This window comes from Zingiber officinale, chromosome 7B (assembly GCF_018446385.1).
Source record: "Zingiber officinale cultivar Zhangliang chromosome 7B, Zo_v1.1, whole genome shotgun sequence".
Taxonomy (NCBI): Eukaryota; Viridiplantae; Streptophyta; class Magnoliopsida; order Zingiberales; family Zingiberaceae; genus Zingiber; species Zingiber officinale.
Window position 1 is genome coordinate 113,888,843 of NC_055999.1, and position 144,179 is coordinate 114,033,021.

The following is a 144,179-nucleotide window of genomic DNA, read 5'->3' on the forward strand; positions in this document are numbered from 1 at the left end:
GCAACAACAAAGAAATAAAGAGTATACGCTAGTGTTGTTGATTGGAAATGAAGTACGAGTTGCAGCGTGTTGTTGTCCAAGCATAGAAGGCACGACAGCACTAGAGCATGACCACAAGAATGAAATAAATTCAGTGAATGAGTTGTGTTCAAAGCTCTGCCTCAGGGCTTTTATATAGCCCTTCTCTGTTGCTGATGTGGCAAGCCCCGCTCGACTGGAACCTCCCTAGTCACTTGGAAGATGCTGACGTGGCTAAAACATTTATCCGATAGATACGTTAACCGCATTCTCTAGTAGCTTAGTGACCCTCCGATCGCCTAAAGAGGAGTCAAATATGATCTTAACTTGACTCGCTCAGATTGTTGGATAACACCATCTCCCGGTGCCTGGAAGCTGCTCCGGTCACTCGCATGCTCTGGTCACCCATATGCTCCGATCGCCCTGATCCTAATATGATCGTCTGGACTCTTAGATTTTTCTTGTTGATAGTTATCACTAGTCAGTCACCCAGACTCCCTCCGATTGCCTCGAACCATTGAACTTTGCTTCCCTGTAGAGTATGATATATAATGTAAAGTTACTCATAATTACTGTAGGTCTAGATGTTCAACTCCTAGTTGACTCATCTAAACTAAGTTTCCAAGCTACAACTCTCAACTGACTCTACTTAGACTTGTCTGTCAAGCTTCAACTCCCAACTTACTTCACGTGGACTTGTCTTGCCAAGCCTTCAGCTCCCAGCTTACTCTACTTGGACTTGAATCAACTAGTTCCCAACTACGACTTTCGTGCTTAGTTTTCAACCAAGACTTCTCTCCTGCCTGATTCCCAATCAGGTGTTCAGTTGCCTAGTTCTCTAGGACTTTGCTGCGACTTAGTTCCCAACCAAGACTTTACCATTTGTCAAGTAACTTGCTCTTGCATACTTAACATGACTTGTTAGATTTCAACAAACCTAATTTTAACATTAGTCATACATCAAAATTTTAGATTCAATGTTGCGCTCCTAGTACCAACAATCTTTCTATTTTTGATAGTATGAAAACCTAGTTAAAGTTAGTTAAACATAATCAAAATAAATTTTGAATTTTATATTCAATGTATGATAAAAATATAATTAGTGAAGTCATACATGAATATGTTAATTTAAACATAACTCCCTCTTAATTATTGCTCCCCTTAATCATATAAAAATTGGAAAGTTTAAAAAAAAAATCTTGACTTTAACCTTGTTTTTCTCTTTTGCTTCACATATCAAAATGAGTTAATTTGTAAAGAAGAGATAATTAAAACTTAAGTCAAGACATATTGCCAAATAATTAATTACAATTTAATAAGCAAGATTAAAGTAGATGTTAATTAATCACACAGGTAAGTCAAGTTATATCACATGAGTCAAACATAAGATAAGATAATAATATAAGTCAAAATCTAAACCATAACAAGTCAAAAAAATATGTCAAGTCATCACAAAGTCAACTACTAGTCAAACAAAAGTCAAGCATAGTCAAATCAACTACAACTCAAGATATCCAAAAAAAAAACAAAGACAGCCATAAAGTCAACTCCAGATCCAAAATCGATCTAGTCAGAAGGACAAGGAGGTCGCTGGTCCATCTGTTGAGCACGTAACATATCCTCGATCCCCTACAGTTGAGCCTTTACATCTCGAAATTCATAAGTGACAGTATTCTTGAGTCAGATCACTCGGTCCTCTAAGGTCAAAAAAGGTGGAGGTGCTGGAGGTCCTGGAAACTGAGCTAGTATATGATCTGGATCAACATTTATCCCAGCTAAGATCTCGTTAATCTGTGAATGAGCATCATGCCTCCCATTCTTCTAGACTAGGTATTTTGTTGGTATTGAAAAAAAGAAAATGAATTTAGCAGACTTAAATTAGGCTCTGTCTTGTTTATAAATTTTATATACAAATAAAATCATCACAATTGGTGATATTCATAATCCACACAAACATATTTCATATTCATCCATACATTCACATTTCACAATCGACACATCAAACACATTTTTACAATACCAATACAAATACATTTCACAATCCATAGTAGAAACAAACAACATCTAAGCATAATCCAATAATTGAACATCCATACAAACAATATAATCCGAATACTACATTCATATATAAAATAGAAATAGAAAATCACTTGTAGAAAGCCAAATAAAATAGATGTATATCATATTTATGTATAAATAAAAATGTTGCATATATATATAACCAAATTTAATACCTATATAAAAGAAATAAGCAAATGTTGATCATCAATGTTAATAGGCCGGACTACTGAAACATATAGTAATACAATGTTTAGAAATTAGCTAATTTTTGTATGATGAATATATTTTGCATGATTTATGTATGACAAAAAAATTTGGGTTTTAGTTGAACAAACCTCAGAAAAAATTAAACAACGGAATCTGATGAATCCTGAGTCTCATGTGAATCAAAAGCAAATGGAATTGGTGGCTGGGGCAAATTAAATATGAACTGTCACATATGAGCCATGAGAGCATCACGATCCTCACATCGCTTTTTATCCTCATCAGCTCTCCTTTGTGTCTCAGTAGCCATCTATTATTCCATCTTCTTATCCATTGAGGCAATTTGAGTGCGCAGTTCCTGATTTTCCTATCTTAAAGATTACATCTCAAAAGAAGAGGAAGAGAATGCATCACAATCTCTAGGAATTCTCAAACGATGAGATGTGACTTTGGCTTGGGAGCCATGACCGTAAATGGTGGAGTTTTTTGTCCGTCCACTAATAACATCATAATAAATCTCATTTAGTGTCTCGGTAAATAGAGACTGTGACTTCCCTCTCATTTGCTGATAACTGATATGCCTGAGCCCAAGGGCGTAGCCAAGGCTGGGCTACACTGGGCTCCAGCCCAGTGCAGCCCAGATAACCTCCATGTATCCATCACTCCTTGCAATATTATTTCAGGGCTGCACTGGGCTCCAGCCCAGTTTAGCTCAGCCAATTTTTATATAACAACTACTTTTGACAATATTATTTTATCTCAATATTGGAATAGGTCCTATATGAACACCAATGATGGAGCAATTGAACTAAGATTTAGTCCAGGGTTAGTGATGGAGCTATTGAATTAAGATTTAGCCCAGGGTGAGTGATGATCCTAGCTACGCCATTGCCTGAGCCACTCTATCTGTTATTTAATCATGTTTGAAAAAATATAATATGACTATTATTAAATTTGATCACAATTACTAAAGTTAATGAAAATAAAAATAATTAAATGTAATAAATAAATAATTTTCCATAAAAGGAATTACCTACAGACTGTGACTCATAGTAGTGTATGAGTGAAAGATGATATTGAAAGATCTGTAAGCTTAAGTTACTGTTTAGCTTGTGTCTAAGAGCATATAAAAGAAAAGAGTGGAATGGTCGTACAATAACAAGGTCTCTAGTGTTGATAGGCAAGATGCAAGAATAAAATACCTTGTATAGAACATAGTTTGCTACTCTAAGTTGGATAGAACTGAAGTTGACGACGGTCGAAATCCGTTCGCCACCAAAAAAGTATGTGTAAATACTATTCAAAGTGATGTCAGAATAAGGGACAAGAAAAGGTAGACTGAGAGATGGAAAACAATCAAACGTGGACGCCGAGGGACGCAACTCAAGTTAGTCCCAAATCATATCAGGTGTGAAAAATAATATCAATACCTCCGGCTCTAGATGTAAATGTAATATCCTCTATCTTGGCTAAGTTATTATAGAACTTAGCATACATATCAAGATTTACTTCCTGATCGCATTAAACAAGTGTGGATAGATCATAGTGTGCTATGATCCCTAGTGTGTATGCATAGTGCTCCGTAAAAAACTCCTACTCAAATACCTAGTGTTCATGGAAGTATAGGTATGTTGTTCATGTCTAATCCTAAGATCCTCAAAGGGAAACCTAGAGTCATTAGAGGGATAGGTTGAGGTGTTTGCCTTAGTTGCTCTACATTTAGGTCTAATAATTATAGTAAAACAACTAAGTTTACGACGAGAGAGCAATAAATATTATGCATAAAAAAGTGAAATTGAAATGGTCGAGTCCAAAAATGTTACCTAGGCATGATGACCGAGAAGGGAAACTTAAGCTTGAGAAACAGGTCGAAGGCAGACTTGAAATAGGCTTGAAAACGTGTTTAGAAGAAGAGAAATAGGGTTTGAGTGAAGTTCTTGGCGGCTACTCGGGTTGCCTATATTAAGGTTGCCTGGGCGACTTGAGGAGTACCTGATCGACCCTATATGTCTAATCAAGGTGTCCATTCGAGGTAAGGCGGGTAATCGTGTGTGATTCTCGGATGACCGAGAACCTAATTTTCACTGTCATGATAAAATACCCACAAGCAATTGTAACCGTAGCATTAATTTTTGCCTACCCTAGTAAATGTGTTCAAAATTTTGGTGGTTCATTACCGGTCTCTTATATATTGACGAGCGATCAAAAATTCAAGCATGTTGAATTTTTGAAAATATTTCTAAGTAAACATATTAATCTATCCTTAAGTTCATATGAGAAATTTTGATAGTAAGTTAAACACAAAATTGGAAAAGGCTTTATAAACATGAAATAATATTTTTAAAAAATATCTAAGTTTTATCAAAAAAAAATAATTTGAAAAGCTCTTTTTGAAATGTCCAACTTTGATTTCAAGCTTAACTATTCATAGCATAGAATCTTCCAAACGGTTGGTCAAATTAAGTTTGTGTTTTAGCTTAATCTTATTAAAAATAAGTTGTTAACTTGTGAGAATTACTTAACTTAATTAGTAAAAATTTTAGTCCCAAATCATGTTGATGCACAATATATACATCTAAAATCAAGGCTATAACATTAAACACCACACATTTTTCTATGTTTCTCAAACAAAAATAAGTTATTCCTGCGGTGTTTGTGAGAGGCTGGCTATCTAGATCAATAAGTGCATGTAGTCTACGGTAGGACCTAGGCTAAGTGCATTTGAAATAAGAGATGAATAAATCAAATAAAACAAATATAATATAAAAAATATTTAATTTTGAAGTCAGATTTATTTTTTAAAAAAGAGTAATCATGTGGAGTTAATCCTAGTCTAAAAGATCTAAGAGATAGCTCCCTATAAGTTGGAGCTCTAAAAGATTTCAATCTAACATGGGAATTTACATAGCATGCACTCTAGTCAATCACATGTATATGTTGTTTGAGTACCCAATAACATTTATTTTCTACTTGATTAACTAAGTAATACTTGGGAACGCAAGTCATCTTACTTTTAGCATTTCCTTTGACTAAGGTAAAGTAAGAAACATGATTTAACTTGAGCTAAACTCAAGTTCAATCTTATTGTATGCAACTAGTCTGGATGGTAAAGTAAGAAACATGATTTAACTTGAGCTAAACTCAAGTTCAATCTTATTGTATGCAACTAGTCTGGATGGTAAAGTAAGAAACATGATTTAACTTGAGCTAAACTCAAGTTCAATCTTATTGTATGCAACTAGTCTGGATGGTAAAGTAAGAAACATGATTTAACTTGAGCTAAACTCGAGTTCAGTCTTATTGTATGCAACCAGTCTGGATCCAAGGATCATGTCTAAATACTTAACCTAGATGTGAACTTGCACAACGTTGACTTCAACTCACTGACTTGGTTTTTCATATTAGAATTCTCTTCCTTAAACTTTGACACTTAAGTTTAGGTTCCAACTTGACTAACTTGAATTAATGAGTCCAAGTTAGTCTTTTTCTTAAGGTCTTTGACCTCCTTATAAATAAAATCTTAACTTTAGACTTGTAATTAGCTAGGGTCTTAGTCAAATAAGAAATTGTTGCATATAATTTTTTGGTGAGTGGATTTGTTATATCAACTGATTCGTTTGAGTCATTGATTTAACTTGAATCTAATGCTAAATTGTAGTATGACTCAAACTCAAAATTTGATGCTTCTTTGATTGTTGTTAATGCTAGAAGGTTTATTTGGTCCGAGTCTAATTCAGATTCCGATGATAATTCATCCCAAGTTGTCTTTAATGCCATTTTTTTCTTCTTCTTTATCTTTTCAGGCTCTTTCTCCTTCAAAAGCAGACAGTTAATTTTGAAATAACCCTTCTTTTTGCACTTGAAACATCATACCTTGTTTAGATCTTTTTTTAGAGATTTCCTTTTCCATGAATCTCCGAGAGAACTTCTATCGTCGGATCATTTGCTTAACCAAGTGTGCTACTTTTAAAGATAGGTCATCTTTGTCAGTTATTGATTTTGACTCAGTCTTTTCTTTAGGCTTTGTTTTTTACTTGGGTTTTCCTATAATCAAATCTATACCATTTTATTTTTGATCAAGATTAGTCTGTTTATGGAACTCAAAATCATAAGAGAATTCATCTAATTTTACAATTGAAATATCCTTGGATACTTTGTAAGCATCAACCATTGATATCCATAAAGTGACCTTTGGAAATACCTTAAGTGCATACCTGATCAAGTTGCTATTGTCAACTTGTTTGCTGATTGTATGGAGGTCATTTACTATTTCTTTGAATCGTCTATGGAGCTGACTTACTTATTCATTCTCTTTCATTTGAATGTTTTAGAGCTGACTTAGTAGCAAATCCTTCTTCACGGTTCGTGAGTCAGCTGAACCTTCATGAAATTCAATTAATTTATCCCAAAGTTACTTAACATTGCTGAATGGTCCAACTTTACTCTGTTGTTTCTGAGTTAGCCCACACTGCATTGTGGTTTTAGCTATAGCATTGGCTTGAGCCTTTCTTTAGTGCCACTTGTCCAATTGTCGAATTCAACTAGTTCTCCATTCTCTTTTGTAGGTAGTTTAAAGTCCACTTTTACTATTAGATAGTTTTCTATCTTATTCATGAGATAGTATTCCATCCTACCCTTCTAATAAGCAAAATGGTTGTCATTGAAGAAAGGAGGGTGGGTTATGCTAATTTCTTCCTGTAGATACATTTTTCTAAGATTCTTACAAACCTTGGGTTAGTTGCATAATAATATATCAAATAAATTTATTTAAGTTGTAGTTAAGGTCTGGAGATGATTTGGATTTGGTATGTTTGTAATTAGAGTTTAGATTTGGTAGCGGAATAACTAAAAATAAGAAGACATGTTTGATTACTTGGTTCACAGTCCATCAACTGCTACTCTAAGACCCATGATCTCTTGGATCATTTCTAAATGGGTAAATCACTAAAGATCTCCTCTTCAAAAAGCTTTCGAAGAAGGAGGAAACACGTACAATGATGAAGGAGATAGTAACAAGCTACTATCCTCTTTTTTTTAAAGTAAATGCAAGTAATTAAAAGTACTGACAACTAAAGATTGAAGATTCATCTTAGGTTGTTGGAGAGCCTGTTGGCGTGTCGACGATAGTACTTGCAAGAATGGAGCAACGAAAGAGAGATGAATCGATGAGAAAGTTGAGTACTCATCCTTGAACCTCGAGGCTTTTTTTTATAAACTTTTCATTCAGTTGACCAAACTCTTTTCGGTCAATCGACCTCTAGAAACTGCCTGAGTTTGTATCTAGGTTCATGATCTGCCTAGATCATATCTTCTACTAAATCTGCCATATCAGTCGACCAAACTCCTGATCTATTAACTGCAGAATTTATTTTCCTACTTGATCCAATCTTATCTGATCTGAGCTTACCATATGTATTCAATCGTCTGACTCCATATTCGATCGATTGAACCCTTGAGTTTCCTTTGTTAATAGATTTGATCATATCTAATCTTCGATTATCAAATGTGTCCAGTCGATCGACTCCATATTCGATCGACTGAACCCTTATTTCTTTTTTTGTTAGATCTCATATGATTTGTGTCTATCTATTAGGATTGGTCGACCGAACCACCATATTTAGTCAACCAAAGTCTTTGTTTAACTACATAATAAAGTAAGCATAATAGATATTCTGAATATAATAGTAATCCTGCAAAACAGAGTTAAATTTAAAACTGTATGCATGAATCTATTTAATAGTTAAGACTATTTAATATCGACTTAGAAGCCTTCGTTGGTTTTTTTAGTTGGATCAACACCTAAGGTTGTCCAGATTGGGACATATCCTCACTATCTTCTAGAATAGAAAACCTCTCCAGACTTAACTTACTTACATGCCAAATATTTGATCTGACTGACTTGTTTGGACTTCTTCTGCTGCTTTATATATGATCATCTTGATCCACTAAGACTTTCCTTCAACACTAATTAGCACAATAAATATAAAATAGTAAAGTAAAACAATATTAGCAACATACAAAATATGTTAGTCATATCAACCGTGTGTTGTCGATTAGAAATATTATTTCAATCATACTTGAATAGAGTTCACTACTCAAAGACTTCTCATTACTTAAGGTTCACTCCCTTAGTAAACCTTGATCTACTTGAACTTTTTTTTTGTTAGTTATTCAATCAATCTTAACCTAACTAGACTTTCTCTTTGCTATTCATCCTACCAACCTTAACTTGACTAGACTTCTCTCTTGACTAAGTCAGTTTTGACTAGACTCTATTAAATATATTATCAAACAAACATAAAAACTCTGAAGGTCGATTGCACCAACAATTGCAAGATTCAAATTGGGGTGGGGGTGGTTTAGCTAGTTCTAGGTTTAGTTAGTTTTAGGGTAGTTAGCTTTAGTTATTCACGCTTTTATTTATTTATTTTTGGTTTATTTCATGCTTGCATGCTCATATATCATGTCATCATATCATCATACATTTATTTGTTTGATGTTATAGCGTGACTTTAGCATGATTGATTTTATGTTTTGTGATAATATGTTGTATGTTTAGAGATCTATTTTCTTCTATCAATAGTAGCATTACTTGAGCATTGTTAAGTCAATAAAGTTTTGATGTTGGCCTACTTACTTAAGATCTCTTTTCACATTATGTTTGATCTTGAAGGTTGATTTATATCTGAGAATAATTATGATTCATAGAGTTGTATTGTTACCTTTGTTTTCTAGGTGATCCCTTAATGCATTTTGGTCATTGGAGAAACACTTGGATCGTGATACTCATTTGGAAAAATCAAAATGAAATAAATAAATAATAGGAAAAAAATGTTCATGAAGAAAAAGAGAAGGGATAAAAAAATAGTTATCATGGGGTGGAAATGATATGGTATCCTTTTGAGATCGAGTTAGGTTACTACATAAATACTTATTAATTTCTCTCAATATCGAGTACTCCTTTGAGACCTTGTGTAAACAGTGCATAGCACCTTGGGAGGATGAACCTTGCATGTGGCAAGTAAGTGTCTATCGTCGGAGGCATTGGAAATACGGTTAGATAACAACTTAATTAGGAATGGTAATTGAAACTTGAAAGTCAAGCTACTTTTGCACTGAGCATGGAGAATTTTCAATTAGGTCACATTGGGACAATTCATTTATCTTTTCTCATTAGTGAAACTACATGATAGAATTAGATGGATTCGTTATAGATTATGATGCATTGCTCACACATAAATTTAGATTGCAGTTTTTTCTTGAGAACAATCAAAGATTTAAGTTTGGGAGTATTTGATAAGTATGTTTCATTCATAGTTTCTGGTATTATTTCATTATATGAGTATATTTTGCATACTTTCATCGCTTTTGCATTATTTTTACTCTTTTAATTTGGAGAACCACTCTTTGCACTTTTGTATTGATAGGACAAGAATTCAGAGCTTAATTGGAGTTAAAAAGCCTTAAAATGAGAGTCCACAACAAGGAACACACTTTGGTTGTATCCCATGACATAAATGTGTTCTTTCGGAAAAAGTTTGACATGAAACAATGCAACAATAGGATTTTCAACACTCTCCATGGGCAGGTCGTGCCCGTGGCATAGCAGTATCGTTTAAGACCAACACACGGGAAATTCCAAAGTCGATACAATCTGACTGTGCCTTCCAGCACGATCATGTTCGACTCCTTTTTTGCCACTTGAGAGCCACACGACCCGTCCATGCTCTCCAACATGAATGTGGCTCTCGTGGGCAGCGCTCCACCTATTTTTTGGGATATTTTGCATTTTAGGAAAGTTTTCCCAACTTTTTAAGGAAAGTTTGTTAGTTTTGGTACCCTTAGAGGCTATAAAAGTACCAGAGGCATCTATTGGAAGGATCAAGGGATCAAAGGGTTCTCCCCTTCCCTAGGAGGAGGTTTTACCCGTGACAGGGAACCCTAGGAGAATCGTTTACAAGGAGTTGTCAGAGATTTCGCCCACCATCGAACTTGGAGTTCTTCCGAAGATGACGATCGACACACGACTAAGCACTCTCTTATCCTTTTCTCTCTAATTTTGAGTTGTAGAATGTCTTCTTCCGTGTGTTTGCATTGTAACTCCATCTCTATGGAGTAGTACTCTAAATTCTAGTATGAGAGAGTAGTCCGATTAATTTGTTGACATTCATTTTTTATCCATTTATCTCACTTTTATCATATGATGTGTTTATCCATGATCCGACCTTATTGTGCATACATGACTATGACACTATCATGCATTTTCATATCTCATGGGATGCAAGGAATGACTAAAAGGTGAACACAACTCTTCGACCCATAAGGATAGCGACTTGAGGGGTGTTCACGAAAGTAGTTCAAAACCTCACAATGATACCATTGGCTATCACATTGCTTAACGGGTTTACTCCGATTCAAAGTCACATAGTAGAGAATATCACCTAGAGAACCGTGAGCCATCGTGATAAGTGTCTTCTTGAGAAAGTGGTCACTTTAGTAAAAATATCTTGAAACTAGGCATCCCGTTTGGGTAAGCATACCAATATAATTCTAAAAGTCTATACCAGTTACCTTAGGATCAATTGAACCACCTTCATGCATATCACATTGAGATAAACAGAGTGAATAATATTTATGACGTTAACAATTGTCGTAGAGAAACTAAAATCCTAAAATTGCTTACCAAAATTGATTTTCTTCTAAGACACATCTTGCTTTCTTAATTCATTTTTTTTCTCACGATTCTCGCTATTTCAATTGTTCAAGATAGCTTATTTCATAATTTTGACTAGTAGTCATTTTACGGTCATGTGAAATCGATATGTTATTACTTGACGATAACCGTACACTTGCAAATTTCACCAATCACATATCAAATACAAACCTAACTAAATATTGTCAACACATCATGACACCGTGACCAAGGCCCTTACATATGGGAGGAAACATTCTCTAATAATTTGAGCTTTGATGAATATTTAAAACTAATAACCAAATCGTTGTGTTATCAGGGCCTCTAGATACACAAGTTGGAAGCACGGTGTACTTTCTATGAAGAGAAGTTAAGCCTCACTAGTTTCTTTGTGGTGTTGCCACTGTGCAAGAGTTGATGTCTTAAAATGAATATTTATTGAAGCTCGTCCTCTTCCTTGTCCTTGATAGTGGCTTGATGTGCGTGGTGGTTTTATATGGTGTGCTTATGGATTATAAATACTTGTTCAACTATAACTATTAGCTCCTCATTTTAAATTGTCAAAGAGTGTGTGTAGCCATTAAAATAAAGTTCAGTTTATGGTTTGTTATTTCTTTTATCAGTAGCACAGTGATGAATAGACTCGTATCCGTGATACAGATCCAGTCCCTTAAATAATTTACGTTGATTGAATTGAAATTTTATCAACTCTTATGTTTTGGGCCAAAATATTTCAGAATATATAAACAGATTGAATTTAAGTAGCTATCATATTTTTTTTAAATATACCAAAATCATATTCAAAATTTAACAATGGTTAAAAATGCATTTTACTAATGTGATACTAGCCCAACTGTAGATCTTGTCGTGGTCTTCGGTATGGGTCAGTGAGTCTGTGGCGGAGGCAGCATAGCACAGTGACAGGGATTCCAAAATAAGCCTGCTCCCAGTCCCACTACTCGCTGTTGGTGCCATGCGCCAGATGGGCCAAACTGCTGATCGGCAGATCCAGCTGGTACGCGCCCTTTCACTTCTCGCTTCACCATGCATGATTATCTTTTTCACATAATTTCGAAACGGAATATGATTACACTAAGCCAAATCTCTCCCTTGTCCACATGCACCTCTCCACCCCATCATGACAACCAGCCACGGGACCCACCAGTCACCCGACGCAGCACAAAACAGAAGACCGAACATGGGCTAGCTAGCTGTTTGGAAACAGCAGAAAATTACATGACAAACCACAAGAACGACTATCGTTCTCCTCTTCCTGCTTTACTCTTTCTGCTTCATCCGCTTGCTCAGTTTCATGAAATTTATACATATATATATTATATATGAGCACTATCGCGCACTGTCTTAGTCTAAAGCAAACGAGAAGTGGAAACTTTTTCTACATATTCGAGCATATTTGAAAATCTAGGGGCGGATTGATCGTGCAGCTTCTTCACGGTGGTGGTCGAGCCACTTGCATCATGAAAATGGTGCCTGAACTGTGACGGCGATGGGGCTCCTCACTGAATGCCTTCCGTCACTCCATGTCAGCGATCCACTCCGGACTCTAGAGTTCCCCGGCGCCATCTTCTCCCACGTTTCCGCCTTCACCCTCACCAGAAAGCTCAGCTTTTGCCCTGACCGCCGGAATGACAATTCCATAGGCTCCACCGTCACCGTACTGCCCTCCGGCTGCTGCACCGTCGCTCTGTATGTTGCGGCTCCGTTGCCTACGTTTGTCACGGTCCGAATGAAATGCGTTGCCATTCTTCTTTTTGAGCCGTCCTCCGCGAACACAGCGGAGAAGGAAGGGTAGTTCAAGTTGCCGGCGTGCCCCGCTTTCCTTGCTCCCCGGCAATCCGCCGCCTTCCGCGTGATCGCCTTGATGTTCTGCTGCGTGTAGTTGAGGTTGCACAGGAAATTGACGTAGTCGACCGCTGTGAGGTCGTAGATCAGGCCCGGGTCCATCGCGCGCTGCGGGTTTACGTGGCCGGAACCGAAGTCGAACACGTCGGAGAAATTTCCAGTGGACTCGTCGAGCATTGTCATCCCCTTGTTGTCCTTCACGTAGGCGGTGGTCATTAGGGCCGACTTGATGGCTGCCGGAGACCAGTCCGGGTGCGCCGCCTTGAGGAGGGCTGCGAGGCCTGAAACGTGGGGGCATGCCATGGACGTGCCCGAGAGAATATTAAACTCTGTTCTCCTTTGGTCGGATGGGATCCCGGCGGGGCCGACGTTGTGTGGCCAGGCCGCCAAGATATGGAGCCCTGGTGCGACTAGGTCCGGCTTCAGGATCTCCGGAGACTGGGGGTTGGGCCCGCGGGCGGAAAATGAGGCGATCACCGGCGCAGGGTGAACGCCAAGACGGGTGCCGCGGAACAAAATGGTGGCGGTGGCAGGGAATCTGGAAGTGGATGTAGCGATGTACTTGCGAATTACGTCGCCCACCACAGCACCGACGGCGGTGGCGGGCAGGACGTGGCAGTCGGCGACAAGGCCCTCTCCGTCGAACACGCCATTGGCTAGGATCATGCCCACGGCGCCGGCCTTGCGGACGACCTCTCCTTTCGCGGTTCGGGAGTTAACGCCGCGGTCGCAGAGAACGATCTTCCCTTTCACAGCTTCCGAGTTGAGGGATCCCTCAAGGCACAAGGAGGAGGAGTAGCCGTCGCCAGCACCTTGGGCGACCCCTGCATAAACCAGTGGATATAGACGGCCAGAGTCGAGCGAGGGGCCACCGTAGACACTAACGCCAGGGAGGACGCGACCATTGCCGAGCTTGACGTCCGCAGGGAAGTCGCGGTCCATGGAGCCAGCACCGACGGTGGCTACCCAGGGAGCAACGTTGGTGACAGTGAGCCCGCCGGGACCGCCGTTGCCAGCAGAGGCAGAGACGAAGATGCCAGCCTCAGCGGCAGCGAAGGCACCTACAGCAATAGCGTCGAGGTAGTAGGGCACGACGACGCCTCCAACGCTTAGGGAAACCACGTCGACGCCGTCGGCAACAGCGGAGTCGAAGGCCGCGAGGATGTCGGAGTCGAAGCAACCAGCGACCCAGCAGACCTTGTAGGCGGCGAGGCGGGCCTTGGGGGCCATACCAGCAGCTACGCCGCGGGCATAACCAAGCGTGGAGGCAGGGAAGACGTACCGTCCCGCCGCAATGGAGGCGGTGTGGGTGCCGTGTCCGTCGGTATCCCGTGGCGATCGCAGCTCGACGGACTCATTCATGCGGCCGGAGGTGGCTTCGTACCCCGCGGAAAAGTAACGCGCCCCGATGAGCTTGCGGTTGCAGGAGGAGGCCGGGAAACCGGGGCCAGAGACGCACTGACCCCGCCACCGCGATGGGGCAAGGCCGAGGTCACTGTCGGCGAAGCTGCGATGGCCGGGGGTGATGCCGGTGTCCACAACAGCGATGACGAGTTCAGATCCGAAATCGGACTCTGCGAGTAAGCCGGTGCGGTCGGAGGATAGGAGACCGAGGAACTCCGGGGACCGCGTGGTGTCAGGGTGGCGGACGAGCTCTGGCAAGACGGCGAGGAAGCCCGGGGTGGAGGCGAGGGAGGCGGCTGTGGAGGGGGAAATGCGAGTGGAGAAGCCGTGAAAAAGGGAGGAGTAAGTATGAATGAGGAAGCCACCTGGGGGGAAATCGGTGATGCCATCGGCCGAGGCAGTGGCGGCGAGAAGGGAAGTTTCGTACCAGTGGGCGTGGGTAGGGAAGATGGAGGGCTTAGCGTCGGCGTCAACGCGTACTATGTAGGTGTCAAGAAGTTCGACGGCGGAGATGGAAGGGAGGAAGAAAAGGAAGAGGAAGAAGAGAGAGCGGAGGTAGAGATCGATCTCCATTTTTATTAGTCGGCTGCTACTGCCTCTGCCTCTGGTTTGGGGCTTACGGCTGGCAGGCAAAAGAAGGCAAAAGAAGAAGAAGATGTTCGAGCAAGTCTCTCTCAAGTGCCAGTGATAAGCATGCGGGAGTGTTTTTTATTTTTTATTTTTTATTTTTTAATAATTTTAAATGACTCCTGTAAATTTTATTTGATTTTTAAATCACGACAAATTTTTGAGATTGTCCCGGACTCTCTATCTCTGATACGTGGGATTTGATTTGCCCATTGAGATTTGAAAATGTCTAAAAACTAGAGTTTGGGTATTTAAATGATAAGATAATAGTCAATTTGAATGAATTAAATCATTCAAATGATCATTTAAATTTAGTTTAATTTATTTTGGTTATGAACTTGAGTTAAGTTGATTCGATTAAATATTATGAAGCTTTTAATTCAAGTTTATTTATTACTTGAAATTTTTGCTTACTTGATTGATTATTAAATTTAATAATTTTAATTTATTTATTTTAAAAAAATTTATTTATTTAGTATTTTAATGAGTTTTATTAATAAACATGATTCATGATTATTATCTATGAATATTAGTTGAACATTATATATTTAAGTTTATTTATTTAATTGATCTTGTGTATTGAATGAACATAAATAAATTTTTATTAAGTTAAACATCAAATTTATTTACTAATGTTTAGTTGATTTACGATCCTAACTAAAAAATATATTTTATCTTGATTTTATCCCGAGCCACATTTAAATAAAAGCTCTCATGGGTTTGAATGCATGAAGTAATGCTTAGTCATGTGATTAACTTACCTATTCTTGTTTTACATGTCACTGTTCCATCACATTTCAGTGAAATTTCAATAGAGGAAAGATTCGATAGAAAGATTAAGGTGACGTTTAGTTTAGGGTTTGGAAATAAGGGAATGGATTTATTCCCAAACCTTGTGTTTGGTTGATGGGAATGAAATCAAGGTTTTGGAATGAAACCTAAAACTTAGGTCTAGATAAAGCCCACTCTCTCCCTTGGATTTTGATGGAATGAGAATGAGAATTAAGTTTTGGACGAAAATACTCTTAGTATATTTGTTCAATTTTTTTTTATTTCATACTGTCTGTCTCTTTGTTCTCTCTCATCTCTCTTCATTCTATTATCACACTTTCTCTCTCAACATACTTTCTCTCTCATCATTCTCCCTCATCACACATTCTTTATCATTTTCTCTCTGTATTGTCTCTCATCACACACTCTCTCCTCATTTTCTCTCTCTTCATTCTCTTATTTTTCTCGCCATACTTTTATTGGATCGTAAGCGTTCGATAGAGGGGGGGTGAATATCGATTAAAACTTTCCTCGAGTAAGCGCAGCGGAAAAGTAAAGACAAAGTAAGAAGGCAAGGCTAACACAGTTCGATTTTACTTGGTTCAGAGCCTGTGTCGACTCCTACTCCAAGGCCCGCACTCGTCGAGTACTTTCGTTGGGCAATCACTATCAATTCGAAAGATATTACAAACAAGGTACAGAATTAATAGAACGAAAATACCGACAAACTGAAAAGAAGTAAACTGAAGACAGCGCTTTGTCGGAGTAGCCTCAAGGCATCGCAGGAGCACAATAGAGCAGAGAGTTCTGAGTTGTGTTTGAAACTCCACCCCTGCCCCTTCTTTTATATGAAGCTCGGGGCATCCCGGATCTCTTCCAAGCGCCCTGGTGAGACGTGGCAGGTCCAACCAGCGAGCTCCACGTGGCGACGCGCGATCGGGATAAAACTTACCTCCCGGGCGCCCGGACCACCTTTCTCCAGAAATCAGCTTTCCTGCAAGACAAGGTTACTCCGAGGCAAATAAATAGTATATATCCTGCAAAACAGAGTGTTAGCACAGTTCATAAGTTTGACATAAAAAGTATGACTTAGATTCCGTCTTTCCGAGACCGGAATCTAGTCATGATCTCGACTTAGATATCCGAAATGGATCTAAGCCGGATCGACGCCTAATGTTCCCTTCTCGGGAACGCGTCCTCACAGTCACTCCCTTCCAGTGACTTACCTTTACTCACCTGCCAGACGTCCGGTCAGCCCTTCAACCCGTCTGGACTTCTCGCCAAGCGTCCGGTCAGCCCGTCGACCCGCTTGGACTTCTCGCCAGCTATCCGGTCAGCCCGTTAACCTAGCTGGACTTCTTGCCAGACATCCGATCAGTCCGTCGACCTGTCTGGACTTCGTCTGTACACTCGGTCAGAGTATTAGATTACAACAAACCTAACTTAACCCGATTTGTCATTCATCAAAACCCGAGTTAGACCATTAGTGCTAACCGCACCAACAACTTTCTCTCTCCTCAATCCCTCTTACCATATTCTCTCTGCACATTTTCTCTTATCACACTGTCTCTCTCTTTATTCTCTTCCATCACACACTCTCTCTCATTTTCTCTCATCACACTTTTCCTCTTTTCATTTTTTCCCATCACACATTCTCTCTCATCATACTTTCTCTCTCCTTAATCTCTCATTATAATTTCTCTCTTCATTTTTTCTCATTACTCTTTCTCTCTCAGTACACTTTTTCTCTCATCATACTTTTTCTTTTCTCAATCTCTCCTATCATGCTCTCTCTCCTCATTTTCTCTTATCACACTTTCCCTCTCTTCATTTTTTTCCATCACACTTTCTCTCTCATTATTCTCTCTTATCATATGTTTCTCTCACATTCAACTTTCTCTTCCATCTCATTTTTTCTCTTATTTTTCTCTAAGGGTAAAAAAAAAGAAATTTAAGTTTATCCGATTGAAAATATTCAACTAACCAAATATTATTTTTAAGAATGATACCGAAGCTCATATCCATTCTCATTCCATAATACTATGATACTCATTCCCATTCTGATTCCTAAGATAGAACAAAACGTCACCAAACTCTAAAAGGTGATCTAAAACTTTGATGTCACTAAACTTTGAAGACTTAATGTTCTCTGAAGAAGACTGATCAAAGTTTCATTATAGCAACTCCTTCGACATTTTCTCATCAATTCTCTTCGACATTTTCTCATGTATGTATTATACCAAAAGTTCTTGTTTATTTATATTGATTATAGCATAAAAGAATTTCCTTAAGAGTTTTTCCATGTAAAGTTTTCATGTTAAAACTTAATAAATCTAAAATATTCTATTTTCATCAATGAATTTCGTTCTAAACTCACTAATGGACTTAACAAATTTCAATCGGACTCATTCCAAGTTTTATATGATTTTTCATTGCTTTTTAGTCAAATGTGTCCTCATTTATTATCTCGAAGCATTCCTAGCACTGATCAAAAGTTTTTAAACTTTTAGAGCACTATGGTGTTATTATTCAAATAACAGTAGCATAGTGGTGCTGATCTTCGAAAATCAATACCACACTTTGTGATGTCAACATTACACTGTGGTGCTGGTTTTCTAAAACCACCACTATAGTGTTGTAGACTTTAAGGGAATTGACACATACATATAATATATCCTAGAGATGTGAAAATTAAGAATGGACACTATAAATACATTCTACATACTCATCTCCTCTATTACATATCAACTTTTTAGAAATCAAAGTCTCATATATCTATCGATGGATTTCAGCCAAAACTCATTAATGGACTTCACCAATTCAGATTGGACTCATTTCAACTCCTGTGAGTTTATTAGATGCATCGGAGTCCAAATGTATCATCCTTTACTATTTTAAGGCATTCACAATAGTTATTGAAAGATTTTAAAACTTTCAAAACTCAATGGTCTTGTTCTTATAAGAACAATATCATAATGTTGCTAATCTTCAAAAACCAACCCCCCCCCCCCCCCCCCCCAATATGAGAAAAATAGAATAATATGATGTTGATTTTTTAAGATCAACACTACAGTGTTGTTGGTTTCCAAAGTCCAACACTATACAGTGGTGTTGGTCTTCTGAAACTAGGACCATAATGTTTGTGTCAGTTGGCACACAATTACAACTTCGCTTATGAGTCTCAAGATAAGGATTGCACATCATGCATACCTTCTATATATTCATCTCTTTTATCTCACGGTAAAATTTTAAAACTAAAGTCTCCTATATCCATCAATAATTTTTGGTCAAAATCTGTTGATGGACTTAGAGAGTTATGATCGGACTCATTCCATGTCGTGTAAGCTTCTTCAATGTTTCTCAGTCTCATCATGCCATAAAGTCTCAAATTTAAGTCCTTCATAGTCGAACACGGTATGCTTTTAAAAATATATCATGGGGCCAATATTCTTGTATGAGGATCATAACTATATTTATAAACCATTTATATATATCATTGTCATTTTTAATTATGATTGTAATAATGCAATCGACTAATGCAGTTGAGTTACATGTGCGAACCATGCATGGAAAGTTTACTAGTTGATTAACAGACTCGACTGTTGTGCATGGGTTGGGAACAATATGTTTATCGGTCGATTGGAGAACTCTGACTGTTGTGCATGAACAAGTTAGGTAGTCGACTAGTTCACTCAACTTGAGCATAGTATATTACGTAGTTGACTATTTACTTATCACTCAACTAGTATTGAGGATAAGTCGATTGCTAATGTTCAATTTGTGTTATGTGTTATATCTATTTGCACAAATGTTACTATTGAGTTGAACTAATATAATCATCAAAGTAATAACTATTAGATAAATTTAGTACATTTTATATAGATAGATGTATATCTATGCCGAAGATAATTTACCTAAAGGAAAATTGCTTAGTTCTTTTATTTTATAGCGCACACTATATCTGCCAACATCAACAACATTCCAGTGCTTATTGACACTAATTTTATGAAATGAAATGAACACATAATAATTATGTTAGACTATATGGATTTAGACCATGCATTCAAGAAGAATCGTCTTGCACCTCTAACTAGTGAAAGCCCTGCTAAAGAGAAGACTATATTTGAGAAATGGGATCAATCCAACCGCATAAGTCTAATGATCATAAAGTTAATCATTCTAGAATCTATCAAAGGCTCAATTCCTAAGGAGAATGTCAAGTTGACGTCGGGCAGAATAGCGATTATCATGCGGGCTATTGAATCTGATGATTCATATGTGAATATCGAAAAAAAATTTCTAAAACTTATTGATTCAAACAGGAATACCAATAAATAGAGAAATAATGACGCTATCAAAAATATTTTCTAAACATCAATTAAACATACCCTTATATAGGCTTTAAACCTTAAAACCAAAAAAAGAAAATAAATCTCAATATAGACCACAATTTCCTCACTCGTACAGAAATGAAAGGAATCCTAATAAAAAAACTCATAATTCTAAAATGACTCAAAATATAAAAACTATAAAAAGACAAATATTACTCAAAATACCAAAAATACTTTAAATACCTAAAAAAATGAAAATTACAAAAAATAATAATAATTTACGAACGGTTCTACATCAATCGCCCAAAGTTGAAAGAAACTTGTCCTCGAATTTAGAGTAGTGTCAATTGGTAGCAAGATGAAAGATCATCTAATATCAACTCGATAAAAGTGAGAGAACTGTCGTCAGGTGTTGTTGCTGACGGATTCTGCTGCGATAAATGAGATCCATATATACAAAAAAACTCATTGCATGGGGAGGTATCATATGCATGCTAAGATATCCTTTTAGAATCTCCTTTATATTTGCTTCACCTCGTTATCTCATCGAAATAAGAGATAAAGCATCAAGGATATGGTCAGCCACATGGAGTTAGCAACAGGTGATTTGAGCAGAGCCATGTCTTCTTTTATTTTCTTCATTGCTTCTTGCAAGGTTGACAAAGATGCAGCATAAGAAATCTGAATGCATTTATTATCTCCAATTGCTCCTCCTAGAACAAGTGCAACTTGGGCTTTGTCAAAAAAGAACCAGCCAAGGAATTCGGAGTCTTCAATGTTTTCAAAACCTTCAACCTCAAATCCATAATAGGAACTGAAGTCAATGAACATATAGAAAGCGCCCTGGGGCTCCAATATGTTTGTTGGAATATTACTGGAGATGCATCACTGTTAGCGTTCTCTTTCTTTGAGTCATCTTCACAAGGAACCTTATCAACTTCATCATCATATACTGGATCGCTAATTATCTCGGTCTAGTCTTCATCATAAACTAGATCATCAACTATTTCGATCTTCAAGTATCTCGTAGATCATAAACTATTTAAAATCTTGCACCGCTAGATACTAGGATAATTGTCTTTGTAGATCTTCAAGTATCTCGTCTTGGGTATTATGACCATGGTGTGAGGTTTCCTCAATCAGAACCTACTAATCATGACCACAATCATAACCATGATGACCATCCATGAGATCTATAGCTCAGATGCCAACTGATGGAGAACAAAATAGCGATTATCCTATGGATTATTGAATCCATTGATTCGCATGCAAATACCTAAAATAATCTTCTAAAATCTATTAATTCAAATAGGAATATCAAGAAATAGTGAAATAACTTCACTGTCAAAAATATTATTAAACTAAAAATCTTTTCCTAAATATTAACTAAGCATATCCTTATATAGATTCTAAACCTTAAGACCAAAGAAAGAAAATAAATTTCAATATATATAACTCAATTTCCTAACTTGTAAAGAAAAAAATAATTCTAATTAAAAAAATTGATAATTCTAAAATCCCTAAACGGACTCACAATAATATATATATATATATATAAAAGACAAATATTACTCAGAATACTAAAAATACCTTCAATACCTACAAAGTAAAATAATAATAATAATAATAATAATCAACGGATCTTCTTGCATCACAAGTATTTCCTAGAATATATATTGCAGACCAATTCATTTCAAATAAAAAGGCTAAGACAACTACTATTCTTATAAAACTTGTCTCAATGTGGTATGGAGGAAATGCTAACATAAGAGAAAACATTATGAAAATACTCAATCTAGTAACAAGATTTATGGCACTAAGTTAGAAATATCTCAAAGTATCTTATTAGTGCAATCGACCTTTAGAGTTTTAATGTTTATTTGACAATATATTTATTGAGATTTGGTCAAGATTGGCCAAGTAATTAAGTCAAAGTTGATAAAGTTAATAAAAAGTCCTGATAGGTCAAGGTTGACCTAGGCAAGTGAGCAAGGGAAGAATCCAAATAGGTCAAGGTTGATCGGATGCTTATTAATGAAAAAATCTAGGCATGTCACGGTTGATCAGATGTATGGAAAAGGTAAAGTATATATAGGTCAAGATTGACTTGATATTTGACATAGATAAAGTCCAAGCATACCAAGGATGACCGGATGTCTGGCAAGGAAAATGCTCGAGTAGGTCAAGGATGATTGGATGCTTAGAAAAGGAAAACCCCTAGGAGAGTAAACCCTAAGTAATAAGAAATCTTAGAGGAGTGAACTCCAAACAAGAGTAACCTATCGGGCATTCTTCGGTCTATCGCAAGTCGACCGAATCAACATATTTGGTTGACTAAAGTATAGTGTTGCAAACTGTTTTGCATTACTACTTCAATCTATTGTGCTAATTTGGCATTGTAGGAAAGTCTTAGTGGATCAGGAGAATCAAACACTAAATAAAGAAAGTCTAAACAAGTCAGCTGAATAAGATATTTAGTAGGTAACTAAGATAAGTACTGGAGTGACCTTCCAGATTAGAAGACAATGAGAACGCGCCCCAATGTGGGATAAAACACTTAGGCTATGTTTGGTAGGGTGTAATTTGTTTGTAATGTAATCAGGATTACATTACAAGGTTGATTATTTTGTTTGGTTTAATTTTAAACTTGTAATATAATCTGGATTACAAAAGGTAGTAAAGTTTTGTAATGTGGATTACAAAGTAAATACTATGTAATCTGATTACATTACGAGATCACTGTTTAACCAAAATTTAAATATTGAATATACCCCTAGTCCACCGCGGTCGCCGCCCACCGCCGTTGGTCGTTGTCGGCCGCCGCCATCAACTGACGTCGGCCACCGCCGCCCACCACCGTCGACCGTCGTTGCCGCTGGCGGTCATCGCCAGTTGCCGGCGGAGGTCGGCGGTTGTCGATGGCGACGGAGGAGGCCAACGGCGGCGGCTGCTAGTTGCCGCAAGCTCCGGCAAAGGTGCGGTAACCGTCGGTAAAAGTCGCAGGATATTTTTATCATTTTATAATAATACGAATTACATTCCTTATAAAAAATAATGGACACCAGATAAAAAAATATAATCACCCTTGTAATCAAATATTACATACATTACATACCAAACGTAGTAATGTAATCAAGATTACATTGCATTACATTACAAATTTGATTACATTACAAGTTAGATTACATTACACCCAACCAAACGTAACCTTAGGTGTTGATCCAATTAAGAAATTGACCCGGACTTCATAGTCGAGATCAAACAGTTTTACTATCCATATACAACATGCATTATTATTATGTTTCTAACTCTATTTTATAGGACTATCATTATTGCTATACCACTAACTTTGTTTTATAGAAAAACAGAGTCTTTAGGTAACCAAAGGGTTCGATCGATCAAATAAGGAGGTTCAGTTGATCGATCATAAGAAGATAAGCGCAACTATATAGTTGAACGAACCTATGTGAAAACAAAGGATCAGATAAGATGAGATTAGATAGCAAAGGGAACACTAAGGTTCAGTTGATCGATTAGGAGGATCGATCGATCAATCAAGTGGATTATGCGATGATTTGATATGATCAGATCGGACAAGCAAGGAAAGTTTGGGTTCAGTCGACTGATCTAGAGATTTAGTCGGGGCTATTAAACAAGCTCTAGATTTGAGGCTCAACGTCAATTTCAATCAAGTTCTTCATTTTTCTACTCTCTGAATCAAGCCTTACTCGTCCTTACTTGTCCATGCTGCATCTACATCCAGTATACATCCGACAACCTACACTAAGCTTATATCATATAAGTTGTCGATAACATTTTATATATATTGCATTTCACTATATTAGAGTAATAATTGTTGCTACTATATTCTCTATATATGTAAAAGATTTTCTCCACCACTGAAGGTTTTTTGTAAGGAGAAATTATAGTGTTTGCCTATCTGAAAATGATCTCAGGGATCGTAAGCCTTGAAATAGTAGCCATTGGGTTGTAAACCAAGTAACCACATGTGTTAGCTTGTGTTATTTTCCGTTGCTTTCTGATTTCGAAAAGAAAATATTATAAATGTGTTATATTCAACCCCCAACTCCCTCCCCGCCATCCCCACCCCCATCGCCTTCTCGGTCTTACACATCCTTGTGCATGTAGTCATGATAACTCTCCTTGCATAGTTCACTTATTTTAAGATTAGCTACAATACTCAAAAGGAAAAGTGGACTTTAAATAGCTTATTGCTTAGTGTATGCAAGAAGAGAATACACTTATCAACGTACGAGCAAGAAAAGAAAGATGACCAATAACAAAGGTAAGGGTAAGCAAACTATAGGTTTTAGGACTTCAGACCATAAGGTGAAAAAAAAAACAAGATTAGGAACTTACTTGTTTATTTTGCAAGAAGACTGATTATATGGAATGCCCTAAATACTCCAACTGATATGTTAAGAAAGGTATATTTCTTAACTTTATTAGTTCATAAGTCGATTTAGCTACTATGCCTAATGATACTTGATTGATAGATACTAATGTTACCAATTATGTAAGTGTCACTATGCAATATTGTCTTAAGAGTCAGCTATCAATGGATAGTGAAAGATATATTTATACAAGAAATAGTAAAAAGACTAAAATGGAATATTTAGTCTTTATTTGAGAACTAATATATTTTTGAATTTGGAAAATACTTTTATAGTATCTTCTTTTTGACAAAATTTGATTTTCTATTCCTGTTTGGATAAATCTGGTTACTTTGGTTCATTTGAAAATGAAAAAATTTAGTATCTTCCAAAATTTGATCTTGATTGGTACTAGATCTTTGATTGATAAGTTATATAGATTAAACATATTACCTTTTAATGACAATAAAATAATGCATATACATAATATAGGTGCAAAATGAAATTTGACAAATGAGAGTTTCTCCATGTTGTGACATAGGCATTAGAACATATATCTAAACAACGTCTAGAAAGATTGATGTCATAAAAAATTCTTGAATCCCTTGATATGACATATTTTGATATATTCATAGAATGTATTAAAGGAAAAATAACTAACAAAAGGAATAAAGGTGCAATCTGGTGTAATTAAACCTTGGAACTAATACATATGAATATACGTAGATCATTCCTTAAGGTCTCATGGAATGATAAGTATACTTTATTAGTTTTATAAATGATTATTCATGATATAATTATTTGTACTGTATTTATGAGAAGTTGTAATTTTTGGACATGCTCAAACTCTTCAAAGCTGAAGTTGAAAATCAACTAGGTAAGAATATTAAGCCATGAAATCTGACCATGGTGATGACTATGGTAGAAATGATAAATTTGGAGAACAATATCTTAGGCCTTTTATTGAATACCTTGCTAAATGTAGGATAGTTGCTCAGTATACCATGTTTGGTAATCCTCATCAGAATAGTGTTGTTGAGTGATAAAATGAACCCTAAGAGATATGGTAAGAAGTATGATGAGCTTTTCTTCATTATTAGAGTCTTTATGCGATGAAGCAATTAAGATTATAGTTTAATTATTGAATAGAGTACCTAGTAAAATAGTGACAAAGAATCCTTATGAATTATGGATAGGTAAAAGATCTAACTTTAGTCATTTATACATTTGGGGATGTTCAACTGAGGCTAGGCTTAATGAAAAGAAATTGAATTTAAGAACTATTAGCTATCATTTTGTAAGCTATTTTGAAAAAGTCAAGGGGCTTCAAGTTTTATCACTCCTCAAATAAGTTTTTTTTTTTTTTTTGAGATGGGAAATACTAAGTTTATTGAGGATTGTGGAAGCATGAAAGTAAGGAATATAACTTTTTGAAAAGGAAAGTAGTGACTCCTACTATGGTTACTACTGCTGCAATTGGTAGCGATAGGATAATAATTTCCAACACTATTAGAATTACAAATTCAGAAGTAGTGAACCAAGATATTACTATACCACTATTGGTATTGGAAGTATCATCTAATTAAACTTATGTTTTGATAATGAAAAATGTTCAAAGTTAAGGGTCATTGTGATCTAACAAGTTGAACTAAGTGTACAGAAAAATTCTAATTGAGTCTAGGAAAAGATGTCCTAGTCAAGGGATTGAGCATAAAATCCTAGTCAAGGGATTGACATAAAATCTTGGTTGAGTGGACTGGGAAGAAGACTTGGTAGATCGAAAATATCGAGCGAAAGTCCTGGGATTGTTGTTGGGACCGATATGCCCGCTAGAGAGGGGGTGAATAGCATTTCGTCGCGCTTGCATCGGTTTGCTTCGTTTTGTTGTTGTGTAGTGGAATACTCGAAGACAAACACTCACAATGCTAACACTTAGAATTTACTTGGTATCCACCTCAAGAAGAGGTGACTAATCCAAAGATCCACACACGACACGCTATCTCCACTAATAACAACTCCTTCTCGATCGCAGCGGGAGGCGGAGAAGCCTCGTACAAATCAACACACAACAACACAACTCACACAAGAAGAAAATACAAGATATAACTATAATACACTCTTCTTCTTGCTTACTTATTGCTTGTTGTTGCCTCTTGAACCTTGGGAATGCACCCTAAGCGCCTCAAGAACTGGCGGTGAAGATCGGAAGAAGCTCGCGTGAAAATCGCTGAAGATCGCGGGAAGAAGAACAAAAGTTCTAGCGAAGAAAACGCTCCGCCCAGGCTATATACAGTGCCTCCAATAAATTGAAATCAACCCCAATCGATTATCACGTCAGCACCACTCTATCGCAGCCGTCCATCACCTGCATCCTGTGCAACGGTCACTTCCCAATCAATCGACTGATCGATTGGGACTTCCTGAATCGATCGCTCGATCGATTCAGCACCTTTCTGTGTTCTCGCGTCCGCGTGAGAGCTTCTGCTGCCCAATCGATCGACCGATCGATTGGCAGCTCCCAATCGATCGTCCGATTGATTGGGAAAGCCTCTGTGCTCGTGATTTCACATCCCAATAGATCGGTCGATCGATTGGGCCTTCCCACAATCGCAGCACAGTCCAAATCGATCGACCGATCTATTTGGACCCTGTTCAATCGATCACCCGATCGATTGAACACTTTGAACTTGACTCAAACTCAGGTCCAAAGTCCCAAACCCAACTTCCAGTCAACCGTGATCTATTGGGTCTCCATGCCTAGCATTTGGCCACACCCAACCAACCTCGAACTAGCCTTCTAGCCTCCTCCATCAGCCTTGTGTCCCTCGGATATCTCCCCATCCTTCACGCCTTGCCTTCAAGAGCTTCCTTCGACCTCATCCTAGTTGTTGGGTCTTCCTTGTCAAGTCATACCAGGACTTACCTTGCCGAGACCACATGTTTGGACTTACACCCTTTGCCAAGATCACACTTGGACTTTCCAATTGCCTGGCTCCTCACCAGGACTTTCTCCTTTGCCAAGATCAGACTTAGACTTTCCAACTGCTTGTCTCCTCACCAGGACTTTCCACTTGCCTGGCTCCTCACCAGGACTTTCCCGTTGTTTGGCTCCTCACCAGGACTTTCCCTTGCCTAGCTCCTCGCTAGAACTTTCCCGTTGTTTGGCTCCTCACCAGGACTTTCTCCTGCCTAGCTCCTCACTAGGATTTTCCAAATGCCTAACATCCAGTTAGGACTTTCCCAGTCAAGTCTCCTGTCAACCTTGACCTACTTGACTTGTATTCTCATCAACCTGGTCAACCCTTTGACCATCTCCATAACTGGACGATTGCTCCAGTAATCTCCTTATATTGTCAAACATCAAAACTCAAGCTTGACTCAACTCAAGCTTGACTCAACTCAAGCTTCGTCAAACTGGTCAAACTTGACCTAGGGAAATTGCCCCAACAGTGGACACCAGACGAAAGTCTAGGCGAGTTGAGAATTCTAGTGGACGTCTCAGAGGTCAAAATCAGATGATGAGCAAAAGTTCAAACACGTGTTTGACAAAAGATAATCTCTCCTGAGAGGAGTAGGTGAGGACACGTTCCCCATTGACAAAATAATAGGTCCGACTTAGGGTTTCATAGGAAATATGAAAGTTAGGCCAAGAGAGCCCGAGATTGTCAAATAATATTATTTTATTATTCTTTTTTTTCTGTGCTACTTATGTGATGCAGAAAATATTGAGCATGGAAAAGCTAATCTAGATGCTTAGAAAGATCTAGGTGCCTCAAGCTGATACAGGCGCCTAAAAGGTATTTAGGCGCCTCTATCATCTCGGTGCACTATAGAGGGCGGTGAGGTAGCATCTTCCAATTGGTCAACACACGTCAGATCCAAGTGCCTTAAAGGGATTGAGTGTTGGTTGCTACTCGGAAAACCTAATGGTTCCACTGTACAAAAATTTTGTACAAAGGTCTGAACCTTTTCCTAGCTACCATGTGTTCTTTTAAATTAAACTCGGATCGCCTACGGAACTTAACACGTTTGATCATAAGTTTAATTTATTTGTTCTTTTAGGTTTAGACTTGGATCTCCTGCGGAACTTAACACGTTCGATCCAAATCACCTAAGTTATTAATTTCATTAAATATTAATTTCCAAAATTGACTTCCAGGACTGCATGGCGAGGCACATGGCCTTCTTGGATATGGGAACAACCACCACCGCCTAGACAAAGCCTTTTAAGGAAAGCTAATATTTAATTTCTTTAAATAACTTTAGGTCAACCAAAAGGAACAATTAAATCACAAGGAAAAGAAAAACAAAAGAACACAACATCGAAAACTAATTCGAAATACTAGAATCGCATGCCTCTTGTATTTGGTATTTTTACAAAGAAATAAAACTAGTATGATGCGGAAATTAAATACTAGTATACCTTTTCTTTTACAAACAAAAACATCTAGGTCTTCTACCGTATTCCTCTTCTAACCTCGGATGTTGTGTGGGCAACGATCTTCCGAGATGAGGAACCACCAAAGCACCTTCTTCTCCTCCTTGCAAGGTTCGGCCACAACAAGAGCACCTCCAAGGATGAAGAGAAACCACCACCAATGCTCCAAGGGATGCAAGCTTTCTCTCCTTCTTCTCCAAGCTAGAATCCGGCCACACTTTGATCTCCAAGAGAGAAGAGAGTTTCGGTCACAAGGATAGAGAGAAGAGAAAGGGAAGAGCCGGCCACACCAAGGAAGAAAAGAGGGAGAAAATAATAAAGGTTATTCACTTTGAAAGCACCCAAAACCCCCTCTTTTATAATCCTTAGCTTTGGCAAATAAGGAAATTTAATTACAATAAAATTTCCTTAACTTTCCTTGACATGAATTAATTAAGAAAATGTCACGCCCCGGAGGAGTTCCTGTCCGAAGAAATTTCGACAGCATCTCCCCTGTACGGTGGACAATCTGAAACTTTACTACATCACCATATACCTCAGCCACATGCGGCTGGAATAGATAACAATAATAAACAAACCACAACATATAGACATCCATGCAGTTTAATAAATTTTCAGCCTCGGCTGACACAACCACGCAGTTTAGTAGTAAACAAACAGAACAGAAATACGATGACTCGAAAACAACCCTACTCCACTACACTCATAAAGCACAAATTCGACGATCAAATCAACTTACCTCTTCTGCCGTCTAGGCAGGCATGTAGTAAAACAAATCCAAATCCAAACCCATCGATATGTAAAAACAAATCCATACACAAGATCCAAGTATCAAAACGTAACAAGTCTAAATACAGTCTAATAAAGAAAACCACAAGATCAACGCTCGTCCTCGTGGACTGCAGGGGACTAGCAACTGGAAGTCTCTCCTGACAGCATCAACCTGAAAATAGTAAATATTCACGGGGTGAGTCAACTCCTCAACGGGTAACAGCTGATATACATAGTAAGGAAATAACATCTAGCACTAATCATGCGCACAGTCTCCTAACGTAATAAAGGTAAATGCAAACAAAAATAAACAGGAGAATACTGTACTAACCAGGACCTGGTACAAGGATAAACAATCCGAGAGGTATAGAAATCATGTATGCATGTCAAGCATGGGCATCCAACCAATATGCAACAAATAAATGCAGCAAACACAATCACAAGAAATAAATGCATCAATGCGTATGATGCCAATGATGCGTCCTGGTCACCCCTGACGCCAGTCAACCATCTCACACACAATAGTGAGACAGGGTGGGTAGGGTTGTGACAACCGTGCACTCTGTCGTCACTGCTCCTGATGAGTGACCGAGTGGACGGGATGCTGTCGGAGTACACCTATCCTCCTACCCTAAATCATAAATGGGGGAGCGCAATGCTCTCATCTCTCGGTACACAATGACGGGGAGGAATCTCTGTCGGCTACCACGCTACGTCACACTACCCATGAGCGGACCAACGAAGCCAAACAGAGTCCCTGCTGCAACACACTCTGCCTGAATCGACCACTAACCCATGAGTGGTGGTGTGTCCAGATCCATGTAACTAGCGATGTGCTCAACAATAATAGAGCGGACTATCGCACAGCATGCAATCATGCGAATGGTGCATGGCACTAACCATGGAAATATCCTGAGCTAAACCATATGTATATAGAAGGTGCACCTTAGGTCAATGAATCAAATCAAAGGTGCACAGATAAGACAAGGTATAAAACCTAGGTCCTGAACATGGTGAAGAATGGTATATCACTACCCCCTATAAGCATGTATAAGCAGGTAAGAAATAACATGATATGCAAAACAAGTATCAACCAAGCATGTAACAAGTATCGAGTAGTGACTAACCGAAACAGATAAGGAACATAATTATTGTAATTTGTTAAATTCACTACTATACATATCAAACGACATAAAGTCAGAAGTACCCGCCTCCAATAGGAATGCCTAAATCCGACATCGAGATACTCGTCTCGCGTCAAAGTCCTGTATCCAATAGATATATGATTATTTAGCTAAATTCCTATAAATAGCTAAATAAATTCTTTAACCCTAAATTAGGGCAAAACCCTAAATAATAATCATCAACTTATCTAAATAAAGTCTAACGATAAATTAGGGTTAATGTCATTAACCTTAACCCTTCCCTTATTCAATTGATCAGATCTATATATAACCAACCTACTCAAATAAACTCGAATATATTTTATTCTTAACCTTTCCTAGTTCAAATCCTGAGCATGTTGCTACAAATAAATCTTCCATTCCTTACCTTACTACTGCTAGAGGAGGTTGCTGCCGGAAGAAGTAGCTGCCACAAATCTGTGGTTGACACTGCAAAGAAGCTATTACTCTCTATGTCAAACATCCCCAATCAACACCTACTGGACAGAAGCAACAACCTACTGACCTTACTTGAAACGGAGCCCCTCGTTCCCTTTGTTGGCAACCAGTGGATGTAAAAGGTTGGCCCGATGATTAGTCAAGGGCACGGAAGGCGAGACTAGGGCTCGGCTCCTCCGTGCAGAAGGTGAGGTTCCTCTGATGCGAAGCGGCTGGGAGAGACTCGGGTTGCCGGCGGTAGAAGGGATTCGGCTAGGGCAAAGAGGCGGCAGCGCGTTGCAGATCTAGGGCACGACGAAAAGGTTATGTGCGTCAGCGTCGGCGTGATGCTCGGCACAGGAGAGGTCGGCAGCACTGCGATGGTCGGTGTCGCTGGAGGGGAGAGGCTAGGGCTCGGCGTTGCTCTTGTCTACCGGCGTCGACCATGGCAATCGGGAGACGCGAGAGGAAGGAGGTGTCAGTGGTGCGGCTCGAGAGGGAAAGGAGAGTGAAGTGCTCGGTGACGAAGAGGAAAGGAAGAGGGGAGAAAGGAACCGTCGCCTGCGGTTTTGGGGAGAAACGGGCGTGGAGAGGAAACGGGGAAGAGAAAAATAAGGAAAATGAAAAGAAAATAAAAAGGAAAATAAAACATTTCCTCGTTAAATTGGGGTAGCCTAAATAGTCTTTCCCGAGTCCCGTTTTTATCCTCGTTAACTCGTCCGTACGAGCTCCGAAAATTTCCCAAAAAATTTCCAAAAATTTCGAAAAATTCCCTTATTAATATTCGTCTATTTCCGGTATTTTACAGAAAAATTAAATAAAATTTCCTAATAGATCATGTTATGGCCGGCCACCTCATGGAGAGCAAACAAGACAATTTTCAATCAACAATTAAAATTCCTTATTTGTCTTCGGAAATTTTAAAAATAAAATTTCCTTTTAAAATCCCTTCATGGTTTTTAAAAAGAAATTTCTATAGTTTTAATTTTTCAACATGTGAATAATTTATAAAGAAGAAAAATAAAATATCCTTTCAATCTACAAATAAGGAAAGAGATTTAATCTCTTTCTTTAATCTTTTGTAGAAACTTATAAAAGAGATATTTTAATTTTTAATCTCTCCAATAAATTATATCTTCCACATAAGAAAATTTTTAATTTAAAATTATTTTCTAATTTAATAGGGTCGGCCACCTAAGCTTGGGTTCAAGCTAGGGCCGGTCACCCATGGATCAAGGCTTGGCCGACCCTAGCTTGATCCTCAAGCTTGCTTGGCCGACCCCTTCACCATGGGTATGAAGGTGGGTATAGGTGGGTATAGTACTCTATAACTAAGAGGCTACGATAGGGACCGAGAGGAGGAATTGATTTTGGTCTCCTGATAAAATTAAGCATCCCGTGTTCGTCCCGAACACACAACTTAATTTTATCAATAATAATTCATTCCACTAGAGAACTATTATTAAACTACCGCACCAATCCCAAATTACATTTTTTGGCTCCTTCTTATTATGAGTGTGTTAGTCTCTCTGTGTTTAAGATGTCGAATGTCCACTAATTAAGTGAGTTACTGACAACTCATTTAATTAATATCTTAGTCCAAGAGTAGTACCACTCAACCTTATCGTCATGTCGGACTAAGTCCACCTGCAGGGTTTAACATGACAATCCTTATGAGCTCCTCTTAAGGACATTATCAACCTAGATCACTAGGACACAGTTTCCTTCTATAATCAACAACACACACTATAAGTGATATCATTTCCCAACTTATCGGGCTTATTGATTTATCGAACTAAATCTCACCCATTGATAAATTAAAGAAATAAATATCAAATATATGTGCTTGTTATTATATTAGGATTAAGAGCACACACTTCCATAATAACTGAGGTCTTTGTCCCTTTATAAAGTCAGTATAAAAGAAACGACCTCTGATGGTCCTACTCAATACACTCTAAGTGTACTAGTGTAATTATATAGTTAAGATAAACTAATACCTAATTACACTACGACCTTCCAATGGTTTGTTCCTTTCCATCTTGGTCGTGAGCTACTGTTTATAATTTATAAGGTACTGATAACATAATCTTCTGTATGTGACACCACATACTATGTTATCTATAATATAAATTAATTGAATAACTACAAACATATGTAGATAATTTGACCAAATGTGATTCTTTATTTCAAAATAAATGTCTACAAAAGCGTAGGCTTTCAGTATACACTCTAACATTGAGGGGCCTAGGACAAGATATATAGAGTCGATAAGGAGGAGCTCGACTCAGTGCTCTCCACATCAACAACCGAGGTGCCTCAAAGGGATATAAGCGCTTAGAAGTAGATAAGCTACGATGAACTCAGATCAGATCAACTCTAGTCCAGGCGGCTCAAAGGCATAGAGGCACCTAGATTACCCTTTATAAGGGGGCTCGACCAGCATGTTGAGACGTCAATTCTCTATGACTCCTGTGCTTGTGTGCTACTCCAAAAAGCTCTTTACAACGTAGAAACACTACTCCAACAATGACGCTCAATCTTCTATTCTAAAGTTGTCGGTATACTTATTTTTATTACTTTCACTTTAAATTCTGTATTCTCTTGTAATATTCAAGTTATTAGTGGATTGTCTATCGAAAGCACTCAATGAAGGCAAACCTTGGAGTAGGAGTCACCATAGGCTCTAAACCAAGTAAAAGTCAGAGTTTTACAAAAAATGTGAAAAAGGCATGATCGTTATTCACCCCTCCCCCCTCTAGTACGTTTTTCGATCCTTCAACTACCTCCAAGACAAATGGAGGGGGCATCCACTCAAGGTGAGGTATCACCTACTATGATTGTGGTAGGGTCTCAACTACTTCAAGTAGAAGTGCCTTTAAGACAATCAACAAGAGCAAGGAGACTAACAATTTCAAATGAGTATGTCGTTTATCTCCAAGAGCACGAGTTTAATATAGGCTAAAAAAAGTGATCATATGTCTTTCCAATAAGTCAAATAATGTCCTAATTCTGAAACGTGGATCACAATCATGAAGGAAGAGATGAAATATATGTCTGACAATGGTGTATCACTACAACAAATATGACTTTTCGCAGCCCACAATTATATTATATGTAGCACGCATCACATGTTGCACAACTACAAGCTGTTAAAAGTCATAAGACATCAATAGCACATGTCGTGTATTGTGGTTATGACTATTCGTAGTGCGCAGTGCACGCTGTGGTTAAGAGCATTCACAGCGCGCGACACTAATTGTGGTTAAGAGCATTCATAGTGTGCGCCACGCGCTACAGTTAACAACATTCAAAGCACACATCGAACGCTGCAGTTAAAATAACATACAATTATTACTAATATTTAGTTAAAATATATAATTCAAATTTAAAATTTACACATTGTCATAATTCATTGATAATTTAAAATAGAAATAAAAAATTATAAAATACAATCAAAATGTGAATAGATAATTTTTATTCATTTGATAATCATTTTACAAAGCTCACAATTTTTTCTAAATCAACTACAAAAATCATGAATCACTAACAACCAAAGATTTCATTGTCAATAGGGTTCCTTCAATGCTTTAATCTAATATGCATTCAATAGTGTTCTATTGGTTGTTGGTGTAATTGACTTCTAGGATTTTGATGTTTGTTTGACAATATATTTATTGGAGTCTAATCAGGTCAACGTTGATAGAATGACTAGCAAAGGGGTGAGAAGTCTATCGAGTGACTAGTCCTAACTAGAGGTTAGGCAGGTGAGAAGTCTTGGAGGAGTGAACTCCAAGCAAAGTGAAAGTCCTAATGAATAAAGGTAGGCCTTACTAAATGGACCTAGGTGAAAGTCCTGATGAATAAAATTAGGCAGTGAAAAATCCAAGTGAGTGAAGCTAGCCGCTAGTGAGTGAAGCTAGGTGGTGAAAGTCCTAGTGAGTGAAGTCAAGAAGTTGAAAGTCTTGGTGAGTGAGGCTAAGCAGTGGAAACCCCTAAGAGGAGATAATCCTTGGTAATAAGAAGTCTTGGAGAGTGAACTCTGTGTGGTTGACCGAACCAGAGGATTTTGGCAAATCCAAGTATAGTTTACCAACACTATTATGCATTACTATTATTGTTGTTGTACTAATTTAGTATTACAGGAAAAGTCTTAGTGGATAGGTGATCAAATACTGAGCAGAGAAAGTCTAAACAAGTCTGGAGAACTAGATGCTTGGCAGGTGATTGAGGTGCTCCTGGAGGGAGTGCGGTGAGGTCGTGTCCTGGTAGGGACAAACCTTATAAGTTGATCCAACTAAAGAAACCAACGGAGGTATCTAAGCTGAGATTAAAACAATCCTAATTGTCTCATTCATGCACTTGTATATCTATCTAACTTTATTTTATAGGACTATTATTATATTATTATTATGTTAACTTTATTTTACAAATTGAATAAAGTTTGAGTTGATTGAGGGTTTAGTCAACTGAATAGGTCGTTCAATCGATCGATCCGGTCAGCATGGCATAGTATCGATCTGAGTTCTACAAAATTTGGAAATACTAGTGTTATTTGTCGACTGATACATTTTATCAGTTGACTGATCCATATTTGGTAACTATAGAAGACAAGAAAGGAAATCAGGTTCTGTTAACTGATTAGAAGGATTCAGTCAACCGATAAAAATAAGAAAAGACAAGCAGGCCAATTTGGATCATAGCAAACAAGAAGCAAGGTTCAGTCGACAAATAGAGAGATTGGTCGACCGAACAGACCAGCCGATTGAACGATTTTTTAGTCAACTGAGTCGTGTCTATAAAAGAAGACCTCAAGCTTCGAACCAAACACAACTCTTCATCGTGCTTCATTCTGTTCCTACAGATATTGTGTGTGCAAGCTCCAACTACTTCGACTCTCCGACAACCAATCCTTCATCATATTCATTCATTGTTTGTATATTCATTGTACTTGCATATTATTGTAACTGCATCTTTTACTTGTACAATTTAATTATTTAGTGGATTGTCCAATAAAAGTGATTAAGGATCACATGCTTTAGAGTAGTAGTCGGTTGGGCTATGAACCAAGTAAAACTGAACATGTCTCTTGTATTTACTTTATTTCGCTGCTTATCTCTGTTTGGTTGTATGTTATGATAAGAAAAGATTTAAATCAATCGAAATCCCCCCCCCCCCTCCTCCTCTTGACTCTCACGATCCAACACTAGCCACAAGTGTTTATGTCATTCTCAAGACTTCCATCTTAGTCTTCATCTTATCTAGGAATTTCTCATTGATCTCTCCCTTTAGCTTCTCTCCCTTGTCTCTCTCCTTATGTACTTTTTCTTTTCAAAGATATGCTTCTGCAACATATTCACCCATGAGAGCACTTTAAGCTTCTGCTTCAATTGCAAGAAAGATGATAGCTCAAACAAATTTCTTGATCTTTCTCCAATCTTCTAATTTTTCACTGTCAACAACAATAGCCGAATATAAAATTTTTCAACTTTAAATTTGGGTACTTCCTTATCAATGAAATTGAGAAGATGCTGGAAAGTAGCAAATGATTCAAGGAGGAGACCAAGACCACTAGACTAACCATAAAAAATTGTCTACTATATCAAAACTTAATTATAGAATTATCTAAAGGAGTGAAACTGATTGGTTGCAAATGGATTTTCAAAACCAAATTTGAATCAGAAGGCAATATCGAAAAGTATAAGGCTTGCCTTATTATCAAATGATTCACTTAGAAGTAAGGAATAGATTATAATGAGATTTTCTCACTTGTTTTAACGAAAAACTCTTTTAGGATAATTATAACACTCGTTGCTCATTATGATTTAGAGTTACACCAAATGGACTTAAAAATTTTAATTTTCAATGGAGAAAAAATGAATCTATATATGGTGTGATTGAAAACTTTAAATCTAAGGGCTCAAAGCATCTAGTATGTAGCTTAACGAAATCCATTTTAATCTAATGCATACAATCTGCCAATGGTATAGGAAATTTAATTAGGTGGTTACTTCATTTGATTTTAAGGAGAATATCATTGATCAATGCATATACCTCAAGTTCATTACACTTTTTTGTATATGAGGATGATATTTTGCTGGCAAAAAATAATAAGGTTTTGTTGCATGAAACCAAGCAAATTCTATTTGGTCATTTTAAAATAAAGGATCTAAGTGATGCATATAGATCTATCATGATTGTTCAAGATGTATACTTAGATTATCACAAAAGACCTACAAGGGTGCTCAATCAGTATGACATACAAAATTATGCACTTGGTGACACAACTATGACAAAAGGTGGCAAATTTAGCTTGCAACAATGTCCATAACTTGAACGTGAGATAAAGAAAATGCAGGAATTCTCTTATGCTTTAGTAATAGGGATTCTCATGTATGTTCAAGTATGTAAGCGTCCAAATATTGTTTACATAGTGGGTATGCTAGACAAATATTTGAGTAACTCTAGATCGAATCATTTGAAACTCATAAAAAGGGTTATGTGATATTTGTAAAGAATACAGGATTTCATGCTCACATATCAGAAATCTGGTAACTTGGAGGAGATTGGATATTCAAACTCCGAGTTTATTGAGTGCTTGAAGAATATGGGATCCACTTTGGTCTGTATTTTCATTCTTCTTGGAGGAGCTATAATGTCTTGAATTTCAAAATCTCATCATAGTTTATACAAGAGGAATCCTAGGAGAGCCCAATGATGTTGTTGGTGAGTGAGTATGATTGTCATACATCCTTTAATGAGTTTGTGTCAAATTGTCTCAAAGTTATGCCAATTTCAAAAACAATAGTTCTCTATCTAGGTTGAGAAATTCATTTATGTAGTTATAGTTACACTCAGGAGACTCTTAGGAGTGTAATGAACTTTGTTTGAAGAGATTCTGGGGTGTCTAAGGCCATCAACGAGTTTTGATCAAACTCGATAATAGACCTACATTATCTAGAATTTTAAAATCTTGACACGGTCGAAACCAGGGAAGTCCTATAAATCCAATGATGGTGTTGATGAATGAGTTAATTTTAGACCACCTTTCATTTCTAAAAACAAATGATTGCCTATTATTTCTGAATGTATAGTTACACTCAAGATCATTCAGATAATAAGCAGAAGAAGTCTAAATAGGTTAGCTGAATCCGATGTTTGACAAGTAAGGTATGTTCTGGAGAGGCCTTTCATTCTGGAAGGAAGTGAGGACGTGTCCGAATTTGCACAACCTTAAGCGTTGATCTGACTAAAGAAAGTTAATAGAAATTTCTAATTGAGATTAGGCAATCTTAACTGTTAGTTTCATTCATGCATACTTATCTATTTCTGACTCTGTTTTACAGGATCATTATTGTTGTTTTTTGTGATATCTTTGTTTTACCAAAAAATAAATACTTTGGTTAATCGAACATGGTGGTTTAGTCGACTAATCCAAGAAAATATGTACAAATCATATTCTAATATAGGAAAGAAGGAAATAAAGGATTGGGTGATTGATCAGAAGGATCAGTTGACTGAACCTATTTGGAAAGCACATATCAGATGAGATCAGATCAAATAGTAAAGGAAATTATGGAGTTAATCAACTAATCAAGAGAATCAGTCGATCGGATAGAGTCTATAAAAGAAGCGTTGGAATCTGAGGCTCAATAATCAATTCTTTCATCGATCTCTCCTTGCGTACTGCTCCATTCGTGCAATTGCTTATATGCCAAGAGGCTCTCTGACTACCTACTCTAAATCTGATCTCTTGTTGTCGATAAATTTACGTTTACATTTCATTTTATGATATTAATAAAGTTGTTATTGTCTCCTAAGTCTTTTAACAATTTCTCTCTTTTTTTAAAGTTTTCAGAAAAAGGATATTAGTTGATTGTCCATTCAAAAATTATCTAAGGGATCGTGGACTTGGAGTAGTAATCGCTGGATTGTGAACCAATTAACTGCTCGAGTCCTTTCATATTTGTTTTTTCTTTGTGTATCTGTTTGTTTTTGTAAAAGAAAAGAAGAGTTTTCAATGAACGATATTCACTTCACCCTCTATCGCACTATCCAGTCTTACAATGGTTACACTCAGAAGGCTCCAAAGAGTGGAACGAATTTGGTTTGAAGAAATTTTGAGGTGTCTAAGGCCATGAGCGAGTTTTAGCCAAAACTTGCTTGCTGATGGACCTACACTGTACAAAATTTAAAAATCATGACATAACCTAAACCAAGGGAGTCCTAAGAACCAAATGAAGGTGTTGATAAGTATGATTACCCTAGACCCTCTAATGAGCTTGTGCAAATTGTTTCAAAGTAGTGCCAACTTTAGAAACTCAGCTCTTTATCTGGGCTATAAAATTCATTTTTGATGGCATGATTATAATTTGGAGGCTCCTAGAAGTGTAATGAACTTGGCTTGACCTGCATTGTCTAAAATTTTAAAATCATGCCATGGTTTGAACCAGGGTAATCCTAGGAACCCAATGGTGATGTTGGTGGGTGATTATGATTGTTCTAGCTTAGGCCCTTTGAAAAGCTTATGCAAAATTATCTCAAGGTTGTGTCAATTTCAAAAATTAACAACTCTCTCTTTAGGCTATGAATTCCATTTTTGAGAGCATGGATACACTCAAAAGGATCCAAAGAGTGGCATGAACTGATGGACATATATACTATTTAGAATTTTAACATAGTCTAAACCAGGAAGCACTTATTTTATAAATACAAAATCACAATTTACGTATTATGAAAAGTTGATAGCAATTAGATAAATTGGAATCCGGTTCGGTTGGTTCAGTTTGACCAGAAGGAAGCACAGAGAAAAACGGAGCAGAAGGCGTCCAGGGAAGTCATCAAGAGCAGCAGAACTGCAGCCGCAAACGTCAGCACCTGCCACGACCGGGACACGTATGTCCTCACGAACCGCCTGGCACGCACTCCCCACAGGCTGTCATAGTAGGCGTTCACCTCCGCGATCACCCTGTCCATCTCCCCTGCCCTCGCCGCCCTCGCCGACCGCTCCATCCCGTTCCACACCCGCGCCACCTCCTCGTCGCTCTTCATCCGCCGCCGCTCCACCACTCCCGCCTCCCGCAGCAGCCGCACGTCCTCCTTCGTGTCGATGATCCCGTTCATCAGCTCCGTGTACCGCGCGAACACCAGCGGCCCCGTCTCCGCCGTCGTCTCGTATGCCACCAGATTGCGCACCACCGCCTCTGTATTCGAGTCCATCACGATCGTCGGCATGTAGAACGTGGCCGTCTTCGCGTCGAAGCGGATAGTGCTCAGGTCGCCCTCCGTGCACGAGAACTTGACGCCGGCCTTCACTAGCTCCTCCACCGACGGGATCTCGATCTCATCGGCCGAGATAGTCGTATCGGCCGGCACCGGGGCATACGAGCTAGTCAATCCCTTGAACAGGGCCGAAAAGATTGGCCAGGGGATCTTGAGCAGCATCTCGAAGGGCTTTACGATCAGCAGATTCACAACGTGAAGCCCGGACGCGGTGGCCCAAATCGTGTCGAAGATGCCGCTGTACTCCGGTCCTGGCTTTGCTCGCTCGTGCACCGATTCGGCGACATCGATTTCACACTCGGCCTCGGGTGTGGGGATGGTGACGGCGGAGCCGTCGATAGAATTGCAGTCGGCGGTCTCTTTTTGTCGAGGTACGATGACGCGGTAGAGAAGCTGGAGGAGGTGCGCGTAGGCTTTGGGTCTGGAGAGGGCGGCGAGATTTTGAGTGGCCTTGAAGGGGGAGATGGACTTGACGAATCCGAGGAGGAGGGAGGAGAGATTGTCATCGGCGAGATGGGTATGAAACCGCAGGAGCTTGCGTAGGAGGAACAACGGGATCTGGTTCTCGAGCATGGCGGTGTCGCGGGCGATGGACTTGCAGGCGAGCTTAATGCCGATGGCCAAGCCGCACCTGGCATCCGAGAGGCTGCACAGGAACTCGAGCAGGAAGGCGGCGTCGATGGCCATCATCCACGCCAAGGTCTCGCGGTCGAGGTCGACGTGGCGGTGGTAGAAGGAACGGATGGCGTGCTCCTTGTTGGCGCAGTAGTCGACGAAGTGGTGGAAGGAGGTTCCCTGGAGGAGGAGCTGCGTTTGGTTGCGCTTGGCGATGGCGAGCTTGTAGTGCTCCATCTGGTAGAGCAGTGGGTCCCAGTGATGGTAGGGGCCGACGGCGATGAGCTGCGGCAGGTAAGAGTCAGGGCGGGCGGATGACAAGGCCTTGGGCACGGTGAAGATGGAAGGAGCATCTCGCGAGTAGAGCTCCTCGTTCATGGTCTGAAGGATGTTCTTGACGTGTATGACCCACCGGAGTTCGTCCAAGTGTTTCCTGGCCGAAGCGGCGGCGGCGGCTTCTGCAGGGGAGTCGTCCTCTTTCGTCATTGCGTGCGGACGCGCTCGGATTGGTCACTCCGCTGCATTGCTGAGTATTTAAAGCAGTTTGTTTGTTTTCCCCTTTTAATATTTTTTTACCGTTTTGAGGCCCAAATTTTCCAAGGGGCTTTGGGTTTGATCGGTGGTGGTCTATATTATTTGAAAAATGATATGCTTAAGGAAAAAAATTTAAGGAAAAGCTTAAGGATAGACACATAAAGTGATGAGACCCACAAAAAATGAAATGGTAGACCATGACTTTATGTGTCTATCTTTGAACTTTTCCTTGAGTTTTTTTCTTTGAGCATATCATTGCTCATATTGTTTACTTTGCTCAAACGACACCCAAAGTGGTACTCAGCTCCCCAAGTCCAGATCCTCTTATCCATAAAATACGAATTAGAAGATGGATCATTCTTAATCATTAATAGTAATTGTGCAATTGAGTTGGTATTCAGATTTGTATCACTAAGTGAGGGTTCATGTCACGAATGTGACAAATAACTCTATAATTTAAGGAGTCGTTCACGAATGTCAGATTTGTATTCAGATTTTTCCTTTTTTTAAAAGATTGAGAGAATCTTGTTGGATGACGGTTAGATGGGCAAGGATTTGAAAAATAATATAATACGAGTGTAAGTGGTTTTCTATAGAGGAGGTTATTGACTAAGAAAGATTATTTGTGATTCCGCTCTGAGTCTATCTTTTTATTCAGATTATAGTTTGAGTCAGAGTGGATGGTCGGAGATTGTCTAGAGGCTACCGATGATGGGCGAGTGGTTGGATTGTCAGGCACCGAGTAGGGGCAACCTATATATTAGGTCACAGAGGTTGATTGATTGATTTGGATAGATCTCACCTGTTAAACAGGTGGGGTCTATTCAAATCAACTAATAAATATAGTGGTTCATCCTTTGAATCGTAAAATGTAATCCAGAAGATTTGCTCCTATATATTAGGCCACAATTGTTGCTTTTGTTTACAAGGAATTTGTTCCAATAACATTTTATTCTAGGTTCTTGAGGAATAAGAATAGTTTCTAGAAGAATTTATACTGATATATCGCCAACAAGCTTGATGATTAAAAGAAGAATCTCTAGCTGTCGTGAAGGTCAATGTCATATTTTATATGGCCACTATAGGAAGAATTAAGCTTATAATTTATAAAGTTCAATCGATAATCAATCTTCAACAAGTCTGTGTTTTATTCATGTCTTTGAATAGCCTGTCACTCAAAAAGAATCAAATGTTTATGGTTTGTTAGTGATGATTGTGAAATGAATTGGATTCGATTATTTGCCTTGGATTCGAACAACACCTATCAAAGTGTTGATCAATTTTTAAGAATCATTATAATTTAGATAAAATTTGACCAAACAGAGAATCTAAATTAAATTTGAGATTTATCCAACCGCATTTTGAGAGTTTCAAATTAAAGGGTGCAACTACGAAGTGAAAAGTCTACTAGTTAAATTATTATTATTTTTTTATAGATCAAAGTTAATTTAATCGTTTTTAAATTTTTTATTCATCAAAATTAGATTTGATATTGAAAATTTTAATTTTCTATTAATAAAATTAGATTTTATTTTATTTTATTTTTTCCTTTGTTTCTTTTTATTCCCTGTTATTATTATGGCCTTCTCCTTCACGAGGTATTTGTGGTATTATGCGTACTCTTATTTTTTTTAAAAAAAATTTACTGTCAATATTTACCAGCAAAATAATTTTAGCTAAATAAATTTAATTAATAATTTATTAAATTTAAAATTAATAAAAATAAGATAGATAATACATAAAGTTTCTGTCAATAGATTCAATGATGAATCTATTATATACGGTCTTATTTTCTTTTATAAAAAGTTATATCCACTATTTAAGCCTGTTACATTTAATTTACAAAGTAGTAATTTAATCATTACTTTAAGACTTTTCTTAAATTAAAATTATCAATAAAAGAAATTAAAATAGTCATTAGAATATACATTAATAGTATTGCAATCATTATTATTCATTACAAATTAGTTAGTATTTTTTTTTTGGCGGGATTTAACTTTATTTATTGAATTAAAATATTCATTACACAAATATATATATTTTTGTTAACAAATTATGCTGGAAAATTTAACAAAAAAGAATTTTTATGTTTTAAATTTACAAAGAAGTGAGCTTTTGGTATAAGTTAAAGTTGTTATTGTGTGACTTAATTCGTCGCGGGTTTCAATTGAAAAAATAATCTTTTGTAAAGTATTTTTAAAATTTTATTAATCAAATTAAATATCTCGGATAATATTTTATATAAAAATATATTTTTTAAAAAAATATTTATTAATAAATATTAAAGCTTTAATTTTTTTTTCTGCTTAGGGTTTTGAATTGTTGAGACGGCTTGTGTGATTGTTGTATCCACACATGTAAGAAGATGAGATTTCTTTGTGGATCTCATGGTGTTTACTTCCCCTGCGCCGTATAGTAGTTAAACTGACCATTAAAATACATGGTGTTTACTTCCCCTGCTTAGATTAGAACTCATTAATGACCAAAAGGCAACAACTGCTATCAAGGTGTTTTGGTTAAAAACATTTATGGCCCAATAGGTCAAAATCACACCTATTAGCATCATTAAAAAATTTTCTTTCAAGGCTGTGTTAATATGTCATATAAGCACTGACACGTGATAAATCGAAAAAGTACTAATGGAGACTTATATAGATTATCAATATTTTTAAGTCCACTTTTCATTAAGAAAAATTTTTTTTGAAGTATGCTCAATTATAATTCGAATCTTAGATCTCTTAATTATTTATTAGAAGATCTAACCATTATATCATTACCTGGGAACTATCATATAGGCATCATTACCCTATGACTACTTGTTAGATCGAAAATATAGCTAAAGAGGGAGGGTAAATAGTCGTTCAAATAATTTAGGAGAAGTTTCAAATTAGTTGGCACCTCCAAAATAATATGTTACCTAGCAAGGTAATTAGAATTAAGTTTAAAAAGGACAAAAATTTAACTTAAAAAATAACACTGAAGAAGTTTTGGATGATAATAGGTTAGGGAAGCTTTGTCTATGCATGTCTCGGAAGATATGACTTCGACCTAGTGCATTTAGCTTAGTGAAACTAACTAAAGCTACCTCTTACCAATCATAGCTGGTTAGACTAGAGTTTTGTTATTAAGTTCAGTGGATAGAACTATTTGAAAATTTTTGAATGCATGATTACTCTAATGATGTCCAGGTGACTCACCATAGCTCAGAATTTATCCAAAGATTACTTATTTGTTGAACCCAAAGCAAACTTGAATCTAACATAAAGTTAAACATAACCCTAAAATTTAACCTAATTTATCTCACAACATTATAGGATTCCCTAATTGAAAATATAAATCGGGTTAGATGACTAAAGATTTAATTCAAATTCAAATAAATTAAATTAAATTAAATTTAAACTTAATTTAATTTAATTTAATTTAAATAAATCCAATTAAATTCAATTAAAATTAAATTAAATTAAAATAAATTCAAACTAAACTAAAATAAATTAAATTAATTAAATTAATTAAATTAAATTAAAATTAAATAAGGATTAAATTAAAATTAAAAAAGGATTAAATTAATTTAAACTAAATTAAATTAAATATCAATATTAATTTAATTAAACACCAAAGTCATAATGGAATTAAACATATATTAATTAATGTATTTTAAAAATATTTTAAAAATTATTTTAAATTTTTTTTCCTTTAAAACATTATCTTAAAAATCCATTAAAATTTCTTTTTAAAAATATTTTCAAAATTCTTTTAAAAATCCTTTAAAAAATTCTTTTAAAAATTATTTTAAAATTCTTTTAAAAATTCTTTAAATTTTTTTTAAAAAATCCTTTAAAAAAACACTTTACTTAAAACTTAAATCTTTATTAACAAACGATCAAAATTAAATTAACTTAAACTTTAAACTCAATTAAGCAATTAATAAGTAAATAATTAAAATTTAATTGTTTAATCTAACCTTATTTAAGACTTAACTTAATTAGTACCCTAATTTAATCAAATTAAAATATTAACTTTACTCTAATGCACTTTAAATCAAACTTAAATTTATGAATTAATTAATGTTTAACCCTCATTTAACTTAATTAACTTTAATTTCAAAGTTAATAAAAAATCTTAACTTTACTTTAATCAACTCATAGTTTATAAAGATTGACTCAAATTGAACCTTAACTTGTTTACTAACTTTAACAAATTTAATTCTGAATTAATTCAAACTTACAACTTAGTTAATCCTAAATTTTAATCAATAATTTGTTTAAGTTAAATCTAATTAAAACTTAAAATTAATTCAATTAGTTAATATGAAATGTAAGTTGTTAAATCAAACAAATCTTAAATTATTGAATTGAGTCAAGTAAAAGTTAATCAATAAATCATTGATAATGATTAACTATTAATAATAAATTATTTCATTTAACCTAAAATTTAATTTTAATTTAATACTGAAAAATTTCTCTTTAAATTTTCTTTTAAAATCTTAGTTAGAGAATTTTTTTATACAAGTGTCTTTAAAAAGTCCTACTTAGAAAATTTTATTGGAAATTAATTTGAAAAAGAACTATAAAATATTTTTGAAAAGTTATTACATTTGAAAATCTTACTTGCAAAATTTCTCAAAATATTTATTCCTCCCTCAAATAAACCTGAACTTCTGTCCTGTTACAAAGTTATTTAAAATAATTAGTATTCAAAATTCTTTAAATTATCATAATTCTTTTGAAACTTGCTTTTGTTTTGGACTCGAAGACCGGCCATTTTATTTTTATTTTGTTTAAATTTAGATTGAATCGAATAGAACTAAAATGAAATAGCCCCTCCTTCATTGTCAAATTTTGTCAGGATTAATATATAGTGTTCGCAGGGTTTGCTATCTTCGACTTGCTAAGGTCGCCATGATTGTCAAATTTTGTCAGGGTTTATTAGTGTTCGCAGCGTTTGCTATGTAGGTGCATTTTCATGCACCGAATCTGTAAATGCACCTGAGCTCAGGCCTTAAGGAAAGAATAGATTTGGAAGCGCTACTTACTCTACTCCAGTGGATCAAACAGTGTAGAGAATCATTATTCAAAGATGAGTGAAACTCAACTCGCAAAGAGACTCACACATCTCTTGATATTTATATCTTCAACTGGAATTAATTTGTTCCATGGAGAACCAATTCAGTCTATTTCTTTGCTGAATTTTGAGCTCCCAGTAGCTTTGGTTGTGTATAATCCTGCATAGTTCTTTACAGTTTGCATACTTACCAAACAAACAAAAAATAAATGATGTAAATTTCAAAGAGTAACTGCCATGATCGATTCAAGAGGCTCCAAAAATTTGTCAAAGAATGAACCCCAATAAACATATCTACTACGATAACTAGGATTATCAAAGAAACATGCATAAACAATAGAATATAATAGATCCTAACAAACACGTCTACTATGATAACTCCAATAAACAAATTTTAAGTGTTATGATCACAATTTCATATTTGTAAAGCATTTCACAATCCATCTCACATCTCTCATCTGTTATGGTATAACAAAAAAGCATGCCCTTGTCATTATTTCTTTAGTTTAATTTCGTTTCTTTTTCTTATAAAAAGTATGACAACGATGATAATAAAAAATGGAATGATTAAAAAGTTCCACCAAAAGCATCCATAAAAGCTGCCACAACCTTCTCTCTGTATTTCCTGCAGAATCGTTTTTTAGAATTAGCATTTATTTGAAGAAAAATATTCTTTTGATCATTAAAATTTAAGTACAAATAAAGACAAATGTTGTGAGAATCCAGAGTTAAAATCATTCGAGAACAGAAGGTTAACAAAGGATGAAGAAATTCTAAGTACATAAAGATTAGCGAAAAAATATTACAAGACGAACAATTTATTTGGTGAGTAAAAAATAATTGGATTACCCACTTTAAACAAATGTGAAAGATGGATAGAGAACCTAATGCTTTCCGGTTCTTGCTCAATATGCCTTAACAAAAGCAACACCGAATTCATCAGTGATATGAACATTGATTACTTGGAAGCTTGTATCTGCTTATCATACATAGGTTTTAGAGTATGTTTGAAAAGTTTTCTAAAGGTGTAAAGAGGATCAAACAAATTGACGAACCAAGATTGAGCTTTGGTTATAGATGGGTCAACCAAAATTTGAATTTGGTCAACTAAAGCTCCATTCTCAAAATTTGAAGAAGCAATAATATTGTAACAGCATGAATTTTGAAGAAGCGTGACACACATTTTGAAAACTTTCTTCTCAACATGGTACCTGTACAAGGAACTATGGCTAACAGCATCTACGATGAATCTTATAACTAACCGTTTCAGATGTTTGAAAGGTTTTCTAAAGGCATAAAGAGGATCAAACAATAGAAGAACCAAGATTGAGCCTTGGTGATAGATGGGTCAACCAAAATTTGAATTTGGTCAACTAAAGCTCCATTCTCAAAATTTGAAGAACAAATAATATTGTAACAGCATGAATTTTGAAGAAGCATGACACAGACATTTTGAAAACTATCTTCTCAACATGGTACCTGTCAAAGGAACTATGGGTAACAGCATCTACGATGAATCTTATAACTTACCGTTTCAGCCAATAGGTCTCCCTTCTGCTGCAACAAAGCATCGTCAGCATTCTGTATCATATATTTCTTTTGTTGCGTGAATATAAGTTGAGCATGTTTGTAAAGTGCAACATCAAGAGTGTTCAGATCCTGGATTTTCTTCAGAGTTTTCTTCGGGACAGAAAGACGTGCCTGCAAATCCATTTTCTAAATTGATTAGCATACCATACATGATATGATTCATCCAATTATTTTTCCGTTTGTATAAAAAAGAGATTCACAAAAGAAAGTACTGGGGCTTAAGAACACAACTCTTTTGCATGACAGGGAAATGTTTCAGGATTAGAGTGTTACAGGGTAAAAGACTCTCATTACTTAGGTAGTTCCATCTAAACGAAATAAATGGAGAACATTACAAGGCATGTCCTTGATACTAAAAATATTTCCACTGTAATTGTACTCCTCTCTAAGCTGGTTTATATATATTGTAAAAACTGTCTCATTAAAAAATACATTCAATTCAAGGCCTTCATACAAAACTGTATGACAAGTTTACTAGTTGATAGCTGGAAATCGACAAATGAGGTGATGCTCTCTCTCTCTCTCTCTCTCTCTGAGATAAAGTGAACTAATCTCGTGCTTTGTTCTCTCATGAAACACTAGATTGGGGCTATATTGTGGCAAAGGTGATAACTCTCACCCCGGGGCCCCTCCAAGACTGCCCCAAGCACATTGGAAGGGAGAAATCACGGGAGTCATTCGGCCAACCAAGCAACCTCCTAAACTAGATTGGGGGTATATGCATGATAGCTTGGTTGCCAAAATAGAGATTCATTAGCTTTATATGAGCATGTTCCAATTGGATCACAACTATTTAAATTAGATAAGCTCACATTTTATTAGACATGACACTATACTCTACCTTTGCACTTGATCTGCCTACAATAGCATGTTTCTTACTCTTCTATGAAATCAAGTTACCTGCTTGCATAATTGTGGATCATCTATAGAATTTGTCAAAGTTATAAAAGTACCCCATAATCTAAAGATAATTTAATCACAAAACAAAGACCTTTCTTTATAGCATTCTTGAGGTATCAAAAAAATTCTAATTGAACACATACATTGGTTTCCAGAATCTGATGGATCATAGTGACTCCAAATGAGATATCATATCTTAGATCTTATAGTAATAAAATAGTTTAATTCTCCTAATAGTCTTCTGTTCTTTTATGGATCAATTACTAGTTCACTTTATCTTTCTATTAATCTAAAAAATTAGGATGCATAGGGGTGTCAACTAGTTTGGTCTATCACATGCTCTACTCAAGTGTATCAAGTATATGCAAACCAATGAGGTACTTGAGGTAACCCAAGTTTAGTCCGAAAATGCTATTGAAGGAAGTATTCCAATTTTGTGATCCTAAGAATCATCACATGATGAAAATGTCATGCACATGGATAATAAGCAGGATGTCTTCTAGAATGAGATAAGATGAAATACACAATGATCTATGAATCTCCTAGTCATGTCATACAAAAAAAGACTAATACTAAAACTTTTTAAACTAAGTCCCCGGAGAGTGTTTCATTCCCCCACATCTCTCTTAGATGATAGCTAATTTTGTGGAGATACTTCTACTGCATTTATGTAACATTCCACTTGTTCTTCTACATCAATTCATGACTTAACCGCCTTTAAACATGTATTTGGTAATGTTCACTCATTTTCTACTCTTACAAACTTAGCTCACCTACTAATGTTATGCTTGTCAATAGTTTTGGCAGCAAGAATTAGGCAAGCCACTATTACTAAATTGTTATTAATTTTCCCTAATTTTTACATGTCTGATTTCCTATTGTCAACAAGTTTACTAAATTTTTAAATTGCTAAAGTCTATAGAAGTAACTTTGTTTCCATTTAGGATTAGCAGGCAGGTAGACAGGTAAGGTGAACAACATATAGCATAAGTCATGAAATTTATATTGACTAAGTACACCACTTCCATCTACTCTTGTGGTTGACCCTTCTCAACATTCTCAGCAGATCTATAGTCGTCTTGGACATTCAATTTTTTTAAAACCTCAAAAGACAGTTTCTAATTTGTCTTATACTAAATCTTTTGAGTAAATATCAATTTTGAATACACTTGTCAATTAGGATATAGACATTTCATTTATATTTTCCAATATTATCCATAAATGTTCTTCTACATCATTTTAAGTTTAGCCGAGTTTGTTCAAAATTTGATATTAAATACATTGTTATATTCATTGATGCCTATTTAAGAATAATTTTGCTTTTCTTGATAATATAAAAGATTATTACAAAGTTGATTTCACTTTTTCTTCCTTTCCTTTCTGATGAGAGTGCTAAGGAGTTATAATGGTAAAAATTCCCTCACCCCTTTCGATTTTTTATCTCTTGCAAAGGTTTATTCATTGGTTATCTTGTCCATATAATTCTCACAAAATGATGTACCTTAAAGAAAAAATTGTCACTTGATTAAGACTACTTGAACACATTATTTTGCGAAGATATCGTTCTTACATGATCCTATCCTATAAACTATATGGTATCTTCTATTCTTCATGATAAAGCTCCCTTTATTACTCTGTTTCAACACAATTATATCTGTCTCTACCCCAAAGTCACTGGGTGTACTCATGTTGTCCACAGCTTCTATTATAATTGAGATAGCAATAAGGGTGTCTTCCTTGCCTAATATCATTTCAAAAATGATTGTTGCTACTACCTAAGTAACAATGTCTATTTATCTTTGTTGATGACACCTTTCATTCCACTCTATTCTTTTCAAACTTCTCATCAACTTCAGAGTCTGTGATTGAGGTTCCACCATTGTCCAACTTATTACCTCCATCATTACCTTTAATTGTAGGACAGTTAATACCAAAACCTCCATAATTGAGAATATGTGGTAGTTGAGATCCAACCTATGGCAAGGCTAAAAGTTATCTTCATCAATATTTTCAAATTAAGGATATTGGTAAGCTAAGATATTTTCTTAGCATAAGAGTGCCTAGCTCAAAGTGAGACATTTATAACTCATAAAAAAATGTGTATATATGCTCGAGAAAGCTAGTATATTGGTGGCTATGCTAGCTAACCCTATGGATAAAATGACAACATAATCCTAAGACAGATAGCCATTGACAGGTTTAGAAAAATAAAAACCTATTAGGAAACCAAATTATTTATATGAACAAATATATCATTTGCAAAGAGTGTGATTAGTTAATTTCCTTTCAGAAGGTAATCTGATTTCTTGAAAATGTAAGAACCAGTGTCGTAACCACATCAGAACAAAGGTGGGTGTAGAAGTATGATCCTAGCCATATATAAGATTATCTAGGTTAAGCAGCTAATAAACAAGCTGGGAAATGCTCCTAAAGAACAAACAAAATTATATTGTGATAATCAACCTCTCATGCACATATTTCTAATCAAGTGTTCCATGAGAGAGCAAAGCACATCAGAGATTGATTGCTATTTTGTTACAGAAAAGGTGTGACATCATTACATTAGTTCTAATGGCCAATTAGCGACTTGATAATTAAACCATAAAATGTCCTAGGATCTATAATATGTATCGTGTGCTAAGTTCATGATGTTGGTGCGGTTAGCACTAACGATTTAACCCAGGTTTTGATGAATGACAAATAGGTTAAGTTAGTTTTGTTGTTGTCTGACACTTTGATCGAGTGTGCAGGAGAAGTCCAGCTAGGTCGACGGGCTGACCGGATAGCTGGCGAGAAGTCCAAGCGGGTCGACGGGCTGACCGGACGCTTGGCAAGAAGTCCAGACGGGTCGACGGGCTGACCGGACGTCTGGCAGGTAAGTGAGGTAAGTCACTGGAGGGGAGTGACTGTGAGGACGCGTTCCCGGGAAGGGGACATTAGGCGTCGATCCGGCTTAGATCCATTTCGGATGTCTAAGTCGAGATCGTGACTAGATTCCGGTCTCGGAAAGACGGAATCTAAGTCATACTCTTTTTATCCACCTGTTGAACTTTAACTGTGCTAACAATCTGTTTTACAGGATGTATATTTGCCTCGGACTAACTTTGTTTTGCAGGAAAAGGGAGTTTTCTGAAACAAGGTGGTCCGGGCGCCCGGAAGGCGAATTCTATCCAGCCGAGTCGTCGCCACGTGGAGCATCATGGTTTGAGCAGTTACGTCACATTCCAGGTGCCCGGAAGGAATCCAGGCGCCCAGAACAGCATATAAAAGAAGCCCCAGATAGGAGCTTCAGATCAATCAATCAAGCTGAGAACTCTTCTGCTGCTGGTCTTGCTGCTCGACATTCAGTGCGACGCCAACAAAGCTCCGACACTACGCTCCGTTCTTTTCCTTTTTTGTCGGTATTTGTTTTTAGTTTTCATTAGCATTCCCTGTACGGTTCTTTTGTAATCATCATTTCGAATTGCTAGTGATTGCCCAACGAAAGTGGTCAAGGACCACGGGCCTTCGAGTAGGAGTCGTCACAGGCTCCGAACGAAGTAAAACCATTGTGTCTATTTTACTTTTCCGCTGCGTTTATACTCTTGTTTTTCGAATCGATATTCACCCCCCCTCTATCGAATCTAACGGTCCTACAAGTGGTATCAGAGCAGGTACCGCTCTGATTTGGTGCAACCACCAATCAGACAGGGGGTGAATTTTTTTTGGTTCGATTATTAATTTTAAAACTGGTGTTTCGTTAACTTAATATTTCTCTAATCAATTTAAATTAGTGCAACACGAATCTATTTTTTTATTTTTCTCTTCCCGCACTACTAATCCAAGACCAAGTCTTGGAATATTTTTTTGGTTATTTACCTGTCCACAGAATGTCCCAACAAGAAGGATTCAGCACAGTACGACCTCCACTCTTCAACGGGGACGACTTTCCATACTGGAAGAAGCGCATGGAGGTCTACCTCAAAACAGACTTCGACCAGTGGATGAGCATTACGAGACCCAACAAAATTCCAGTGGACAACTCCGGGAATCTAGTGGATCCTGAAGACTGGACAGCAGATCTGAAGAAAAAAGCATCAACAGAAAATAAAGCGATCAACACTCTAAAGTGCGGATTGACAAGAGAAGAACTGAACAGAGTCGGTCCACACAAAAACGCTAAAGAGCTATGGGACAAGTTGATCGAACTGCACGAGGGAACGAGCGACGCTAAGGTAACAAAACGAGACCTGCTTCTAAATAAAATTTTTAATATAAAAATGCAGGAAGGAGAAACAGCGAATCAACTACACGCGAGGATCAAGGACATCCTCAACAGGCTTCATGCGATAGGCCACCAGATGGAGAACAGAGACTTAATAAGGTACGCATTAAACGCCTTTCCACGTAATAGTTTGTGGGCATCAATAGTGGATGCCTACAAAATTTCTAAGAATCTTTCTAACTTAAAATTAGATGAGCTTTTCTGTGAATTAGAATTACACGAACAAACTAATGCTGGAGCCGAGAAAGGTATAGCTCTATTGCAGTTCCTCCAAAGAAAAGAAAAGCAAGCCTGAATTTGAAGAAGAATCGACCAAGACTCAAGACGAAGAACACCGGTGAACTTGGTAAGAAAAATGTTCACCAGAGAAAGAGGAGCTTCAAAAAGGACCTTCAAAAGATCAGCTCTCCTCGAACAAAAGAACGTGACTTGCTACTGCAAAAGGGACATTACAAGAACGAATGCCCAAAATCAAGTTCGACAAACCAAAGCCAACCAAAAGAAGGCACTCAAAGCAACGTGGGACAACTCCTCGGACGAATCGGAGGAAGAAGAGCAGAAACATCTGATGGCCCGCGAAGCCGAAACAGAAAATGAGTCGGAAGATGAAGACGGGTCTGAACCCGAAACAAGCCACGAGTCCGTACTCGTTTCCGAAGGCTCGAATGAGGTATATTTTAATTTAAACAAAAAGTTTTTTAGAATCATTTCTTGTTTAAATAGTAAATTAACTAAAGTAGAAAATGAAAACAAATCACTTCTTGAGGAAAATCAAAACCTCAAGGAACAATTAAAGAATTCGAATCCAACTCAAGATCTAACACTTGAGGAAGAGAATTTATCATTAAAAACTGAAATAAACAATTTAAAGGAGATGTTAGAAAAATTCACAACAAGATCAAAAAATTTAGACTTAATCCTAAATAATCAAAAAGCATGTTATAATAAAACCGGACTAGGATATAAGTCGAATTCAAATAAAACTTTCAAATCATTAATAACCCAATACAAGTCAACCAATCTAGCTTGGGTTCCGAAAGCGTGTCTGACCACGCAAGTAGGACTTAATCAATATTATATACCTAAAGAAAAAATACATTATATAAAAGTGTATAAACCAAACCAAAAACCAAAATACAAACCTAAATCAAATTCAAAATCTAAACCGTTTAAAAATCAACAAAATTATCACCAAGTTAACTATAACTATAAAAAGAATCGACACAAGCCTAAAACCAAAATCTAAATTAATGGCCAATAATTGAGGCTCGAATAGCTGGCACCTCCAAAACTAACCTACCCGACAGGGTAACCCAAAACAAACTAACCCGGCAGGGTAATTAGGATTAGTTAAAAAGAGACCAAGTTTAACTTGAATTATGGTACTGGTGAAATTTTTGGATGATAGTACGTTAGGGAAGCTTGGGCATCGCATGTCTAGAAAGATATGGCTTCGATCTGGTGCATTTGGCCAAGTGGAACTGACCGAATCTACCCTTAAATGAATCCTAACCAGTTAGACCAAGATTTAGTACTAAGTTCCGTGGATAGAACTATTCGGAAAACCTCGAAAGGTTGGTTACTTCTAATGATGTCCATGTGACTCACCAAGCTTAGAAGTTTATCCGAAGAATGCCTATTTGTGGAAACCAAAACTAAATCTGAATCTAACACACGTTAAACCAAAACTCCATAATTAAAAATCCAATTTCATCTCACGAAATCATAGGATTCCCTGATTGAAAATATAGATCGGGTGAGATGAATAAGGCTTCAAAATTTTAATTTTAAAACTTAAAAAATTATTTTCAAAATTTTAATTTTAAAAACTTAAAAAAAAAAAAAAAAAAAATTATTTTCAAAATTTTTAAACTTAAAAAATTATTTTCAAAATTTTTAAACTTAAAAAATTATTTTCAAAATTTTATTTTTAAACTTAAAAAAAAAAAAAAAAAAAAATTATTTTCAAAATTTTTAAACTTAAAAAATTATTTTCAAAATTTTATTTTTAAACTTAAAAAAAAAAAATAAAAAATTATTTTCAAAATTTTTAAACTTAAAAAATTATTTTCAAAATTTTATTTTTAAACTTAAAAAAAAAAAAATTTATTTCAAAATTTTATTTTTAAACTTAAAAAATTAATTTCAAAATTTTTTAACTTAAAAAATTATTTTCAAAATTTTATTTTTAAACTTAAAAAATTAATTTCAAAATTTTAATTTTTAAACTTAAAAAATTATTTTCAAAATTTTAAAACTTAAAAAATTATTTTCAAAATTTTTAAACTTAAAAAATTATTTTTAAAACTTAAAAAATTATTTTCAAAATTTTATTTTTAAACTTAAAAAAAAAAAATTTTATTTCAAAATTTTATTTTTAAACTTAAAAAATTAATTTCAAAATTTTAAAACTTAAAAAATTATTTTCAAAATTTTTTAACTTAAAAAATTATTTTCAAAATTTTTTAACTTAAAAAATTAATTTCAAAATTTTAAAACTTAAAAAATTATTTTCAAAATTTTTTAACTTAAAAAATTATTTTCAAAATTTTTTAACTTAAAAAATTATTTTCAAAATTTTAATTTTAAACTTTAAATCCTACTTACTGTAGGAAACCAAGTGGATTTTGGACAGTGGTTGCTCCAAACATATGACTGGAGATCACACCAAATTCACTCAACTTACTTACAAAAGCCTTGGAAACAACGGCAAACTCAAGGTAATTGGTATAGGTAATATTGAATTAAAATTAGACTTTATAATTACAAATGTTTTACTTGTTGAAAATTTTAAATATAATCTTCTAAGTATAAGTCAACTATGTGATACTCGGTATAAGGTCAAATTTCTATCTACAGAGTGTTTAATCAAACATCTAGATAATCCTACCATAAGCCTAAAAGGCTTTAGAAAAGACAACATCTATGCCATCAACTTAACCATTTCTACCATTAAATGTTATTTAACACAAAAAGAAGAAACTTGGTTATGGCATAGGAGGATGTCTCACACCAACTTTAGAAATATAAGTAAACTAAATGAACTTGTAAAAGGCTTACCAAAGTTGCCTAACTTAGATTCAACCATATGTAATGCTTGTCAACAAGGCAAACAAACTAAATCAACCCACAAACAAACAAATCAACCACAAACTAACTCAATCTTAGAACGTCTACATTTAGACCTTTTTGACTCCCATGGAGTCAAATCTATAAATGGAAACTTATATTGCTTAGTAATTATAGACGATTATTCTAGGTTTACTTGGGTCAAATTCTTAAAACATAAAGATGAAACTTTTGAAATTTTTTCAAATTTTTGCAAACAGATTGAAAACAAAAAAGATATTAAAATTAAAAGAATTAGGAGTGACAACGGGGAATTTAAAATCACCACTTTAACAGTTTTGTCTAGAAAGCGGTTATCATTCATATCCTAAAACCCCAACAAAATGGAATTGTAGAAAGAAAAATAGAACCTTACTTGAACCTTCTAGAAATGTTAAATGAGTATAACCTACCTAAATACTTTTGGGCGGAAGCTGTTAGTACAGTATAGAACAACAATAAATAAAACTCATAACAAAACGTTCTTCGAACTGTTTTATAATAAACAACCAAATATAAAATATTTTAAGGTATTTGGGTGCCCAGTTTTCATCTTAAATACAAGAGAACACTTAGGAAAATTCACCTCTAAAATTGAAAATGGAATTTTTGTAGGATATTCCCTAAATAGTAGAGGCTACAGAATTTACAATAAGATTACCTTAAAAATTGAAGAAACTACTAATGTAAAGTTTGAAGAAACTAAACAAGACATAGGATCTACACAAACACCTGAGTTTGTTCCAGAAACCAACCAAACTCTAAGTCATGAAGAAGAGGAACAACATCAAGAGAATCAACCTCCTAGAACAATAAGGGTTAACCCAAATCATCCAATTGATCAAATAATCGGTGACCCAGACTTAAGAGTTCAAACCAGATCATCCTTTAGAAACCTAAGTCAAATTTCATTAATTTCAAAAATTGAACCCAAAACTGTGGATGAATCCCTACTAGACCCAGATTGGATTATAGCTATGCAAGAAGAACTAGCCCAATTTGAGCGTAATGAGGTCTGGGACCTAGTTCCACCACCTAAGAATAAGAAAATAATAGAAACAAAATGGGTATTCAGAAACAAACTAAGTGAAACTGGGGAAATTACTAGAAATAAGGCTAGGCTGGTTGCCAAAGGATTTAGTCAAGTTGAAGGACTTGACTATGATGAAACATATGCCTCAGTAGCCAGATTAGAATCCATTAGAATGTTACTAAGTTATGCAGCCCATAAAGGGTTCAAACTATACCAAATGGATGTTAAGTCTGTCTTTCTTAATGGACTAATAAAAGAAGAAGTTTATGTAGGTCAACCTCCTGAGTTTGAAAGTCTAGAACACCCTGATTATGTATTTAAGTTAAAGAAAGCATTATATGGACTTAAACAAGCACCCAGGGCATGGTATGAAAGGCTAACATCCTACTTAACATCTAAAGGATTCAAACAAGGTCAAATTGACCCAACCTTGTTTGTTAAATCATTGAATTCAAACATATTTATTGCACAAATTTATGTAGATGATATAATATTTGGTTCAACAAATACAAATTTTTTAGAGGAATTTATTAATCTAATGGAAAAAGAATTTGAAATGAGCGTAGTAGGAAAATTAACTTATTTCTTAGGATTACAAATCAAACAAACAAATGAGGGAAATTACATTTATCAACACAAATACACTAAAGAATTACTTAAAAAATTCGGAATGGAAAATACAAAAGAAATAAAAACACCTATGGCAATGAACACAATCTTAGATAATGACCCAAATGGAAAATCAGTTGACCTAAAATATTATAGGAGTGCAATAGGTACTATACTTAACTGCAAGCCGACCTGATATTTTATTTGCAGTTAGTATGTGTGCACGATACCAAACTTGTGATAAGGAATCCCACTTGACACAAGTTAAAAGAATTTTTAGATATCTTAAAGGAACAATAAATGTAGGAATTTGGTATCCTAGAACCAATAATTTTGAACTAATAGGGTATTCTGACTCAGATTATGCTGGATGTAAATTAGACCGCAAGAGCACAAGTGGAGGATGTCAATTATTAGGTTCATCACTTGTTAGCTGGTTTAGTAGAAAGCAACATTGTGTTGCTCTATCTACAACTGAGTCAGAATACATAGCTATAGGTGAATGTGTTGCACAATTACTATGGATGATGCATACTCTAAAAGATTTCAACTTAAACATTACAAATGTAAAAGTATTAATTGACAATATAAGTTCAATTAACTTAACCAAGAACCCTGTGCATCATTCAAGAACCAAACATATTGAAGTTAGGCACCACTTTATCAGGGATCATGTTACTAAAGGTGATATTGAACTCAAATACATTGAGTCCAAATCAAATTTAGCTGACATTTTCACAAAACCACTCCCTGAAAGTGAGTTTAGCAACTTACGTCGAAAATTAGGAATGTGCTCAATAGACTAGGATTTTTTAAAAATTGTTTTCAAAATCACTCTTTTCAAATTATAAGTCAAATTTGTTTGTTTACAAAACTTTCCATTTTTAGATTTTCAAAAACAGTTTTGGCCTTAGACTAGTTTTGAATCCTTAGAAAGCATGTACCCATAGGACTAGTTTTTGAGCATCTCACCAACACCTTAGGTTTACCTTGCTTGTGTTTGACAAACATAGAAAGGGGTGAGATGCATAGGCAAACTGTCTGGACTTAAGATGCTTATTTCAGTGCATCAGCATAAGTCTGGACGTTAAATACAATTCAGATATTAATCGATTAAGTTCATCGGTCAAGTCAAACACTGACTGGTTATAATTAACTTAATCTGACTAACCAAGTGAAAGCTACTATCTTCTGATAGTTAGTTAGTACCTAATTGGTTAGACAGCTGGTTAAAGATAAGTGTCAAGTTCAGGGGGAGAAATTAATGTGTGTTTGAAAAATGTTTTTTTACATCTATGTTAAAACTAACTTATTTTTAAAACACCAGTTTTCAAAAAGTTAAATTTAACTAAGTTTAATCCCACCTAATTTTTAAACCTGATTTTAAAAGTTGAATATTGCAAATTTAAACTTATTCAGTTTTGTAACATATGTTTGAAAATTCAACTTTCCAAACTTAGCTTTTATCAAATTAGCCTTAAAAATTTATTTTAGCAAAAATTTTACTTCTTGAAAAGTTATTCTTACTTGCTTAATTTTTGCTTTGTTTTGAAAAATCAAAGTTGAAAATTTACCTTTTTGAAAAGAAAATGTTACTTAAACATGAAAAGTAAATTTGAAAAACTTGTTTTGAAAATTTTTACACGCTTGAAAAGTTACACTTAATTACCTTTAAATTTATACTTTTCAAAATTCAACTTGTCTCCCCCAAGTCAACTTGACTATTTTTTTAACTTGATGTTAAAAATTGTACTTTTATCTTTCAATTTTTGAACCAAACTTAGATATGTTTCAAAATTTGATTACCTTTTACAGTAACTCTTCACTATGATTGTTTACCCTTGCTTATTTTTGATGAATGCCAAAGGGGGAGGGTTAGGTGGTTAAGTTAGCTAAACCAGAATTGAAAATACAAACTAACTTAAAAACCACATAAATGCATGTTGTTTCTTGCATATGTTTTCACTAACTTAACCAGGTTGTCATTCCATCAAAAAGGGCGAGATTGTTGGTGCGACTAACGATTTAACCGAGTTTTGATGAATGACAAATAGGTTAAGTTAATTTTGTTGTTGTCGACACTTTGATCGAGTGTGGGAGAAATCGACTAGATCGACGGATAGTGGCGAGAAGTCCGGCTAGGTCGACGGACCGGATGGTTGGCGAGAAGTCCACTAGGTCGACGGGCCGACCGGATAGTGGCGAGAAGTCCAAGCGGTCGACTGGCTGGCCTCTGGCGGTAAGTGAGGTAAGTCACTGGAGGGGAGGTTAGGACGCGTTCCCGGGAAGGGACATTAGGCGTCGATCCGCAGATCCATTTCGGATGTCTAAGTCGAGATCGTGACTAGATTCCGGTCTCGGAAGACGGAATCTAAGTCATACTCTTTTATCCACTGTTGAACTTTAATTGTGCTAACAATTTTACAGGATGTATATTTGCCTCGGACTAACTTTGTTTTGCGGGAAAAGGGAGTTTTCTGGACAAGTGTTGACCTTAGGGCGCCGGGCGCCCGGAAGGCAAATTCATCCAACCGAGTAGTCGCCACGTGGAGCATCATGGTTTGAGCGATTCGTCACATTCCGGTGCCGGAAGGAATCCAGCGCCGAGCATATAAAGAAGCCCCGCAGGAGCTTCATCAAGATCAAGCTGAGAACTCTTCTGCTGCTGGTCTTGCTGCTCGACATTCAGTGTGACGCCAACAAAGCTCCGACACTACGCTCCGTTCTTTTCCCTTTTTGTCGGTATTTGTTTTTAGTTTTCATTAGCATTCCCTGTACGGTTCTTTTGTAATCATCATTTCGAATTGCTAGTGATTGCCCAACGAAAGTGGTCAAGGACCACGGGCCTTCGAGTAGGAGTCGTCACAGGCTCCGAACGAAGTAAAACCATTGTGTCTATTTTACTTTTCCGCTGCGTTTATACTCTTGTTTTTCGAATCGATATTCACCCCCCCCCTCCCCTCTATCGAATCTAACGGTCCTACACATGATACCATTAAGCCAACTCAAGAGGGAGGTGTTAGTGACCGCAATATAATTTTAGGGACCTATTTGTAGATAACTTGGTACAATAGTAAAGTTGTTGCTTTGTGACCAAAAGGTTACGGAAACAGCCTCTTGCAAAAAGCAAGGTAAGACTGCATACAATGGATCCTTCCCTAGACCCCGCATGGGGGGAGCTTCATGCACCGGCTACCCTTTTTATTTGTAGATAACTTATTTAAAGTATCGATATGTAATATTATAATGATGGAATTATATATGGGCAGAAAGGAGAACCCAAGATAATTGAATCCTCATCTTTCCCTCTCTTCAGTTATGCACCAATGTTGTATCCTAAAAATAAAAATAAGAATAAAGGGGTTTGGCTACTATAAGATGGATGGGATTTGGTGTTACTAAAAATATTAGATAATAAGATGAATGCTACTTTAGTCACTGAGAGATTTGTTGCCCTCACCAAATCCTACCCACGAAGCATCTAATTTCTATTGCTTGTCATTTTCCTATAATCTTAGCCTTATAAAATACTAGAGAATGATTAAATATGCATTCAGCAAACCAATGATAGCATCTGGACCAGAAAATTGGCATATCATAAAATGAAATCAAGATAATGTATATTCGCACCTTGAACATAATTTTTCCAATTAGCATGGATAAAGGAAGAAAGAAGCAAGAAAATGATATTTTAACCAGTTATTCAGGAACACATAAGAAAATGATAATGCTATTTCAATCAGTTTTCAGGCACACATAATGACAAGAAGCAAGAAGAGAAAATTTAACCGGGGCTTTAGGAACATAATTGAGGAAGCACTAATCTTTAGAACCATGGTATCTATTCAAGGATTGATGAAATTTCTACAGTAGTTGGCTCCTTAAGAAATATAGCTTCTGGTAGACAAAAGCAAAATGCAGTTAATAATAATGAAAGCAAGGTAATGAAAAAAAACTAGTTTACTAAATTTAGTTGTGTTGACTGATCTTCAATTGCATGTCTACTTGAAGTTCCACCAATATAAACAAATTTTAGAACAAACTTAGCTAAAAGTAACCCCTATTATCTTCTGTATATACCTGCTTGGAAAATATCACAGGAGTAATTCTTTTGAGAGATGTAGTGCGGCGAGTTGCTTGAGATTTTCTCAGCAAGGAAACACATCTTTCATACGTGTTAATCAATGTTTCAACTGTCATCTGATATTGGTAATAAATTTCGTTTAGATAAAAGAATAAATAATAAATGTTAACAGTAATCTAGATCACCAACCTATGGAAAGATGAACAAAATAGTATCAAATCCACAATTCCAGAATAAATACTGCAAAGTCTTTAATCAATTGACTACTAATTACATTTTGTCTCGCCAGTTCAGGATGTGGCACAGAATGATCTTCATTTTCTTTAGGATCCTTGTTATCCTAGCAGAAAAAAGTCGGCATGTAAAATCTCGATAAACAATAATTAATCTGAACAAAATATGTCTATCAAAAATTACCTCAACCTGGTTTGATTCATTAACTTCAGGATCTGGAAAAGAAGAGCTTGCTTCTGCAAATAGGGTTTGAAATCTATAAGAATCTCCATTCCTCCTATAGAAGATATAATAAAGGCAGGTAGCATAACTACTTGATTAGTTGATTAAATTGAATTTGGTTTTGGAAGGATGGAATGTAGGTTGTCTAGCATGGGATCCATTTGGTCCAGAAGCAATGCAAAATGAACTGGCAGGCCAATATTAGACTGGGAGATATGATGAATGCAGAGGTAGACATCATTGGATGTGCTCTTGAATTTAGTGTTTCTTAATGATTTTGTCGAGCCATTGAAAAATGAGGGTTTTGGATTTATTTTTTAAGTCACTTGATGATTTGCATTTCAAGAAACTAACCTTTTGAATATTAGTGCTTGGATATAGGTATGTCCTTTGGATTTCAAGTTGATTTTCTCTACTGGAGCAAAAGGTGAAGCCATCACATTAGCGGCCCAACACTCTCTAGAAGGAGGTAAATCACGGAGGTATTTGCCCTAATGCAGTAGCCCTTTCCATGGGAGATCAGGCACCCAATGACACATTTTAGACTCACTAGGAATTGACCCCAAGACCTATTGGAGCAACCACCTATACAGGTACCAACTACGCCAACCCGTGGGGGCAAGTTGCTTTTCTTTATATACAATGATATTGTTGATGGGTCAAATACGAATGATGGAGGAACAATTATCACTAGCATAGTGGATGTGTGGTGTCCATGCAAGATCAGGTTGGTGGTGGAGCACACTGCTTGTGGTCAAACTCCACTAGTCATAGAGGTGGAGAAATCATGCCTCAAGAAACAAGTAGGTAGATTATATCCAAGTTAAAGCAATCCCATGATCGAAGGCACATTCCATCAAACCATGTTGAATAAGTGTAGTGAGAAGATGAGATAATAATTTGTACTTGTAATATAGTTGAGGTTGACAGGAATTACTTATTTTAGGTATATAATTTAATTATTGGATATGTATGCCATAATGAGGCTTGTGTTTTTAAGAAAATAGGGATGAGATTCTATTGTTGATTTCTAAGCATAGAGTGGGTTTGTTGATTGGATTGGTATGCTATGGAGTTGAGTTTCAACTTGATCTAGTTTGGATGTTACAGTCAAATCCAAGTGATACTAGGTTGATTATGGGAAAACCAACCCCTATGAGACATATCTTATTGTTTGTTCAGCTTGTTTTGTTTACTAATTTTGCATTCAATTACTTCATTTGGCCATGCATATATGCTTGTTACATATCAAGTTTGATTTACATGTTATCCTCCTTCCCCTCTTCCTCCTCACTTTCTCCTCTTCTTGTTCTTCCTCTTTGGATTGATTCCTCCCTCCTCTACTTGGTGCCACCTGTATCATTCCAGCTGAGAAGGATACACCAACTCGAAACAATGGTTTAAATCCTACCTTACCAAGAGGTATCAAATGAACAGAGCCACTCGTGGCTTCACCCGGCCCAATCGCAAATGGGTTAGGTCATGCTTTGTTGAGCTTATTACCATATCAAGGTCTGCGTCAAAATAGCTAAGTCATGTCTCTACTGGAATGAGCTAGGCAAAACCATGACTAAGTTTGATTATTTTAATTAATATTAATATTAACTATAAATATTAAAATGGTAATAATAAATTTATAAAAATATCAAATTTAATAATATATTATATTTCAAAAATATTTTACTATTTTTTAATATTTTTTTTAAAATTAAATAAAAAGCAAGTCTCTATCCTACTAAGTGGGATCAATTACATGCATCTATCTACCTATGTCATTGAACTCAATCTCCTATTATATCTTATTTATATTTAAATGAATTTTATTAATTTTTATTGTTGCTAACCAAATCTTCTTCGGTCTTTCTCTTCTTCGATTAATGTGTGTATTTGTCATTATCTCATATCTCCTAACTAGAACATTTATTGATCGCCTAAATATATTATTCATATCATCTTAAACGTGCATTTTAGAATTTTTCTTCAATAGGCATAACTAGACTCTCTCTAATATTCTCACTTCTTATTTTGTCCATCCTCATATGTCCGTATCCACCTTAAGATCCTCATCTCTGCAACTCACATCTTCTGCTCGTGTGATCACAAAGAATACCTGACATCCTCCTCTATTTTAACCATCTGCTTGTCTCCATGTAAAATATTTCTATCAACACCTCCATCCTTTTGCAAAAAACAATCTTAAATCCTTAAAAAATTTTGTTACAAATGACTCGTCATCTCCTATTAACAATTGTCTTGTTACCTCTACTTCTACTTTAACTTAAATTTCATATATTCTATCTTTACTTTAATAAGCCTAAAACCTCTTAATTTCAATGTTTCCCATCAAGATTTGAACTTAGCATTTTTTCCATCAAGTGTCTCATCAACCAAGACAAAGTCATCAACAAACAAGATAAACAAGTTTATCCATAATTAATGCAAAAAGATATGAACTTGAAGTTAATCATTGATGCAACCCTATCTTTAGGGAAAAAGTATCGGCTAGTCCACTTGGAAACTTCACTCTTATCATTACATCTTTATACATATTATTAATTGTTTCAATATACGCTACATTAGCATCTTTCTTTTCTAAAATTCTCTAAATAATTTTTCTAAGGACTCTGTTATAAGCTTTTTCTATGTTAATAAATATGTCTTACTTTTTTTCGCGATATTTGTCAATCAATATGAGAAGATATATAATTTCTATTGTTTAGCTTTCATGCATGAATCCAAATTAATTTTCGATCATCTTGGTCTCATTCCTTATTCTTTTTTCTATCATTCTTTTCAAAAGTTTCATGACATGATTCATTAACTTAATATCCTTGTAATTCACACAATTTTGTATGTTCCTTTGCTTTTATACAAGGAACTAGAATACTTACCCTCCACTTCACTAATCAGTCATTTTTTTCGTTTTCAATATCAAGTTGAATAATTTTTCAAGTCATTCAATACTCTATTTCCCTAAGCACTTTCATAAATTTATTAGAATATTATTCGATCTAACCACTTTCCATTTTGCATCACATTTAACATGTATTCTATTTTTGAAGTTTAAATTATCCGATAAAAATTTAAATTTTTATACTCTACTGACTTATTTAAATTTCCTAAGCTAAGTTGGTCGTCTATACCTTTATTAAAAAGTTAATGACAATTTCTTTTTCATCGCTACTTTATCTTCTCATCCTTCACTAGTACCATATTGGATTCATCTTTAATGTATCTTATTTGGGTAAGACAACTAGTTCTTTCTCGAGAATAACCTAACATTAGCATAATAGTTTGATAAATCCATATGTGTTTTTATTTTTTTTTAAATTAAACATTTAAAAAAAATAGACCAAAAGGTTCGACTTGTCCCAAAGGCCAAAGCTCAAGCTCAATTTGGGCTTGACCCCAACTCAAGATGGGCCAGCACGAGCACAACACAATTTTAGTTGGGTCATGTCTAGCACTGGCACTCAACTTTTGTGCCAAGGTAGGCCCAAACAGTGCCTGACCATTTACACCTCTAAGTATGACAGATATACTAATTACAAACAACCATCAAATATAGAATGTTGGACACAACACCAATCAAAATATTGAGGTATGTATTTGAATTTGTAAAAACAAATACGTAGTACATTTCATGAGGCAAACAATAAACTCATTGGTTCTACACACTATAATATAAACGATTAAGAATATTGGAGTGGTTGTGCCAATGTAGTTGCATTAGCCATTATCATTGGTGTTCAACTTGTTGGTTATCTTTTGAGTTATCCTAGGCAACAAAGTGTGGTTGTTTACATTGTTGAGTAGTATGAACATTCAATAGTGTTGTTACACTTTTGATGGTAGTGATATGATATCCACATGATATGATACTAAATTAATAACAATAATCATATAGTATTTCTATTAACAATAATTCAAATAATGAATAGTATTTAATATTTATTATGAACATTAATCAGCAACATTATTCATCAAACTTCAGAATAATTAACTTACTACTAGACATAGTTTAATACATTTAGCATAACAAGACCATTATTTAACCTAAACAAGCGCAAACTAATTCATAACCCTAATCAATTACCATATACTGTACACTTCCCTCACCACATTTTACACAAGCCCTTTTGCCTCCAGCTGTCTCTCATCTGGCCATGATATCACATCTCATCATCGTTGTTACAGGACTACAATAAGGCCTCTCTGCTTTCTTTGTTTCTATTGCTCAATTCACCTCTATTAGGTGGATGAGCCTCAAACCTCCCTGCTCATGACTGCTCCAAAACAAGTGAGATGTGGTTGTCCTCTACTATCATTCTCATCCAATTCTAGCCTAGAATCATCTAATTTTCCCCCAAATTCTACACAATTTTGATATTTTCGGTCCTTTCTTCCTTGGTTATATATATATATATATATATATATATATATATATTTTGCATTCCCTCTTAAGTTTCTAATGATGACGAAGAAATCAGACAAAATTGGATTGTCCTAGGACGATCAAGAACAGAATTCAATCGAGTATTCAAACATCTTTGGTTTGTTAGTTAAAGGTGATGTCAATTTATTACTTTTGTTTAGATCATACTCACATGGGATTCTTGTTCTTTTGCAGAGTGTGATAAAGTGTAGAGTGTACCAACGCGCCAGAAATGTTGTATAGGATTTTCAATATATTTTCAGATAGAAGAGGCAATCACAAACCAAGATGCTACGTGAGTGGATAAATCTTTCCAATTATGGAAAAGAGAACCACAAAGAATCTGGAAATCACTACGAGCAGCCAAAGACATCAATGGCATATCAATGTATTTTAATTTTTAACTCATGTTGAGTAAATATGCGAAAGGAATCATTCACACTACATTGTGAATATCAACATTGCCAACGTCAAATCGAACACACCACATTTGAGCCCTTTGTGAACAGCCACAATGCTTCCAGCCTCACCACTCCAAACTCTCTCCAGTGTGTACCTAACTACAACTTACCTATAATGCAACACTTCAGGATTATAATAGTAACTGCTTCTACAATTTTATCATTGTTAGAAAAATTTGTTAGTTTCATAATTTTAATTTAATAAAAATATCACACTTTGTGGTAACAAATTTTTGGCAGTCATTTCTCCTTTTCCAAGAAAAGGCTGAGTCTACAACCAACATAACAGAGATCATAGAGGTGCTTCTTGTAGTGTTATAATAGAACTTTCAATTTATGACTAGAGATTCTCTCTCCAAATACTAGCAACATATAACAGTGATAAGCATTAAAAAAAATAAATAATTAAAACACTATGGGCTACCAGATTCGTTGGTTGCTGCTTGGTCAAAATCGAAGTTCAAATCTTTCAATTGAGAAAGCACTTGAGCTCCAACCAGTTTAGCAAACATGGTAGCAGAAATTTTGTGCTCTTCAGTGAGGCCAACATAAAGCATATGATTCAACCTATGCTGTAGCATTTTGAAGCTGGAGTCAAGTTAAACAAAGACTTTGTATGTGAAATATCAGAAATATAATAATAAATGTCAGGCCAGAATTAAATGCACCTTTGCAACTTCTAAAACGAAGAGACCAAGTTGTGGGTGCTTCTTTACACAATTGTGCACATCATGTGATTCCACACTATATGAGTTGTTTGTCAGTCCTGCAACCTAGTATGAAATTACTGTTTTAAAAGAATATAAGTTTACTCTTAACCAAAATCATAAAAGGTAAAATTTGACAAAATTTTCTTCATATCCAATCAATGATACTGTGGTGATTGCCAATATGTTAGTATAATGTAATCATGGAACAGGTACTAGAAACAAGGAGATGAAACTAGTTAAAAGAAAAATATATAACAACTTACAAGAAATCAAAGACGAAATGAATGCGAAAAAAGAGGGATGTCGTAACTCTAATTTAAAGATAGGTGAAATTGAACACGTAACTACGTAAGAGATATTTCCACACTAACTTAAGGGCTGAAACAAGTACTCGGGCATGGAGTACGAAGTGTGAGCCAAGTTAATAAGTTATTCCATTTTCCATATTGAATCATTTCAGATGGTTGACATGCCTGAAAGGAGCTTCTAATGCTTTCAAATATAGAGCAGTACAGCTAAAAGTCGGTTCCTATAACTTTGATCTTATACTAATCACTGCAACGTCATTTCTGGGATTAAGGAGAAGTGCGTGTGCAAATGGCAATGATCCTAGGGCTGAGCCCCGCCAGTGAGGTTACACATCAAATCTCCAAAGTTCAGTGGCCATTCTATGTCATGTTTTGGTACAGGACATCAGTAGTCGTCCTTGCAGTTGGAGTTGATATTTCTATCATATCTCAAAGGGTTTAGAAATAAAAAAAATGCAGAGAAGGTGATAAATATTTTTACCACACTAACAATGAGGTAAGCACAAAAGTTGGAACAATTAATAAAAACTATCTTAGAACCAGAAAATAAGACAATGCAAAAAGTATTGTGTCCTATTTGTTTAAGCCACACATACAACCAGATGCTCAAGTATGAATAGCTAGTGTTCCTTAGGAAGAAGAAAGAATATCAGATCTCTTACAACCTCGTTACACACAGAATCCATTTGGAAGGAGAGAGCTTCAATTTCGATAAGCTCTCCCTCATTTACTCAGGCAGAAAAGCACCAGAAATTTCTCCCAAATTCAGTCTGTCAAACCCAAGGTGAATGAATTATTGTAGAAGTGAATTAGGGATTTTTTTTTCCAGATTGCCCACAAACTCGGGAGGCACAAAGAATGGACAGAGAGTGCTGGAGAAGTTGGTGGATACTCAAGTTTTAGGGGTGAGCAAGCATGTGTCGCTGGTTGTGTCACGGTTACTGGTGCTAACTGCAATTGAGTCTTGATGAGGACAGGAGCAGCGAGTAGAAACAGTGCTCGACAAGCAGCACTAGACAAGCAGCACCCCTATGCATGGATAGCATTTGACATGTGGCGATATCGATCAACAAAAGGCAATTGGAATGTGGCAGAGGCAGCGGCAAGAGTCACTCAGCGTGCAGCAGCAGCGGCAAGAAGCACTCAGCATGCAGCAGCAGCACATAGAAGCAGCAGAGACAGAGTTCGTCATCAGGAAACCAATCAGCAAATTCCTTTCCCCCTCTCGTATTCTCTCCCTTCTCTCTCCTTTCCTCTAAAATTCATCAAAAAAAAAGGAGAATTCAAGCGTTATAGGGGAGATAAAGTTGTAGTTCTTTATCACCACTGCATAACCCTGTCACTAGAATAATAATTTTTTTTAGCTTTTTTAGTTTTCTACATCCCCTGCTGCAAGAATCAGAGAGGAAGATCAATCAAGTAATGTGGTGAAGCTCCTATTTCTTGGCAATTTGGGCTCCTCCCTCTTCCTCTTCTCTTGTAGTGAAGAACAGTGGACTCCTTATTTCTGATCTCTCCAACAGTGACGGATCTTGGGAGCTCAAAGTTGAGTTCACAATTCTGGCACTGTAACTGAGATTATCAGAGCTCAGCGACAGGATCGCTACCTTGATTGTATCAAATTTGTTTCTCAAAAAGAAAGAATGCAATAGTAGGGAGATATATGCATTGTCATGGAAGGGAGAGGGAGAGGGAGAAAACACAATTCCATCAATGTGTACTCTCATCGTCGATGCATGCAATCTAGGCAATCCAATCTAGGAGATTGGAGACAAGAACAAGACCCTAGTGAAGATTTAGGCATCATGTCTATCAACCTGATACCATGTTACCAAGAAAGATTAGAATTAATTACACTAGGTAGTCCCTCTAGCTATTTATACAATTAATCAATGTAGATATTACAAGGAGATCCCTACTATTAATAGCATTTACATTCCATGACAAAATACTATAACCATAAAAGGATTCTTCAGTAAATGATCAAGGGTAGAGATGCCTTTGTTTAAGCTTTGGAATATTCAACAGCCGAATTAGAATACAGCAACAAATTAGAATAATACAAGAAATTAACCCAGCAATACCTGAAAAGTTGCCCCATTGTGAATGATGTCATGAGCTATAGGATGATTAATATACTCATGTAAAGGCATGGCCATGTTTTGCATATCATACGGACTACTAATTTCCTCAAACTTAGGATATCTTCTAGATCTTCTAGCATCCCTCTGCAGAGTTATTTGTAAGAAAATGTTAGACATGCAAATTTTTCCCAACTAATAAAAAAAAATAGAAGATTTGGACATTTTGAACTATTACCTAATCAATAGGATTGGTTGCACAAAAAATGAAAAATGAACTTATATGAACAAAATCATTTTAGCCTTCCTGCTTCGCTAGAGTAGATAACCTTTGTTTGGTTACCCCAAAGCATAAATTACATCAATTACAGAAAAGGAAAATCTAAATTCTGGATCACTTCACGTTAACTGGATCTGAAACCATGTAGGCATGTACACTTGCTAAAACTTCAGAGAGCAAAAGAATTCCCCTGTTACTTGCAGGATACAGGTGAAAGCCATACTCAGAACTCAAGTATTGATTGCAACATTTACAGAAGCATTCAAACAACATTACAAGAATTACCGGATCCACTAAAACCAATGCTAGGTGATCTACTCCAACCTATTATTGGTCATCTGACAAGTAGTTTTAGAATTTTAATACGAAAACATTTGTTACTATCATAGCCTATTTTGGCACTTCATAAAACCAAATTAAAGAGGTTGAACAAAGAAGAAACTGTTACGTTTTGTTAACAGAGAATATTCATGGGTAAGTACTCAATCTTTGACAACAACAACAACCAAGCCTTTTTCCACTAGGTGGGGTCGGCTGTATGAATCATTTTACGCCATTGAGCTCTATCTCCTATTATATCATCATCTATATTTAAATAAATTTTATCTTGTTTTATTGTTGCTAACCAAGTCTTTTTTGGTCTTCCTCTTCCTCGTTTGATATGCATATTTATCATAGTTTCACATCGCCTAACTGGAGCATTTATTGGTCGTCTAAGTACATGTCCGTACCATCTTAAACGTGTCTCTCGGAGTTTTTCCTCAATAGATGCAACTCCGACTTTCTCTCTAATGCTCTCATTTCTTATTTTGTCCATCTTCGTATGCTCACACATCCACCTTAACATCCTCATCTCTGCAACTCTCATCTTCTGCTCGTATGCTCGAGTCATAGCCCAACATTCAGCTCCATATAACATAGCAGGTCTAACTGCGATTTTATAGAACTTACCTTTAAGTTTAAGAGGTACTTTACGGTCATATAAAACACTTGACGCTCCCCTCCATTTCACCCATCCTGCTTGTATTCTATGTAAGACATCTCTCTCAATCCCTCCATCATTTTGTAAAAATGATCCTAAATATTTAAATCGCTCGGTTCCAGGCAACTCGTCCTCTCCTATCTTAACAATTGTTTTATTACTTCTAATATTGCTAAACTTAAATTCCATATATTCTGTCTTTAATCTACTAACCTTAAAACCTTTCCCTTCTAGTGTTTCCCTCCAAGATTCTAGCTTAGCATTTACTCCTTCACGTGTCTCATCTACCAAAATAATATCATCTGCAAACAACATGCACCACGGTACTGTGTCTTGAATGTGCGCAGTGAGTTTGTCCATAATTAGTGTAAAAAGATAGGGACTTAGAGTTGATCCTTGATGTAACTCTATCTTTATTGGAAATGCTTCAGTTACTTCGCCTGAAGTCTTTACTCTGGTCGTTACATCCTCATACATATCCTTAATTAGTTCAATATATGTTACGCTAACACCTCTCTTTTCTAAAATTCGCCATATAATTTCTCTTGGGACTCTATCATACTCTTTTTCTAAGTCAATGAATACCATGTGTAGATCTTGTTTTTGCTCCCGATATTTTTCAATTAATTGTCTAAGAAGATGTATAGCTTCTATTGTCGACCTTCCAGGCATGAACCCAAATTGATTTTCTGTCACTGTTCTCTCCTTCCTTAATCTTTTTTCTATTACTTTTTCCCAAAGTTTCATAGTATGACTCATTAGTTTAATACCCCTATAGTTTGCACAATTTTGTACGTCTCCCTTATTCTTATATAAGGGAACTAGAGTACTTATCCTCCATTGATCAGGCATTTTTTTCGTTTTCAATATCATGTTAAATAATTTTGTAAGCCATTCAATACCTTGTTTCCCTAAGCACTTCCATACCTCTATTGGAATATCATCTAGTCCAACGGCTTTTCCATTGTGCATCTCATTTAAAGTTTGTTTTACTTCTGAAGTTTGAATTCTACGATAAAAATTAAAATTTCGATGCTCATTTGACCTAATTAAATTACCCAAGTTAAGTTGGTCTCCTAAACCTTCATTAAAAAGTTGATGAAAATACCTCTTCCACCGCTCTTTTATTTCTCGTACTCAATCTTTGACATTTCAATAAAATTCAAAAAAAAAACAAAGAATGATATCATCATAAACAAGAGGGCACATGCAGGAACAATGGAATTAAAATGCATACCCGGTTAAATAAGTCTTGTCTCATCCAAGGAACTAAATATTTCCAGGGCCATATATCTAAAGTACTGACACCGCCAGCTTTTTTGTGAAGTTGTCTAGACATCTGATCCACTGAAGTCAAATTTGGATGTATAAGGAATCTAGCTGCAACTTCCACAGAAAATTCATATGTGCTAAACACACGATGAACTGGATCTCGTAAAATAGTAACAACTGAAGTCCTATCCTTAGGGAGTTTGGACATCAAACTATAGTCATCATGAGTCACCAGCAATCTGCAATTTGGTTTACTGGCACAGATAATTCAGTATATAGGTGTTAATTACCAGAATAAATAATAATTATAAAACAGAAATCAGTTGAAACCATTTAATTTAGGCAGAATACCCCCAGATAGTGGGGCCTGTAAAAAATTATCAACAAACATCAATTTTTTTAAGGAACAGTATTCAGAAAGCTCATTATCTCAATTGAAGTTATAAAATGTTCCTACGACAACCCCACACACAGGTAGTCTATGAAAGAGAAGAACAGAGGATAGCCAATTCGCTAGCTTTACAATAACAAAAAATTAACCCATCTATAAATCCAAGCCGAGTAAGGCAAGGGCATTCTAATAATTGTTTCTTCTGCAGTTGGAGAAAAGGATCTGTTCAATTGCAATTCAATCAGTTGAAGTAAGGGCTAATTACCTATGGTGGCAAAAGATGACTACGCTCGCCCCCAACGCCCCCGTCAACCCGTCCCAATGCCAACACGGAGGAGGTAAATCATGAGTGGTTACTAATTTTTGGAATAGTGACTGGCGCATGAGGGAGGCATTTACCTCGGCTATGCTGAGATTCGAACCCCAGACCTCATGGTGGCAACACCTCATACGCTAATTACCTATGAATACACGCCAAGTTGTAACATTACAAAAGAACCTCCCAATATCAGCTCATCTCCTGGCATGACATATTAGTTGAAAAATAATTTATATATCTTATCTGTATGGAATATTGATGATTTGACTTTCATTCACAATTTTAAATCGTTAATACAAGACTTCTGATCGTGATCTAGGGGTTTATTGTGACTATTGATTAAGAAAAATATTAAACTTATTAGCAATTTCGAAATAACTCCGCTTAGGGGAAATTTTTGTGCCACATGATCAATCAATTTCATGCTATCAAGGATACGGCAAACATGGTTAAAAATCTCGACCCATGTCGAGGTTTCAGTCCTGGACCGAAACGATGTGGTTTGGGTACCGTATCGTGTCGTGCCGATATAGTTTCAATATTTTTTAAAAATAAATACACTAACTAAAAATAAAAAATTAATCTAAATATTTAAAAATAAAAATTATATATATATTAAATTAATGGAATAATTTTATTAAAATTTAATTAAGTCTATTTAAATTAGCTAGAGCAGTTGATTGAAATTATTCTTAAGTTATTTAATTAAACGTAAGTTAAACCTAAGTTACTGCCTTTGTCCGCGACCTATTCCGCACTGCCAGTGACCGCGGGTCTAGGAGTCTGTGGGCTTGCGCGGTGCGACTCCTCCGTAACGGTGGTGGGGCCCACACAACACCTCAACAGCCATGCAACGCCTCCATGGCAATCACTTCATATGGAGTGTGGTAATTGTTCAGTGGCATTCTTAAACCACAATGAGTGGTTTCTGCAAGGACGAAATTTCTATTCTTGTTGCTTGTGAGGCAAAATGTCTACCTAAATCATGTAATAGGACAGTTTGATATACACACAGTGTTTATATACAGCTTATAAATCAAATATACAAATCTAGAGTTTCCAAGATGTATGCAGCGCATAAGCTCGCAATTAGCTAAGATACTTAATCCATAGTGGTCCAGAGGAAGGACATATCAACCAACCTAGAGTTATTAGCATACTGGATTTATCCAGTATCTACATGACACAAGTGTACTAAAAGATCTGGTTATTAGTGCATTCACCATGGTTAGTGTTGTTGACTGAGGATGACTTGCAGCAATGAAAAGAATTCTCTTTGTTCTCCAAATTTTCCCTCTAATCTTAACAAGGCACCACCCTTATCAGCATAGCTAAAAGAAGAAGACCACAAGAGCCAATACTTCAACCAATTCCATAGCCAAGACTGCAGTACGTCCCCAAAATTCAGTACCTGCAATGCCTTTGGCAGCAAGCTTACAGCAGGGATCATACCAAGATGCATCCAAGACCATTGTAGATTATATACATTTGCATAAAGTGTTTAACAACACTAATGAAACACCCTATAGAAAACTGATCCCATTATTTTTTACCACCTATATGACATTTTACCTCTTCTTTTAGGTATAATAAGAGGCACATGTCTTGTTTAAAAATCACTAGACAAAATAGCAAATATTGCAGCCAAGGTTTACTATGCCGAAGTTTCGATTTTGGACCGGAACGATACGGTTTCGGTACTATATCATGCTGTGCCGATATAGTTTCGATATTTTTTAAATAAAAAATATATTAATTAAAAACTAAAATATTTAACATAAATATTTTAAAAAATAATATAAAAAATAATCTTTAAAAAAAGGAAAAATATGAAAATAGATAAATAAATAAATAAAAAATTTATTATAATTTCTAAATTAAAATAAATAAAATATAAAATTAATTAGATAATTTTATTAGGGCTTATTAAAGTCTCTTTAGATTATCTCCATCATAGATAGGAGTTGATTAAAATAATTAACCTAAGTTTAATTAAAAAAAATCTGAAATCTGACACCACTCGCGAGCTCGCACGACTTCTGTGCTATCGTAGGGTTGCGCGACCAACCATGGCCACAGGGATTACCCGACTCCTCCGGCGCGACTGCGTTGGTCGTGCGACCCCTCTGCAGCGACCACAGGGTTGCACGATGCCTCCGCGGCGGTAGCGGAAGGGTTATGCGACCCCTCCGCTGTTGTTGCAAGGTCGAGCGACCCTACCGGTGTGACCACGAGGTCGCGCAACACGTCGCACCTGTCGCGGGTCTGGTGCCGGTGCTGATCGTCGAGCGAAAGGAAATGTATCGCCCATTTCAACCGTCTCGGCACGGCACTTTAAACCATGATTGCAGCTCTTCAAAGTCCTTAAAATAACCTCTAACCTCTATCTAGATACATTGGCTGATTTACCAAATATAACCACTTCAATTTCTCATATTTCATCTCAAATCCAATGATATATCGGTAATCATCATTTTGTCATGATATTTAGACTTTTATATTCATGTTTTTTTATCCTCGTGGTAAATTTGCATTTATATCACATTTCATGAGTTGAAATTCATTTTTTGTCTTTAAAACAAATATATCTTTTATTTGTGGAATTATGGCTAATCATTTGAATGTGCCATTTGTATACAATGAAGGGGTCTTGGACTCGAGTCGAATCGTTCCAAATTGGGCTTAGTTCTAAGATTAATTGAAGAGAACCAATTGAGAACAAATCTAGACCGTCTATTCAAGATCTAAGGAGATCTAAGCCATCCATCAAAAATCTGGTCCATCAAACTCAAAAGATAGTAGATCACAATCATTGATCATGATCTGAAGCCTTTAATCTAGATCCGGACTGATCCAGTCGTTGATCAAGATATAGAGAGTTTTTGACCATCTGTTCAGATATGATGGGATTCAATAATGAGAAGCTACAAGAATAGGGGGATCGTGATTTTGGCCAGGAAGATGCACAAAGAAGAAGAACATAGCACCCAACTTCCACCTTCACCGTCGACCACCGGAGCTCCGCCTTCATCCACCGAGGTCAAGGGATTTTCCTTCCTCAACCATCTTCATCTCCATCAAAAGCACCGGCCATCATATTCTTCATCCGACGCAATTCCTCCACCGACCATCCACATCGCAACCCACCGCTAGATTCCTTTCTCAACCTCAACACTACCGGCATAAAGGCAATTCCCTTCTCTACCTATCTTCCACCACCGGCCACCGATCGAGGATCTCTAGAGGGATCTCACACCATCCGATCGATGCGCCAAAGCAGAGGATCTGCTTCCACCTTCCATCATTGATCGCCAAAAGATCCATTCACCACCGGGATTAAGGGATTTTCCTTTCCTTTCCACTCCATTCAAGCTTCGGTGATCCATCTCCATTCCCATCTGCATCCGCCATCATCAGAGGCCACTGCCAATCTTCCTCACTATAGACCCAATCCAGAACAAGTTAGGGGATGACGCCAAGCAGGATAGCGATTACCCTAGAACAAGACAAGGAAAATTGGGAGAAAAGCAAGAAGAGAACCCGAAGAATACCAAAGAGAAAACCGATTGTTTACTAAAAAAAAAACTTTATTAATAATTGAGGGATGATTCCTCATATAGCTAAAAAAGGAAAGAAATCATGAAATATGAACCTCAATTCCAATCTTATAAAGAAGAAAAGAGATCTTTCCAAAAAATGAAATCTCTTAACAGAAATTGAAATTAACAGAATTAGAACGCTGATATAAACAAACTATGACCCATAAGTACCAGAACTACCAAAATTATCCTAAATACCATAGAAATAGCAAAGATACTTCGAAAAGGGCCTAAACGGTGGAAGTTGGGCCAGAAATTTGGCAGTTCCGTTCCCCATAACAAATGTAGATTTCGAAATTCCGCACACATGGCCACCGACAGAGCCTAATTCCGATTCCCAAGTCAAGTTATAACCCTTTGGAGTTTGGGTTGATCGAGATGCCTTAGCTTGGTTTGTGAGCACCTTCTTGATCTAGATCTTCTCTTCTCATCATGTGTAGAACATTTTCATGTGATTGAATTTGTGAAAAAATGTTTGATTAAATCCCTTATGCCTTTGAATTTGAATTCATTTGAGTGGTAGTTTTATTGATTTGCATCTAAGTTTGATCTTGATATTGTTATTCATGTTAATGATTTAGTTTCTTGCGAAGAGTTAGGGTTACAATGATTACTGTTATTTAGTGTTTCATTTAGCACACTTGTTTAGGTTAGTTTAGATTTCTTGCTTTACAATTGCATGAGGTTCGTTGCATCCGTAGTTTAGTTCCTCTATTTTATATTTGATGCAAGTAGGATAGATTAGACTAGTTCTCATTAAATGCTTAAGTTTCATTAATTGCTTCTTGCATCTTAAATTTATTGCAATCGTAGTTTAGGTAGATTAGGTTGTCCTTCATTATTCATCTTCAGCATTTATAGCTTAAAACCCAAAACTTCAAACCAATAACAACTCAATCCTAAGATTTATCGTCACTATTTACATTCCTAGAGACGACCCAGGTCATTCCCTATGTTGCAGTAGCGTAGAAGGGTTCGGTACTTAATTGTTTATAAATGTATCACGGCAAATACGGTTTATCATATACCGAGGCATATTTAGATCTGCACGAGCAAGCCAACAACCTATGGAAATAACCGTGACTGGGAATATTCCCTTACTCCAGTATATGTCATGCAAACATCCCCAACCAGGAGCATTCCCTTACTTCAATACATGCTATGGGAACATCCCCTCGGTCCAATATTCGATATGGGAACATCTCAACCGGACACATCCCCTCAATCAGTATCTACTATGGGAACATCCCTTCGGTCCAGTATCTGCTATGGGAATATCATCAACTAGGAACATCCCCTCGGTCCAATATCCGCTAAGGGAACATTCCGGGCCAGAAGCATCCCCTCACTCCAACATAGGCTATGGCAACATCCCCAACCAAGAGCATCCCCTCAGTCCACTATCCGTTGTGCATCAGAGGGTCACGTCAGCCATCACCTGCACCCTTTAACCCATGTTGACATGCAAGAGGCGAAGCAATCGAAATTTAAGCTCTACTGATTGAGGCCCATAGGGAGTGGTGCAGCTAAATATCTCCAATCGATCTGATAGCAAGTACAAGGGGTGGAGGGAGACAAAAACAAAAACATAAGTTGATGTAATAAAAAATAATTTAATTGATGTGAATATTACCAATGATTTAGCCTTGCATAGAGCATAATAACGAGATAAGATCCTTATAGCTAATCCCAAAATGCCCATTTACACTATATTATCATATTAAAGTTATGCTACTTGTGCAACCAACCATAGTTTAAAGTGTCGTGCCGAGACGGTCGAAACGGGCAAAACAAATCGTTCCGCCCAGCGACCGACACCGGCACGACCCCGGCACCAAATCTGCAACAGCTGCGACGTGTTGTGCGACCCCGTGGTCGCAGCGGATGGGTCGCATAACCCTTCCACTGCCTCCGTGGAGGCATCGCGCTACAGAGGGGTCACACGACCACCGCGGTAGCGCCAGAGTAGTCACGTGATCCTCGCGGTCATGGCCGAGGGGTCGCGCAACCCTGCGGCAGCACCGAAGTTGCGTAAGCTCACGAGTAGTGTCGGATTTCAGATTTTTTAAATTAAACTTAGATTAATTATTTTAATCAACTCCTAACTATGATGGAAATAATCTAAAGAGGCGTTATTAAACCCTAATAAAATTATCTAATTAATTTTATATTTCATTTATTTTAATTTAAAAAATATAATAAATTATTTATTTATTTATCTATTTTCATACCTTTTCCTTTTTAAAAGATTATTTTTTATATTGTTTATTTTTTAAATATTTTATTTTTTAATTAATATATTTTATATTTAAAAAATATCGAAATTGTATCGGCACGACACGATACGGTACCAAAACCGTATCGTTCCAAGACCGAAACCTCGTCACGGGTTGAAATTTTAAACCTTGCAACCAGCAATTCATTCATATGTCTTCCATCAAGACAATTTAGCAAATACTCTCCATTCTGTCATTATACAAGACTTCTTACACAATCTCCAAATCTAAAAGATGAAAATTTTTATTGTCACCAGTTTAACATGGTTAACAATATTTTTTAATACAACAACTTAGCAAATATTTTTCTAGTAAAATAGAAAGTTTGTTTACTACAGGAAATTAGCATATATGGTTTTGCTGAAACAGGATCCTTGATTTTTTTTTATTAGACCATTCCATGAATTATTTAGTGAAGGAGAAGAGAGGGACCTTAAGTAAAAGACTCAATGGGGCATCTGTGTACTGACTAATAACAGCATAGGAATGCTTATACTGCCAAGAAATAAGGAGAGATACCTTGGATCAAAATGTAATTTGTCATAGGAGCGTGGACATTCCAGAGCACTAGCATAAAGCTTTCTCAAGAAGCTGCTAGTGATTGCATACATATCAGGAGAAACACCTCATTGCATGCCAACATACAATTTGAATCAAGACAGAAAAGAAAGGTACTCACCAATGAAAATATGTCCGCCCTCCAGTTCTTGGAACATGAAGAAAAAGCAATAAATCCTTCAAATTCAGGTCGCTTTCTTTAATTTCATTTTGATTTGAATTGTCTGCCCATTTTCGCACTATGCTTTCGCAGCGAAAATAATCATCATGATTAGAAGATACACGACATAAGATTGAGCCTAGCAAATCAAAATAAGTACTGATTTCAATACCCATTAGTATGTCAAGGCACTATCTGAAAAAACTATGTAAAATAGAAGTGCTGGAGTGATAGGTGAACCTCTCAATTACTTACTATAAATCCTCAGAAGACATGTATTTGACCTAGTATATAACAATATGATGAATCACCTAGTTCAACCGATATCTTGCAAAAATTTAAAAATTGATTTACCAAAACCTAATTGAATGCCTTTCAGGTTATTCCTATAGCTAAGAGTTTGTGAATCCCAAAAGATTACAGTGGAAATACCCCAATGTGATACTCAAACATTACATCTACTTTGAATGTAAAGAGCTTCTCAAAATTTGAAAGATGTGTCAAACGTTTAGTCCAAATCATGCTATAAAAAGTCTGCAAGATGTAAAGATAAAGATTCTTTCATGTAAAAACCAGCTTAATTTACAAAATATGTTGAAAGAATATTGTATACAGAGAAGAAAATAATTGCAATTAATGAGCTATAGATACCAATAGCTCAGGGTCCAATCAAGATGCATGGATCTTCTCTTGACATTGAACTGGGTGTAAATTTGTAAATGATCAATTCTTTTCTTATCAAATTAACTCAAGTCTTCTATATCCACTTTTACACCTCCAACACATTTGTTTCAATTACTCCAAGTAACATATAAGAAACAGAAATCTACCGCATTTACAAGTCTTTTTTACACATCCAAACCATGTTATAGCCTAATTTTCTCTTATGTTATTCTCGTTTGAACCTAAATCTAATTATACAAAAATCATCACATTTTATTCTTGAACAATGTTATCCTAACTATTTAATAACTAGTAGTATAAATAAAACACAATGGCAAGTCCCAATATTTGGGGCTGCTTATATGGATCTTGTCTTGACAATAGGGACTATTACATGGATCTTTTCTTGACAATGAACTCTCATCATCTAGGTTTACCTCAATCTCCTCTGAGTAAAATTTTCTTTGTCCTCCTAGCTCTAATCTTGAAACTGTCAACCCCAATTAATTCAATGTGTCTAAATAGAGAAAATACTGATTGACTCACTTAACTAGGCTTGCTTCACACAAATTACTAAGTATTACCAATTCAATTAATGAGTTAACTCACTAGAGTTGATCAAGGAATATAAATTTGAAATAATGAATCTGTGCCAAAATTTGAACTTCTTGTGCACCAACTTAATGCATATTGCTTCTTTCAATGCTTTGATCTATAAATTGCTTCTTTCAATGCTTTGATCTACAAATTGCTTCTTTCAATGCTTTGATCCACGAATATATATCATCATACATATCTTATATGGTGGTTCTTTACTTCTTGAAACCTTAGGCGATGTGATGATTGTAAAGAACTCTTGAAAGCTCCTATTCCATTTAACCAATTATTCTACATTTTATATATACTTCGTGAACTTTACTTCTTGCTCAATAATAGAACAAGAATAATTCAAACTTTTACTTAAAGGGTCACCTTTCCAAGAATTTTAAAGGTCTCACTCAACAGTGTACCAAAAATGTTAAAGTCTTAGCATGATGTTGTCAAGATGCATAGTTTTAGTGAAGGTATAAAATAATGTGTTGTGCCGATCAACATAGACAGAATTTTCCATGTCGCTCGCTGACCAACATCATCACGGTCCTCCACAAGGTCATAGAGGAAGTCGCGATCTCACGACGTCCTTGCAAGGTTGCGAAGGAAGCCGAAACCACGAGGACACAAAGGAAGCCATGAGATCATGGAGGAAGCTGCCACCTTGCAATGTCTTCACGAGACCACGAAGGCAACCGTGAGGTCACGACATCCTCCAATTTTTTTAGTTTATTTATTTTAAATTTTTTTTTAAAACAGTTAATTCATATACCTTTCCTTTATTCTTTTCTCTTAATTTTTTTTTCCTCCTTGATCCATTATTTTCTTTCATCCATCCTTGTTAATTTTTCCCTCTTTTATCCGTCTACGAGGGTAAACAAAGAAAAAACTCTTTTATCTCTTTAAGAATGATTAATTTTTTTTCTACATTCATCTATCCACAAAATAAATAGAGAAAAAAATTCCACATAAAGGATGGTTATTTTTTTCCTCCCTATTCACGAGATAAATAGAAAAAAAAAACATCTTTAAGATTTTAAGATTATTAAAAAAACTAAAAAATATATAATATAATTTTTAATTTTATAAAATATTCTACTATGAATTAAATTATTCTATATATAAATTTAATTTTAAATTGATCAAATTCAATTTAAATCTATCATGCCATGTCTACTTAGTGGTCTTTAACTAACTCTAAATTGACTTTTACTCGTTAAACATCAAATATTTTACAAAATAATACCATAACTCAAATTCAGCATCTCAAATATAACTCAATAGTAAGCATCTATAATAATTAAATAAAGGAGTAGCCGAACGAAACTCCCGCCAATGCAGGTCCCAAGGAAAGGTGGATCCATATTGGGTATATTATATGTAGTCTTACCTTGCATTTTGCAAGAGGTTATTTTCGCGACTCAGACCCGTGACCTCAAAGGTCAGATGGCAACAACTTTATTGTTGTGTCAAGCTCCCCTTCATCTAATAACAATCAAATATTAATAAAAATTAAATATATATTTATATTTTAAAAAGTATACAAATTGTATCAGCAAAGCATAATACGGTACCAAAATTGTATGATTCTAGTCATAAATTGAAACTTCGACACAGCTCGAAATTTTACCTTGATTTTAGTTATATTTTGAGACTGGATCATAATGTGGCATACATTAGTCAGCATCACCTAATAAGTAGTGATAAATATGGCATAAAGCTTAATATGAGCTTCATGACACTTGATATGGCAAGTAAAGAACTTGGGCCGAGTATATAGAATTCTAAGTCCACAAATATAATAGATGGTGAAAGCTTCACAGTGATTAATATGCATGCTAAGAGCACAATAGAATTCTAAGTAAACTGTAAAAAACAATTTGAAAAATAAATAAATAGATTGTTATATTATTGAAAATTGATTACTTATAACTAAGATGTTACTAAGTCAGTGTAGTAACCTAACGTCAGAAAATTCTCAAACATTTGTATATACTAATGTTCAAATATTCAAGAAAAGTGAAGAGGGGCTATAAAGAAAAAGTAAATACGTCTTTTTTATAATTACTAATTTTAAATAAAAAAAATCTCACTAATCATGCCATTGTTGGTGGATGAATAACACTTGTGCAGGGCAGAATGTAGCCGTTGTGAATAGCAACTGATCTAGGGAAACAAAATTGACTCAATCAGGTGGTGACTTCCTTCCAAACAGGGAGGAGACATGATAAGGAACAATTGGGTGCTTTGTTGATTATTATCAGATGGAGACTCACAGGGACTATAAAAGTGGGCAGATCCAATGATTGTGAAGGACCTTGGATTCCATGAAGATGAAAAAGAAACAAACTCCATCCTGGGCATTCTTTGACCCCAATTCAACCCATCCTAAGGCTTTTCTCCGCTTCAGCCCACAACTACCAGAATCCTCCTCAGCTCAGAATTTCAATCTAGCCCACAGCCCCTTTCTGCAAATTATAAAACCAAATTAAACTATCTGGGGCCGAAACTTAACAACTCAGGCAAGTTGAACTCCACATCATCCCATCCCTCATACCTCGGCCGAACTAAAATCATTTCAGGTGAATTCCTCTCAACCAAACCATTATTTAACCAAACTTTGCTTAACTTAAGCTCCACTAGCCCCCGCTCCTCAGTTGTGGTTCAAACCAACTAATTGTATCTAGCATATTTCTATAATCTGTTGTAAATTCACAAAAACATTTGGCATTGGATGTGGGATAACCAATGTGCTAACAATCTAGTGTGGATTAGAAAGAGAAGAGAAACACTAAAACTTTAATTCTATATACGTGAAAATTTTCTTTTTATTTAATTTTGAAAATGTCTTGGCATGATTCAGATTTTGCAGGAGATGAAATGTGAGAAATTAAAAGATTCATAAAACTAGCATTAACATATTTCTTTTAATTAAGGTTTGACTATTAAGTTTGGTCAACCATGAGGTGCTCTCCACCAAGCAAACAGATCAACTGAGATAATTTATGTAGGTTGACTTTAGATGCATTGGTAAGCAGAATTGATTTTGGGCTATGCAAAATCAAAGGTATCCCCACCTTGACCAAGCTAAAGTGTTCCAAGCAAGTTCGGCAAGAAAAGGGAATAAGACATTAGACTTGAGTAAAGCAAAAGGATTCCAAGAGAACCTAGAACCTGAATAACAAGCCAAAGACCTCAGACTCAAAGTGAAGCCAAGGGATCCCTAGAGATAAACCTTAAAAAAAAGTTATACAATTTGGAACCAAGAATGAAGTCAAAAAGTCCAAAAAGACATCCTGAAAAGGGGCATAAAACCTAAGACTCAAAATGAAGCTAATGGGTCCCAATAGGCATCTTGAAAAACAAAAGTACAAGAGCCTGTATCAAAAGTAACATAAGACCCAAAGTAAAGCTCTAGGAGATCATAAAAGATAAAGACAACATTAAACCTGAAATGATGACAAAAACTGTAAGAAATGTCCTAGAAGAAAACGGCGTAAAACCTTAAACTCGAAGTAAAGCCAAAGGGCGCCAAGAGATAATCTAAAGGGGAAAAAGAAAAGATAAAAAAAGGCATAAACCTCAAATCTAAGAACACAGAAGTTTCAAAGAGGTGTTATGAAATGAAAGGGCATGAGTCCTCAGATCCAAGAAGGCAAAGATCCAAAGGGGCCATAAAAATCTAAGAGACTGAAGACTTTCATGTGACATCCTGCCTTAAGGAATCCTAAACATAAAAGAAAAAATACAAAAAAAAAAACTCCTCAAATTGAACTTAGATTTGAAAGAAGAAGTTCAAAAGGATTAGAGATCACAAGCAAGACTTTGAATTTGAATTAATGAATGAGCCAAACTACAAGTTAGCAAGCACTCATATATAGAGGGATAACTCTCATTGAAAAAGGAAAGTCACATTTGCTTTCTATAAAGAAATTAGAAATCACAAACAAGACATTGAATTAATGTAGATCGAATCGCAAGTTAGCAAGCACACATATGAGATAGTTCGATCGTTGGATGCTTAACCCAAATGAGCTCCCATGTCATTAGATTCATGGCTCTATATTCTACCTCTGCAATGAAGTTTACATTTCCTATTTACTTGTTACCATTTTTTCAAAAATAACATTACTCCTAAGAGAACACAATAGCCAAATGTAATGTAGATGAAGTAGGGGAATTTGCCCTATCTGCATTAGAATACCCCACAACATAAACATAGCCTCAATTATAAAATAAGATATCTTTCCCTGAAGCATTTTTAAGTAATATAGGATCCTCATGATTGCTACTAATGATAATGACACATGGATTATTTAGAAATTTGGTTAATAATACTAAAAACAAATAAGATGTAGGTCACCCTTATGTCTTGATGTAGGTAATGTTGGTGCAATCGACCTCCAAGGTTTTGATGTTTGTTTGACAATATGTTTATTGGGAAAGTCAGTTAGGTCAAGGTTGACCAACAAAGGGAAATGAGTTGATGAGAAGTACAAGTAGGTCAATGTTAACCGATGCTTGTTGACTTGCCTAGGCAAAAGCAAAATCTAATCAGGTCAAAGTTGACCGGATGAACAAAGAAAAAGTCCAAACAAGTCCAAGTTGACCGAATGCTTGGCGGGGAAAAAGTCCAAGCAGGTCAAGGTTGACTGAATGTCTGGCAGGGGAAAATTCCAAGGTTGATCGAACGTCTAGGCAAGGTAAAGCCCAAGTAAGTCAAGGATGATCGGATGCTTGGCAAAGGAAAAAAATCCTAGGGAAATAAACCCTAGGAGGAGTGAACTCCAAGTAAATGTGACCGAAATAAGATTACAAGGTTTCCGGTCGACAATGCGCAGAAATGACCGAAACCTAATGTTGTGCATTACTACTTGTATTCTATTGTGTTAATTTGGTATTGCAGAAAAGTCTTAGTAGATCAAGTCGACCGGGCACTAAACATAAAAAGAAGTCCAAACAGGACCGGTGTTTGTTTGGCAGGTAAGTAAGGTAAATTCTAGCGAGGCCTTTTAGTTTGAAAGGCAGTGAGAACGTGTTTCACTTAGGACAAACCATAGTTGTCAAAAGCGCTCGCTTCGCTCGCTTAAGCGCAAAGCGAAGCGAGGCGGAGCCCTTGCGCTTCCGAGAACGTGGAAGCGCAACAGGTTTAAGAAGCGCGCGCGTCGCTGCGCTTCGCGCAGAAGCGAGCGAAGCGCAGCTCTTCTGCGCGACCCTAAAAGTTTCCTTTTTTGTTTTACATTTTATTTAAAGCCCTAATTAATCTCTTTAAACCTGTCTCTTCGTCTCCCGCGGCTGTTCGTTGCGTCCGCCGCTGCTGCAACTAGACGGATTTGCCGTGGCTGCTTCTTGACGTGTGCTGCTGCTTCTTCACGCGTCGCCTGCAAGTAAGTTTTCAATTTCTGTTACTTAAATTCAGTTTGAAGCATCCTAGCCATTCTGCGATCGCCTCCGGCGGCGTCGCGGGATGCCTTCGGCGGCGTCGGAGGCGTTGCGGGAGGCCTCCAACGCCTCCAGCTGCATCGCGGGAGGGCCCCGACGCCTCCAGCGGCGTCGCGAGAGGGACCCGACACCTCCAGCGGCGTCGCGGGAGTTCTCCGACAACGGAGGCTTCCTGCGACGCCGCCGAAGGCTTCCCGCGACGCCTCCGGCGACGTCGGTGGCCTCCGGCGACGGCTCTGGCGGCTTCGCGGGCATCGCGATGGCATCGCCGTGGTCGGACTCGCGTGAAACAGTGGAGGAGAAAAAGTTTGATTTTATTAAATCAAATTTAAATATATAAACGAAATTAAAAATATAAAAAAATTGATAAAGTTTATTAATTCATATAAATTTAATTAAAAGATATAAAAAATAAATTAAAATTTTAAAAAATTTAATAAATTGCATTAATTTATATAAATCAGATTTAAATATATAAAAATTATTTAAAATAAACAAAAATCTAATAAATATTATTAATTCTAATTTCTAAATCAGATTTAATTATTTAAATTTTAATTAAATGTATCAAAAATATTTTAAAAATCTAATAATCTTATTAATTTTAAACTAGATTTAATTATTTAAAATTTAACCTTAATAATTTAAAAAAAATCTAATAAACTTTATTAATTATAAATCAGATTTAATTATTTAAACATATAAAAAATATATTTAAAATAAAAAATCTAATAAATTCAATTAATACATATAAATCAGATTTAAATATATAAAATATATATAAAAAATAAAAATCTAATAAATATTATTAGCACATATACATCAGATTTAATCATTTAAATATATAAAAAATATATGTAAAATAAAAAATCTAATAAATTTTATTAAGACATATAAATCAGATTTAAATATATAAAAATATATATATTTAAAATTAAAAATTGTAATTAATTCGTATAAATCAGATTTATATTTTGATATTTTTTTACTGTTTTATATTGTTTTACTTATTGATTGTTTATTACTAATTGCAGCGCTCTTGGCTCTTGATTCTTGAGTTAACCATGTCAAATATAACAATTTCATCCACTCGAAAAGATATTGCTTGGAATTATGCAACATGTTCAGATCCTAAAAATCCAAATGTTGTCAGTTGTATTTTTTGTGGTAAAATAACAAACGGTGGAATTTATCGACACAAGTTACATTTAGTCGGGGGCAATAGAAATGTGAAAGCTTGCCCGAAATGTCCTGAGCATGTTAAAGAAGAAATTAGAGAGTTTATGCAAAAAAAGAATAATTTGAAGAATCAAATGGATGAAATTCCTCATTCTGATGATGTTGATAATTTGGAAGATTTGGAAGAAGATGAAGAAGCTGATCATCAAACTAAAGTAAAAGGGAAACGACCAATATCAGATTCAAGCAACCATCCTACGACCCAAGGTAAAAAGTGTAAACAAACCGGGCCTATTAATCTTTATTTTATGAAAGATGTCGATGAAATTGTCAAACAAAGACGTGCAAAAAGCAAAGGACAATTTGATGAAAATAAAAAGAAGTTAAGAGATATTGCAGTTGAGAAATTTGCAAGATGGATGTATGATGCTGGATTCCCTTCAATGCTGTTAAATATGATTCTTTTGAGCCTTGTATTGAAGCTATTGGACAATTTGGATCTGGGATGAAACCTCCATCATATCATGAAGTGAGGGTTAAGTATTTGAAGAAGGAGTTGGCAAATACGAACTCACTTCTCAAATCCCATGAAGAAGATCATGCTAAGTTTGGGTGCACAATCATGGCAGATGGATGGACAGATAAAAAGGGTAGGACTCTTATAAATTTTTTGGTGAATGGTCCCAAAGGAAGTGTATTTGTCGAATCAGTTGATGCTTCAGGCTATTCTCACACAGCGGACAAAATGTTTGAGTTGCTTTCTAAATTTGTGTATCGCATTGGAGAAAAAAATATGGTTCAAATTGTAACAGATAATGCAAGCTGTAATGTCAGTGTAGGTAATATTTTAAATTTTTGTTAAATATTAGCCTGTTATTTCCAAGTTCCAATTAATAATTGAATTATATTTTTAATTTTTTTTGATTAAATGTTTTTGTTTTTTTAGGTCGTCTTTTGGAAAACCGATTTCCACACTTATACTGGACTCTCTATGCAGCTCATTGTTTAGATTTGTTGCTTGAGGATATATTCAAAATTCCTCATCTCAGAAAATTGCATGAACGGGCATTGATGGTGAATGGTCAACAGACCACAAGTATTGAGCATGATGAGAGAGTTTACTGGACAGAGAGACATGGTAAGAACCGCAAAGACACGTTTCGCAACCGCTTTTTTGACTTTAAAGCGGTTTCATGTATAACAAGCAAATCTAAGAAAAATGTTTACATCTGAAAAGTGGGCAAATAATCGATTTTCCAAAGAGGTCGCAGGAAAATGTGTAGCAGAAGTGATATTGATGCCTTCTTTTTGGAAAAATATGATTTTTGCATTAAAAGTTGGTGGTCCATTGGTAAAAGTATTACGGCTGGTAGACGGTGAAAAACGATCTCCTATGGGTTATATTTATGAGGCAATGGACAGGGCCAAAGAAGCTATTGATGCATCATTTAACAATAATGAAGAGAAATATCGTAGCATATTTGAATTCATTGACAAAAGATGGAACATTCAACTGCATCGACCTTTGCACGCAGTCGGATATTTCTTGAATCCAGAGTGTTTTTACTCAAACCCTGATATAGAAAATGATACAGAAGTGATGGAGGGTTTGTACAAGTGCATATCTAGATTGGTGAGAGGTGAGGATTTACAAGATAAGATCACGAATCAATTGGAAAAATACAAGAAAGCAGAAGGACATTTTGGTTTGCCAATGGCTATCCGACAAAGAACTTTAAAATCGCCAGGTAAATTTATAAATAATATATCGTGCAATAATCAATATCAATATTGGATGGTAATAAAATTAATCTTATAATTTATATGTTTTTGTTTTTCAAGCTGATTGGTGGTCTTCTTATGGTGCATCAACGCCTGAATTAAAAACATTTGCAATGAAGATTTTAAACCTCACGTGCTCTTCTTCAGGCTGTGAACGTAATTGGAGTGTTTTTGAACATGTAAATTGAATTTTTTTTAATACATATTAAAATTTATATTATGAACTTAACCTTTTACTTTTTAATTTTTTTGTAGATACATTCTAAGAAAAGAAATAGGTTGTCTCAACAACGGTTGAATGATTTGGTATATATCAAGTACAATAGAGCTTTGAGGAGAAGATATGACATGCGAGATAAGATTGATCCTATTACTTTGTCAGAGATAGATGATAGTAATGAATGGTTGTTGGGAAAATTGGATGACAGTGATAAAGACGATGATAATGATTTTGTCTTTGAAGGTGAAGATTTGCGTTGGAGTGATGTAGCACAAGCATCTGGGGTTGGTGAAAGTGCATATGGCTTTCGATCTCGAAATGCGTCTTCTTCAAAAGGGACATCATCATCTGCATTAGCAAAAAGAAAGCAGTCTTCAGCTCAAACTAGTCTTGTAAATGAAGAAGAAATTAATCTTGATAATGAAACTGAAGAAGAAGATACTGATGGATACAAATCAAGCGATGGAGCTGATGACATAGATTTGGACAATGAAGATGAAGAAGATGATTATTTTGATATTTGATATTTCATGTATAATATTTTCAAAGACTTTTAATTTTCAGTAATCTGCAACTTCATCAAAGAATATTTTGTTTATGGTTATTTGGATTTTCAAAGACATTTTGAAAGTTTTTTTAATAGATATAATAGCCCTTTTGTTTATTATGTTCTTTTCCGTAAAGTCCGCGCTTCGCCTTGCGCTTTGCGCTTTAAGCCCCAAGACCCTTGCGCGCTTTTTTGCGCTTTGCGCTTTTGACAACTATGGGACAAACCACTTAGGCAATGATTCGACTCAAAAACCAACTCGAAGTTCTGAGTCGAGAGTAGATAATTTAACTGTCACAATAAATCATGCATATATATAACTGTTGCTATCTCTACTTTGCAGGATTAAGTTTATTATTGTGCTAACTTTATTTTGCATAAAAACAAAGGTTTTTGTGACCGAAGGGTTCGGTCAACCAAACTGGATTGTTCGGTCTATTGATCGAGAGAGGATAAGCACATATCAAGTTCGATCCAAGCTAAGAAGGAAACAAAGGTTTGGTTAATCGACAACCATGATCAGTCGACCAAACACATATCGAAAGTGAGGACCGGATGCAATCATATCAGGCAGTAAAGGAAACATTTATATTCAGTCAACCAAAAAGAGCAAAGGAAACATTTATATTCAGTCGACCAAAAGGGAGTTTCAGTCGACCGATCAAGCTGATTTCACGGGAGATACGATCTGGTAAGATCATAAACCCAGGTGCGAACCTAGGGCGTCTATGAGGTTCGATCGACCAAACAGGATGTTACCGATAGAGGCAGAAATCAAGCCCTGAATCAACAAGATCTGATTGGATTCAGTTGACCGAACCATGAGGCGGTTGACCAAATAAAGTATATAAAAGAGCCTCGAGATCTGAAACTCAGTACAACAATTCTCTACGTTTCATCTCTCTCATCTGCAGCTCTGTCTGTGCAAGTACTGCTGTTGACAGGCCGAGGGATGTGTATGCTATAAATGAAAATGTGGATAGAAAGTGGAACACTTAACAACTATATTTATGAAAAACAGTAGGAATGTTCACTTAAGATGGCACGACAATAATGACTCTAGAGTGCAGGAAATGTCAAGGAGGTGCTAAAGTTTCTTTATGGTGCAGTCATCAAATGTACACCCGAAAAGAAGGTGCCTCAACTAGTGAGTCAACAAAAGTAGAGGATTACGGAAAGGTCCACCAATGGAGTTGGAAGGGATAATGGTGTAGAAAGAAGCAGACTTTTGTGTACATACTCAGGTGGAGATGGAGTAGAGGGAAAGAAATGAGTAGGACTTAAAAAAAGGTTCCATCAACAGATATAAAGGCACAACATGCCTCAAAAGAATAACAACAAGAAACAAGGAATATGCATTTGATGGAGTGTGGAAATAACTTCTCATGGTCAAGGGATGCTAGATTAATAAATCAAGTGTATCCAAAGAAGATATAGTATCTTGTGGAAAGAGAGAGAGGATAGTGAAGAGAATTTCAACATAAAAAGTGAAGGATGGCATACAATTAATAATGTAAAATGCATTAACAATAGCATTGCCTCAAAAAAAAAGACATACATGGGTAGAAGTAGTCTAATTGATCTCAACGAGATATCAGTTCAGTAACAAGGATGGCAACACCATTTTACTTAAGTGTATGTGAATATGAAGTTTGATGAAAATCACCATTGCTCAAAACAATGACTAAAAAAGGTAAGAAAAGTATTTCATACCATTTTTTCTACGTAGAACCTAAATATAAATGCCAGGTTGATCTTCAATTTCAGCAAAAAAGTAGAAAAAACATAGAGAAAAAGAAAAAGTCCCAAATAATCTTATATTAAAAAAGATTAGACATTCAAGAAAATTTATTGAAAAGGTGACAAAGAATCTTAACCCAAAGGTATAAATGACTCAAACTTGAACCCTAAACATCCAAATAAACTGAAGGATGTAGAAGCACACTTGTGATATTAAGAGGATTTATTGTGTTTACCTAACTAACAAGTTTCACTACTAAGAGAGCCTACTATGTTAACCTAAACTAACAAGGCTCATATTCATGAACTTGAATATTAAATAAATTAGGATCCATCTACCTCAAACTTTGGAGAGATGAATGATCACCTCCAACTTCATCAGCAACCTTTACAGCCCTGTTGGTCAGGTTGCTGCCTTCACAACAGCCACAAATAACACCATCCTTTCTCTTAGTCGCCGCCTTTGGGCTCGTGTCTGACACCATCCTTTTGCTCAAAGGCCACAACAAAGAGTGCTCCTAACCTTGATGGTAGACTTTACTTAGCAAAATGGTTGATTACATACTTTGGTTCCTTATAGGCCTTGACAAAGATATGACCATGTGACACCAAGAGTTTGGAGAAATCAAGCTTATGAAAAGGTTCCAGATTGAGTAGATAAAGAATTAGAACTAGGAAAGGAAACTAGAGTTCATCATCAGGGCATTCTTGAAAAATAATAAGACAATTGAAAGGATGATTAAAAGCTTTATTATCGAGCAGGAGCATAAAGAAGGAAAAATAAGAGGATTTTTACTTTAGTTAAATCTTCTTAAATTTTCATGCAGCTAAGAATAAGCACCCTTCCAGTTGAGTCTAGTAGCTTAAACTTGACTTGAGATAGCATAGAAGAATATAAGGGAGTAACCTTCAGGGAGCTCCATCAGAGATCAACTGAGAAGTTCAACCCACCTAAGGTATAAACCAATATTAAGATAAGAATAGGGGCTATGTTGCAGCAAGCAACTCCAAATTAAATTTTTGCCTCAAGATGCACTTAGGCTTGGGAGTTGAGGAAACATGAACAGAATTAAATATTAAAGCTTACCGAGCTAGGAGTAGGATACTATTGAGCACGAAAATGCTGAATCAAAGCTAGAGTGAAAGTGTTTCCATAGATGGAGGGTGTTGTGCAAGAGAGGACAAAGTCATTAATGAGGTATTAATGGTCTACTCAAGGCAACCTTTAACAATGAAGATTGAATGGTCGCTACGTTTGTAGGATAGAGCATAGCTGTGTGTGAACAGCTAATGAGCCAAGGGAGCAGAATCATTCCAATCCAAAGGCGACATGTATCCAAGCAAAGAACAGTTGATGCAACAGAGAACTAATTAGATGATGTGAGGCATAACACTATCGAATGGACATCCCAAGCTTATAAAAGTGTAGCTCTGAGGACCTTGGATTCCATAAATGATGAAAAAAAAAGTTATCTTCATCTAGAATATTTAGCCCATCTCGAGATTTTCTCTAATTTGGCCCACAATTACCCAAAGCATCCTCAATCCAAAATTCCACTCCACCCCATAACCTTTCTCCTAGACCTATTCACCAGTCAAATCCATGATTTAAAATCTTGACCCGTATCGAGGTTTCACTCCGAACCGAAACAATGCGATTATTGAATCGTGTCACGCCGACATATTTTGGTATTTTTAAAATACAAAATATATTAATTAAAAATAAAAAATTCAATCTAAATATTAAAAAATAAATAAATAAAATAATTTTTTAATATATATATATATATATATATTAAATTAATAAAATAATTTTATAAGGCTTTAATTAAGCATATTTAAATTATTTTAATCATAGATAGGAGTTGATTAAAATTATTAACTTAAGTTAATTATTAAAGCCTACGTCACAACCTTCGTTGTCCCTGTTCCATGACGACACAAGCACGCGTGACGTGTCCGGACTCATCGTCGGACTCGGGCGATGAGTCTGGACACGTCGCGACCGCGTTGTGCTGATGTCGATCCATGGGCAAAACGAGATATTGCTCAAGATTTTAATCCATGATCAAACCCATAACAACTCATACGAGTTCCGCTCTAAATCATCCTATCTTCCCTATCTCAGTCGAACTAAAGGGTAAAAATTCCCCTTAACCTAACAATGCTCGCTCAAACTACACCAACTTGAGCTCCTTTGTCATTCACCAACTGATATCCAAGCCAACCAATTTAAACAAATTGCAAATTCAAGCAAAACATATGTTGGCTAAAAAAGGTGTTAACCTATGAGAAATCTTAATTCTCCCTATAATTTTTCCATCAATTAGTTCAGTAAGTCAATGATAGCTATGCTCAATTTTCTAGGCATATACCAAATTATTTCTTAAACAAATTCATTTAGACTCCTACCTTTCCTTTAGAAACCCGTACATAAAGGGCCATATTATAATGCATCCACTTAATTACTACGACTAGAATAATTTTGCATGTTCAATAAATTGGTTTAGTTAATAAATTCTCTAACCAAAATACTAATAAGAAATTTAAACCAACTCTTTGACTCTTTCTGTTTCACAAATGATACTAATAAAAATTCTAAAAAGAAGAAATTAGAGAGTAAAAATAGTGGGTATCCATGAGATACCAAAAAAGGTGGAGGGTTCATATGCAAATTGCTACACAATTCATAGTGGTAGTTTGTGAAAGCTTTTTTCTTAAAAGGAAAAAGGTCACTATAAGAAACAATTGAAACAATAGAACAGCATACCCAACAAAAGAACGACCACCAAAATCCCACATCTATAAAGCAATCTCATCATTGATTTCCCACTATGATGATACCTATAGAAAATGAGAAGCAATCATAAGAATTCATGTACACAAATAATACAAACAACAAAAGTTTTGCATCAAGTAAGGAAACTTCTTATATAGCAAAATTAAATTAGGTTTAATTGAAACTTACTTTCAACTAATCGAGGCAGATTTGCTTGTATTTGGGCTTGGTGTTATTTTATGTGGCATGTAGGGGTGTAATCGAGCCGAGCCGAACTCTTGGATGTTTGAGTTTGGCTCATTTATAATCGAGTCGAGCTCGAGCTTTATTTAACGAATATATTCATGGCTCACGAGCTTATTCGAGCTTTTATCAAGATTAAACGAGCTTAATAAATATAAATTATAAATTTAAATATTCATTAAAAACTAAATTATATATTTTAAAAATATATAATATTCTTGTTAAAATTTATAATTTTATTCTAATAAATAAATTTAATATATTTGTCTATGTTTTTCATAACTAGAGTGTAAATTTTATAAATTCAATATCAAAACTATTATTTTTTTTATTTAAAAGTTGATTTATGAGATTAACGAACATGTTCACGAGCTAACGAGCCGAATATTGTGAAGCTTAAGCTTGGTTTGTTTATCTTAACGAGCCTCATTAAACGAGCTTTTATCGAAGCGAGCTTCGAATAGCTCACGAGCGGCTTGGCTCATTTACACCCCTAGTGGCATGTTAAAAATGAGATTCTATTCTATGTTATAGGTTGAAGCAACAAGAGAAAAACAAGAAACCAAAGAAACAAACAGAGATGAAATAGAGAATGGATAAAAGAGAAAGATGATGAAAAAGGGAAAAGAAATAAAAAAAGTTTCTTTTCTAGCTTGGAATTTTCTAGCATTTAGAATCCTTGGATGCTGACGAGATCCTTCTAGCTTCATTCACATTTTGAATAGCTTATAAGTTCGGGTAACCTTGTAAAGGTTGAAAATTCTGCTTCCCCAGTGGTCTCCCTTTGCTCCATGATTTTTTGCCCTTCATCTAGAAGCGTTTGCATATAAATATTGATGTTTTAATTCTATTGATGTCGCGTATATTTTGTTAAAATGAGTTATTTTTGGATTAATCATCTATTTACCAAGAAATTAAGGAATGTGCATTCTTTTCAAAGAGCCACACAGTCACTCCACACAAGGCCAGGTCTCCATCTCAAGGAAAATAAAATAAAATAAAAAACCAATTATGTAGTAACAAATTAATAGTGGACCCACCTTTGATTGATCCAATACAAAACTATCTTGAATCATGTCCATGGTTCATTGCAAACAACAAAATCATTCAGATTTGAAAATATCTAAGATTGACACATATGCAATAATTGGAAATTAAGTGAAGAATACTTAAGATTGATGCATCTGCAATAAATTAAAGATTTAATGTTTAAGATAAAATTGAAATGTATCGAGAAACGAAGAAGACTTATACATGGTATTTGTCAATCTAGAAAAAACTTATGACAAAATCCCGAAGAAAATTGTGGAAAATTTTAGAAAAAGAAAGGTGTTAACATAGCATATATTGAAATAATTAAGTATATGTATGAGAATACAATGATAAGAGTAAAAACTTCATACAGATTACCTGCAATGTTTTTTCTATAAAAATAGGATTACATCAACGATCAACTCTGAGTCTAGTTTTTTTCACTAATCGTGGATGAATTCATTGGACGCATCCAAGACACGTCATAGTGTACATTGTTTACAGATGGTATTATTTTGACAGATGAGACACGTGAAAGAATAAATACTAAACTCGAATTTTAAAATATAAATTTATCAATATTAGACTAAGGCAATTGTTAAAATAGATGACGAGTTACCATTACTAAGAGTTTTAAATATTTAAGATTATTTTTGCAAAAGGATAGAGGGTTAAGAGAGATATCATACCTAGAATACAAGTAGGATAGTTGAAATGGAGAAGAGTTGATCGTAAAATAACTCTAAAATCTAAATAAAAGTCAACAAAAGGATAGTTAGACCTAACTGCTATTTTTATATAGAGCTGAATGTTGGAATGACTTGAGCATACGAGAAAAAGATAAGTGATGTAGATATGGGAATGTTAAGATGAATATGCAGATATACGAGAATAGACATAATAAGAAATGAGAGTCGGAATTGCGCCTATTAAGAAAAAACACCAAGAGACGCATTTAAGATGGTTAAGACATTTACCAATAAATGCTCCAATTAGGCGATATGAACAACTACGCACATTAAACGAGGAAGAAAAAGACCAAAGAAAGCTTATTTAGCAATAATATAATAAGATAAAACTTATTTAAATATAGATAATAATATAATAGGGGATAGAGCCCAATAACATAAAAGGATCCATATAGCTAACCCTACCTAGTGGGATAAGGCTAGGTTGTTGTTGCTTGATATGATAATTAACATTTTTAATTTTGATAATAAATTAAAAATTATTATAATGCCTATTAAGATTACAATATTTTCTTTATTTCTAGATTTATTATCACCTTGAGTCTATAAAAGGAGTTTAGAGTCCTATATTATAATTATCTTTGAATTAATATAATTTTCAATTGGACTTTCTACGACCTTACTTGAAAAGGATTTGTTCTATAGGCTCATACAACTTAACGGTTTAAGCCAACCCCACCTAGTGGGAAAAGGCTTGGTTGTTGTTGTTGTTGTTGTTGTTGTTGTTGTGTAATTGGACTTTCTATGATAGAGTTTTTCCTCCAAGTGAGGTTATTTTATTCGTCGCTTCGTCAATTTCATTCCCAGTACTTGAGTGATTCATCAATTCAATTAAGTAGTTCGACAATTTAATTTTGGTGATCTTAATTGGTATTAGAGTCGACGTAGGAGAATAAGATTTGGTTGTTATTGTTAATTGGTATTAGAGTCGATGTAGGAGAATAAGACTTGGTTGTTATTGTTAATTGGTATTAGCCGACATTTGTTGGTTTGATTTCGGTACTAATTATCTTCATTATTCATCATGCTCAAACTTCCGCTAGGCACGACTCATACGCAATTTGAGATTAGTTTTGCTTCTTTGCATATTTCTTTAATCATTGCTCTTTATCGTTATTTCATTTTTTCTTCATTATCACATACATTATCCTCCACCGCATCCTTGGCACATCGACTTTAATCGTCACCTTTTAGATTTTTATTTCACCATCACTATTACTTCTCTATTCTCATCTCATCTTAGGTTATATTCCCATGCCCTTTCATTATCTTTGTGCATAGTCGGCTTTGCCATCGCAGTGCCTCATCGGACTCGTTATCACAAAAAAAAAAAAGAAAAAAAATGGGAACAAAAGAGAGTGAGAAAAAAGAGTGTGAAAACAAAAACAAAAAAAAGAGCTAAGAGTAAAAAAAAATAGAAAAAAAAAAGAAAAGCAAGGATACAAATGGCTAAAAAAGAGACATATAGAATTGTTCTTACCATATCACCACTAGAAGCACTAATGGCACCATCATGAAGATCTTCATCACCTTCACTAACTTGCCCTTCCGCCCTACTACTTCTCACCAATCTCACCGCATCAGATGGTCAATCATTACTTCCATCACCACTAATAAAATTGATCGATGTCACTATCCATCAAATCAAGACGTCATCATTGGTTTGGTGCCTTCTAGATCCACCAACACTAGCTCTTCCTTATTGCAAACAATACACATTGGCACAAACAAAAGCTAACAGAATCTATAAAAAGATTTATTTAGTTTTTGCAATTTTCATCAACGAGAAAACTACTATCACTTCTAGATCCAACAATGAGAGCACATTAATAACTATCTTCCTCTATTGGTTTAGCTCAAAACTCGAGCAACTTCAACATCAACAAATCTTACATCATTTGGGTATAAACGAAGTTATTCTTCCTAAAAATTGATTTTTGTTTATATACGCAATTACTCTTGCAAGATGACAACTTAAAAATTTGCAAATCACTTACTATAATTCCTTTTATATCTTTGATGCTTGTCAACCACTTTGCATATTAGAAATATATTTGTTCATACAAGGATGAAAATGATACTTGAGTAATAATTATTATAAAATATTTAATGGTATTGTAAATTTTATATTGCATTTATTAATTCAAATTTCCTCATCACATCTACATTAAATGCAGTCGTACCATTCATATACATTTTTTATAGTCATATTGCAAGAAAGATTAATTACAATGTTTGTTAATTTATCTTTCCAACTTATATGAATACAAATTCAATTTTAAATTAGAGGATATACTCATTTGTGAGAATTTCAAGAATTCATCTATATTTTGTTATAAGTTTTATGAAATCATCCTCTTAATTATTGCCTTCACGTTAGATGTGCTACATGATTTCAATGAAGGCATAAGTGTTATTCTTTCCATATAATAAACTCAAATATTTTCTAACAAGTTTGAAAGGACGACTAAAAAGAAATATCTCAAAGTTAAAATGCAAAAAGAGAAATAAAGTGTATCAATTTCTTTAGCAATTGAAGGGACATCGAAAGAACAAAAATAATGAAAAAACATTGCTAAATAGAGTTATCGAAGCAATTGTTCCTTATGCTAGGAAATGAAGACCAAAGAAGAGAAATCAACAACTCGTTCAGAGTTGAGTTTTCCTTAGAAAGGGAGGATAATACAAACGAGTAAAGAAATAATACTGATCCGGATATGTGAAGAGGTCAAAGGTAATTAAGAGGAAAAAGAAGGGCATTTTGGTAGAGGGAGGTTTAGGTTTCTTTGGGGGAGGGGGGCTCGTGTTTTGGGGGCGGCTGCCGCTAGGGAGAAAGGGGGAGACAGGGCTTTTCTTCCTCTCCATCTGATGCTACTCACTGACGCCGGCACCGGCTATCGTCGCCTCTCACCTCCTCCTCGCGGCGCCGACCTCCAGCTCCTCGGACCATCCCTCTCCTTCCTCGCCGACAAACCTCCACGAGCAGACCGCAGCCCTCGCGACGGCCAGCAGCCGAACCTCGGGCTCTCTTCGTCCTCGTCTCTCTTTTCCACACCGACAGCGCATCGGAGCACAACTGTCGCCTCATGTAGCCATCGTTGCTGCCTCTATTGGCCGGAGCCGCCGCCTGCGACCGCCACAGTGGCCAGCAGTCGCCTCTTCCAGCGCCAGCCGCCGTCTGCAGCGGCTGCCGCCGCCTCTTTCCGCGTTTACCACTGTACAGCGGCCGTTGTCTCCTATCCCAGCCTCTACCGCCTCTTCCGGTAGTCCTACAGCCGACTCCGGCGTCCCGACAGTCGGCTCCGATGGTTGTACATTTGTTGTCTCCACTACTTTTGGCGTAGATCCGGCCCTCAACGGTGTTTCTGTGCATCCGTTGTGTTTTCCGGCCATCGAGCCGTGATTCTTTGCTATTTGTATTACTGCTATGATGATACATCCATCCGACAGAGCCGCGACGACTCGATCTGTATCCGACCAGCTCACCCATCCATCCGAGGGCGCCCCCCCGGGCCAGGGTACGTTCTCGTACCTTCATTGCACTCATACTAATTACTTATTTTACTGCTCTATTTTATGTGATCGCTTATATGTCTGTGGGATTCGCCTCGAGCACCGAGGTACCAGAGGCCGGGGCGACCCGGTCGCTGGATACAGGTATAGTTGACCGGAGGAGGACTTCAGACGACCTGGTCAACGCAGCGGACAGATCATCGACCGGGTCATGGGGATGCGGTCAACCTTCCAGACACGTCACACCCCGGCAGGTTCGTTTTCTCAGCTTCCAGACAGGATCAAATTGGCGCCGTCTGTGGGAACGCGCCTAATCTGGAACGTGAAGATGGATGATGCCGGAGAGTTCTGCCATCCTCATGACCACGGTCAGTTTTTCCGTTATTTGTTCTGTCAGTTATATGATCTGTACTAGTCCCGAAGGCCCCCGAGCCGATCGGCCGGGAGGTTTATATCCGAGCCACGGGCTCGAAGCCGAAGGCCCCCGAGCCGATCGGCCGGGAGGTTTATATTCGAGCCACGGGCTCGAAGCCGAAGGCCCCCGAGCCGTTCGGCCGGGAGGTTTATATCCGAGCCACGGGCTCGAAGCCGAAGGCCCCCGAGCCGATCGGCCGGGAGGTTTATATCCGAGCTAGGGGCTCGAAGCCGAAGGCCCCCGAGCCGTTCGGCCGGGAGGTTTATATCCGAGCCACGGCTCGTCGGCCCCGAGCCGCCGCCCTCGTAGTTCTTCGGCGACCAGGAATCGCCGGCCCCGCCGATCGGCGGAGGTTTACGGCGGAGCGAAGCCGAAGGCCCCCGAGCCGTTCGGCCGGGAGGTTTATATCCGAGCCACGGGCTCGAAGCCGAAGGCCCCCGAGCCGTTCGGCCGGGAGGTTTATATCCGAGCCACGGGCTCGAAGCCGAAGGCCCCCGAGCCGATCGGCCAGGAGGTTTATATCCGAGTCAGGGGCTCGAACCCGAAGGCCCCCGAGCCGTTCGACCGGGAGGTTTATATCCGAGCCAGGGGCTCGAACCCGAAGGCCCCCGAGCCGTTCGGCCGGGAGGTTTATATCCGAGCCACGGGCTCGAACCCGAAGACCCCGGGCCGTTTGGCCGGGCTGCGTATGGGATACGAGCGATGCTTGAAATAGAAGATCCCGAGCCGTTCGGTCGGGAAGGATATCCCGAAGACCCCAGGCCGCTAGGCCGGGCTGCGTATAGAATGTAAGCAGCGTTCGAAATCGAAGACCCCGAACCACTAGGCAGGGCTGCGTAGGTGATACGGGCTAGACGCTTGAAATCTGAGACCTCAACCATTCGGTTAGGTCGAGATTATCGTAAATATCCCCGAGCCGTTCGGCCGGGAAGGGTATCACGAAGACCCCGAGCTGTTTGGCCGAGCTGCATACTATTATGGCAGGATGGGAAACCAAAACCCTGCGCTGTTCAGGATGATAGAGGGAGGTTATTGCCTTGGCTGAGTACTACCTCAGGGAGCGAAGGCCTGAGCCGCTCGGCCAGGTACATTTTAGCTGAGTACTACCTCAGGGAGCGAAGGCCTGAGCCGCTCGGCCAGGTACATTTTAGTCGAGACTACCTCGAGGAGGATTATATACGAGCCAAGCGCTCGATGTGAAGGCCCGAGCCGGTCGGCCGGGTATATGGTTTTCCGAGCCAAGCGCTCGACGACGAAGGCCCGAGCCGTTCGGCCGGGTGTGTAGTCTCACTTGGAGACCGACGAGTACCGTCGTTAAAAATCGAGAGTCGGGCCGGCGACTATAAGCCTCCCGGGCGACCGACCAAGAGTCGGGACGCAGTCGGGCCGGCGACTATAAACCTCCCGGGCTGAAGACCTCTGCACGGACCAGCATATCATATATTCTATCTCCCCTGTTCGGGGTCGAGTTATCACCGAAGGCCCCCGAGCTGATCGGCCGGGAGGTTTATATCCGAGCCACAGGCTCGAGGACCGAAGGCCCCCGAGCCGTTCGGCCGAAAGGTTATTATCCGAGCCAAGCGCTCGAAGCCGAAGGCCCCCGAGCCGTTCAGCCGGGAGGACCAGTATATCGGACTGGTATATCATACATCTATCTCCCCCGTTTGGGTCGAGTAGCCGTCACGAGCATCTATCTCCCCCGTTCGGGGTCGAGCAGTCCTCGCGGCCCGGCATCTATTCTTCCGATCGACATTCCGGTCGCACGCGCGGCATCATCCGCCCGACATCTATTCTTCCGATCGACGTCATTCCGGTCGCACGCGCGGTATCGTCCGCCCGGCATTTATCCGACCGATCGACATCATTCCGGTCGCACGCGCGGTATCGTCCGCCCGGCATTTATCCGACCGATCGCCATCATTCCGGTCGCACGCGCGGTATCGTCCGCCCGGCATCTATCCATCCGATCGACGTCATTTCGATCGCTCGCACGACAGCGTCCGTCTAGCATCTATCCATCCGATCGGCATCATTTCGATCGCTCGCACGACAGCGTTCGCCTAGCATCTATCCATCCGATCGACAGCACTTCGATCGTCCGGTCGGTATTTTCGCGGCTGCGCACTTGGCATTGGTCCAGTTTCCGACTTAGTTTGCTCGGTATCGTGACCATCTCCTGCGACACCATTATTATCGCGACCGCTCGAGGGACATTATATTATTGGTTCAGCGTTTTGGCTTTGACATCGAGAGTAGTTCAAATCTTTGCAATAGACTGTCCAGTCAGTCGGACTCACGCCTCCTTCGACTAGACTTGAAGGGGAGGCTTGTGATCCGGATATGTGAAGAGGTCAAAGGTAATTAAGAGGAAAAAGAAGGACATTTTGGTAGAGGGAGGTTTAGGTTTCTTTGGGGGAGGGGGGCTCGTGTTTTGGGGGCGGCTGCCGCTAGGGAGAAAGGGGGAGACGGGGCTTTTCTTCCTCTCCATCTGATGCTACTCACTGACGCCGGCATCGGCTATCGTCGCCTCTCATCTCCTCCTCGCGGCGCCGATCTCCAGCTCCTCGGACCATCCCTCTCCTTCCTCGTCGGTAAGCCTCCACGAACAGACCGCCGCCCTTGCGACGTCCTCTCTTCGTCCTCGTCTCTCTTTTCCACACCGGCAACGCATCGGAGCACAACTGTCGCCTCATGTAGCCATCGTTGCTGCCTCTATTGGTCGGAGCCGCCGCCTGCGACCGCCACGGTGGCCAGCAGTCGCCTCTTCCAGCGCCAGCCGCCGCCTCTTTCCGCGTTTACCACTGTACAGCGGCCGTTGTCTCCTATCCCAGCCTCTACCGCCTCTTCCGGTAGTCCTACAGCCGACTCCGGCGTCCCGACAGTCGGCTCCGATGGTTGTATATTTGTTGTCTCCACTGCTTTTGGCGTAGATCCGGCCCTCAACGGTGTTTCTGTGCATCCGTTGTGTTTTCCGGCCATCGAGCCGTGATTCTTTGCTATTTGTATTACTGCTATGATGATACATCCATCCGGCAGAGCCGCGACGACTCGATCTGTATCCGACCAGCTCACCCATCCATCCGAGGGCGCCCCCCCGGGCCAGGGTACGTTCTCGTACCTTCATTGCACTCATACTAATTACTTATTTTACTGCTCTATTTTATGTGATCGCTTATATGTCTGTGGGATTCGCCTCGAGCACCGAGGTAGCAGAGGCCCAGGTATAGTTGACCGGAGGAGGACTTCAGACGACCTGGTCAACGCAGCGGACAGATCATCGACCGGGTCATGGGGATGCGGTCAACCTTCCAGACACGTCACACCCCGGCAGGTTCGTTTTCTCAGCTTCCAGACAGGATCAAATACAAAAAAAATAATTTTAAAGAAAATAAATTGAAGATAAATTTGAGATTACCTCATCTACAATAAAAAGAAGAAATTAAAAAATCTTCAAGATTTAAAATATTCAAGATTGGCACACTAACAATAAACAAAAATATTCAAAATTGATACATTTGCAAAAAAAAAATAATAATTTTTATCGTATGAAAATTTTTCCTCTAGAAGAAGTTATTTTCTTCTTCGCTTCATCAATTTCATTCCTAGTCCTTGGGTTGACACTTCGATTTTAGTGTTTTGCCAAGTAGGAATTAGAAGGTAGCTTTAAATATGATGCAAAATATTCTCATTCCAATACAAACCCACTTGCTATTTGTGAGATGGATTTTGAACAAGAATTTTAATCCAATCCAAGATTTACAAATTTTGAAGGTACAAAAATCTCAAGGGCTACCACACCACTATTTGATCATATACAAACTTCATGATAATGTTGGGAACAAATTAGACTTGCATAATTCTTGTAAAAGTTCCCTTTTTTGAATGTTGCTTTTGTTATTTACTTTATTTGTTAAATTTTATATTGATTTAATTGATTTTTCCTTATAAAAATATTCCATATCATTATGCTCTAGTTCATGATAAACTCATCCTTCAAATATAATAACAATACCATATAGATCACATGTATTGTTTCGTTGTTTATGCATAGTATCAATGTTTAAACTTTTAATCAGTGTTGAAGTTTTTTTATTTAACGGTAAAAAGTATAACTTTGATATAGTATCTTACTATGCAGCTATTATTTTAAGATAAACTATAATTTGATTTCTTTATATTGGGCAAATCAAGTTCATTCATTGAGTAAATAATAATTTAATAAATTAAGTTATTTAAATTTTATTAATATATTATAAATTTATCTACTATCTACCTTTTATATATATATATATATCTTATTATTTTATTAAAGATCTCTCCCCTTTACTAACTAACTTTGGTGAAGTCTAAAATGAATTTACGTTAATATCCTTTTTTCTATTCACACTAAAAATAATTCAAGGTTTATTAGTAATTCCACAAGCGAAACAATCAGTGATCTAGAGTTCGAGACTCAGCTGCAGCATATTATTATGAATTTTTCTCATCATTAATTTTCTCTGGTTGTTTTATATAAAAAAAATATAATTCTCTTTAATCCCACATCTTAGAATTGACAACACTGTGATCAAAGAAGCTTCTATAAATATTTTAGGCCGACAATGTTAAAAAATATACTTTTCTTAGTTTTTTTTACTAAGATAAGTATAATATTAAATTAAATTAATTTTTTTCATAGGGAAGTCGTAAGGGTGACACTTGAAAATCCAAACAATTCAGATTTTCAAAGACCCAAATAATTCAGATTTTCAAAAGTCAGGTATTTTACCCTAATGACTCTACTAATGACTCTACTTTAGTATTTTAATGCTAAAATGCTTTAATTAATATAATTTCATTATAAAGGGTCAATGGGATTTCAATATATTATATTACACACACGACGTGTGTGCACGATCACTGGTATATATATAAAAGTCATAGTATAATCAAGGATTAAAATACCGTGTCGTACCGGTGGAAACGAGTAAAGCATCTCGTTCCACTCGTCGACCGGCACCGGCACGACCCTGGTACCAGGCCTCGCGGCAACAGAGAGGTGTTGCACAACCCCGCGTCAGCCGTGGATGGGGCGCGCGACCCCGCGTCCGCGTTGGAGGGGGCGCGCGACTCCACGAACGCAACGGAGAGGTCGCGCAACCACTGCGTCCGCGACGGAGGGGTCACGAAACTGTCGCGACTGCGCTGGAGTCCCGCGAACCCAGCGATCGCGTAGTCGTGCAATTTTCTCGTCTCGCACAAGGGAGTGGCAGGGTGTTTTTTAAATTAAAACTTAAGTAAATTACTTTAATCAACTCCTAGCTATGATTGGGATAATATAAAGAGGTTTTATTAAACCCAAATAAAATTATCTAATTAATTTATTTTAATTCTAAAAAATTATAATAAAACTTTTCATTTATTTATTTATTTTCATATTTATTTCAAGATTATTTTTATATTTTATTTTTAATTAATATATTATATATTTAAAAAATACCGAAACTATATCGCCACGACATGATACAATACTGAAACCGTATCATTCTGATCCAGGACCGAAACCTCAGCACAAGTCGAGATTTTAAACCATGAGTATAATAAATAGATATTGTATATAAGTTAAATAACATTATATATTACATCATGTCAGATTTATCAGTTTATAATTAAATTATCAAATCTTAGTAGATTTACATATAATTTACTAATTAAATTAGCATAACTTATTTACTAAGTTAGTATAATTAACTAAGTAATTAAATTAAATAATTATATGTTTTATATAATCTAACTTATTTAATTTATATAAGTTTTGTAACCATAAAATATAAAATAGAGGTTATATTTATGTTAAATAATTATAACTTAAAATTACAAGCTATATAATTTTATTTATAACTTATATAATATATTTAATTATAATTTACTGAATTGTATGAAAGGGAACTTTGTGTAACGATAAAATTGTTGTCATGTGACCTAGAGGTCACGGATTCAAGTTTCGGATCCATTGGTGGGAGCTTCATGCATCGGGCTACCCTTAACTTATTTGAATTGTATAATTTTTTTAATTGTAAGATACTTAATATGTAATTGATGCATCCTGTATAGTTAATCATATGAAACTATGTGATGCAATAGTGGAATCGTGTAACTCATGGATGTCAAACAAGGTCAACTTTCTCAATTGATTCCTCACCCAATTGCCCTACAATTTTCAATTGGGTGATCCAACCCTTATTGATTAGATGACGCCTTCCTTTGCTTAAGTTTGTTGTTGTTCATTTCTTGATAACGAGAGATGCACCTTCTTCTCATCCCTAGTTATCAATTTCATATCCTCTCCTTATCCCTCATCCTCATGATTGAGAAAAAAGAATAAAATTTGTAAAAAAATTTAATTGTGCCAACTAATTTCATGTTCCAATACTTCATATGATGAAAATTTCCATCCATGTCGAATGACACAAATTGATCATCATTAAAAAGGAAATAATAATCACCATATTTTCTTTATTTTTCCATATTTTATGATATTTTTATTTTATAAAATTCATTACATATCAAATTAAAATTAGAGATGACCCTAGATTTTATAGAAGTTGGACAACCTCTAATAATAAAATTCATAAGAATTATCAAGAAATAAAAATTACTCATTGGTTGAAACCAATGAGTGAAGATGAATTCATGGTAGAAGAATGATAACTATGATTTAGTGAAATTTCCCAAAAGCAAGATTGTTATGTATCACTTCCACACCAAGCACATTGATGCTGATGATCATTGGGTATGTAGTGCAATTGAGAATCCACAGAGGCCTCCCATCTCAAGGAATGTGAGGAAGTTGATGCAGTCTCGAATTAGCAATCAGCTGTGAGGATGATCAACCTAAGGATGAACAAGTAGCCAAAGGGAGGTCTCAGTCAATAGTTAGGTCTCCTTAGTGAAAACCCTAGCCGTCTCCCACCCTTTCTTTTCATCTTATCTAGCTGTGAGGATCGTTGTTTTCGTCAATTGCTTGGGGATTTCTAGTTCTCAGGTTGGAGAGTAGCTATTAAAGTCACAACTAAAGATAGCAAATCCTAGGGTGAAAACTCTAGTCGCCTCCCTCCAGTTTTTTCATCTCATCCGGCTATGAGGATCTATTTTCGCCGATTGACACTCTTTTATAAAGTGGAAGTCTAAGCATCGATCAACTTCTAAGAGATTCCAAGGTTGGGAGATGATGGAACACCAGTCATCATGGAGCGGACTGATTAATTAAAGACGAAACTAAGACTTGGGAGCTCTTGGCAGGAGGTTGTACCGGAAAATAAATGGGAAGAAGCAAAAAACAACTCTGGAACTTGTTGCAACCCAAGATGAGGAATGCAGGAAGAGGCAAGCAGCAGCAATTCCTTGTACAAAGGCAATATCTAACAAAGATACTAAAGGAAATGAAAGAAAGGTCTACTCTAGTATTTTGGTGACACTTGCAGAGGAGGACTGAAACACGAAATCCACCAACCCATCTAAAACTGAAGTAGGCATGGAAAAGAGAAAACAACTGTGTGTAATTGGTCTCAGAGAACTTGAGACTGAGGAAGAGATAGTTGAACTCCAAACACAAGATTTGAACAAGGAAGAGAACAATGGGGTTTCTGTCTGGTTAGGTATTTTACAACAAGGTGAATCTTGCACCTTGCACAAATCAGCTTATAACGATGGATAATTAATATTCAAATTTAACAAAGAGGAGGATCACGATCACAATGAAGTGTTAAATATGGGACCTTACTTTGTATTTGGTAGGCCATTACTACTGGGGGCCATATCAATGCTTTTCAAACTAGTAATCCTCCTCTTTGTTAAATTTGAATACTATCCATCCACTGCTATGAACCAAGTATGTATAAGAAAGGTTTAAAATCTTGAGTCGTACCGAAGTTTTGATCTTTAACTAGAACGATACTATTTCATTATCGTGTTAATGTTTCGATGCATGGTGTCGGTAATGGATTGGAATTGAAGGAGGGAGATGAAATATAGGAAGTAGACATTGTCTACGCCAGGCATGATTTCAAATCTTGTACTATACCGAATGAAACGATCGAAAAATATAATAAAATCTCGATACCACTCAACACAGATATTGCATCTTCTTTTGCTTCATCTCCTTCCTACTTCCTCCTTCAATCTCCAATGTATCATTGGCACCATTCATTGGATCGTCAACACAATATTGAAATAGTATCTTTCAAGTCAAAGACCGAAACTATGGTATGGAGGAAGACAGTTAGAAGTTTTACCCTGCAATTTGCAAATCTTCAACAACGTCTCCAGCAGCTGCTTTCCAACCTGAGAACTAGAAATCTCATGCAATCGGAAAAAAACAACTATCCTAACAGCCAGATAAGATGAAAAAACGAGAAAGTGGCGGCTAGGCTTTTCACTCTACCAAGAGCTCTCTCTAACTACTGACTAAGACCTCTCTCTATTGCTTTGTAACATATAAAATACTCTTCAACAATAGCATGTCCAAAGCAGGAAATAAATATCTAACATTTTGGAAAATTACGCCAAGGTTTATGGTAAAAAAAAAAAAACACTGGCGTGGCCTCAAAATGATCAGCCTTTTTCAACAAATGAAGTGATAGGGAAAGTAACTTACTTTCTGTGAGATTTATTCTCCAGTAACGAACGGCGGCCAGGTGGGACGGAAGTCGATAGCCGATCGATGAAGGGAAGAAGAAAAGAGGCGACGAAGGATTCCCTGCGCCTCCGTTATTTGTTTCCCCAATTCCTCCTCCAGTGCAGCAGCAATTGGGGTGGAAAGCAGCTGAACTCCCAAAACATGGTCGGAGGGGAGTGGAGAAATAGGCATAGGAACCCTAACCACCCAGACATTGTCGAGTCTCCGAGAGGAGTCAGGGAAATAAGTGAAAATTAGTTCAAAAACACCCAAGGCCCCACCCATTACCTGATTGGTGAACCTCGGAGGCCAACGTTCCTCCAGCATGGGTTGCCTTCAAAATTATGTTCCCCAATTCAGCCGTGTTTTGGCTTAAAATGCGAGACAACTCAAATTCCACCAGTTATGGAAATGAAAATCTCTCTGTTTTATAATTCAATTAGGCAGAAATTAAAAGTGGCTTGACTGGAAAGCATGTTTCATCCGTTATCTTCGTATTTATCTTTTTAATTTATTTGGGCATCCCTTTTGAGCTCCCATTCCATCATGAGAATGGGTGGAAGGAGCACCATCAACTTATGCAAGGATGAATACAGTGGAAGAAGTATCTCTTCGGAGGGATCTAATGACTAGTGCATGAGGTGTTATCATAATAAGGTCTGGAGTTCGAATCTCGATAAAGTCGAAGTAAATGTCTCCCTTATGTGTTAGTCATTATTCCAAAGACTAGTAGTCGTCCGTTATTTATCTCCTCCATGTTGATCTTGAGACGGGTTGACGGACGAACGTATTATAAAATAAAAATGAGATAATATATATATATATATATATATATATATAAATAAAATAATGTATGACCATCAAATAATTGTTGAAATAATTTTCTTTTATAACAGAGAAATATGTGAGATTTTAAGTGTTGATGGAATGACATTACTCATAAACCTCTACTAAATGCTCTTTATGTGATTAAAATTATTATTTAAATCATAAATTTTAAAAACAAATGATTCCTTTTCGGGATGAATTTCATGTATCGAACTATTTTTTATAAATTTTTAAAATAAATAATACAAATTTTATTATAAATATTTAGAATTTAAATATATATATATATATATATATATATATATATATATATATATATATATATACATTTAAAAATGTATTAATTTGGTGAAAGTGATCATGTAATATTTTAATCAATGTCAAACTGGCAGTGTCGTTATAAGTTGATACATTCTTATACACAATTTCATGTAAATATTAGTCTGTCTGGAATCATGTGTTTTTAAAAATATATAAACTCTAATAATCTTCTACAATATATCTATCCATTTAATTCAAAAAATATTTAAAAATTTTATTAGATGAAATTGTTAGATTATTATTTTTTAAGTCGCTTAGTTATTTTAAAAACACTCTTCACATAATGCGTCTATTTTTTCAATTTAACAAAAAGAATTGACCTTGTGATAATTTTGATAAAAAAAAACACTACATAAGTAATTTTGAATTTATTTTCAAATAAATAATAGAGATGGATCCAAGAATTAGAGATGCACTCGGCTGATCTAGAATTGGTTGAGTTCACCCAGGACGTCATGTCATAGAAGAAGTCTGAGTTCATTTCATGTGATCAAGTTATCATCTTGTTTTTTTTTATATTTCATTGAATTTTAAAAAATTATTAAATATTTTTTTTATTTATGAAATTGCTAAGTTAATTTACGGGTAATAATATTTAATTAGTAGATATTGAAATTTTGGGGCCATAATGGAAAGTCTGGTCACTAACGCTGGTGTTAGAGATCATATTGTCGATGATGTAGTAGAGGTAGTCGGCCCATGAATGCGATGTGAGGTCATGCTTGAGCGTTTCATGCAGGACCTCAATCTATAATTGCTCGCCTTCAGTATAGACGTAAGGATATGTCAACATGGATGACATGTCAATTCAGTCTTGACTGTCGAACTTATAATAAAAAAACGAGAAGATAAGAGATTAGAGGATTTGAATCTCAATGGACAAGAAAAACAGAAGAAGTCTAATCATATTTATAATTATAATAACATAAAAAAACTAATTAAATAAATATATAATTGAATTAAAAATAAAATTATAGGCAAGATAGAGCTTGTCAAAGATATAAAGGAGTAGTAAAGGATGAAAGACAAATATCGATAAATTTGTATGATCATATCTCCAACTAAATTGTTAATTAAAAGATTTTGAATTAATAAAAAAGAAAATAATTGAGAAAACAGAAGCAATATATGTAGGATTAAGTCCATATAGGTAGACTAAATTCAATTAAATCTATATGGATGAGCTTAATCTCCATAAGATGAACTTACATTCACACACAACTAAGAGCAACCACAACTCACTCCTATTATAACACTCACCACCTCATCAAAAAGCATAGGGTCCATTGTCACGTACTCATTATAACAACATATCTCTTTCACTCACATTCATTTTAATTTTAACACTCATTATTTATGAGTCTCATAGTCCACTCAATTATCCTAAAATTTTATCATATCAAATAAATATATTTTAAATATATTTTAAAATATTTAAAGTATTATTATTATTATTACTTTTAAAAATAATTTTAGTATTTTTAGAAAAATAATATTAAAATTTTACTGTTTCAATCATCTAACTATTTTAAAAATTTATAAATTTTTAATAAATAAAAATAAAAAAATACACACATGGAGTGGGTCAGTCAGGGGATGGTCCACCCCATGTTTGCTTGAACGTGTTCAAGAGAAGGGGTATTATAACATCCCTTTATAATGGTTTTAACACCAAGGGGGTGTCATAACACCCCATTAATGCATCACATTGTGGATGCTCTAATTGCATTAAGAAGTCTCCCGGGCTATTGTGCGGCTGCAAGGCATCTAGGTTATCACCCAGATACTCGCGGTTCGAGCCCTAGCTATGGCGAATTTGTAGAAATTTTTCTTCCAAATGGGGCACGCAACTAAAGGATGCTGGGTTCCTGGATGCCTGCTGCGAGTGCTTCCCGATTTACCCTGGTGGCCGGTGGAAAACTTCCGTGGAGCCGGACCGGTCACCCCAGGCTCGACGTTACCCAGCCTGATTAATCATTTTTTTCTAATTGCATTAAGAAAACTAAACCTTAATTAATTGGTCTAATACTTGATTGCATGTAAAGGGGGTTTGAGTTAAATAGATGTGGATTCAATGTATAGATCCAATAACTTGATTCATTAACATTGATGGGATATTAATTAGATATGGAAATTATTGTAGATAGTACTCAAAAGTTAGACCGGGTATATAAAGGAAGAGATATGGTTCATTTACAGCATGCTAATTATGCTCTCTTCCTCTTGCTTCTTTATTTCTCATTGAGAAGGACCTTGGGTTGCTAGCTCAATCTTGTGGAAGATATCTTTTGTGTTTGTAGGATCTCCGACGACAAGTAAGAAGCAATAGTCTTACGATGGATTCAGATCAAATATTCGCTAGCTATTGTTTTAGTTTTAATACTGCTTTAGAAATTGATGATAGCTAGATCTTGTTGTAGATGCATCTTATAATTCATTATTGATATATTGCAATTCTAACAACATATGCTCCCCCCCGACTTGCATCCTTGAATCTATTAATCGATCTACTTTATTTTTTTCCTCCTTGACTTGGTACCCGAGATGAAACCACTCAAGGCTGAACTTTAGCCCAAGACACCCCTTGAGTATGTTGGTTGATACGACAAGTAAGGTGTGACCCAAAGTGGGGTTCGACATCAAAAAAGTCTGTTGATGTGGCGGGCAAAGTCAAAAAGTGGTTAACTCTCGGGTTGTATTGGTGCCATACCGAAATAAGTTCAGTGTCACCGCCAAGTGCTTTGGCCAATCAGGCACGCTAGACACATGGCTCAGTTGGATCGGACTCTATATTCAAGTATAATTGTCAAGTCTAAGACAAACCTCAACATAAAGTCTGACAGAACATCTTGTCCGGGCAGATGCCAAATTCCCAACATAAACTCGGTCAGGCTTAGCACTAGTCGAATCCACGAGGCTCAGCTCCCCACTTTGCAGAGGCAGGGCTCCAGTTTATAGCAGGTCGACCTAGTGTCGATCGGACTTACGGGGTCGTACTCCTTACTTCAATGTAAAGTTTTCATCATAAATTTGATCGCCCCAAGCACTGGTAAAACCTTAGGGGCTCAGTTCCCCACTTCTCTAGAGAACGACTTCCAGTATATTCCCGGTCGGCTACAAATCTGATCAAACTCCTTCTAAAAGACAACATTGTCAGATAATTATAACAACCTGTCAGGGAATATGCCTTTACTCTGATATATACATGTGATGAAGCCTTCCTCCCCTATATGAACGCTATCGTACATACTCCACTACCCGACATACTCTAACACCAGATATTCTCTGTCATCTCATTAATGCAAAGGTTATGAGAAGCGGTATAAAAAAGGGTTCTCTCCGTTGGCCAATATGCTTATGAATACATATACATCCGTACACTCGCGCATGGACACTATAGTTCTACTGTTCATCATCTTCTCAATTTCACTCAACTACTGTTTTGACTTGAGTGTCGGAGTGTCTACGCCAGTGACCCCTTCCTTGACTCGGTGACTAACACTTTCTTCTCCTAGCTCCTGGCTTTACTGCGCAGGTTCGCTCGGTGTCACTTTACTTCAACTCACAGTTTTCACACAATCAACATCCAAGTCACCTCGACGTCACCCCAAAGCTAGCGCAATCTCCCCTGCTTTCATATAGGATCATCAATGTTTTTGCTATTGTTTATAGTAGTAAATAACATTACCTGAGAGTGTTTCCTTTGACTCCATTCACTACAAGAAAATTGGAATTCTACAACACTTAAACAACAGCGTTTTTTGTAAAAAGCGTTGTCTATTTTTTTTTTAACAACGCTTTTAGTGAAAAGCGTTGTATATTTCATTATTTTCTTATTAATAGACAACGATTTTCTAAAAACCGTTGTTTATTAGTGATTTTTACGGGTCAAAGACAACGCTTCGTAAAAAATATTGTCTATTAGACTTTTTTTTAGTGTCTATGACAACGTTTTTTAAAAAGTGTTGTCTATTGTTAAGTTTTTATCTAAATCTTGATTAATACAAACCGTTGGATCTAAGTAAGGAGTGGAAAACCCAAACCCTTCTCCCAACTCTTATCTTCCGATCATTTTTGATCTCGAACCCTTCTCCCAACTCCTCATCTCACTCGGCCTTCTCCATCCAACTCCTCTCCGGCAAACCCCTCTCTGGCGAACCCCTCTCCGCGAACCACTCCTCCGAACTCCTCTCCGTCAAGACCACACCTTCGTCAAGCGGCAGATCTCGGTGCTGAGGCGATCGACCACGACAGATCGACCCATCTCTTCACCTCCTTCGCCCCCGACGTAGAGGCGGTGACTGGTATAAGGAGGACAAGATGAGCGTGAGTCCAATGTTGGCCTTGGACACCCATGGCAACCTGGACCACCATATGCTTCAACGGCTTGAGCAGGATCATGGCTCCCAGCATATCCTAAAACCCTAATCCTCGAAGGAGACTCGGAGATCTGGCGCGGTAGCATCGGATCGGAGGCGTCTCTCTGCTACGCTCCCTCCTCAGTCTCACGGGATTCTTCGCTTCTCGGTTTGTGCTTTGTCACGATAGAGGGTTGCAGTTGTAGGCTTCTATTTCTCATCCTTTTTTCTTCTCGTTGCTGGTTTCTTTGAAGGGTTTTGGTGTGTATTTTGTAGAGATGTAGGTTCTCTGTCGAACCCAGAGCAGCAGAGCTGCTTTATGCCCCGTAGTGCTGTTGTTCGTCGCCGAGGCTGCTTTGGTCGCGAAAAAGACTCTCCTTTCGCTTCTACTGGTGGTAAAAAAAAAGGGGGGGCTTTTCTTCAGCTTGATGCCCTCCATCCAATTTCCTTTGTTATTAATTTCATTGCGACTGCTACAAGTAGAGAATTTGGAGATATTCTTTTGTCATGGAGTGACTCTTTGTCGTTTCGGATCCTGCTGCAAGGGTGTTCTTGAGTTTTTCCCCTTTCTTATCTGCTTCATTGTTATATCTACACTTTTGTTCGCTTTTAAATTTGGGTTTTCACCATAAATGGATATCAAACTCCATTGCAACTGCATTTGCAATTCTTGACAAAGTAGAGCTGTGTTTGAACTATTGCTGATTGCTTATCTTGAGTCTCTGGCTGCACTGCTTTAATTTGGGTTTCCTTTGTTATTAAGTCGTTCTTTGTTGGACTATGGGGTGGGTTAGTGTCGCTTGTTAATGAATAATCTGATGATTTATTTATCCAATGTGACTTAATTATTTTTCCTTGATACAATTATAAATGCTTTAATTTGTTAGAGACGATGGGAAATAGTTTATCTGATCAGCATGTCATTCGAAATTCAGTTTTTGATTGAGCTGATTTTTCTTGTAAGTTATATAGAAAAATATTTGTAGAGGTTTCTATTGTATCTTTTCATAAGTCTCTGGAAATTTATGAAATATTACTCAAGTTATAGGAGGACTCCTCTAGTTACATGCATTAACTATTTGTTCTATTAACAAGGAATAGAGGTAAATGCTTCTATTCCCTTCTTGTGTCTTGCTAATTGCTAAAAGTTCACAATGAGTTCACATCGTTAAGACATTAGCTTTTGCAGTCCAGTGTTTGTTTAGTGTTCTTTTTTTCTCTATGAAAATAATATTTGGAATTTCTTGCAGTTTATCATTGTGAATTAATAACTATATTTATAAGTTTTTAAATAAAATTTCAGGTTAGGGTGCTTTGCGAAAAAACTAAGGAGGTTTTAATGGAAGAAAGCAATGTTCAGGTAGACATTACTTCTTTTAAGTAAGTTATTCAATCTAGTTAAGGCCCTTGTTAAAGTATAACGATGTTGAATTTCCTTGAAGTTGTTCACTCGCATGCTGGCCATGATCATTATCTATTAAAATTAGAAAGGAATGTAAACAACACAAACTTCAACTAATGTCTCATAAGAAGTTCTTATAGAACTTCATTAGTTGTAGGCGTAGAAGCTTACTATAGATCTGTATTATTGAACTTCAGGATATTTGCTTGTATTACAAGATATATACTTTATGTAAATATGAAATAAAAAACACAAATGCAACATAAGACAAAAACTGAGAAATGGATGTAATACTAAGTACTACAAACCACAGTTTATCATATTATAGTTGATTATCTAGCAAAGTTTCACATTTTGAACTCGTTTATTTTGATTTAAAATGTCTAAAACTTTTACTAATGTTTGATGGTAAAATTTGGTGTTTGGTTCTTTATGCAACTTTTTATTGTTTGCTATGAAGTCACCATAGCAATGTTGTAACCTTCACAACTCTAATGTTGATCAATACAAGTGGGTATTCTCTGAGTACCTCCATTTATGTTCGGAAGTTTCTTATATGGGTTGTTCACCTTTTTGGCATTTCTGTTTTGAATGTGGCTTTTGAGCTGTTTCTAGAACAAGACAATTCCTGTAAGGTCATTGGTATGTTGATTTGTTAACCTTGTATAATATTAGTTAATGTGAGTATTCATTCATTCGTCTCCAATGATTGTTTTGTTTCTTTTGAGAGTCATCAGTAATGCTCATGTATGGACTTGAAACATATTTCTGCAGTTTGAAGAAACGTTGCATTTCTGCAACAATAGTGCTTTTTGCAAGAAAGCGTTTGCAAAGAAGAAAACGTTTCATTTCTGCATGCTTTCTTTCTGCAATTTGAAGAAACGTTGTATTTCTGCAAGCTTTCTTTCTTTCTTTCTGCAAGCATTTCATTTATGAGTAATGAGTTTTGGTTCATTTATAGAAAATAGCTAGTAGAAGTAATTTTTTGGTTCCAATTATTGACTGTAATTTTTTTTTTATATTTCAGGTAACTGTTCAATTTGTTCAAAGCTCACAAAGATCCTAGACAAAATTCAATTGCTTATTCCTGTAATAGATTGAGAAAGACAAGCTACTTCTTCAGTATTGTGGTAGTAATTACTGTACTGTTTTGTCCCGTTCTCAAGCTGATAATAATTTTTGAGTGTAGCTAGTAGAAGTAAACAGATTGTTGGCTTCAAGGTCGACTAGTTTGTTTTATTTGTGAATATCACTATCTACTTTGAAACAGAATTAGTGTTAATTTTGATATTTACTAGCTTCTCATGTAATTAAATACTAATATTACTTCAATGTCAGAATTTTATTATTTTGGTATAATTTTGAAATCATTAGCTGAGTTGATTATATGTAAAATTCGAATCTAGATATGGTAAAAGAAAAATAATAGTTTCGTAAATATAAAAATAATTATTTTTAAATAATTTTTAAATATTTTTTTTAAAAAAATTTTCTTTAAAACGACAACGCTTTTAAAGCGTTGCAAAAAGTGTTGTCTTTGTAAAAAAACAACAACGCTTTTAAAGCGTTGTAATAGTATTGCAAAAGCGTTGTCTTCGTTACAAACGACAACGCTTTAAAAGCGTTGTCGTTGAGCAGACTTTTAATAACAGTGCCTTTAACAACGCTTTTTCAGACACAAAGACAACGCTTTAAAAGGGTTGTTTATTAACTTTTTTCGTGTAGTGATTATACTTTAGTATCATGCACTATTCTTCTTATACCTGTTGAGTAATTTTTACCCACTGCCCCACTTGCTTTCTTTGACCGAGTAATTTTTACTCACTACCCCATCTGTCTTCTTTGACCTCTAGATTAGCTGGTAGATGATATATAGTGCCGTTCAAAGTTCCTAGCTGTCAATCTCATGTTACTTTAAGATGGTTCATTTTCTATTTGTCTTTACGATTTTATTTTCAATTTGGTTTTCTTTAGTACTTATTACTTGATATTTGTGATCTGTTTTGTTACTCTCCTCTTTTATATTTTAAAGTCATGCATGCATGCATGCAAAATCTTTGCTTTTACCTATATAAATATATACTACATTTCGTTTCTATATCTTGCTATGACGATTGTGTTGTTTTTGCAATGTTGGCTTTGTATCAAGATGTATCAGCAATTGTTATTAAGGGATATTCTCAATCATCGTATGGTGTTTATACCCTGGAGCGTGACAGAGAGCATGACTACACTCATGAGGCTCTCAATAATATTGTGATTCTGATTTGGAGTGATTTTGAGGTTCTTAAGGTTGTCTTCGAGTTTTGGCCAAAACTCATTTTTAACCTATATTATTTAGGATTTTAAAATATTGACATGGTCGAAACTAGGGGAATCTTAGAAACCCTCTAGTGGTGTTAGTGAGTAAGTATCATAAGCCTAAGCCCTTTAATAAGCTTATGTCAAACTGTCTTAAGGTTGTGAAGATTTTAAAAACAATTTACGTGATAGAATCAAGGTCCAAGGATATTATTATATTTAAGAGATTTTTAAGGGTGTAATGGTCTTAACTTTGAAGTGATTATGAGTTTTCTAAGTCCATCAAAGAGTGTTTTGATCAAAACTCGTTGATGACTCTATAATATTTAAAATTTCAAAATCTTGATATAGTCTAAATTAGGAGAGTCTTAAGAATCCTATAGTATTGATAAGTAAGTATTACAACTCTAGAGTCTTCAATGAGTTGATGTCAAATTATTTTAAAGTTGTGAAGATTTAAAAAATCTAGGTTCATGGTTACATTCGAACCCTATAGTATTCATAAGTTTTACAACTCTAGAGTTTTCAATGAGTTTATGTCAAATTATTTTAAAGTTGTGAAGATTTTAAAAATCTAGACCTGAGGGCATGGTTATATTCGTGAGGATCTTAGGAGTGTAATGATTCTAATTTGAAGTATTTTGAGGTTCCTAAGACTATCAACGAATTTTGGCTAAAACTCATTTTTGACCTATAATATCTAGAATTTCGAAATCTCGATGAGATCTAAACTAGGTCAGTCTTAGAAACCCTCTAATCATGTTAGCAAGTAAGTATGACAAATCTAAACTCTTTAATTAGCTCGTGCAAATTGTATTAAGGTTGTGAAAATTTCAAAAACCCACATCTCTCAATTAATAAAGTGGAATCTAAGTGTGAGGACGCTCTTATACTTAAGAGGCCTCTAAGAGTGTAATGATTTTAATTAGAAGTGATTTTGAGGTTAGTAGGCCATCGGTGAGTAGTTTTGACCAAACTCATTGATGACTTTATAGTGTTTAAAATTTTAAAATCTTGACAAAGTCTAAATTGGGGAGTCCTAAGAACCTTATGGTGATGATGAGTTAGTATTATAATCATAAAACTTTCGATGAGTTTGTGTCAAATTATTTTAAAGCTGTGAATATTCAAAAAATCTACATATTTCAATTTAGACGGTGGAATTTAGGTATGAGAGTATAATTACACTCAGGAAATTCCTAAAAGTATAATGATCCCGATTTAAAATATTTTTGAGATGCCTAAGACCATTAATTACTTTTGGTCAATTTTAGCTAAAATTGAGTAATAGTATTGGATACTTTTGGTCAATGAGTTTATGTCAAATTATTTAAAAGTTGTGAAGATTTAAAAAATCTAGGTTCATGGTTACATTCGAACCCTATAGTATTCATAAGTTTTACAACTCTAGAGTTTTCAATGAGTTTATGTCAAATTATTTTAAAGTTGTGAAGATTTTAAAAATCTAGGCTTGAGGGCATGGTTATATTCGTGAGGATCTTAGGAGTGTAATGATTCTAATTTGAAGTATTTTGAGGTTCCTAAGACTATCAACGAATTTTGGCTAAAACTCATTTTTGACCTATAATATCTTGAATTTCGAAATCTCGATGAGATCTAAACTAGGTCAGTCTTAGAAACCCTCTAATCATGTTAGCAAGTAAGTATGACAAATCTAAACTCTTTAATTAGCTCGTGCAAATTGTATTAAGGTTGTGAAAATTTCAAAAACCCACATCTCTCAATTAATAAAGTGGAATCTAAGTGTGAGGACGCTCTTATACTTAAGAGGCCTCTAAGAGTGTAATGATTTTAATTAGAAGTGATTTTGAGGTTAGTAAGGCCATCGGTGAGTAGTTTTGACCAAACTCATTGATGACTTTATAGTGTTTAAAATTTTAAAATCTTGACAAAGTCTAAATTGGGGAGTCCTAAGAACCTTATGGTGATGATGAGTTAGTATTATAATCATAAAACTTTCGATGAGTTTGTGTCAAATTATTTTAAAGCTGTGAATATTCAAAAAATCTACATATTTCAATTTAGATGGTGGAATTTAGGTATGAGAGTATAATTACACTCAGGAAATTCCTAAAAGTATAATGATCCCGATTTAAAATATTTTTGAGATGCCTAAGACCATTAATTACTTTTGGTCAATTTTAGCTAAAATTGAGTAATAGTCTTGGATACTTCAAAAATATTTTAAATTATTGCACTCCTTATATTATTCTGAGTGTAATCATTGCTATCATATATGAATTTCATAACCTAATAGAGAGTTGTAAATTTTTTTAAATCAGCAGCGTGTGTTATGCGTAATAGTCTTATTAGAGCACACAAAATTTAACAATCGATGAATTATAAACAGTAGACTAATGATTACAAATCTAATATAGTAAATTTAAAAATAGATTGATATACTTAACTATTTATATTAGTCTATTGAATGAATAATGAATTGACTGATGGTAAAAAAAACATGACACAATAAGAATATGCATGTAGGTTTGCAATTCTAAAATTTTGATATGCAAAATGAATCACATAAAAATCTACCAATAGGATTAACTGAAATGCAGAATATAATATCACGTCGGACATGAATCGAATCCATGGTACTCGACTAAAATAAATCTATAACTGCAGATCACTCCTGGCGTTCAAACAGTTGGGATATTTTAAAATACGGCAACAGCCCAAAACGGAGTTTGTGTAGATGGCGACGGCATTGGACATGACACGCTTTCGACTGCCACCCGTCCTTATCAGTCATCACACCTTTCCTTTGTCATCTATACACATATAGAATTATATTTCCTCATTTTATTAATCGCCCATACTACTATTCATCTCCCTTATCCTCTCTCTCTCTCTCTTTCTGGTCTCCCATCTTCTTCTCTCCCCATATTCCTTTCTAGTCATCAAAGATCGAGTGACCTACCAATTTGAGCAAGTCCGGTGTTTGTGAAAATCTTCCCAACTCTGGGAGAGAATTTGTGGTGCCCTACAACATCCGCAAGGAGCATGCACCTTCATCGGTCGATCGTTCCTCCCCGACTCCCGTGGCCACAAATCCATCGCTTTGAGCTTTGAGCTTTCAGTTGGCCATGCCCTACCAAACCCCATAAAATAGCAACCCCCATCTTCTGAAATACATGTCAACCTCATTGCCCTTCGACAATCCCCAACCCTAGCTACCTAGCTAGCTAGCTACTTGCCTCTTATTTAGTTCTATCTAAATTAAAAGCCTTGCGTCGTGCAGAAAACTGATTGATGCAGGCCGTTCTTTGCTTACTTTCAGTGCGATCTGATTTTTGATTCAGTGATCTCGAGTTCAGTGATAGAATCATGGAAGGAGAAACCGGTGGATCGTCGAGGCGGCCCAGCTTCCCTCTCCAACTGCTGGAGAAGAAGGAGGAATTAGATTCCTGCAGCTCCAGCTCAGCTTATCCTTCCATGGTTATCGCCTCCACCTCCGCCGCGGCTGACCTGACGGCGGTGGCGGATCGGAAGCCGCCCCCCAAGCGAAACTCCAACAAGGACCGGCACACGAAGGTGGAGGGACGCGGGCGACGCATCCGCATGCCCGCCCTCTGCGCGGCCCGCGTCTTCCAGCTCACGCGCGAGCTCGGGCACAAGACCGACGGCGAGACGATCGAGTGGCTGCTCCAGCAAGCCGAGCCCGCCGTCATCGCGGCCACCGGGACAGGCACCATCCCCGCCAACTTCACCTCGCTCAACATCTCCCTCCGCAGCTCCGGCGCCACCGTCTCCGCCCCGTCCCACCTCCTCGCCGCCAACTACTTTAACTCCGTGTCCGCGGCGGGATCCCTCCCCGGCCACTACACCTGGGACCGCGCCGGCAGCGGCGGCTCCTCTTTCCCCTTAGAAGGGCCCTCCACGTCCTCCTCCGTGCTGCTCAACTTCAATTCATGTAGCATCGGCCTCGACGCGTCGTCGGTAGAGGCCGATATCGGAAACCTGAGAAAGCGGCGGTGGGAGTCCGAGATCCATCAGCAGCAGCGGCAATCACAGATGGCAGGCTACGGCCAGATATCAAGCCATGGCGGCCAAATGCCAAGTGGAACCGTCTGGATGGTCACCAACCCTAACTCCCAACAACAACAAGATCATACAGTTGGCGGCGGCGGCGGCGGTAGCCAACAGTCCATTTGGACATTCCCTCAACTGGTTGGCGGCAGCAGCAGCTCCATGTTTAGAGGATCCACCGGCCTCCACTTCATGAACTTCCCACCCACTCCCATGGCCCTCCTCCCAAGTCAACAACTAGGCCTCTCCACCGCCGCCATCGCCGGTGAACCCCACAGGAGCTTCTCCACTCCTTCTGCCCCCGACATCTACCGCACACGGTCAGCCGGCACCGAGACGGCGTCAACATCATCCGTGTCTGGCCACCACCACCACCACCACCACAAAATCGATCGCAACGACACGATGAGCACCAGCGATTCCTGATTAATGATCGATCGATGACAAAAAATAGCAGTCCAGATAATATCATCCTCCCTATGTTTCAACACTGATCATCCTCCGGTAGACATGATATCGATATCTATCTTCATTAATTCATGATCCATCATTATATGCACGCAACGTTTTTCATTAATTCCGGAGCTTCAATATCATCTGGATTCACAGGATTATTGCAGTCGTTTCCTGATGATTTTTTTGTTTGTTTGTTTGTTTGTTTTCTTGATTGATCGATCGCGCAGGATAGGACGCAATGCAGGCGATCGATCATTTTCTTAATTTGTGTGCAAAAGTGAATCAAGTTAATTTTGATATGGCTTCGCTTGCTAGCTAGATTTCTACTTTAATTTCAGCATTAATTTGCAGATTTATAGATCAAATAATATTCCTATATGATCAATTGCATGCTTCTTTATTTTATGCTAGTGCCTTCCGAAAATTGAGCGAGTTAATGAATGAGAGATTCAAAGGAAGAGTGCGATGGCTGAGTTCAACAGTAGAATGACTTAAGACTGCATGGAGAAGGAGATGAGGTTGCTGTTCATTGGAGGATGGTGGTGAGATCAGAAAACTCATGAGTTACAGCATGTCAACTTCAGCATCCAACTCAGAGACTGATTCCTTCAATGATTGCAGGATGTATATTTTAATTTAGTTTCATATCATACATATTCAAATATATATTTGGTATATATATAAAGTCACAAAAGCCAATAAATTTACAGCACTTGTCCATAACTTCTGCTGATCTGCCTTAATGACCAAGCTCTAGTTGTCTCAGTGTGGGCTCAGTGGCAAAAGGCCAAATGACAAGCAATTCCTGTCGGTTGTTCTGCTTCACGTTAGAGCTGTCATATTTTGAATTGATGCTGAGACTTGACATCAGAAACCCTAACCATATCCAACCAAAGCTTATCTACTTATTGTGAGCAAAACTTAAGGCCATGACAAGTCACACTCAATCACCATTGCCAAGTGTTTCATCTTTTCCAAAAGTAGAGATTATCATGGAACCGAAGAGTTGAGAGACGAAAGTTTAATTAATTAAAAAAGTTATTTTGGATGATAGAAAAAAAATTTCTTTGAAGGTCCTTTCGTTTTATGATCTCTTTATGCTAATGATATCTGACTCATTTGTAGGCACTTTAGGATGAAGTTAATGTCCTTTAACGCGTGCTTGAAAAATTATATTCCTCACGCTCTTCTCTCTCTTCCATTGGGAAAAGGTCTGTTCAAGCCTTTCATTCATCTGACGCGTGACTGCTGTCTTCATTTGTATTTTATCAATAACCAATTTATTGCATTATACTATGTTTCTTATTCTTAAACATGCTATTGTTTGTATAATTGTCGTTAATAAACAAAACGTGTAGGATACTAGAGGCAGAAGTTCCCACTCCAAGTTAAGAGTTCGACCACACTAATTTAAGGACAGTAAGGATAAGAAATCACTCATTGATATCAATTAAATTAAATCCCTGACTGATATCAAACAATCTGTATTCAAGTTTATCATATACATCAGATTTGTTGTTATATTTATCTTTAAGATCGTTTAAGATTGAATAGTATATAGACTGTTGTGATCCTAGCTAGCTCCCTCCTTTTAAATATGCATATTCTAATTAACAAAATTAAAGAAAAGTATCCTTCAATTTTCTCACCTCATGATCTCTATTACTTGTTTTTTATTTTCTCTCCCTTTCTACATCTGCTACTTTATATATATAGTATCAAAGCAGCCATCATATAGTATCAAAGCACTAATTTTAGTGGGACTCACAGCAACAGGATTTTTCTCCTGCTAGTTCAAGATATTGCACCCGACCAATCAAGAACTTATTGTTGAAAATTGTTTGAATTATCAATGTCGTTTTGCTTCTTCTAGATGGGGAACTACTCTGTAGGGTTCCGTGCAAAAATTAAACAAGAAAAATTCACAGCGGAAAAGGAATCCTTAGAAATTCATGCAGATTCTAATTATACCATTGATGTAAATAATATTACCTCTTGATGTATAAAATATTTTTATAGATTTGGAGAGTGATGTCTGAGCACGATCAATGTGTTTATGTCTCTATGGTATCTATACCAACATAGTCGTCACTCGTCTCAAGAGCATAATTGGAAATCACCTAGCCCACGTTGTAGTACTAGATACTATTTAAAGTTGAGATCGAACCCTAACTTTTAGAATTGACACGATCTTATCAGATAAGATCGTGTTCCAAATGAAAATAAACTCAATCTCCAAGTTTCACCTATAAAATACTTTTCTTTTGTTTTATTTTTCATGTATATCCAAAATGTAAACGAAAATACAAAGGTGATATAAAAACTGTGAGCTTTATTTGATTTGGACTTATTTGAAAAACTCAAATGAATATTATATTAACCATTAATCTAATACGAAGATCCAATTAGATTAACCCAGTAATCTAGTAAGATCCAATTAAATTAACCCATTAATGTAACAAGTTTAAAATTCGAAATAAATTTCAGACTTAAAATTTATGCTCACTTTATTTTAGTCATACTAAAATAAAATTTCAAAATTGCAAAATTGATGCGCTCTCTGTATATGACCTAATAGATTCTCGTAATATTGGCACTGACTCTAAAATCATATTTTAAAGACACAAGCAATAAATGACATCTAGCAAGCATCATAACTACCCAAGTGATGAAAATGTCATAGATTTGACCTAACATATCCATGACTATTTTATTGCATAATTTAGTTCTTTTGTCAATGATATCTAGATCCATTTATAAAGCATAGATGGTATCATCTTCTCATCAATCTATGCGTTTGTTGATATCTAAGTAGACTTACTTAACCAAATAAACTCAGTATCTCATATTGACTTATTTTAGCATGACCATACATTTTAGTAGTTTTATTTAATCAAAGGACTCACAGACATCACTTCTATTATATGGAAGGGACAAATTTTATTTACATTACTCACATCCCTCCGCATAACTCATTGTATATCTAGTAAACAACTTATATGTTAGTGTTGTAGAAGCAGTTCATATCATTAGAGGGGAGGGGTGAATAGCGACCTGTAATTAAAAATGATCTATTTCTCTTGCTAATTAACTAGCAAGGACACATGTATTAAAAACAAAAAGCAATCATAAAAGGAAAGAGGACATGAGAATTACTTAGTTACAACCCTCGCGTTGTTAGTCCAAGAATGATGAAAGTTCTACTATCTTCTCCTTCTTCATAAATGACCCGAAGGAAGCCTCTTATAACAGTTAAGAACAAAAGCAATAAAATAGAACTAAACAAAACTGAATACGAGTGAGTTTTGTGTTTTGTTCTTCGAGCTTCAGTCATATTTATAGCTTTAATCTCGATCTGACCATTATGTTGATGTGGTATCTCCAGTCAACCATATCCTCTCTAGTCACCCAGACGATGTTGACGTGTCCTTAAATTTTATCCACTTCAAAAATGACTCTAGATAACTTAGCCCCATATGGGCTCCCAAAAGTGCTCTGGGTGCTTGGATTCTATTGACATGGATGTCGTATTGATTCGTTTTGGCAATGACTATTGCAGACGTGATGAGAGCATCCGGGCACCTAGAGAGGTTTCGAGTGCTGGACTTCGGGCGCTTGGAATGGTCAACTTTTGAACTTCACCATTTGTTGTCTCCTGGTCGCTTGTATGTCCGCCTGATCACTCAGACAAACTTCGTCTTGATTGCCGCCTTGCACGATAATTTTTCCAGCTTCTCATCCCTCGGATGTACCAAACCCTTCCAGCTCGCTCGAGTGTGTCCTTCTCACTCAATTAGAGTACTCTTCCATAGCTCTTTGTACATTGGATACACTGATCCCGTTGACTCTTTTCTCGTGTCATTCTTCTCGCTTGCTTGCATCTTTTGTCATGGCTAGCTGTCTTCGATGTTCCTTAGCCATCAGATATATATGTGTTCTCCTAAGTCCCTATGCACTTAGACACATATTAAAATACATAAGAACCTAGCTTAAACTTATCCGACAATACATTAAAATGCCACTAGGGGTTCTTACATTATAATCAATTTTGTTACAGGTGATGTTTGTCGATACTAAAGTTCACAACTTCTTATGTAGAAATCTGTAGTGACATCAGGTCGAAAGATTGTTTGAGTGTATATTCTCTAATATATACTCATATATTAATTTGATATCTTATATTCATGACTTGTGAAATTAAATCATCATTTAACCTACATGATAGTCTCAATGTATTAATATTGTCCCTTGTATATTGATATTTGACTAGGAATAATGGAGAGTAACATTCTATATATTATAGTCTCTTACAATCAATTCAACTAATTGATATACTATAGAACGAAACCAATCACTTTAGGACATTATTATATTTATTCAAATTTAAAGTAAATATAATACATATAAAATATTATCTTTTATTAAAATATGATATAATAATCTCATAGCAATCATCTTATGATTGACTCTTAGGGCTAACAGTAACAAACTCATCATCTTATCTTTTACTCAAAGGTAAGGTGAGATCTTTGGTAATGAGACATGGATCACATCTCATCAATTTTGTTGGCATATACCTCTTTGGCTTGATGTACCACTTTGATTAGTCAAGGTGCCTCTTAGGATTGATGCTATTTAAATAGTGTGGGCACCCTTTAGGATAAACACACCATATTAGATAGCCTAGATATCCCCTTAGTTACATTTACCCATTTGAGTAGTTAAGACACTCCTCTTCAGGTAATCTAAACACTCTCTTTGTAGACTTACCATCAACATATAGTTATTAGTGTACAAGGACCCGTTTCGGTTAGATTGACACACCCCTTTGGGATGGTCATCATCAACGACTTCATAATCATCCTCATGAACAAAAAAGTCATTGTCGATGACTAACAAAAGATGGTACGATAGGTGGGAAAAGCTTTTAGAAATCTTAATAACAACATGAAGGATATAAAGATCCTAGGAAGTAAGAATAAGAAAAGGGGAACAAAGAAGGAAAGTTTGATGCTTCGACTACAAAGAAGGACATATAAAAAGACTAGCGTCCCATTTTTTTTGAAAATAAAAAAGAAGAAGAAGAGAAGTTAAAAATTGAAAACAAAATGAAGGCCTTAACAACCACAGGATGATTCCTCTTCATCGAAGGAAGAAAAGGAACATAAACCAAAACACAAAATATATATAGCTGTTATAGTACGAGATGAACTAGGAGTTTTATCCACTTCTAATTCAGAATGTAACTCTAATTTTGATTTAGAGAATTGTGTTGAATCTTTTCTAGCAGTGCACGATGGAGTCTTCTCAAATGACATAAATTGGGAAAGCAAACTCGATTTAAGAGGGAACAACTTTGCACGACTTTGATGACTCGGTAAGTCAAGAAAACACCCTTTCTGATATGCACCATACTTTATCATTATTTTAGCATTATTACTTTCTTTGTTCAGAGATATGCTCTCGATTTATTTTTATTAACAAGACACATTTTGGAACGAAAACGGAGCTAAAGTGCGCTTCATAGTGATCTTAGAAGAGGTGTAGAGTCTTAGCCGTGCCCCTTGTCATGACCATCTACCACACCAGCAGCCAAACAGAGGCAGGTTGTGCCCTAGAGGCATAGTTGTGCCTCTCACCAAAGAGCAAGCAAGGTGTGATCACACCCTTGAGGTACTGCTGTGCCTCCCACTAGCAGCAATAATCCAAGGGGTGGCCGTGTGAAACCATACGGCCATGCCCCCTTCCAGAGCCAAGTCAGAGGTCGACTGTGCCCCAAGGCACCACCGTGCCCTTCTAAGGATTGACGACACATGTCTTGGCCGTGACACGACCCAGGCAAGGGTTGTGCCTTGCCTATATAAGGGGAGTTCTTCCCTGTTTTTGGAGGGAGGAGGGTATTTTTTCTTGGGGAGACTCACTTGGTCAAGATCTACTTTTCATCTATTCAAAATTAATTAATAATTCAAATGATAAACATGACCTTATCAATGTAGATCTAGATAAAATTAATATATTTCTCGATAAAATATTTAATTTAGATAAAGTCAATTTAGAACTTTCTACCTAAAAGAAAATTTTAAATTTAAATAAACATAATTATGTAAATAAAGATAATTATATAGACAAAGATAACTTAATAAACTTGAAATTAAAAATTATTAAAGATTCAAATACTAAAGATAATATCTTAAATAATAGATATTTAAATGATAAATTAAATAAGATAAATTTAACCAATTTAATTAATTCAAACTTAAAAGATAAAGAAAGCATAAATATAAAGATGAATTCAAACACTAGGATAAAATCAAAACTAAATCATAATAATTAAAAATTAAAAAATTCTAAAATAAATATCAAAATATCATAAGATAAAAACTTAATTAATAATAAGATAATTTCGAAAGTTAATGGTAAAAATTCAAACATAAATATTAAAAATATAAGATTAAATTATAATTCAAAATTAAATCTAGAAAATTTTAAAACAAATTCTAAAACATTAGAAAGGATAAATTCAATAAATAATAACTTAAATCTAAAAATAAAAAATTTAAAACTATAACTTAAATATTACAAATTAAGAAAATTCTGATAAGATATTTTAAATCCACACAAAGTTAAATTTAAAATGAAACTTTAATAGAATTAAAATTAATTTAAATTAAGACATAAAAAATATATTAAATTAGATTAAAATTAATAAGAAATTAAATTAAATGAAAATTTTAAAATTAAATCTAATATATTTAGTTAATAATTGAAAATTAATTAAGTAATTAATTAATTTAGATTAGTTGAATTAAATCAAGATTCAAAATTAAATATAGAATATGGAATACATAATTTAGGATAGGCTTCAAATTAGTTAGCACCTTAAAAACATAATTTAACTTGTGAAGATCAAAGTTTAGTACTAAATCCCATTAGCATTAGCGAGACCAATTGAAAAACTTTATCTAAGATACGTGGTTACTCTAATGATGTCCAATTTACTCATCACAACCTGAAAGTTTTTTCAAGGAAGCTTGCTTAGAGGACCCAAAACTATATTTAATCTAACACAAATTAAGATAACCTCAAAAAATTAACTTAATTCATCTCAAAAAAATTAATTCATCTAAAAAAAAATATAGGATTACCTTGGTAATTAAGAAAAATAGACCGGTTGATATAAATAAAGAAAATTTTAACTTTAAATCTAAATTAATTAAAATTAATTTAATCTATATTTAATTAATGATTAATTCAAAGTATTTCAAATGTAAATAAATTCAAATTAAATTAAAACTTAAACTCAGATCCAATGTTTAATTAAATCGTAAATAAAACTTAAATTAAAAATTAAATTAAATCAAATCTAAAGTTTAATTAAAACGTAAATAAAACTTAAATACAAATTAAATTTAAAACATAAAATAAAAGTAAAATTGTTAAAATTAAAATCCTAAATTAAACAAATTAATTAAGAAAAAAAATAGATTTAATTAATTTAGAAAATTCAAAATTAAACAAATTAATTAATTCACCAAATTCGAATTTAAATAAATAAATTAATAAAAATATTAAAAATTCATAAATAAATAATAATTTAATCAATTCAAATATTAATATAAATTTGAATTTAAATTTTTAAAAAAATCAGAAATAGTTAATAAGAAAAAAATTGACCAAGTTAATCTATAACTAGATACGACTATTTATAACTTTAATAAAAAATTTAATTTTTAATTTATCTCCTAATCAAGAGAGGAAGCAGATGAACTGGGCGTCGTGATGGCGTCCCAAATCTGGATGTTTCGCATCCTCACCCCTATTGTGTGCTGATCATGGGAAAAGAGGAGAAGGCTTCCTCTCCCAACTGGGAGAGAAATAGAGGATGGTGGAGTTTGAGGAGGTCGCTGATCATTTGTGGTGTCAGAAAGGAAGAAGGGGGTGCATCCATGAGATTGTGCATGAGTATTCTATTCCATGCATCCAATTGAGAGGAGAGGAAAATAAGGATTTGATCTTGACCATGCCCTATTTTTTTAATCTCGTATGTGACGAAGTAGTCTTAACCGCTCCCAAAGGTAACTTATTGAAACGGTCTAACAGTGTCCAACATAAACATTTTTGTAACTAGTTCAAAAATATATCAATTAAAACAGTTTTAGGAACGATTATCGATATATGACCAATTTTATTGGTTTTTCTTTTACAACTGCTTTGTCGACGGTTACTATGGGAGTGTTTGGTTAAATGATGGGAATAACTATGGGTATGAGTTTGATAGTAGGGTGGAATGAGAATAGGAGTGGAAATGAAATCCATCAAGTTATATGAGTTTGTTTGATTTCCATAAATCTGATAATCATTCCCAAAATGTGATTCCCAAACCCACAATCAACACTATTTTTTACTATCATTCCATTTCCTCATTTTCAAATTCATCAACCAAACACCCCCTAATTTTTCAGTCTCGAAGTCCATTTTATTGAAGTGTCACAATATATGATATTACACCCCTGAATGAGTTTGATATGATAAGTTGTAGGCAATTTTCATTAGCTAAGATAGACATAGATAGTAACAATGTCATGTCATGGATAAGGAGAGACCCGCCTTAGCCTGAACCATCACCAACATAGGAGGAGGAGTTGCCTGACTTTGATTTCATAGACCTTTTTCAGCTTCCTCTACCTTCATCTATGCCCACTTTAAAGGAGAGAGTGATCATACTTGAGGGATTAGTCATCAGTCTTCAGGGGTCAATCCCCAATCTTCAGCAGACTATAGTTAGTGAGTTTTAAAGAATAGAGGAGTAGCTGCAGGGTCGACACTTTAAGATAATGGAGATGTTCAGATTTTGAAACATGAGTCACCATCCTCCACCTTCCTTAATAGACTAGCAGTCCTCATCATATAAATTGACACTTCAATTGTACTGAAAACTGTATTGGACTATGTTTTAACTTGGCTTTCCTATACTATTAGTGACTTTTTTTAAGTCAACCATACAATATAATTAGAAGTGTTTTTAGAAATGTGCTGTATTCTTTATATTTTTTTAAGACATATGTTTTTTAAAATATAAATTTTCAAATTTTTTTATACTTTTTTTTAAAACTTATAATTTTCAACTTAGTTTGTTTTCAAATTTTGTTTTGCAATATGGATTTAACCTAGGTCATACAATAGAAAGTATGAACTTATAGACGTAGGTAATTAATATTTCATAAGCACATTGGGATTATCTTACTTATGTACTGAACCATTTAGAACGGTATGAAATGCTTAGGTCCAAACCTCGATTTTAGACCAGTGTATTATCATAAATTTGGATTAAAAATTTAAAATTAATCAAGTTAAGTGATTTTGCATAGTAAAAAATTAGCTGAAAACTTCTATTTAACTTGACTAACTTAGTAAAAATTGCTATCTTAGATAGTCAGCTAGAAACCTAAGTTAGATATTTTGATAAGGATAATTTTATAGATGATTTATTTTCAAATATTATAATTTTATATTAAATCATGCACATTCAATTGCTTATTATGCATGTTGGACTTTAGGATTTTTGTCTATTTTTTAAATTATTTAAATGAACATGTCATTGCAAGCTTTACATATCATCAATAATTTTTGTTTAAAAAATGGGTTCTAAAAGGAAAACTCTTTAAATTTATTTTAAAATTTTAAAATAAAAACTTTTCAAAATTTTCTTTATAAAAATTTAGCTTTTCAAATATTACTTTAAAATCTTTCAAAATTTCCTTTACAATTTTTTCGTAATATAAAATTTACTTTAATTTTCTTTTTCATAATTTGCTCTAAATTTGTTTAATTTGAAATTTTTAACTATTACTTCAAATTATTCTATTTGCAAAATTTCAAACTCACAAATCAACACAATTTTAATATAATTTTTTTAAAAAAAATTTTGGCTAAGGGGGAGACGGTAAAAGTTAAGACTTAAAATTAAGTTGTGTTCATAACTCCATGTTAAATTTAGGGGAGAGATAAAATTGAGAAGAAGTTATGTTTTTCTTTTTGAGGTTGATTTCCTTAACTTCTATTTTAGCTTGATTTCCTTAATTTTCAATTGTGTTGTCATAAATTAAAAAGGAAAATGGTACATGGAGCACCATATAATCAAACCTAAGTTTTTGATGTTAGGAAAAGTTTAAAGTTAAATTATATTATGATTTAACAAAGATTGATCTAGTGTGCAAGAAAGTTCTAGAAGGTAAAACTAATCAGATACTAGGCAACTGAAAGTCCTAGTAGGTCAACTGGACCGGATACTAGGTAAATATAGAAGACTTAATAGATCAAGAACATCATGCAAGCAAGTCTAGATGAGTCAGTGGACTTGACATCTATCAATGCGATATGTCAGTAAGGATCGGACATCAAAGGAAGTCATGGAGATTAGAGAATCGAATGCTAACTAGAAAGTCCAAACAGTTCTAAAGAATCAACTGTTTGACAATCAGGTAAACTCTCCTAAGTATAGTGGTTCTTCTAGACAGAAGAAAGGCAAGGATGAGTTCCCTTTAAGGTAATAACAGACGTCAGTCTGACCTAAAATTTCACTAAAAATTTTGAATCGAGATCGAGACAGTTGTAATTGTCTAACCAACTTATATTTGAGGTATACTAACTCTATCTTGAGATAATTGGTAAGTTGGTTGGAGTCGGTTGAATCTGGGTGACCGGATCTCTAGGAGCCCGGACAGGTCCAAGCATTCGTATGGCCTGAAGTTGACTCCACATGCAGATGAGGTGATACGATCTGATTGGGCTGTACATGTTAGATTTAAGAACTTGGAAATGTTCCAGGCACCCAGACAAGGATAAAGTCGAGGCTAAAGAAGTTGGATAGATCTTCGCCTAGAACGCGCGACTTTAGTAATTCAGGCGCTTGGAAAGGATCTAAGTGACCAGAGATGGTTAAACTGAAACAGAGTCAGATAAGATAGGCTGAGCTGGAGGCACTCGGGGTTGGTCCAGGTGCCCAGAATGTCCAATAAAAGATTTACGAACAAAAGTTTCAGAATCACTTTTTCTTACATCCTTTACTCTAGCCTCGCTCTAGAAACACCACTACGACGTTGAACGGCTAAGCTAACAACTACGTGCTACTCCACGTTCTTTATTGTTGATATATTTTATTCTATTCAATTGTCTTTTCGTGCTTTAATTCTTAAGGAATGGTAACATTTCATTGTTCCTCGATTTTGTAAAAGATGAATCTCCATCTCTGAGTTGCTATTTGAAGAAGGAGATTTATTAGTGGATTTCCCATCAGAAGCAGTCAAAGACTACAAGTCTTGGACTAGCAACAACTGAGTTATAAACCAAGTAAAAAAGAAAAGGTGTTGTTACTGTGTTTTGTTTAGTTACCACTACTAACTTTGAAAAATCAAAAAAGAGTTTTCAAAAACAATTGCACCACATACCATTCACCCTGCCAACATTTTTCTTGACCCTACAATGAAGACTTCAAGCGGATTAATTGAAGTATTTATAATAAAGATAGAGTTACATCAAGGATTAGCTCTAAGTCTCTATCTTTTTTACACTAATCATGGATGAACTCTCTAGACATATTCAAGACACAATACCGTGATGTGTATTGTTTGCAGATGATATTATTTTGGTAGATGAGATACGTGAAGGAGTAAATATTAAACTAGAATCTTGGAGAAAAATACTAGAAATAAAAAGTTTTAGGCTTAGTAGAGTAAAAATAGAATATATAGAATTTAAATTTTGTAATATTATACGTAATAGGTCAATTGTTAAGATAGAAGATGACAAGTTGTCTAGAACTGAGAGCTTTAATTATTTAGGATCATTTTTGGTAAAATGATGGAGAGATGTCTTACATAGAATACAAGCAAGATGATTGAAATAGAGGAGAGCATTAGGTGTTTTATGTGATTGTAAAGTATCGTTAAAACTCTAAGGGAAGTTCTACAAAATGACAGTTAGACTTGCTACGTTATATGACGTTGAATGTTAGGCTATGACTATAGCATATGAGCAAAAGATGAGAGTTGCAGAGACGAGTATGTTAATGTGGGTGTGTAGACATACGAGGATGGAAAAAATTAGAAATAAGAGCATTAGAGAGGAAGTCGGAGTTGCATCTATTGAGGAAAAACTTTGAGAGACACGTTTAAGATGGTATGAATATGTACTTAGACACCTACCAATTAGGCAATGTGAAATTATGACAAATACGCATATCAAAGAAGGAAGAGGAAGACAAAAAAAACTCAATTAGCAGCAATAAAACAAGATAAAATTTATTTAAGTATAGATGATAATATAATAGGGGATAGAGCCCAATGACGTAAAATGATTTATATAGTTGACCTCATCTAATAGGATAAGACTTAGTTGTTGTTGTATTCACTCCACCTCTTGTCACACCACTTATCTTGACAAATAATACATGTACTTATGCATCAAATTTTCCATGGATGTGTTATACACACGAACAACATGATATACACATGAACAATGAGAGGGAGACACTTTCTTTGCTTGGTGACACATGCCAAGGGAATCACTCCCTAAAATGGACTTTAGATAATCAACATGTAAGGGTTGTCCTTCACCTCAATCATGACTCATGCGAGGTAGCTGCTATGCTTTGGTCATGATGTGTGTGAGAGGGTAAGCTTGGTTAGAACTTAGTTATTACATGCAAGTGAGAATATGCAATTCCCCTTGTCTCAGCATGTGAGTGCAAGGATAGTCATTACCCTTTGTCTTGAATATCTAGAAATTATACATGTTTCCCTCTATATTGAAAATTTTCCAATTGGCAATTGTTGTATGCATGATATGCTTTTTTTTTTTTTTTTTCTGTCGGGGGTGGTGGGCATGGCTAAGGCGAAGACCACTCAATGCAGAGAGGGTGACTTTACAAAGGGAGAGTGAGAAGTAGGGATGGTGCAGAAATTACAAAAATAGTAGTGATAGTATATTGAAGAGAAATCAAAGAAGAAGGTGCTAAAGCTAGCTAGAGGGAGAAGGAGATCACTGGAAAGGGGTAGCTTTGAGGGAAGGATAAAATAACAAAGCGAAGGTTTTATGAGAAAAAGAACTCACTAAGAGGAGACACTAGGAAGGTGGGCAACTAAATAGAGTGAATGCAAAGTGGATGTCTCACTAAACACAGGTTGAGGGGAGGAGAGCTTTTGAGAAAGGGGTTAGCCACAAAAAGGAGATGATATTGGAGGGTGTGGACTTTTATTTTGTTAAAGTAATTTGTAGCACTATCACAACTGAGAAACTTGTTTCTGAGTAATTTCAAAACTTCTTGAAGAGTTAATACTAACACCAGAAGTTTCCACAAACTCTAACAATAAAGGTGTCATCACAATTTTCTACTCTTTAATCCTTGTTTCTTGTTGTGTGTTAATGCTTATCATGGTGAGCAATCGCAGCACAATTGTTGACCAATTCCCACAAGCTAATCTACCTTAGTATCTCAATACTTTGTGCTTTCTGTGCAACAAAAACACATTATGTTAGAATTGACAATACATCTACTAATTTAAATAGTTTTGCCTTAAAAGAGATACAACTAATTAGCTATATGTTTATAAGGCTTTTTTCTGTCATTTATTGGCTGCATCATATGGCCTCCAAGGAATAAAATCTCCACATAGCAATTCTTCTTAGTTCTACTTTTTTTTTGCAAATTGAATGCATTGTAGTTAGACTTGGCATTAAAAAAAAAAAATGATAGTCTCATTGATTATCTTTTGGGTGATCGGCTTGGTTTCATAGAAAATTTTCACCGGCCATTAGGGTAAATCGGAAAGCGCATGCAGCGGCCAATTCAGAAACCCAACATCCTTTGATTACACCCCCCATTTGGAGGAAAAATTCTTGCAAATACGCCGTAACTGGGGTTTGAACCGCAAGTACTTGAGTGACAACCTGGATGTCTTACTGCAATACCATGGCCCCGGGGACTAGACTTAGCATTACAGATACTATGCATAGCTGAATCAAACATTTGGACCTTGCATTATAAATGTCTAAAACATCTTACCATAAACAGCTACGACTTTATTTCAAATAAGAGTTTATGCTCTCATCTCATCTCTTCACCTGGAAATTTAGTTCATACCTTCTTCATGCATGTTCTTTAAGTATACTTACTCCAAGAACCAAGACACCAGCAAGAAAAAGGTGCTTCAGTTCAAGAATATAAAATTTGAAACAAACTTCCAAGAATCTGTAAATGGATGCAGAGATGAGTTCAACTTGGTGTACAAACTCATGATTAGCACATGTGATTTGGGTAGGTATCAATATGAGTTGGTACTTGCATGTGGTATTGTTGCAATAGGTCACGGGTCGATCCCCGCGTGTGTGCAATGCCTTGCTAGTCATCTGACCCCATGCAAAGGATTGTTGTGCTGAGTGAAGTCTCCATGATTTATCTCCTTTTTCAGATTGTAGGGCAGTCCTGTAAGGGGCCCAGGGTTATAACCCTGTGCTGCAATCAACGAAAATTAAAGGTTCTGTGCAACTCCCTCTTTTGCCTGTAAAGCCATGGCTGGAGCTGTGTGGGTCCTTTCTCCCCTTCCTTTCTCGTGTTTTCTAATTTGAACCAAACGTAATCTGATCTAATAGGTCTGTTATGAACTCAGACCTGCCTGAATTAGTACTCAGGAGCAGCAAAAGTGGAGAGCAGAAGCAGCTGGAGCAACTAACAATGTTATGTTACAGCACGATCGATATATTAATGCCCCTAGCAGCCACTATGTCCCCCTCTAGTATCTCCCTTTTTCTTCTTTGCTTTGATTAAAGCGCTTGCACATCAAAGCTGGTAGTTAAAGGTTTGAGTTGACATCATTACAAAGGTCTCTCTCTATATACATAACTCGAAGGCTAGACTGCAATTTCTCAGCTTTCAGATTCAAGAGTATAAACAATGCCCTGTCAATTCAGCATACCAAAGTCTCAGTATACAGAAATGACAAGAATATGAATTTAAAAACTGATATGATTATAAATCTCAGAAAGACCGTTCAAGTAGCCAACACATTGTTGTCCAGCATTTGTAAGGGAAAAGAAGAATCAGGAAATGAATTAACAAACAATGGTTCAAATTTAAGCACTCAGAGATCATACTAACCCTAATAAAGTATTTAGGTACAACCTCAATCCCATTAAAGGCAGCAAGTTGTCAGAAGTAATCAGAATGTTTGCAGTTTCCAGCTTTATAGATACTAATAGCTAAACAGGAGTATCACACGTTCTGTATCAGTAACTTGTCTGCTAACCATGACAAAAGTTTTGGGCACATTGGACTTGGCAAAAAGCACCCTATTACTCTACATCTGCGACATGCTTGGACTGCCAAAGTGTAACTTTATATGCACAGATTCAGGAGGAGACATTTGATTCCAAAACAGCAATCCTCGTTCAATTTACTACACGTACATTATTCATAGACCTCAACCTTTTCAAAAAAAAAAAATAATAATAAAAAAATCACCATGATTACAACCCTAGACTTCACATCCCAAGTCACTTTGGACTTGCTCATTTTGACGGTGTTCCCTGTCAAATGATTCATTGGCAGATCAATTGGGAGACATCGAAAACAATTATGACATTTTCAGTGGTAGGGAAGTATTTGAGTTACTTTGCTAAATGGCTTTTAGTATAAATATGACATATGTTTCTCAAATAAGTTTGTAGTGATGATTGATTTAGGAATGGGTGCTATCACACAAGTTTCGCAGCTGATCCTCTTTCACCATGTTGCAGCTATATATCATAATTTTTTGATTTATTGTCTATATATATATTGTAGGATCGAACTCAACGTTAATGGAAAGTGAATATCGTTATAAAATTTACGAGCACAAATTAACTGAAGCATAGTGGAAATGAAAACTAACTTAACATTTAAATTAGAGATAGACACGTGCAATAATAAAAAAATATATGTAGAGAAACTTTATAGAAAAATAATCTAAAATGTTAAACAAAAATAAAAAAACAAGTATGACAACATGTTGGCAAAAGATGATTCGCTCACTCCTAGCGTTTCCCCCAGTCCATCCCCAGACCAACACGGAAGAAGTAAATCACGGGTGGCTATTAACTTTGGGAAGTAAATCACAAGTAATATGAAAGATTACTCTAGGTATTACCGATCAGAAATGAAATGTGAGGTTGCAGCATGTTGCTGCACAAAAGCACGAGAGCACGAGCACAGAAAAGCTTGAATGAATGAGTGAATTTATTGATTTGAAAGCTCTACCTCAAGACTCTTTATATAGCCTTCTTCTATTGTTGATGTGGCAAGCCCCGGACGACTGGTTCCTCCCCAGTTGCCTAAATCTTGCTGATGTGGTTGTAACATTTATCCGATAGATAATGTTAATTGCGTTCTCTGATCGACTGAGTTACTCACACTTTGGGTCTTTGATGTTCAGCCCCCAACCCATCTAGATTGAGTTGCCAAGCTATAGCTCCTAGCCGATACCACTTAGACTGAGTTACCAAGCTTCAGCTCTTATCTTACTCCACTTAGTCTTGTCTTGTCAAGTTTTAGTTCTCAGCTTACGCCACCTGGACTTGTCTTGTTAAACCTTCAATTCCCAACTGACTTTACTTGGACTTGATTCATCTAGTTCCCAACTACGACTTCTTACTTGGTTCTCAACCAAGACTTAGCTCTTGTCTAACTCCTAATTAGGCCTTTAGTTGTCTAGCTCCACTAGGTCTCTAGGAATTTATCACCGTCAAGTAACATACTCCCACACCCTTACACCAATTTGTTAAATCACAACTAGACAACCTTTAATCTTAATCAATCATATATCAAAATTTTAGGTTACATGTTGGGCTCCCAATCCCAGCACCAGCATATATATACCAAAATATCTTATTGTCATATATATATATATATATATATATATATATATATATATATATATATATATATATATAACTTTCAGGCTCAAAATAAAGATAAGTTGTGCATGTTTGCTAGCTAGGAATTTGTTTAAAATAAATCTCAAGAAACTTCTAATTACCTTTTTCAAATGACTATATTTGATTATATGGTCTCGTTCTCAAATCCTCAATGATACAAACAAGATTCGAACATAAATTATGTTATATTAGAATTAAAGTAAAATTTTCTATATTATACTGACAAAAATAAGAAAAAATAAAAGAAGATAGTACATCCTGTTAGAAGCCTTACAATGAGTGCTTACTGCGAAATACTTCCTTGTGTATGTGTAAGGTTTGTGTATTTGAGATTTGCATGCCCCTCCCACGGGATTCATAGAAGAAAGAGAGAATTAAAATAGAGGATAAGATTGCTCATTTTGACATCTGTTGGCTGATTTGAGTCGACTCAATTTATTGGTGTAATCATATTTTAACTTGTCAAGTTCGACTAAATGATTTTGATGCCTTTAATAATGAGTTTTAAATGAGGTTATATTGTGTTCACTAATGAGGCTATAGAAAACCCCTTGGCCCTAGGTGACAATGTGTGGTGAGTTTCAACTTTGGTTGTGTTTTCACCCACAACTTTCTCATCTTCAAAGAAGCTGCTGCATAGCCCCAACTCAACCCAGCCTTGAGCAAAACTGCTGATGTTCAGTGTTGGCAGTTCATGGTAATGCTTCTGTTACCTCATCTTGCTCCTGCATGTGTGGCTCTTGAGAAATGCCCCTCAAGTCTCACATGTTGAGTCTAATGGAATGCTACAGTACTGTCCTGGGACAAGTATTAGGCAACACAGTTTCCTACTATTATTTCAGATCAAAGAAAATGTGTTCCCATACTTCTCAAACATCAAACAGATGGTCCATGCCAATCCTCCCATACAAAACATTACTCTTAAGATATTAGTATTTGATGCCAATAACAAAAACATTTCACATAAACAATTACTTGATAGAGAATGTAAATTTAAAGATGATGGATGAACTAAAATTTTTTGCATCTCCTTTAAAGCAATTGTGTCCTAAAGGAGGCGAACAAATTCAAGATCAATGAAGACAACGAGGAACCAAATATACAAATTGTTTCAACTGAAATTCACCACAAGAGTTTGTAACCACTCAAAATTGTGAAATTCAGCTGTGATAGACAATAACTGCCATAGGCAGATCATTAATTTATAACAATCATAATGTATAGGAAAGCTGTTCACAAGGCACTTACTTTTATGGCTTAATCGAGAGAGACAAGTAACTCTAAATGTGATAATACGACCATAAAGAAGGCACAATACACGAGGAAAGCTTTTCACAAGCATTCTGATATCCACACTATAAATTGACTAATCCAGAAGTACAGATACGCAGAATGGCATCATATCCAAGTTTCCTGTAACGTTAAAAGAAACAAAAGAAAAATCTGAGAGACAGTAGAAGGTGGAGCATCAGAGTTCGGCTAAGGAAGAAAACTACATATAAAGATCACATCATATTCTTCATATTTTTTTTGAGTTAGAGATAAAAGGTACTATAATAATATAATAATAAGTGTCCAAAATTAATTAAGAGGAAGCCTCAAGTGACACCTAAAGATAAAGAAAAATTAAAGAAAGTTGAACTCTTGGTACTTGTTATAGAAGGACAAGGAATATATAGTGTGCTTCTCGTGTAATCAACGAAAACATTACTATAATCAGTGTGTAAGGGGAAGACACCCAAATAAGGATGAGGGAGGAGGCTCAAACTTAGGGGAGCTTCTAAGAAAACATTGAAGGTATGATTAATTTTTAATAAAATTCCTGTAACGGCCCGGCCTGGGCGAGCCCCACCTGAACCGAACCGGAAACGCCATCAGAATTGCCCATCGGGTTGACGACTAGCTCCACAGACCAATGGATATCCTTTCAGCGTGTTTTGTCCTCACTCGCACGCACTCAGGAAAACTTCCCAGGAGGTCATCCATCCTTAGATTTCTCCAAACCAAACACGCTTAACTTTGAAGTTCTTAAGTTTGGGCTTCCGAAAAGGAAGGTGCACCTTGGTGATATGGATAGTACCATCTAACCTTTTAAGCCATACTTAACCAGAATCTCAGAACCGGGGTATTACAATCACCCCCACTTAAAGACACAACGCCCTTGTTGTGTAACCATGAATCACACCACAGACAAATCCCAGAATTTTCCTCGCTAAGTGGTGCCCTGGGTGCTCCTGCCACAGACGCACTCACGGTCGCAAGGTCGCTCTGATACCATCTGTAACGTCTCGGCCCGGGCGGGCCCTTCCCGGACTGAATCGGGAACGCCACCAGAATTGCCCATCGGGTTGACGACTAGCTCCACAGACCACCGGAGGTCCTTTCAGCGTGCTTTGTCCTCACTCGCACGCATCCTGAAAAACTTCCCAGGAGGTCACTCATCCTCAGATTTCTCCAAGCCAAGCACGCTTAACTTTGGAATTCTTAAGTTTGGATTTCCGAAAAGGAAGGTGCACCTTGATGATATGGATAGTATCATCTAACCTTTTAAGTCATACTTAACCAGAATCTCAGAACTGAGGTATTACAATTCCTTCGTATCATGAAAAGAAGCATGCAACAATTAAATACTATGATTTTAGGATTTATTATCATGAAAATAGAAGTATGATAAATTAAAGAACAATTTTAGATTATTCCATGATAGAACTATCTTACCTAAAGATAAGAAAGTAGAGAGTAATCTAGGTAAAAACTCTAAGAAAGGTGGATATATGCCTTGAAAGAACAAGGTCCAAGCAAGACATGAAAAATCAAGAAATGATGATTTAGAGATGATAAATTAAGTCTTAGGGTCAAGACTTGATAAATTAGAGAAGACCCTTAGGAAGATGATAAAATTATTTAAGGGGTCTAAGAAGGAAAATTTAAGGTTAGGCAAGCAAGAACTACCCAAGGACAAGAAGGGTTGAGATACAAATCAATGTTTATGTTGGTGTAAGGAGCACCAAATAATCAAACTTAGTTTTTGATATTGGCAAAAGATTTAAAGTTAAACTTAATTGTGAGCGAACAAGGTTGATCAAATGTGTAGCTAGCTCAACTAGGAAAGTCTTAGTAAGTCTAGGCAAGGAAAAGTCCTAGTGAGATTAGGCAACTAAATGTCCCAGTGAGATTACGCAAGGAAGCCTTAGCAGATTAGGGACACCAAGCAGGAAGGATTTGATGGGTCAGTGAGGACCGAAGGTCAAGTTAGGAAGTCCTAGGGTCAAGTGATCGGATGTTGAGAAGAGAAAGTCTAAACAACTCTACAAGACAAAGGTTTGGCCAATGGTATATTGAGGTAAACTCCTAGAGTGGAGTGGTTCTTCGGTAAAGACGAGTCCTCGTTAAGGGGG

The 144,179-nt window shown here is 36.2% G+C and overlaps 4 protein-coding genes across 16 annotated transcripts; 1 reads left to right on the forward strand and 3 right to left on the reverse strand.

Annotated features, from left to right (window-relative positions):
• Positions 1-12,162: 12,162 nt before the first annotated feature.
• On the reverse strand, positions 12,163-14,936 carry LOC122006991 (subtilisin-like protease SBT1.5). Its single transcript, XM_042562712.1, has one exon. It carries the CDS (start codon positions 14,813-14,815, stop codon positions 12,452-12,454), a length of 2,364 nt encoding a protein of 787 aa, XP_042418646.1. The 5' UTR covers positions 14,816-14,936; the 3' UTR covers positions 12,163-12,451.
• Positions 14,937-39,791: 24,855 nt separating this feature from the next.
• LOC122004684 (putative UPF0481 protein At3g02645) lies at positions 39,792-41,574 on the reverse strand. The gene has a single exon (XM_042559534.1). It carries the CDS (start codon positions 41,556-41,558, stop codon positions 39,957-39,959), a length of 1,602 nt encoding a protein of 533 aa, XP_042415468.1. The 5' UTR covers positions 41,559-41,574; the 3' UTR covers positions 39,792-39,956.
• A 5,442-nt stretch (positions 41,575-47,016) lies between these two features.
• LOC122006992 (protein-tyrosine sulfotransferase-like) lies at positions 47,017-110,467 on the reverse strand. 13 transcript variants are annotated; one of them, XM_042562717.1, is made up of 15 exons: positions 110,383-110,436; positions 110,074-110,293; positions 109,712-109,760; positions 95,478-95,551; positions 80,505-80,682; positions 80,345-80,416; positions 73,206-73,479; positions 70,710-70,853; positions 68,276-68,380; positions 68,032-68,179; positions 62,673-62,725; positions 62,530-62,595; positions 62,252-62,371; positions 48,198-48,368; positions 47,017-47,292 (listed from the first exon to the last, which is right to left on the reverse strand). In XM_042562717.1, exons 1-15 carry the CDS (start codon positions 110,419-110,421, stop codon positions 47,161-47,163), a joined length of 1,845 nt encoding a protein of 614 aa, XP_042418651.1. In that variant the 5' UTR covers positions 110,422-110,436; the 3' UTR covers positions 47,017-47,160. The 13 variants fall into 13 exon arrangements, with proteins under 13 accessions (XP_042418651.1, XP_042418648.1, XP_042418649.1 ...); XM_042562714.1 differs by having other exon boundaries at positions 73,206-73,494; XM_042562715.1 differs by having other exon boundaries at positions 80,345-80,419.
• An 11,657-nt stretch (positions 110,468-122,124) lies between these two features.
• On the forward strand, positions 122,125-124,563 carry LOC122006994 (transcription factor TCP14-like). Its single transcript, XM_042562727.1, has 2 exons — positions 122,125-123,861; positions 124,225-124,563. Exon 1 carries the CDS (start codon positions 122,656-122,658, stop codon positions 123,781-123,783), a length of 1,128 nt encoding a protein of 375 aa, XP_042418661.1. The 5' UTR covers positions 122,125-122,655; the 3' UTR covers positions 123,784-123,861; positions 124,225-124,563.
• Positions 124,564-144,179: the final 19,616 nt, after the last annotated feature.

Bases quoted from the DNA above. Each gene is read 5' to 3' on its own strand.
- LOC122006991 (XM_042562712.1), bottom strand. From the start codon at position 14,815: ATGGAGATCGATCTCTACCTCCGCTCTCTCTTCTTCCTCTTCCTTTTC.
- LOC122006994 (XM_042562727.1), top strand. From the start codon at position 122,656: ATGGAAGGAGAAACCGGTGGATCGTCGAGGCGGCCCAGCTTCCCTCTC.
- LOC122006992 (XM_042562713.1), bottom strand. From the start codon at position 110,421: ATGCTGGAGGAACGTTGGCCTCCGAGGTTCACCAATCAG. The intron at 68,180-68,275 runs GTGCATTTAATT...AAAATGCTACAG, and splicing joins TCGTTTTAGAAGTTGCAAAG to CATAGGTTGAATCATATGCT. The intron at 62,596-62,672 runs GTAATTTTTGAT...TTTTTCTGCTAG, and splicing joins ATGAATCAAACCAGGTTGAG to GATAACAAGGATCCTAAAGA.
- LOC122004684 (XM_042559534.1), bottom strand. From the start codon at position 41,558: ATGACGAAAGAGGACGACTCCCCTGCAGAAGCCGCCGCCGCCGCTTCG.